This window comes from Pongo abelii, chromosome 4 (assembly GCF_028885655.2).
Source record: "Pongo abelii isolate AG06213 chromosome 4, NHGRI_mPonAbe1-v2.0_pri, whole genome shotgun sequence".
Lineage (NCBI taxonomy): Eukaryota > Metazoa > Chordata > Mammalia > Primates > Hominidae > Pongo > Pongo abelii.
Window position 1 is genome coordinate 123,681,194 of NC_071989.2, and position 138,983 is coordinate 123,820,176.

General features: G+C 38.0%; 2 protein-coding genes and 3 long non-coding RNA genes across 7 annotated transcripts; 2 read left to right on the forward strand and 3 right to left on the reverse strand.

The window, feature by feature from the left end:
- Positions 1-1,633: 1,633 nt before the first annotated feature.
- Positions 1,634-28,333, forward strand: LOC134761418 (uncharacterized). Its single transcript, XR_010140010.1, has 4 exons — positions 1,634-1,967; positions 10,039-10,150; positions 27,728-27,838; positions 28,212-28,333. It is a non-coding gene; the product is annotated as an uncharacterized LOC134761418 (long non-coding RNA).
- Positions 3,450-27,166, reverse strand: TICAM2 (TIR domain containing adaptor molecule 2). Of its 3 annotated transcripts, none has more exons than XR_010139893.1 (3): positions 26,798-26,919; positions 5,877-7,400; positions 3,450-5,087 (listed from the first exon to the last, which is right to left on the reverse strand). XR_010139893.1 is itself a non-coding variant. In NM_001204341.3 (2 exon segments), a coding segment is annotated over 1 exon segment (708 nt). In that variant the 5' UTR covers positions 7,342-7,400; positions 26,798-27,166; the 3' UTR covers positions 4,731-6,633.
- Positions 28,334-38,141: 9,808 nt separating the features above from the next.
- TMED7 (transmembrane p24 trafficking protein 7) lies at positions 38,142-50,876 on the reverse strand. The gene is made up of 3 exons (XM_024246949.3): positions 50,295-50,876; positions 45,071-45,316; positions 38,142-41,084 (listed from the first exon to the last, which is right to left on the reverse strand). Exons 1-3 carry the CDS (start codon positions 50,484-50,486, stop codon positions 40,848-40,850), a joined length of 675 nt encoding a protein of 224 aa, XP_024102717.1. The 5' UTR covers positions 50,487-50,876; the 3' UTR covers positions 38,142-40,847.
- LOC129059501 (uncharacterized) lies at positions 43,777-44,888 on the forward strand. Its single transcript, XR_008525444.1, has 2 exons — positions 43,777-43,837; positions 44,705-44,888. It is a non-coding gene; the product is annotated as an uncharacterized LOC129059501 (long non-coding RNA).
- A 44,836-nt stretch (positions 50,877-95,712) lies between the features above and the next one.
- Positions 95,713-107,473, reverse strand: LOC103890697 (uncharacterized). The gene is made up of 3 exons (XR_008525445.2): positions 107,222-107,473; positions 97,711-97,854; positions 95,713-96,837 (listed from the first exon to the last, which is right to left on the reverse strand). It is a non-coding gene; the product is annotated as an uncharacterized LOC103890697 (long non-coding RNA).
- Between the last annotated feature and the right edge of the window lie 31,510 nt (positions 107,474-138,983).

Genomic DNA, 138,983 nt, shown 5'->3' on the forward strand with positions numbered 1-138,983 from the left:
ACCAATGTAAGTATCCATTAAAAATATGGAGCTGTCTTGTATGTTTTAAAACTTTATATAAATGTTATCAAATTGTCCATATTATTCTATAATTTACTTCTCCCCCACATTACATTTTATAAATTTACCCATATTCACATATGTAGGTTTCCTAGTTATTTTTAATGCCCTATAGTATTGATTTCATGAACCTGCCATAATGTATTCCTGCATCCTCCTACTGATGGACATTTAGATTGTTTCTCATTATTTACCTATTACAAAGAATGCTGCATAGGCATCTTTCTCACGCGTGCTTCTTTGGGTACCTGTGAGAGAGTTTCTTCGGGATACAAATCCAGAGGTAGAACTGCTAGATTCATAAGATATGCCCATCTTCAACATTACTAGTCATTGTTAAATCATGTTTCCAAATCACCGTAGCATTTTATTGTCATCTTTGCTTGAGAGTATTTTTTATGTTCTTTATTGAGATATATTTTACATACCATAAAATTTACCCATTTCAAGTATACAACTCAACAGTTTTTAGTATATGTGCAGAGTTGTGCAACAAGCACTGCAATCTAATTTTAGAACATTTTAATGTGATAGCGTTATTTATAAATACACATAAAATATATAGAAATCTGTAAAGCTTGTTATGTGTCTTGTCCAATATATACATGGAAAACCTCTGGAAGGAGCTAGTTTATAAAGGTCCCCTACAAATAATAGAAGAAAACAATTTTCTTGATTTAAACCTATAGTTTGAGTAGGTAGCTGGAAGCAACATTTCTAATTAGATTTGGAAACTGCTTAAATGCGGTTCCTGTTATTTGCTAATAAAAGCATTTCTAATTATTCACCTCAGAGTAAAAATGACTCAGAACTCACTCTATCTGAAGAGAAACAGAAGTGTGTTAAACTAACTAAAGAAGTGATTTCCCCAGAACAATTCTTGCTCATGACAGAAAGGAAGGCAGCTGTGAAGGAGTATAGGTGTTGGAGTAAACAGTTGTGAGAGCAGGTTCATTGACAAAGGAGAAGAGAGAGCAACTGTCTTTTTTTCCACAAGTTAAATCGTTGAGCTTTTTGTTTTTGAGACAGAGTCTCACTGTATCGCCCAGGCTGGAGTGCAGTGGCCCGATCTTGGCTCACTGCAACCTCTGCTGCTTGGGTTCAGGCAACTCTCCTGCCTCAGCCTCCTGAGTAGCTGGGATTACAAGCACCTGCCACCGCGCCCGACTAATTTTTGTATTTTTAGTAGAGGGGGTTTCACCGTCTTGGCCAGGCTGGTCTTGAACTACTGACCTCGTGATCCACCCACCTTGGCCTCCCAAAGTGCTGGGATTACAGGCATGAGCCACCACACCCAGCCTCGTTGAGCTTTTAATCAAATAATTTTCATGCTCTGAGTTATTAATTAATGGCACTTTCAAGTATTACTTACCTCAATCCAAACTCAATATGTTAATTGACAAGGGTATTGCCACATATGACATATATATATATATGAGAAAGTTGTCCTTATCCAGCTGTTAAGTGTTCAAAATCTAATAAATTTTTCTACTTGGAATCTCATAAGAAACATCAGGTCCATGGACAACAACATCAGTTCTCTTGTTCATTCCTTCTAGTCATTGGCTTAAGGACATCAACTTCCAGATGCTGTGGTTTCATTTCATCAAGTGCCTGACAGCTTTCTGAAATTTCCTCCTTGCCCTTCAGACCATCCACAGGTATGGAGGGTACAGTCACTTTCTGTGACAGCTTAGCAGATGACCTAAGACCAGGCGGTGTAAGACTGAGAAGAGGAGGAAAGTCACAGAGGCAGCGCAGATTGCTCAGGGCAAACACACGGAATCCCACCTTACCAGCAATGCAGCCATGGCAACAGCTTCTCACTAGCGCTGGGGCCAGCCCCACCACACTCATGGATCAATGGACTTTCTCTACAATTGGGAATAGCCTGACTCCACAGCATGGTATGTGGTTTCTTTACCTGCACTGAGGTTTTTTTACCTGCAAAATGTACAGATAAAGGACCTGAGATCCTTTGCCTGCACTGAAATGATTCTCCTGAATTAGATACTAATATTGAGCCACTCTACACCCTTTGGACACTTGGGCCCCAACTCAGATTTCCTTTGCAACAAGACTGTGAAATCCACTTTGATCTCTTTCTTGCAGGGTCCTTTACTGGGCAGACAGATGACTCAGTGAAATCTAGTCTATGTATTTGTTACTGGAGAGGAAGTGATTAAGCTTTCCAGCTGGAACAACATCCACCATCAGGAACTGGGATTGGGCCTTAGGAATGAGCTGTTGCAAATGAGAGGGCCCAGGGAAGTTATTTCTGTGACTTGTGGTGTTACCTTCTATGCAGTGAGGTGGTTTGGACAACCAATGCATTAAGATCTGCAAAATTGAAGGATGAGGGACTGAAGTGGAAAACATCCCTGACTTGTGCTGGAAAGGGTTAACCCAAGCAAACAGCTTGTTGAATTCAAGGCAGAACTTAAGTTAGTCAGGAAAGAAAGGAGCAGAGTAGACCAGTGATACTCTTACTCCCTTCTTCACCCAACCCAAGGGGAACAGTATAACTAAACTCATACAGCCTATTCCCAAATGAGGCAAAATTATCTGGGAGATGCTAAGCCCCAGAAAAGAGCTAAATTAAATGGATTACACCCCCTGCCCTCCAAAATCAAATGAACACAAAGTTGATCCACCATTTTTGAGTGTAAGGAGCAACAAAACTCCACTGAAGGCATCCAGGTCTGAGCCATTCTTCCTCCTAACTGGCTTCAAAGCTGGCACTCCTAGACTCCATTTTTCTGCTTTTCTAGTTTATGGCCCAACTTTCTACTTGTTAGAATCATGGTACCATGCTCTTGCATCCTTCATGCCACCAGCTTCCTCTGCACTCATACTCATCATTAACAGCTCACACATCTCTTGCTGATCAAGGGGGCTCCTCTGCTTTTCAGTGCCTGACTGGGGGCTGTACTGCACATGGGAACAAGGCCTGGCATCTTCCTTTGTCTTTGTTTAAAATCTATTCCCTACAAGTTGCAAGGTTTCCAAGGATAGGATTGTGAGTATGTAAAAATGCATATGTGTCCTGCCCGCCAACCCATGCTGCATATTGAATGTGTGTAGGCAACAAAAAATAGTTCTAATAGCATAGATATGGTAGCTATATGTGAGGCACTAGCTCATTAAATCCTCAAAATGACCTTTCAGGGAGGGATTTATGATGTTTATTTTTAGATGAGGACATTAAGACTCAAAAAAGTTAGGTATCTTGCTTCAGAACATCACTTATAGAGGACAGAGGTAGAATTCAAATCCAGATAGTCTGACTCAGAAATGGTGTTGGAAGATGTTGGGATGCACGGCGGCTAGGAGGTGTCCACTTAGGGTGGGGGTAGGGGTAGGGAGAATTTTGAAATAATATAACCAGCTGGGAGTCAGATGGCTCTTTATTATTACTGGGTATCAACAATTTCCAATAATGCAGTGATGAATTATTTTTTCCATATGGGCGGAACACTCCTATCGTCTTATTAGGCTGGACACTATCATGTCTGTATACGGTGTCGGACACTGGAGCAGCCAGGCTACACCTTGGTAGGGAGCTCAACTGAAACACTGAGAATGGAAGAGCAAAAAGATGGAAAGAACCTGGGTTTGTTTTTTTACCTTTTCTTTTTTTTTAATTACAAGTTGAGCATCTCTAATATGAAAATCCAAAATCCAAAACACTTCTGGTCTCAAGCATTTTGGATAAGGGATATTCAACTTGTATTGTGGTAAAATATATATAACATAAAATCTATCATTTTAGCCATATTTAAGTGTACAATTCAGTGGTATTTAAGTGTACAATTCAGTGGTATTAAGTACATTTCACAATGTTGTACGTCATCATCATTACCCATTTCCAGAATGTTTTCAACACCCCAAACAGAAACTCTGTACCCATTAAGCAATAGCTCCATATTCCTCCCTGCCCTCAGCCCCTGGTAACCTCTATTCTTTCTGTATCTGTGAATTTACCTTATATAAGTGGAATCATATAATATTTGTCCTTTTATATCTGGCTTATTTTACTTAGCATAATGTTTTCAAGGTTCACCCATGTTATAGTATGTATCAGAATTTCATTCCTTTTTAGAACTGAATAATATTTCAGTATATGACTGGGATTTTAATGACATATTTGAGCTCCTGTACCTTGGCGGACCTCTTGTTAAGTCGGATAATATTTTTTTCTTATGGTTTAGGCCACGTGACGTGGGGTTTTCCTAACTGATACATGAGGCTCAACTCAGGTTCTCCCCTGTAAAGCTCCAGGGTGGGCAATAAGGCCCACAGAGTACTCAAAATGAAAGCTCCCCAGCATAGTGCAAAATTCCCTATATTTCCTGATATGTGTATGTACCTAGATATGTGTGTGTGTGTATGGGTGTGTGCACACGAACATATGTACACAACACACAAACACATGACAAAGCCCACACCTTTACCTGTTTTCATCCTCAGTTTAGCTATTTTGTTACAATTGATAATTTCAACATATATAATAATTCAGCACTTAACATTTTTCTTTATCATAAAAAAAATATGGAACTCCAAATTGGGTGAGACATTGTGTCTGGTGCTCTATGAAGTACAAATCGATGCTTCATTTCAAAACACTCTTCCACAATCTTCATTGGAGTTGAAAATAAACAAGTTTAGTTAAGAGTAAAGAATAAAAACATTTATTTTAAAAATACCATTTAGCATCAATTGCCCCAAGTTTGGCAGGCATGAAGAGTGGGCAGTTCATGTTTTATTAGTATATAAAACTGGCTTTACAGGAAGCATTATGACAAAAAAATGAACACTTATTATGAAAACTGAAAAAGAGAAGTGAGTAGTAAGCTACTATCAGAACATTAAGGCTAAGAAAATGTCACTATGCAATGAAAACAATCTCCTCCTCTAATAAGTACTAATAGAATAGGAGGCTTGACTTACTTGCATGCTCCTCATAGAACGTTTTGGTTCATGGCTATGAAGAGGTAACTGCAAAAAGATGTGTGGAGATCCCAGTACTGGTAGGGGACATACAAGTGGGGAATAAGAAGAAAGAAATTAATCAAAATGTCTTTACTCAAGGATCTCTATAAAAACTTATTTTTAAGAAAGCCTGAGTAAGCATGTATTTTTTTTTCCTGTGACTTTAAGTGTAATGACAGCATTAAAAATAAATTATGCTGTCAATATACAAAAAATATCTTTTCATTATAAGCATATATAAAGCCTTCTGCAACTATTATATATCACTTTATCAAATCCGAACTTTTTTGCTTGTTCCCTTTTGTGGTCCCTAGTTTTTCACATCCTCATAGAGGACAAAGGCCTTTAGAGATCCATCAATTCAACCCTTTCATTTCACAGATAAAGGAGGGTAAGTAGTTTGCCCACAGTTACATTCATCCTCAGTGGCAGAAATTGGACTAGAACCAGGTCTCATGATCCTGAAGAGGGCTTTTCTCATTATATGACATGACCCATTCTCCACCCCATCCCTGATCTCAAGTGGACGATGCTCCCTCAATCTCAGATGGGCAGAAGGGCTGTGGAGGAAAGAAACAAGCCTGTGTGGGGCCTCTCTGGCTTGTTAGGAGCATGGGGCTCTAGAACAGGAGGTAATAAAATACATCTCCTTCTATCCAAAGTCTTTACAAATAACCTATCACACACACACATGCACACAGTCAGGCTACTTTGAAGACCTAAATGAGAAATACTTCCTGAGAAGAGAATTGTGTGTGAGGGAAACTTTTAAAGCTTCCATAAGAGAGGTTTTTGATTTAAAAAGTGAATATCTGGCCACTCACACAGTTATATGCCTTTTAGAAGCTCTGCAAATAAAGCCGTAGTTACAGATGATGACTAATATGAAGAGCTTTAAGCCCCAGGGGACGTCTGAACACCACTCCATGAAGTCCCTAACTACCACACTATCAAATGGGCTGTGAATCGGTGGTGGGAAATGCCTCCGAATATGCAGATTTCAGCAGAAAACACATTTGACTGGGTTCTTTTAAAAAGTTCCACCATTCTCACATCTATTTCTGATTTTATATGCATCAACACTCAACATGCTAAATGTTCTATTCTGGCAATTCATATTTCTGGGTAATAGTACCCGAATGCTTATTGCAACATCCATGAGAGGTGCCTCAGGAGGAAGTGTGATCAGATCTCCTGGGGCCATTTTTTTGCTGTGTCCTTTGAGATCAAAATTCAGAGAATAAAAGCGTTGTCACATTTTTAAAAATGTCTGTCATACAAGTTTTTGTTCAAGCTTCAATACGAGGAATATGGATTGAGAATTCCTTTTTCATATCCATGAACTAGGAAAATTGTGAAAGAAAAGTCCTTGAAACTCCGACAATGTCAAGTTTACTGAAACATCAAAAAGTACCACAATTTTGTAGACTGTCCTGCAGAAATTTATCTTTCTTGTGCTCCATAGGTTTCTTTAAGGCGAAGACCCTCTTTTATTTAAACATTTCCTAGAAACTGCTTTCTCAAGTGAAGATTAATCATTTGGTTTACAAAACAGGAGCCAGCCACATGTTAAGTTTCATCTCAGGCAATAAATTGTCTTTGTACCATATTTCTTGTCTCTTTCCATATAGTTTGTTGTGTCTTATATACAGACTCCTGAAAAATTCTTTCTACTTGTGTAGGAAAGCCACGACTTTCTTCCTCTAAGGCATTGATGGTTTGGAGGGCAAAGGGAGTCCTTTCTCGGGGAAGGGGATTGTTCAGGGGCCGCATGGGTATAACAGAGTTGTATTTATGCTGCCTGTTAACGGAGTTCATTAGGGACGTATAGAACTGGAAATTACACCAGGTATCTCTTAAAAAGTTTTCAGTCAGTAATAAGATTGTCCACGCAGACCCATTTACAGCATCATCTAAATTCTGTAAATGCTGTCTGCCACATGGCATCTCAGCAAAGATTATTCCGGGTTTGATACCAAAGTCATCTTGTAGCAGATTCTGGACTCTGAGGGCTTCATCTGTGTCATCTTCTGCATGCAATATCACAAATTTGAGGAACACCTCTTCTTCAGCTTCTTCTTCAAGCATCTCTTCCATGCTCTGAGCTCCCTCCTGCTTTCCTGTTGGCCCCTCTGTTGTACTGCTGTGCTCAGCAACATTACACAAGGATAGATCTCCAGACTTCTTGGAATCTGACTCATGATATCCTGGACTTGTATCCACACTGTGCCTTTTACCCCAAGAGAGAGAAAGAGGGCAGGAATTTATTTTAGACTTCCCGATACCCATTATAAATATCCAAGGCAGAAGAGGAAAACTTTATGTATTTCTCAGCATTTCTTTTCAATCTAAAAGAAGTAACAAAACAGAAGAATATTATAAATTTAATCAAAACATTAAAAATGGAAACTTTCATTCAACCTGAAAAGCTCAAAAAGATTATAATAGACAGATCCAAACACATAAATGACAAACAGATAATTGGGAAGCTAAACTACTAATCTTTTGTGAGCTTCACAAGGGCTATCACAGGCAGCGAAGGGAACATTAAATAAAGGGTCCAGTATAATATAATAGGAGACATTCGGAAAACGTAAATGGTGTTGTATTAGCACTACAAACCTCCAGATTGAAATAAATTATGTTGGTATTTTCGTGATAGGTACCACACCACTTTATATTTTCATGCAGTTTAAATCTAATTTCTCCATTATCAAATTACCATGTAGACTAGAAACAGGAAAATATAAAGAAACTGAATACTCAATTAAGCATAAATATACTTCTGTATCAAGCACAAACAAAATAGAACACAAATATCCTAACAATGACTGGCAGCATCTCTACTGACAGCATAAACAGAAGATCTGAAATGTCAAGTGAAATGATGTCCAGGATTCACTGGTTCAGAGCTTTTTTTTGTTTGTCTGGAGTCAGGCATTGTAGCGATGGTGAATCTAATGGAGAATAAATTATAATAAGAGTGTGTGAAAAGTAAGAAATATCTTTTTCCAACGAATCCTGTAACTACTGAAGAAAATATATTTATTCACCCAAGGAAAAATTAACATCTCAGTTTGGAAATGAACTCTAGAAACAAAGACTTGAGACTTTCTCCAGTGAAATCAACAAAGAATGATTATAGTTTAGACTCATTCTTGTTTTTGTTGTTATTTATTTATTCTTTATTTATTTATTTTTTGAGACAAGGTCTGGCTCTGTTGCCCAGGATGGAGTGCAGTGGTGTCATCTCAACTCACTGCAACCTCTGCCTCTCAGGCTCAAGCCATACTCCCACCTCAGCTTCTGGAGTAGCTGGGACTACAGGTACATGCCACCACACCTGGCTAATTTTTGTGTTTTTTTGTTTTTTGTTTTGGTAGGATGGGGTTTCATATGTTGCCCAGGCTGGTCTCGAACTCCTGGGCTCAAGCAATCCTCCCGCCTCAGCCTCTCAAAGCTCTGGGATTACAGGTATGAGCTACCACGTCTGACCTAGACTCATTCTTTTATTTAAAAAAATTCTAAATTCAGAGTGGAAGAACTAGATCAACTGTGAAAGAAATGTATACCATGTGAATCTAATTTAAATAACTCTTCAGAAAACGTTGGCAATATTCCTAATAAAATCCCCCAAACAGGCAGTTTCAAGGGGAATTCTTTTATTAAAAGACAGAACATTTAGAATATATAAATACAGGTTTCATATTTTCAAATGTGAGCCACAGGCTATATTCCAGAGCATTTTTACTTATTCTTTATGGGCAAAGGCCATGCCTCAAGAAGAAATTATAACATTCATAACAACATAAGTAACATGGCTACATATGCCTACATAATTCAGGTTTAGAAGAAACTGTTCAACAAAAGTGGTGAAAACTGTCATGGGAACAAAAACCAAGGAAAAAAACATAGAGAATTTCATTCAATGTATGTGAGTAAAAATGTTCGCAGCTGCCTCTGACTAGTGAGGAAACTGCTGACCACTCCTTCATTCACTGTCTGTACTTTAGGTTCTCGCTCCATGGTATATTGTGCTAGTTACCAAGAGGTATTCTAAGGCATAATAACTCTAAAATGTGACATATATCCATCCAAAATAATAAAACCAAACTAATTTGGACTCTCTTCATTGATTAGGATTCACTGCTGACTTTTGTTACTGCATTATAATAAAAGGGTTTTGCTATGCAAAGTTGCAGAAAGAAGTTCCCCCTGAACGAGAAAACAATTGTTAAACCATCCAGAGGCATCTATTTTCTGTCAATTAAAACGATCTACACTTATCATTGAATTCAACACCATTATCTTAATCACTAGCTGGTACAGACAAGTGCTTTGAAGGAATATAACAGTTATTTATAAAGAATATGAAAAACTTCTAGGGTAAGATAGTGTGTCAAGGCAGATCACAAAATCTTTTAAAATAAAAACAAAGAATTACAACTTCAACTTATTTTTCTTAAATACCAGTTAGCAAAAAAAGAGCAAAAGACTTCAGAAATCTATGATGTGTTCCAACTTCCAAGCAGTGTCACCCACCTAATCAGACCGAGAGAAAAAAACTAGTGGCAATGTCTATAAAACTTTACTATAATTTTCTAATCTGGAGGGAGGGAGTAAGGAGACTGCCAAGGGAACAAACTGTGGAAAGAATATAAAGAAGAATCATAGCGTACAAAAACAGATTTAAAATTCCATTTCATGAAGACTATGCACTTTGGAATCAGACTGCCTGAGTGTAAATCCCCTTCCTGCTATAAAATAACTGTGATTTTGTACAACTTAATCAATATATTTGTGCTTTGATTTCATTATCTGTAAAATAATTATAGTCCCTATCCTTAGGGGTTTTATGAAGATCAAAACGGCTTAGGATGGTGCTGGGCACATAGTAAGCACTCAATAAACGTTAGCAGCTATTATTGCTATTAAATACATAAAAAAGAAGCTAAAACACTTATACAACAAATGTTTATATTTTAGGATGGTGCTACTCAAAGCATAGTCCATGAACAAGATGTCAGTCTCTGAACTGTTTCTTACCAGTCAATGAGGAGATAAGCAGATTGTGCCAGGATGTAAATCAACTACATCAGTAAGTATGCTGTTTAGCCAGCTAAATTTTTTTCCTAGCAAGACACTCTCAAAGCAGGAAGCAGCATGGTTTACATTCTGGTGCATGCTTCTTAGATTATCATGGACAAGCAGTTTGAGTAACCTTGCTCTAGGAGGTACTAAAAAGAATATGTAATCAATGAAACAAAAATAGCAAAGATGAGATAAATTAACAGAATTAGATAAAAAGGGAGGCTATAGACAAATCAAGGATCCAAACACCATAAGGAAAAAATAGAAACCGCAAAGGGGTGCCGTGGGGCTGGAGGGAGGCAAGGGTAGCCTAGAAGGAGATAAGCAACAGGAGAAGCCAGGGGAGGATTTTGAGCAGAGGAGTGACATGATCTGACTAGTTTTCACAGGATCACTTTGGTTGCTGCATTGAGAATAGAAGGCAGGAAGGGAAGGGTGGAAGCAGGAACACTAGTTAGGAGTCTGTTGCAGAAACCCAATAGTAAAATGATGATGACTTGAACCAGGATGGTACTAGTAAAAGTGGTGAGAAGTGGCTAAATTTGGGGCATATTTTGAAAGTAGAACTGAGAAGATGTGCCAATGATGTTGACTAGGCATTGAATATAGAGTCTGGAGTGTAGGAGAAAGGTCCAGCGGGGAGATGCATATTTGGCCTTTATCTTTGTATAGATGGTATTTGAAAAAGACAATATGAGATCATTAAAGACTATACAGGATTTTAAGGAGGTGAGTATAGATAGTAAAAGAAAGACTGAGCCCTATGGCACTCCAACATTATGAAGGTGGAGTTATTGTTGTCATTATTATTAAGATTAACTTCCTACAGTGATTTTTGTATTTGTGTTATGTTACAAATGATTTTTGGATAGTTGATGATCTATCTTTAGGCTAGATTTATGGCAATTTGTTAGTCACTTCTACCCATTACTGCTATGACAACATGCAATTCATAAACCATTAATGAAACCATTAATAAAGGTAGAGTGTTGGAAAAAAAAAACAGAACAGAAAGAACTAGCAAAGGAGGCAGAAAAGGACTAGTCAGGAAGGTTGATGGGTTGATGGAAAACCAGAAGAGAGTGGTACCCCAGCTGCTAAGGAAAGAAAACAATTCAAGAGAAAGACAGTGCTTAACCGACTTCAAACGCTTATGACTGGTCAAGTAGGGTGACCGATGAATGTAGCAATATTAAGATTTTAACATATTTAAAGTAGTTTCACCTAGTACTGAATCCTTCAGACTTGGAGAGCCTTTTTCGTTCATATCTGAACAGCACCATCTTGTGGCAAATATATGTAAAATCAAGATTCCTGTGTTCAATTAATAAGTTGTGTTGTTAATAAATGTTTGTTATTAATAAATATTTTGTTGGAAAACTCTGCAGCAAAACATGCTAGGTTTTAGAGATGTGAAGCCAGGATAATTAAACAGACAATTAGGACTCACTGCACAGGTGCTTTATTCAGCATATCAGGTGCCATGAAAGCACTCAGGAGGGCCATGTGCAGCAGGGGACGCTTCACACTTGCAAAACAAAGACAGGTGGACATTTTCTAGGTAGTGGAAGCAGCAATTGAAAAAACATTGAGGTACCAGAGGGCAAAGACTGTACGTTAGAATCATTTTGCACCGGACATTTATGGCTCAAGTCCATGAAGGAGGAGGCAGAAGACGAAGGGAAAGAAGCAAGTGCAGGGGAAAGGTAAAGTAGATTAAAAGACGTTCCTTATAAGGAACCTAAGGTATTTTGCTCAGGACTTTGGCTTTCATCATGCTGGCAGACAGATAGCCCCTGGTAGGTGTTAAATGCGAGTGATCTGATCTGACCTGATGCAGGTTAAAATACTCCTAAAATTGTTGATGATGAATATTACAGATGATATGGTGACCTATGGGACTTTGAGTTGTACCTTTTAGGGAGAAGGTGAGTGCACTTTTGTTTATATGAAGGAGAGCTGTATTCTATTGGAAAATGGCATACCATTATAGCTACTGCTGTTGTCTGGAAGTTTAGGTTTGTAAAGAAACTAGGCTACAGGACCGGAAGATGCTAGACTGGGAGAACAATTAGTTAAGAGGCTGCTACAATAGTGTCGGTGAGAAAGCAGAGCCCCAGACAGATGAAGTGATAGTGGAGACAAAGATATGTAGGAGGTGATGGGGATGGCAGAGATGGAAGAGTCAGGGATGCCTCCCAAGCTTATGCCTTATGTAACTTTGTGGGTGGTGGTGCCATTCACTGAGAAAAGCAATATAATCAAGATGAAGTGGGTTGGGGTTGACCAAGAAATCCAGTCTGGGACCTATGGAGCTTGGGTGCCCATGGCTTACAAGAGTGGTCCAGTAGGCACTTGGACATGTAGGTCTGGGGCATAAAAGAGCATCTTAGATTGGGGATACAAGTTAGTTGCTTGCTTAAATCATGTGAGTAACTGAGAATACGTAGTGAAAAGAGAGGAGAGAGCTAAAGACAGAACCAATGACTGAAGAGCATATGCAGGGTGAGGGGCCCATAACGGAACAGGAGTGACCCAGGAGCAGCATGAAAATCAGACACAGAATGGCAACTGAAAGCCAAGGGAGGAGAGGGCTTCAGCAGTGGTCAGCACCCATGGCTGCCAAGAAGTCAGCATCCACTGCATTTAACACCTTGACATTGAGAAGAAAAGGTTGGCTGAGAGGGAGAGGAGAGGCCAATACTCACAACTAAATCCAGGGTCAGGAAAGGCTTTCATTAAGAGAAGAGATACTTGGAATGCTTACGAACTGAAGGGAATTTGCTAGTAAAGAGGGTGAAATATATGTGTGGAAGCATCTTAGAATTAAGGTCTTATCCTCTTGGGCACTGGGTAAGCTCTGTCTCTCCACCATCACTCCTTTTCTGAAGAGGAATAGGCCACTTAACTCTTGAGTGTGCTGGGTCACAGGATAATGTCTGTGATGAATATTACAGATGATACAGTGACCTATGGGACTTCAGGTTGTACCTTTCAGAGAGAAAGTGAGTCCACTCCTGTTTATATGAAGGAGAGCTGCATTATATTGGGAGATAGCATGCCATTACAGCTACTGCTGCTGTCTAGAAGTTTAGGTTTGAAAAGAAGAGTGTCCATGATGTTAATTAGCCAAAGGGTGTTCTGTAGATCTGCTGCAGTATCTACTAAAGAATTGTTCAACCAAAACTTATTCCTGTCTCTTTTTACTGTATCTTCTTGTACTTTCTGTACCACAAGTACTAAAAACTTCTATCTCCCAGACTCCCTCGATGCTAGGTTTCCTAAATGTAATTTAAGTTCAGCATCAGATGTACTTACACGTCTGAGTGAAATATGCAAGGAGGTAGAACATGAAGCACCTGTTTTGCTGGCTAAGATTCTGGTAGAGTTGGCATAATTAAGGAGCTGGCTGTTTCCTGATTTGGCAGGAGGCTTCTGAGTGTGCCAAAAGCCCCAGGCCAGTAGACAAGTCTGTTATGTGGCTTTGAGAGGTGTTTCTAGAAACCCAACCTAGAGTGCAGTTCTTCAACTTTCCCAATGATACTGTACATCTTGTAATATCTCATAAAACATACCTTTCTACTTAAACTAACTAGAGTAGATTCTGCTGTCCACAACTAAACTGTGATTGATACAACATCCAAAACACACTCTACCACCTGCTTCTGTAAATACATTTTTATTGGAAGGCAGACATGTCCCTTCATTGATGTATTTGTCTGTGGCTTATTTCATACTACAAAGGAAGAGTTGAGTATTGCAACAGAAACCATATAGCCCATAAAGCCTACAATATTTACTCCTCGGCCCTTCACAGAAAAAGTCTGCTGATCCCTCAACTACAGCACAGGAGTGTGCCAAGCTCTGCCAAGCTGTCAGGACACAGTAGAACAGATCCGTGCCAGCCAGATGAGAAACACATAGACTATTCTTAGACTTCTTAGACACTGGAAATATTTAAAAATCTCAACTAGGGTAATAAGTATTTTCAGGAACAGAATGAGTAGAATTTGAATCCATCTTGATCTTAGATTGAAATAACATTCTTGAGAATCAGCTGTCATTTGTTTTCTTTCTTTAGGGGATTGCAGAGAATCAATAAGGATGGCAAAGGCCCAGCCTAAATAAAAGGATTATCAAATATCAGATATTAGCTACTGGCATTTATTTACAGTTAGAGTAAGCCAGTACCCATACTTTCATTCTTAGCTATTAGAGCTTGCATTAGAAAGGTTAGAGTTATGGGATCCATCAAAGCCTAGCACTCTGTATCTTTCCTTCATGGCACTAATCACAATGAATTATTTATGTGTATGGTTATCTGCTTAGTTTCTCATCTTTCTCTCTAGACTGCAAACTTGATCAGAACAACGATCAACTTGTCTTATTCATCACTATATCCCCAGAGCCTAACATATAGTTAGCATTCAAGAAATGCTTTGTGAAAGAATAAATTAATTAGGTCCAAAGATATGACAGAATTCTGTAGCTTTAGAGAAATAGCCAAACAGATAGCTTTTGATCATCCCTATTATATAAATCATTGACTCAACCAGAATAGAAAGTAACCAATCCAAATATATTTTGTTAGATTTTAAAAATGATCACTTATACTACATTTTTAAAAAAATTATGTGAATATAGGGTCTGGCACAGTTGTCCATGCCTGTAATCCCAATACTTTGAGAAGCCGAGGTGGGAGGATCACTTATGGCCAGGAGTTTGAGACCAGCCTGGGCAACAAAGCAAGACCCCATGACTACAAAAAACATTTAATAAATAAATTTAAAAAGCATGAGGATCACTTGAGCGCAGGAGTTTGGGGCTTCAGTGAGCCATGATTGCACCACTGCACTCTAGTCTAGGCAACAGAGCAAGGCACTGTCTCAAAAAAGAAAAAGTTACGTTAATATAAATATGACATATGCATTATACATAATATGGAAAACAGAAAAGATTACAAAGTAGACAAAAGGAACATTATCTAACTATCAAGAAATGAAATATGAAACCTTTCCATAGTGCTTCCCATACCTGGATTCAGAAATTTCTGTACAAGTTGGTTGTCTTATTGATAGAAAGCAATATTAATGTACATTTTCTAAATTGAAGGGACATCCTTTCAGGGGATACATTGCATTAAAAACTCAAGTTCACTTTCTTTATTACCCATCCATATCCTATCTATTAGCTACAGATGTATACAGATGTCTGAGCTGCTGACAATCAGTTTTCTTTAAGATTTTTCAGGTTCTTCTGTTTGTACTTTTGCTCTCCTGCTTTTACTTGCATGTCGTACTTATTTAATATCTTTCCCTTTAGAACTATCATCTTATCTTTCTTTCTCTTCCAAAGATATAGGCTACAAAGGAAAGAGGAAATAACTCCTATGAAAAGTTCTTTAACTGCCTATTATGGCTTTTAAGTCACTAAAGACATTTCCCAAGATCCATTTAACTATATCATCATGTCTCTGTCTCTCTCTCTCATCTCTTCCTTCTCAGTCTCCTTTACTAAATGCTCTTTCTTGGCCTGTTTCTCAAATATCAAAATGTGGCTATTTGCAGCTTTCACTTCTAGTACTGGTGGACTAGGTAATTTAGATCAGTGCTACTGCTGAGGATAACTAGAAAAGCTAGACAAAATAGAAAAAAAAATAGGCTTGAAGCATCAGAGAACTAATGACATAGTGAAGAATTATAGAACCCAAATCCAGAAGACAGAAACCCAGAGCCAACTCTCCCCCTAGAGTATTTTTCAATTTCAGAAGAGGAAAGCTAGTGCTGTGCTTTTTGACTGCCCCTCATGGTTAATGAGACAAAAGTGTGATTCCAGTCATGTGCTTTGGGTTGGGACCCTGAAGGCTACACCTAGGTGTAAGAGTGATCTAAAAACAGACTGATCCTCCCAGGAATGGAAGCATTCTTTTTAATAACCCCCATCGCTGAAATCAGATTAAAGTGATCACAGATTGTTACTGCTGCCAGGAACCCGGCACAAGCAAAAATTAAATCCTCTCTGGAAGAAGACAAGAAAGCCAGCAAATGCAGCTGACAACAGAAATAAATCTATGTGGATTTCAAACTTTCATTAATAACTATGATTGCACAAGAGGAGGAAAGATTGAGAATTTTGTCAGATAACTGCAAACTTTAAAAAAAGGCATGGTAGGGTTAAGAAAAAAAATCTAAAATTGAAAAATATAATAGTTGAAATTAAGAATTGAATGGATGGATTTATCATTAGATTAGATCAGCAGAAGGAACTCATGAACTAGAAAACAAGCTAGAAAAAAAACCCTTCAGAATAAGGGACAGAAACAAAAAAAGAATGTAAAATACAAGAAAGCAGGTAAAAGCTCTACAGGACAACTATACAATTAGAAGGTATAACAGATGTGTAAATTGGAGTCCCAAATGAAAAGAGAGAGAATTAAAGCAAAGCAGTAATTTAAGAGATAATGTGAAGACTTTGCAATATTGAAGAAAGACATCAGATCACACATTTTTAAAAGTCCTATGAACTTCAAGGAAAATAAATAAAAAGAAAACCACAGCTAGCTTCAACACAGTAAAACTGCTAAGAGCCAATAGCAAAGAAAAAAGTCTTAAAAACAGCAAGAGAAAATAGATTACCTTAAAAGATGCAGCAATAAGATTGTTTCTCAAGACAAATAATGATAGCTTTAACGCGCTGAAAGAAAATAGCTGCTAATCTAGAGTCATATACACAGTGAAAGAAAGCACAAATAACCAATGTCAGAAATGAAAATGGGATCTCAGTGATGATCTTGCAGACCGTAAAATGTAATAAAAAGATTATGACCAACCATATATAAATGAAAGTGAAAACTGAGATGAAATAAACACATTCCAAGAAATAGACAACTTCTCAAAACAGACACAGAAGAAATAACCTGAATTCAATTATTTTTTTTCTTCAACTTTTAACTTCAGAGGTACATTTACAAGATGTGCAGGATTACTACACAGGTAAATGTGTGCCATGATGGTTTGCTGCACAGATCATTCCATCACCTAGGTATTAAGGCCAGCACCCACTAGCTATTCTTCCTAATCCTCTCTCTCAATTATTATTAAAGATATAAATTCATAATTGGAAATCTCCCCAAAAAGAAAAATCCAGGTTCAAATGGTAGCCAAATATGTAAAGAAAAAAATAATAAAACTAGAAGATTAAAAAAGAGGAAACTTTCCCCAACTCACGTTTATGAGGCCAGCATAACCATGACACCAAGAACTGATGTGAATATTACAAAAAGGAAAATTATAGATCAATCTACCTTATGATTATTACTTCAAAATCACAAACAAAATGTTAGAAAAATGGATCCTTTTTATAAAAAGGATAATACATCACAACCAAGTTGGGTTTATTTTAGGAATGCAAGGTTGATCTGACAGGTAAAAATTGATCGATGTGGCTGGGTGTGGTGGCTCACGCCTGTAATCCCAACACTTTGGGAGGCCAAGATGGGCGGATTATTTTGAGGCCAGGAGTTCAAGACCAGCCTGGCCAACATGGCAAAACCCTATCTCTACTAAAAATACAAAAATTAGCCAGGTGTGGTGCCGCATGCCTGTAATCCCAGCTACTCAGGTGGGTGAGGCAAGAGAATTGCTTGAATCCAGGAGGCGGGGGTTGCAGTGAGCCGAGATCCTGTCACTGCACTCCAGCCTGGGTGACAGAATGAGATTCTATCTCAAAAAAAAAAAAAAAAAAAAGAAAAAGAAAAATCAATGTAAGTAATCACATTGACAATTAAAAATAAAAATCTTTTGATAAAATTCAACATCCATTCATTATAAAAACTCTTAGCAAACTGGAAATAAAAGGGTCTTCTATCATCCAAAAATTTTAAAAATTACCAAAACTACTAAAAGATAAGCAAGTTTAGCAAGAAAATGGATACAATAAGTTCAACATAAACAATTCTATTGTATTTTTGAATACCAATAACAAAGATAAAACATAAAATTACAAAAAAGTCATTTTTCAATAGATCAGAAAATATCAAATAGTTGGGCATACGTCTAACCAAAAAAGGGGCAAGATTTCCACTCAGAAATATTAGTGAGATAAAATATAAAAGGAAAATACTAAATAAATGCACATATATATCATGTTTATTACTTGAAATATTCAATATAGTAAAGATGTCAATTATCTCTAAATTGATATATAGATTCAATGCAATACCAATCAAAATCTCAACAAGACCTTTTTTAGTTGGGTTTTACCGGTTCAATTCCAGAATTTCTATGGAAATATAAAGAGTAAGAATAGTCAATACACTTGGAAGAATAAGATGGGAGGACTTGCTCTATTGGGCATCAACACTTACTATAAAGTTACAACAATGAAGACAATGTAATACAGCAAAATGTTAGACAAATTGCTAATGGAATGGGATAAGGAGCTCTGAAACAGATCCAAACATATATGGATACTTGACGTACAACAAAAGAGGTACTGCAGAGTAGTGGGGAAAAGAAAATCTTTGGGAAAAATGACTGTAGACCAGAAAATGGTTACATGGGTGATTGTTTTTTTATTTATTCAACTATATACTTTGCTCTATGCACTTCTGTGTTCTATCTTATTACTATATAAAAACAATTTTCAAAAATGTGAGTATCATGCTTGGTCCTTTTCTCTTCTGCCAGGATGCCCAGCCTTTCCAGCTCTGTAACTTCATCCATGCCTGAAATGTGTTTCCTCTGACTAAAATGACCTTTGTAACATTATCTACTTACTTATTTTTTAAAAAATGAACAAATTTAAATATATTACAATACTTACAGTATGATCCCAATTCTGTGTTAAAATTACACTGAATATGTGCATCTTTGCATATGCTTGCTTTAAACTGTGTGTATGTGTACATACATATTCACATACACCCAAACACACATATGGTTGTGTGCTTTCCTATGAAATACAATTCATGAGAGCACTGTTTGTCTTAGATGTCTTTTTATAATTTTAAATAAATAAATGTATGTAACTATGTGTGTTTAAATACCAAATAGCAGAGTTATACATTTTTTGCTAGTAGATCAGTCAGCTTAGGAGACTAAGTTCTGTCATTGGCTCTCAGCCAAGAAATACAAAATTATTCAATTTACTAAGCTTTCCTCAGTCTGAATGGCAGCTTGACAAGGTGTTTATACTGTTTGCCAAAATGTTGTTTTCTAGCAAACAGTTTTCATGCATAACGACGACATAAAAGTGACAGTGGCTAGACCTGTTAGAAAAAAAATATATGATAGATGTTTTGGCTAAAAGTACTTTCAGGAAATGACCACAGAAAAAGAGGATACAAATAGTAGGCAATTAGGAATTGGTGAAAAACCTTTGGCATTAAGAAGGCACCATAAATACCTTGCAGCCTGGGAGGAGGACTGACTCACAATTGGATGAACTGAAATAAATGCTGGCTAAAGGCGTATCATGACTTTAGGAGATTTTTTTAGGAGACAAGCTCATCCCCATCTGAGATGATGGATACAGACTCAATTCAGTCTGTGACTTGTTTCCAAACAGCACTCCATTCTCTAGGTTTGTAGCACCCCTGACTCTGCACACTACTCTGACATGACTCCAATGGAGGCTGGGCCACAAGAACTAATATGAGTGATAGATATCAAACTGGGCTTGGTACAGTCATTCCCTCTGTTGACCACAGTTTGCTTACTGGGTCAAGCGAATAGTACCTGGGCCATAATAGGTACTCAATAAGCGCAGGGTAAATGGACAGATGGACAGACAGATGGATTAATCAATCAATAAGTCAATCAATCTTTCCTCCTCAATCTTCTCTGCCTTGGTCAGCGATACTAATATCCTCTCTACCTATCAAGACGGAAACCTAGAAATTATTCTCATATTCTTTCACCCATTCAAACAAACCCTTCCCACAACTCCACCCACTAAACTTTAAGTCCTGCTAATAGACATGTTTAGTCTGTCTCCTAAACATATCTGTCTCTTTTCCCATTCTCTCCATTCCCTGCCTATGCTTTAGTTCAAGACCTATATTGTTCCTACTTAGAGGATTACAAATTCCCATAATATCCGACTAGTTTCGTTGCCTCCAGTCTCTTTCCCTTTACATCATTTCTAGATAGATCTTTCTGCAACGGAAAACTGATCCTGTTTTTCTCTTGCTTAAAGATCCCTTTGATAATACCCTAATGCCTTCAAGAAAAACTCTCTTATTAGAATAACATTCTAGGCCCTCTATGATCCAATCTCTCCTTTTATCCATAACATTTGCTCCTACCATGTTACTCTTGAGAGTTCTAATATCCACCTATTTAGTTTTCCCAAATGTCATGTTGTTGCCTCCATGTTCCATCTTAGAATATACCCTTGCCCAACCATCTACATGGATAGCTCCTTTTTATGATTCAAGACACTACACAAAGATTGCATTTCCTTTTATCTCCAAGTTGAATTAAGTACTTATCCTCTGTATATCCATAATATCTGGTTCACATCTCTTATAATATGTATTGCACAGCACTCTTAATTTGTCTTACTTGCTGACCTGGAAGGTAGCTTGCACCTCATTTTCCCAGACTTCTCCATCACGGTAAATGGCATTATCATTTGTCCTGTTATGACCCAAAACCTGGGGTATCCTTGACACCTTCCTCTTACTCTCCTATTCCTGCACTTCCAAGTGATCACCAAGTCCTGTATATCTAACTCTAACAGATAATCTCAAATTGTTTCAAGTTTCCTCTCTACCACATTTTCATTCTAGATCATTGTCTCTACCCTGATCTTCCGCACTGCCTCCTAATTCGTCCCCTACTCTCAGTCAGTCTAATCCATTCTCCACTCAACAGCCAGGATGATCTTTCAAAACATCTGATCTGAGTTACTCCCATTTATAACCCTGCATTGGCTTCCTACTGTGCTTGATATAAAAATTTCTTGATATGACAAATAATACCCTGCATAGCCTGGCTCCTTCAGCTCCAACCTCATCTCATGCTTTTCTCCACTTTGTTCCTCCAGCTCCCTGCACATGGGTCTTTATGGGTCTGTAAGAGTTATCAGAATCAAAATGGAGTTACTAGTGTTAAAAAACCAGACAATCAGAGCCAGGGAAGGCCATGAAGGAAAGGTTCTTACACATAAATGCCTAGTAACCAGAACTATCATAAAAGTCTCCCCAAAAACCAGAACCTTGGCTGGGCGCTGTGGCTCATGCCTGTAATGCCAGCACTTTGGGAGGCTGAGGCGGGTGGATCACGAGGTCAGGAGATCAAGACCATCCTGGATAACACGGTGAAACCCCGTCTGTACTAAAAATACAAAAAATTAGCCTGGCGTGGTGGCGGGCGCCTGTAGTCGCAGCTACTCGGGAGGCTGAGGCAGGAGAATGGTGTGAACCCGGGAGGCGGAGCTTGCAGTGAGCCGAGATCAGGCCACTGCACACTCCAGCCTGGGAGACAGTGAGACTCTGTCTCAAAACAAACAACAAACAAACAAACAAACAAACAGAACCTTGCTCAAATGCCATCATAGTCCTATATAAAAACTACTTCGGCAAGAACATCTGCCCAGCAACTTCCTGTCCAATTTCAGACTGGTGCCTTGTTATTTACCCACAAGCCAAAAATAATTATCTCAAAACAATTATGTAAACCTCATTTTTACTTTGAAAATCTTTGTCTGCCTTTACTTCCCTGAGTACACACAATTTACTATCGCACACATATTCCCATGCAATGCGCATTTCTGAATAAATATTACTTTCTTTTAGAGAGCCTCTATCTCCCTCTGTTATCTAGGTTGACAGACCTTTTTGTCAGTTTCTCAAACTGGCTTAGCTTTCTCTTGTCATGCAATCTATGGAGATATTTTCTGGCATATTTGAAGTATGAGTTATACGACTATATTTTATTATCATAGGAGATCTTGTACATAGTATCATAAGCTAGTCAAAATTCCATTGGAGGTAAAAATAAAAATATCCAAAAACTGGGGAATGACAATATTAACTATGTCACATTATTCATATGATTGAATCCTATTAAACCATTAAAAATGTTTATGAATGTTATGAATAATTTCAATGACATGAGAAAACACTTCTCATGACACGAAAATGAAATGTAATTAAAGAAGAGGAACTGACTATAAAATAGTATACAGAATATGATCTCAGCTTTGTTAAACAAAATGCAAAGAAAATAGATTAGAAAGAAGTACTGTCATCTCTTGGTATACTTAAGGGTAGGGAAGACGGATTCCAGGGGTTCCAGGACCCCTGCATATGCCAAAATCCAAGAATACTCAAGTCCCACAGTCAGCCTGCAGAGCTTGTGTATACAAAAAGTCACCCCTCTGTATGTGTGGGTTTTGCATCCTGGAATACTGCATTTTTGATTCATGTTTTGTTGGAGAAAATCCACATACGAGGGGACCCACATAATACAAACCCATGTTGTTCATGGGCCAAGTGAATACCAAAAAGGTAACATTGATCCTCTGTGAATGGTATATGCATAAGAATATATAAATGTATATATATATGTATTCCTTCATATATATGTGAAGAACTCACATGTGTTCTTCACATGTACACATATATACACATACATGTTCACCTTTTGAACAATGATCAGTCTGAAAAAATAGTTTTTTAGTAAATAAAAATTAATTTTCTAGGCTTTATATTTTTATAAATATCAATTAGGTCAATAATTGTCAACAATTATGTCAATTATGTTGACTTGATTTCCATCTAAATAGTATCTTCCTTATATATATCTTTTCCAACGCCTTTGGTAAGTGTCTTCCTTACATGCTCTATCTCTACGTTCCAAATGAGTTTAGCCTATCTCCAGGTTTAGCTCTATTTCATCTGTTTTTTATTTATATGCAAATATTCCAAGAACATGGGTTTGCTAACTCTAAACCAAATAGGGCTTCTCCAATACTCTTCTTAATTACCAAAGGACAGAACATTCATCTTCATAGTACCTAAAACAGGTCCTTGAGCAAGTAAATGTTTAAAAAAATGCTTCTATCTGATCTTCACCTGGGCACTGCTTTTTCATTTTGTGGACCCTAACTCTTCACTCAGTTGCTAGGAAGCTCCATGTTAATGAGTGCTCTGGCCAACAGACAGAAGCTTATGGCAAGTGTTTTGATACTATTAATAACTTCACTCCTAGCTTCTGCTTAACCCTCCTACTCTTCTCTTTGTTCGATATTCCAAATCTACTTATTATTTAATTTAATTTAATCTTATATTGGAAATATTTATTAAAGAATCTTAAATCCTAATTCTGAAATGAGAAGGAATTTTCTTCTTTTCTTTTAAAAGAGGGGGCGATAGTACATATGTTACTGATAACAGAACCAGTTCCTTGAGATTAAAATAAGAAATAAGGATTATAAATTAAACAATCTTTTAGTTGCTACACCTCTTCATAAAGATGAAAATTTTGTTTTTCATTTCTACATAGTCCTCAAAAGAGAACTGGAGCCAGATGCAGTGGTATGTGCCTCTGGGCCCAGCTATCTGGGAGGCTGAGGTGGGAAGATTGCTTGAGCCCATGAGTTTAAAGCCAGCCTGGGCAACATAGCAAGACCTTGTCTCAAAAAAAAAAAAAAAAAAAAAAAGAGTTCAATTTATGTAATATCTTATAAAATCTTGACAAGTCTGATATTGGCTTAGTCACTGCAGAACTTAGAAACTTATATGTTATTCTCTGAACAAGTGTCTTTATTTTTCTTCTTCCCATAAACTACCTGTTGCTGGTACCATTCAAAGAGTCTCCAAATGTTAGATTATTGCTTCCTATTTCCTATTGCCCCTATTGGTAGGGGGAGGGGGGCAAAGTAACTGCCCCCCACCAAATATCATTACATATTCTTTTTAGTGAACTGGATATTTTTCTTCCATTTTCTGTATCTAAAAATGAAAACTGATGGTAAAGGGCAAATCTCCAAATCAGGAAGAGATTTTATAAAAACATAGAATTTAAAGGCAAACTGTCCATCTTATCAAAATTAGGCTCAAAAGAAAACTGGTTGTGCATTTTTAATATTAGGAAACTAAAGCAACCAACAATGTTTTAAAGGTGCCATAAGCTTCATGGAATACCAGAGAGTAGCATTCAGTATTTAATAGCAACCTACCACACAGGCCCAGCAGCAAAAGAGATCTTGCTGCAATAGCACAGTAACCCCTGAGGCAGCATGCTAACAGAGAAGTGAGGGAGTAAGGTGTGTAATGGTCTAGCACACACCAGCTGCAGGCAAAGGCAACAGCAGTAACAATCAGTGTTACTACAGTGGAGTGGACGAGAGGGATGTCAGGAGATGAGTTCAGAGAAGTAGTCAGGGACTACATCACACAGGGCTTTAAAGCCATTATAAGTCTGTTTCTCCTTTTCTTTTTTTTTGAAGGGAAATGAAAGTTCTGAGTATGTATGACAAAAATCACTGCTGTTTGGAAAAGACTATAGAGGAGCAGGGCAAAGGCAGAGACTTCTCAATCATGTAGGTAGGAGAGGACTGTGGCTTAGCTTAGAGAGGGAGGGAGAGGTGGGCAGATCTGGGTAGAGTCAACAGAATTTGTTGGATGCTTGGATGCAGAGTCTGACCTAAAAAGAGAAGTCAAGAGTAAATTCCTAGAATTCCGGCCTACTTGAATGGCAGTAACTGAGGCTGTTTATTGAGATAAGGGAGGGAGCTGAGGGGAAACAGAGGGAGAACTTGGCAAGTGGCATCAGTAGTTCTGTCTGTCCATACTAAAGTTAAATGCCTATCAGACTTCCAAGTGGAGATGCTGAGTAAACAGCTGGACATACACATCTGGAGCTCAGAAGAGAACTAAAGCTAGAAATAAAATTTTGGAAGTCATCAGCTGATAGATATTATTTATAGCCAAGGAATATGGCTTGGGATACAAATTGTCCTGGGAGAAAGTATGGCTAGAAAAATGTGGCCAAGAAATGAACTCTGTGGCATAGTAAGATTTAGTGGTGGGGAAGCCTGGAGACACAATGAAGCAGAATGAAATGCAGGAGAATATGGTGACCTGGAAGCCAAGTGAAGAAGCAAGACTATTAGTGAAGAACATTAGTGAAGAAGAAAGAATACTAAGGAGGAGGGAGTGATCAAATGTTACTGAGGGGTCAGGAAAGATGAGAACTGTGCACAGACACTGGATTTCACAAGACAGTCATTGGCAACGTCAGGACCGTGTAGGGGGTAATGGGGACAAAAAGCCTCAGATGAGAGGAGGTAGGAAGAAACAGGGGAAATGAAAATGGAGACTTAGAGGTAAATCTTTCAGAGAGGATTTTTGTTTGTTATGAAAAGAAGCAAAGTAGTGGAGCAAGACCTAGAATGGGATGTGTGGTCTAGGGGGGATTAAAGACAAAAGACTTAACAGCAGATATTTGTTAAATGAATACATTTTAAGAATAGCATAAGGAAAAAATGACTCAACAGATAGGTGCCCATGATTCAACAGTGTAAACATGGTTTATACTTCAAGTTCCATACAGTAAGACGTACATGTCACATTTACTTTGCTTCAAATGTAGGTGTCAATATTCTATACCTGCTTATCTATTTTCTGATTTCAATGAGATATAAAGTGGAGTTGCTTAACTCCATTTATAACCAATCTACTACTTCAAAATATTAAACTGTAAGGATTGATGGGCTGATAGGTGCAGCAAACCACAATGGCACACGTTTATCTATGTGACAAACCTGCATGTCCTGCACATGTATCCCAGAACATAAAATTAAATTAAATTAAACAATAAAAAAATAGAAATACAGATTCTGGAAATCAAGCTTACCAAATTAAACCTTCAGAGGTGGGGGGATGCCTTTTAAACAAAAGTCCCAAATGCGCCTTACCATCAGGCTTGTTTGAAAAACACTAATCTAAGGAATACTAAACACTTGGAGAAGGACAAGTTCTTCTCCTTTGTAGACGTGCAATGTGGGTTCAGGGGATGACACTTCAACTCTATATAATGGTGTATTTTTACCTCCAGATCATATAAGCCTGTCTCACCCTTGCTTTCCAAAATTAAAAGGATAAATTAAAAAATAATAATAAATATGAGAATATTTTAAAATACTTTCTTCAAAAAAAAAAGTTTACTACCGTGGAAAGCTGGAGAGGTCCTAATATACTGAAAACTAGCTCACAGCTGCCAGTCAAATTATTTTTATCCAGATTAGCTTTGGACAAAAAGCCAAGTAGGAAAACCCATGCCAAAACCTCCAGCACTGGCTCAGTGTGCCTGGCAGGGGCTCATGCAGAGCCTTTAGAGCATTTAAGACTCTGGGCTATTTGCTTATGGTTCTGAGGTGTCTTTTCGAAAATGGGTTTTCTAGTCAAAATGAAACAAAAAGGCAGACAGCTGTGTGGATTTTCCCTTCAGAGTAAGCCAAGTGACGGAAAGGCCTGCCCGCCCCCCTGGGGACAGCAGCGCCAGCACCCGCGCCGTCGGGTCAGGTAGGCTGGGGAGGTAGCGCAGGCGGCCTGGCCCCCAGCCCACCCCGCGCCCCTGGAGGCCTGGCCCCAGCCCACCCCGCGCCCCCGGCGGCGGCCCCCGCCCTAGCGCTCGGTACTTGCCTGCAGGTCAGCCCGCGGCTTTTCTGTCTTCCTTTCTGGCCCGGCGAGCGTGCCCAGGCAGTGGGCGTCTTGCCCCGGGCGTCGAGAGGCTGGGGCCGTCCCGTACGCGGCGGGCCGCAACCCAGTCCCCGCGACCACAGCAGCCTGCTTCCCGCCGCGCATGCAGAGCCCGGACGCGCGTGAGTCGGGGGCCCGCAGAGGCCTCACCCTTGGAGGTCGCCGCTTGTCAGGCCTGACTGCTGTTGGCGCCCGCCCCGCTGCCCCCGAGGGGCCGCTCGGGGCCGGACTGCTGCTTTGCCGCGGCGGGACCCACCCGGGACGTGGCGCTGCGGGCCGGGGCGGTCCAGCTGCGAGTCAGGGGGTTAATGTGGCGGGATAACTCTCGGCAGAAGGAAGGAGCTCGCAAAGAAGGGTGGAGGAGGGGAAACCGCAATGGGGAACTGTCACCGAGGCTAGTAGACTCTCCCTGCGCTTTGTTTTTTTTTTTTGGCATGTACCCCAAAAGCCAGACGTCGAGGCCCAGAAAAATCTGGAAAGGAATTCCACTGTGTTTGCTCCTTACAGACCAGACAAACCCTAGATCCTTCAGAAGTACAGCGACTCTCCTGGTTCCCTAAGATGGTCTCGACTTTTCCTGTCCCTTTGCGGCCCTCTCACTTGACTACTGCAGCCAACCACACCCCTGATTAGCGGGTGCAGCACATAGCCTCTGCCCCCAGAAACTACCCTGAGAAAGATCACTTTTCTCAGGTTCGTTCTCCACAACCGAACAGATTGGAACTCCACTGAATATCAAGAGAGAACAAAAAAGCAATTAGTTAAATGAAGCGTAAGAAGCCTTATAAAGCCCCATTGCTGCCTCAGGCACCCAATCTAGTCATAACCTAAGAGGTCCAGTTCAGAAATCTCCCTTCCCCTTTTAATTCTCAGGCAATCCCTACTCCCTGCCAAAGGAGAACCCAGTTACTGAACATCGGATGAGACCATGGATAGTAAATTGGGAGTGAAGGTCCATACCTGGGTCTCAGAAGCACAGTACAGGTAAAGCTATTTCCTCCTCTTTCCCCATCCAACAACAGGATGCCTTACTGAAGGTAGGCACTTCAGATAGTAATTACTTGGTGAAATGCCGCCAGTGTAATCAGAAATACCGTATTATGTACCGTGTCAACACAATTCATTATTCACGCAGTTGATTCTCCAACCACTGCACCTCCTAACAATTCTACCTAAACTCTTTGGGTAAGCAGTGGCCTCCTAAATCCAACTGATACTTTTGTTGCCCTCATTTTTCCTGGGAGTCTCTTTGGCGATTGACGAAGTCGATCATTGTCTCCCAACACTCTGTTTCCTTGATGTTGACAACCCCACTTTGCCTTTATGCTCATCCTGCTTGTTAAAATTCTTCTTTCAGCCCTGTAATCCCAGCACTTTGGGAGGCCGAGGCGGATGAATCACGAGGTCAGCAGATGGAGACCATCCTGGCTAACACGGTGAGACCCCGTCTCTACTAAAAAATACAAAAAATTAGCCGGCCGTGGTGGCAGCTGCCTGTAGTCCCAGCTACTTGGGAGGCTGAGGCAGGAGAATGGCGTGAACCCGGGAGGCGGAGCTTCCAGTGAGCCGAGATCGCGCCACTGCACTCCAGCCTGGGCGACAGAGCGAGACTCCGTCTCAAAAACAAGAAAATAAAATTCTTCTTTCAGTTTCCTCTGCCTGTTCCTCTTTCTCTGGCAACCCTTCAAAATCAGAGCTTTTCACATTTTCCCAATGAAATACCACCAATGACAGATTCCATAAACATGTACTTCCCTATTCATCACTTAGGTTGCATACATAAAAGAGCCTGAAGTCACTAGTGTCATGGGCAAATTTACTTGAACTGTTCCATCTTCTTTTAAATTGCTCCAAATTTTGCATTGTTCTTCATAATACGGTCACATGTACTAAAACAAATCTTAAATTGGTTACAAGTTTAATTGCTTAACATTTTCTCTCCAAATGTTCAAGAAAATGCATCAATCACTTACGCCACATATGTTTAGAGTATTCTATGTGCTAGACATTAGGGATATTGTGCGAACAGGAGACACATTCCTAGTTCTCATGGAGATTTTATAGTCTAATCTGGGAGATGGACAGATATGTAAAGAAGTGAGACAATTTCAGATCCGTGCATTGCTAATGGGGACAGCGAATCTTTCTAGTGGGCAATTTCTAGCGACATACCCGGTTATTCACATTCAAGAAAGGAGGGGATGACATGACAAACTGATAAATATACTGACTTACAGGCAGTGTCTAATGGATTGTCCAGCTTTTAGGTTCTTGGAAAGAACAAAATGGAAAATTTGTAGAAGATCTGTCAGTGAGACTTACAGATAACCCTCTTGGCGTGGTGAGGGCATGTGAAGATATTCATGTCCACGTGCCTAACAGGATGCATCAGTTGCAGAAGATTTTCAGTAATAAGGGGAACAAGATGAATTGTCTGGTAGATGTCAGTCTTTTTCTCCAGCCAACCCAGGGCTTGGTTAATGGGCCCATGTACCAAGTAGCTATCAAAGCAGTGACAGAGGTTCAATAGTATGGTCTTCTCCTTACCTACACTATTTGGCTACTATCATTGCTGAGTGTCCAACCTGGCAACAATGTGGAGTGTGACTACATTTCCAAGGCTGCGTTCCTAATATGGCATTATTCTCAATGAGACTTGCTGGCAACCCGGTAACATGATGGTTACATTGGGCAATTTCCGTAAGAAATAGGTAGCACTTTGTCTTCACAAAGATAATTCACATTCAAGGTATGAATCTGCATTCTCTGCCTGCAGTGTTTCCACTGGCACTAATATTCTTCACATTTCTGAAGGTTTTATCCATTGCATAGGAATCCCAAAAACATTTCTTCCAACCAGGTACACAGTTTATGGCAATGGAAGTGAATTCAATGGTTTTAACACATGCTTTATCTCCTAAAGTAGCTAGCTTGATAGAACAGCTTAGTGGCAAAATGAGAGCTCGGTTACAGAGATATCTGGGAGGCAACATCATGAAAAGGTAGGGTGGTGTCCTATAGAATGTGGTATATTAATTTAATAAGCAGTCAATATATGGAGCTGTCTCCCCACTACCAGGATGCACAGGTCTCAGAGCCAAAGGGTGGAAGGAGTGTTTCTGTTCAATAGTATACCTAAGAATCTACATGAATAATTTTTGCTTCCCAATCCCAAAATGTTGGGCTTGGTGGGTTTAGAAATTCTAGAGTCTAAGAGTAGAACACTTCCTTCAGGAAAAAGAATCATGTTTTGATGATTTAGGAGCCGAGACTGGCCCTGGCCTTTTGAGGTTCCTCATGCCATTAAACTAACAGAAAAGCAGCTCAATGGACTGGCCAAGGGTAGCTAATTTCAGTTATCAGAGGAAAACTGTGTTTCTGTTATACAATGGAAACAAGAAGGCTATATCTGGAAACTAGGAAATTCACTGGAATGCCTCTTAGTGCTAACAGTCCTAGTCAGTGGAAAACTGCAGCAACCCAGTAAAGACAGGCCTATCAACGGCTCAATTCTGTAGAAAGGAAGGTTTAGGTCACTTCATTAGACAAAGAATCCCATCTAGTCAAAATCCTGGAGGAAGGTAAGAAGAAGGATTACTAAGCTTGATGATGGTACTTTATTCCCCCAGAAATAAAACCAAAAGATGGTTTACTAGGATGTTCAAAATCAATAAACTTCTAGCCAGATAAGTCAAGAAAAAAGAGAGGAGATGCAAATTATCAATATTAGAAATGAGAGAGGTGACATGACATTCCAGTTGTTAAAAGGTTACTAAGGAAAGATTATGAACAACTTCATGCCAGCAAATTCAACAATTTATATGAAATGGAAAAAATCCTTAAAAGACAAAGAGTCAAGATGAAACAGATTATTTTAAAAGCCCTAAATCTATCAAAGAAATTAAGGTGTAGTGAAAAATGTTCCCACAAAGAAAACTTCATGTCCAGGTGACTTCAATGGTGAACTCTACCAAAACATTTAAGGAAGAAATAATACCAATCCTACACATACTCTTCAAAAAAATTCAAAAGGAGGGAATACCTCTGAAATCATTCTATTAAGCCAGCATTAGTATCATACTAATCAGACAAAAGACATTACAAAAACAGAAAACTACAGACCAACGTCTCTCATGGATACAGATGTAAGATTCTAAACAAAATTTGAACAAATCAATGATGGTTGAGAATTTTCTAGAACTGACGTATCAACCCACAGATCCAAGATGCCAAACAAAGGCTAAGTGGGAAAATACAATAAAATCCTCATATACAACATAATGAAACTCAAAAAAAAAAAAATTTAATTACAAAGAGAAAATCCTGAAAGCAGCCAGAGGGAAAAAAAAATGGATTAGTCTAAATGGAGCAAAAGACTGACAGGTGACTTCTTCCCAGTAACAGTGGAAGTCAGAATACAAGGGAAAGTTATCTTTACCTTTCCAGATAACCATCCATTTCAAGGGGGGAAAAAAAAAGTCCTTCAAAAAGAAGGCAAAATAACGACATTTCAAAAAACAAGAACAAAGTAAATGTGCCACCAGGTGACCTGCACTAAAGTAAATTCTAAACATATACTCAGGCAAAAGAAAAATTACTCCAGATAGAAGCTCAAAGACACAGCAAAGAATGGAGAGTAAGAAAGGTGACAAATTTGTGGGTAAATCTAAGTCAATATTAACTATATAAAACAATAGTAATAACTTACATTTAAAGAGATACAACATATGTGACAACCACATATATAAGCTGGGAGGAAAGTAAATGGAATTAAAGTGTTCTAAGGCTACTGCACTGCCCAGAAGTCAGGGCGAGTTTAGGCGTTGATAAGTCAGAGATGCATAATGAAATTTCTAGAATAACCATGAACAGAAATATATACAACATCCAATCTAAAAGGTAGAGGAAAAAAAGGAGTAACAAAAACAGAACTATCAAAAAAAAAAAAAAAAGTAGAAAAAAAGGAACATAGAACAGATAGGACACATACTAATAGTAACAACAATATGATATAAACAAGAGACATCTCTAAAAACTAAATATACATAAAGGCTGAAAGTAAAACTGTGGAAAATGATATACGACACAAGTGCTAGCCAAACGAAAGCTGGTATAGCTACATTAATATCAAATAAAATTAATTTTAAGGCAAAATTTATTAGTGGAAATAAAGATAATTTTGTAATGATAAAGCTTCTTTCAATTAACCTGGAAAATATAACAATTATACATTTGTAGCCCAATACAAAATAGAAAGAGAGAGAAATTGAAAGAAGCACACAAACACATCTAAAATCATGCTAGCTACATTTTAACACAATTCTCTTAGTAATCAAGAGATATATACCAAAAACAAAAAAATCATCACTAAGGATACTGAAGACTTGAAAATTAATGAACATGACTAAAATGATTAATGAACATAAATAACTGTAGAACTTTCTTTTCAAGCACCCTAAAATTTATAAAAACCAGCCACTTATTATGCCATAAAGCAACTGTTAACACATTTCAAAGAATTTAAATCATATAGAGAATATATCCTCTGATCACAATTCAATTATGTTAAAAATCAACAATAAAGGAAAACTTAAATATTCATGTTTGGAAATTATAGTTCCAAATAGTATCTATGGATCAAAGTAGTAATGATAATGAAATAAAATCTTTGCAGTTAGTGAATAACTAAAATGCTAGATATTGAGACTTGTAGAATGGAGTTAGTAGTAGGCAGAATTCTAAGATGGTTCCTGAAATCTTTCCCAAGCCCCATATCCATACCTTTGTGTGGACAACACCTGTTACATTTACTAAGCGAATATGGCAAAAGTGAAAGGATTTTGCAGATGCAATTAAGGTGCCTATTTAGTTGACTCTGACTTAATCGAAAGGGAGATTATCCCAGGTGACTCTGACCTAACCAAGTGAACTCTTTCTGGCCTTCTCTGAAACAGATTCTAGTCAGAAGTTCTGCTGACCTTAAAAAGGCATGTCATGTTACACTGCTTATATAAAAGAGCAGCCCTAAGTAGCTGAGGACCTCAGTTCTACAGCTTCAAGGAACTAAGTTTTATCAACAATCTGATTAATTTAGAAGAGAACTGTGAGCTCCAGATGACAACGCAGTTCAGCTGACTTCACTGCAGCCTTGTGAGACCCTAAACAGAGGACCCAGTTAAGCCATGCTGAAACTCTTAACCCCAAGAAATTGTGAGATAATAAAATTATGCTGTTATAAACCAGTAAACCTGCGGTAATTTGTTACCCAGCATAGAAAACTAACGCAAGAGATAAAGTAGCATTTGTATGGAAATCTATAGCTTTAAATATGTAAATCAGAATAGAAAGATGAAAATTTGAGGAGCTAACCATCCACTACAATAATATGACATATTAACATAGAAAAGAAAAAGTTGAAATCAATAAAATAGAGAAAAATATAACAAAGAAGAAAAACAAAAATATTGGCTTCTTTGTAAAGCAAAAACAATAAATATGATAAATCTCTGGCAAGACTAGTCAAGGAAAAAAGATACAAACAATCTCAGATACAATATAAGCAATACAAAGGGTACCATCCTTACAGATCTGGCACATTAAGTGTACAGGAAAAACACAGTGCTAACAAATTTGAAAGTGTAGACGTAATGGAAAGAGTCATAGGAATATGCAATCTACCAACATTACACAACAGAAAAGCTGAACCTTATTAATAAAAAGAAATTGAATCAGCATCCTATAAAGAAGACACCAGGCCCCAAACAGACTTCATCTATGATTTCTAATAAACATTCAAGGAAGAAGTAATGTAAATGTTATATACAAGCTCTCCCAGAAAACAAGAAAAGAAAGCCAGTTTCCAACTCACTTTATACAGCTAAAACAGCCTTGATATTAAGCCAAAATTTTAAAACAAATCCAGCTGTTAAAAGCAGTCAAACCACATCGTGGCCAGGTTTTTTTTACCCTAGGAAGAGAAGGTTGGCTTAACAATAGGAATCCAATTCATGTAACTGACTACATTCAGAGAATAAAGGCAGAAAAATCATGATTTTTCTCAATAGAGCTTTTTGAAAATTCAAAATTTTATATCATTTATGATTATAAAACTCTTAGCAAATAACAATAGGTGGGAAATTTCTAAATTTAATAAAAATACCATAAAATGCTTAAAGAATACTTTGAAAGCATTCCCAGAGAACAGGAACAAAACAAGAATGCCTACACATGACCTATTCAACATTATACTGGAGGTCCCTGCAAATGTAATTAGGCAAGAAAAAGAAAAGGAGAATAGAAAGACAAATTTGTCATTACTTACAGAAAGTTCAAAAGAATCTACAGATAAATTACTAGACTCTAAAAAAGATTTTTGCAAGGTTGAATAGAAAAAGCAATTTAAAAAGTATCCCCACATATGAACAAAAAATTAAAAACTTAAAAGATATCATTTATGATAGCATCAAAAAGATACAAGATTAACAAAATATATGTATGCAGTATTTCTATGAAGAAAATTATAAGACTTTATTCAAAGATACAATGGAAAGACATTAACTCACCAACAAATGCACTATTATAAAGAATTTGTTCACAGATAAAATACAATCCCAATCAAAATCCTAACAATTTTGTTTTGTTGAAATTCTAAAATTTGTATAAAAGTGCAAAGAACTGATCACAGCCAAAATCTTGAAGAACAAGGTATAAAAAGACTTATTTTACCAAATATCAAGACTTCTAAAAGCTTTAGTAGTTAAGACAGTGTGTTACTGATATATGGGCAAATTGATCAATGGAATAAAAGAGAGCCCAGAAATAGACTCATGTAAATATGAGCATTTCATAGATGACAGAAATGGCATGTTCAACCAACTGAGAAAGATGACTTTTCAAGAAACAAGGGAAAAAAAAAGGACCTGGATACCTACCTAACCCATAAAACAAAATTCAATTTGAGTGGAAGACAAAGCTACACATATTTTAGAACACAGTACAGAAGATATTCATGACCTAAGGAGAGGGAAGTATTTTTTAAATAAGACACAAAAACACCAAAAAATAGAGAAAAAGATGGATACATTTCACTAGGAGCAGAAAGATAAATAACTGTGAGAAGATATTTGAAATAGTTATAACCAAATGATTAAGTAGTCTCAGTATATGAAGGAATTTTATTAACCAAAAAGTCAATAAAATTTTTAAAAATGGGCAAAAGATTTAAACAGCAACTTTGCAAAAAGGGAAAATCCAAATGGTAAATAAATTTGTAGAAAAAATAATCAACCTCATGGAAATGCAAATTAAGCAACGAGGTACCATTACAAGCCTAGATTTTCCAAAGTTTTAAAGTCTAACAGTACCAAATGTGGAACGTTTTAATGCTGCTGGTGAAAGCACTAATTACTTTGGAAAAGTTAGGTATTACCTAGTTAATTTGAAGATATACATATCCTATGACCCACCAATTCCATTGCTGGATGTATTCTCAAGAGATCATACACATGTACAACCTGACATATATACAAGAATGTTTATAGTGGCTTTGTTCAAAATAGCAAAAAAGGAGGAATGATCCAAATGCCTTCATGGAAGAAATACATAGTCGTGGTATGTTAATAATAAACACAGTAACCAAAACTATAGCCATATACATCATCAGGGATGGCACTAAATGTTCAGCAAGTCACAAAAAAGTGACATTTCTATTTATTAAATAGAATTTAATACTTTATTAAATTTTATTAATGTTTACTTCTACCTGTTTAGACAATTTTTAAGGAATGTAGACATCAGTACTACTCGAAGTGTGGTCCCATATTGATCCCATATTGATCAATTGTCATTGGTTGATGGAGAGTTAAGCACATAAAGTGAGCAAACATGCATAAACATCTAGAAATGCTGACAGTAAACTGACAGTGCCAATGCATTCAAGTACATGATTTTGTATTTACAAAAGTATCACTTTATGATGGTTTAGAAATTATGTTTTAAAAAGTGTGAGAACTAGTATACTTAATTGGTAAAAATACAAAGAAAAGATTATTTGCATTACAAGCAGAATATTGGTTTTCTCTCTTGGGGTGATTCAGGAAACTGACCAGGAAAGGATACATAGGAGCTTTCTAAGGTATTGGCAATGTACATTTCTTAACCTGAGCATTGGGTATATGAGTATCTGTTTTATAACTTTATTTCTCATTAAATTGTACATGCTGAATGCTCTCTTCTATATGATTTCACAAATGTAAAAGTGTAAAAATTTGTTATAGACAGTACAATACCAATTTCTTTAAACAATACACAAATATCTATAAAAATAACTGAAATACACCAAAAAGAATGATGAAATTCTGGGTAGACTTTGTTCTTTGAACCATTATTAATCAAATTCTTATGCTGTTGCCTTTTCAAGATAGTAGTGATCATTAGGAATCATCCAGCACTAAAAACAGAGTATGCCAGACCAGTGTCACTTTTGTATCTAAATTTCAGCAAGGAAGCTGATTCCTAATGATAAAAATAGGATAACATCCTTGTATTTTCCTCCAGAATTTGGAAACTCCTGAGATGGAGAAGTTACTCAGGAGATCAAACATCACCTTTATTGTTAGCAAAATTAAAGAATATGTCTTTCAATCTGTAGCAACAGGGACTGGTTAATACCCATATCCCTAAACTGGAGATTAAACCACTCAATTACTGGCATAGTCGCATAACTAGGGCTTCCGCTGTGGGGAGATGATGTAAAACTCCCTAAGAAATAAGTCTTTGGACCTATATATTCTCTTCTTCCTCTAGCACCCTGTAAATATCTTAAGACCCTTAGAGTCCACTCTGCTTCATTACCTGTGTAACATTAGTTGCTCATACAGCTATCCTATCTACACCATCTAGGTTATGTTCCTGGAGGTCAGACTGTCTTATTCATTTTTTTTTTTTGAGACCGAGTCCCCTCTGTCGCCCAGGCTGGACTGCAGCGGTGCAGTCTCGGCTCACTTCAACCTCCGCCTCCCGGGTTCAAGTGATTCTCCTGTCTCAGCCTCCCAAGTAGCTGAGATTACAGGCATGCGCCACCATGCCCCACTATTTTTTGTATTTTTAGTAGAGACAGGGTTTCACCATGTTGGCCAGGCTGAACGCCTAACCTCAGGTGATCTGCCCACCTTGACCTCTAACAGTGCTGGGATTACAGGCATGAGCCACCGTGCCCAGCCGGTTTTATTCATTTTCGAAATTTCTAGCAGACCATTATGTGCATGATAGACATTCAAACACTATCATATTTATGTCATGTATTGTTCATGTAAGAGCCACATGAATAGAAACCATTGTAAGGACTTTAGGAACTAAACAAAGATCAAGAGACCAGAATTAGACTAATGATAAAAATATAATTACTAAGTGCTTGTATATGCTAGGCACTGATCCTCAGTGTTTAATAAACATCTCATTCTCATTATACCAGATGGCATCACCTTAGCAGCAGATGGAAAACAGAAATATATAGTTAATAAAATCCAAAGTCACACAACCATGACTTGAACTTGGCTGTGACTCCAAAGCCAAAGCACTGAACCGCTACTGAGCTGTAGTGAAATCAAGATAGCTAAGCCTTCAGAGATCTATCCTTAATTGGTTTTTTGTAAGGCAATATTGCATAGTGCTTGAGAAAGAGGGCTCTGGAGCCAGACTGCTACGGTTCATATTCAAACTCTGCTAATATACTGTGTGATATGAGATTTCTTAACCCCTCTATTCCTCAGTTTCCTCATCTGTAAAATGGAAATAATACCTTTATTTCATAGAATCATTGCAAAGATTAAATGTGTCAATACAAATACTCAGCACAGCACCTAGCACAAGGTAGGCATTCAATAAATGTTAACCTATATTTATAGTTATTTCCCTGTTGTTTTTGGAGAATTGTGCCCAGGAACCAGACTGTCCCCTCTGACTACATTATTAAGAAAAACATTGATACAACTGGGTAATATACAAACTGAAGGTAATTTACTTAAAAATTAAGAACTCTTTAGAGCAACTGATGATTTAACTGCTTTTCACCTACACAAACTTTCAGTAAGGAATGCAAAGAGAAGGTTACAAATTAGGCAGTACAGAGGTGGTATTTCTCTTTCACCTTCTTTCTTCGACAGTCCCTCAGATATTTTAATAAAATACCATATAAATAAGCACTCTCATTACAGAACTGTACTCCAGGCTTTAAGTTTATAAGGAGCTTTAGAAAGATTTAAATCCTGACAGAAACAAGTGAAGTCAGTTTGTTGAAAGATTTTTTTTTTATTCTACAAGAAATTGGTAGGTGCAATCCTGTTGAAATTTCTTTTCAAAAGTAAATGAAAAACCCCTCTGAATTATTTATATATTAATTTAATGTTTTGAAAACAATAGTCATAGGGCCTGCTTTGTCCTATTCAACTATAAATGTTACACATTTACAAACTGAAACAAAAATGCATAGTACAGAGATTTAAATGAAATCTTTGAAAGAATAAATTTGCTTTTCAGTCCACTGTATTTTCAAAATTGATTATCACCAAGCTTGGATGAAAGCTGTGAACCACAAACCATTTGTTTCTTTAATAGAAAAAAGAATGTGTAGATTATTAGCAAAGTAATACCTTAAAATGTATCTTCACATAGTTGAAATTTTAGTATAAACTTGTATATCAAGTTGCTTTCCATTATTTATTCTACTTTAAAAATATATACAACTATGATGTTCAAATATGTATTCTGAGCCATTATGTCCAAACATAAATATTTGGGAAATTCAAACTGCTGCAACAAGTTAGGAAAGGATTAAGGAAAAATGATGAGCTACAAATTATGTAGTTGGAGGAAGAAAAAAAATGTTACTTAGCATTTATGTCTGGATACGTATGTATTTTCTAATTTACATATACATATCCAGTTGAGTATAGACAACCATCAAAATGTAACCAGTTACACAGAGACTAGACTAAGCCCACACTATTTTCTATAACAGGTAACAGTAGTGATTTCAAAAATTTTAATATCTCAATAGTTTCACCAAAAATTATTTGTGGTAATATGCTAATATTCTGAAGTTTTGAGAGGCACAGATTAAATGAGTGCACTATCTATGCCAAACTCAGCAAGTCTATAACTTACTGTTTAATTATGGTATAAGTATCTGAACACAATAGCATAGAGAGGCAACTAGAAAAGGACATTTTACATATGCCCATGCTGATCAATCACATTAACATCAGTGCTTAAACCTTTCAAATTTAAATATAAAGGGACACTTACAAAGCCGCAAGACAACTTCAGTACAAAAACCCAAATTGATAAATCCGCAAAATCTTAAACTTCTTAATCCATTGATAAATATTAAGGAGTAGCTGGTCCTCAAACATCGTAAAACATTAAAGGGTTGAAAACATGTTCACCCTTTGCTATACTGCGGCATCTGAAATTATCAAGCATGACAACTTGAATTTGTTTTGCTCTTCCATGCAAGACGTATATATATGCATTTTAAGATAGCTTAGAATTAAGAGTTAACTTCTAGTCAGTATTGGTAAGTGACTAGGACGGCTATCCAATCAGTATTCTATGGTATCACATATCAAAGTCTCTACAATATTACAGTCTTGTCTTGTTCAGAACTCATCACTTTTGGGTAGGGAAGAGAGGCATGGCAGAAAAGCAGTTGCAATTAAAAAAAAACAGCAGAAAAGCTTTAAATATCTATATAATTTTGAATCATCTTGTATTCTATCAGATAACACTTGGAACAAAATCTTATTTCAATCAGCTCAATCTCTACAAGTTATAAGATGCAAACACAATGTAAACCCTATAGTCTACAGAATACGCACTATTTAATACTCATTAAATAAAGAAAAGTCAATGAAGATTACCAAATAGGAAACACATAGCATTCTAAATTTTTCAGTCACTTTAGGGTAGCTAACCAGAAACTACAGAAATAAAATATGCAAGACAAAAAAAAGAAAAAAGGAGAGCAACTAACTTTTCAGTGCATCACACCCATGAGGATAAAATGTATGGCACTTATGTGTGAGACTAATACTAACAATTGTTAATTTAAGCTGGGAATGACTCAGACATTAAAGTCATATAAGGGCAAGAGCCAGCCAATTAAAATGTTAAAATTAAACATATCACCTTTTTTCCTTGTAAAAGCACTGAAAATGTAATGAGTACGGGTAACTCACTAAAAATTTTCCTATTGCATTTGCCCCCATTGTAGTGTCTTAAATTATTCTGTAATATTTCTACCTGTTACAAACAGTCTGATATTTAAGGCCTGTATAAACTCTTTTATGCTACTGAAACTACTGTTTTCTTTGTGCTACAAATGCCTTTATGAAAAAATAGCATAGCTGGTTATAAATCATAAACCCCAAAAACAAAAGTGACATTTTCTAAGCTAGTGAGAAATAAATTTTACCATTATGTATCAATATTAACTAACATTCCTATGGTAGATTTATTTTTCCTCCATAAAATTGAACAGTGCAGAATAGGGCTTGGGGTACAGTTCATCACATTTGGTTTTCTTATTAACAATTAAAAGGCAAATTTTCTTCCTCCCTAACACATGTAGACATTAAATCTAAGGTTTTTAAAATATCGCCTACCTATAAGAAAAGCAGTCTTAAATGGTTAAAAGGAATCAAAATACCAAAGTTTAGTGTGCGAAGAGTAGATATAAACAACCAAGAACAGAGTAGATCATTGGTGTTGAATATTTAACATGAATAGCCCAAAATGAGTTCCAAAGTTTTTCCACCTTTACAAATAAAAAAAGGTGTCCTTTCCACAGTTTGGGAATATGCATTGTACATCCCTCCCAACAAGTGTATGAGTAAGGATTTAAAAATGTTGCCAATATTAAGTTCTTCAGTACCTAAAATTAATTAGAGGACAGCAATATTACAGTGGCAATGGTGCATCAATTCTCAAAACGTAGTTATGATCCAACACGAGTTGTGGTGGTTCTTTTATCTGAGAAAAAGCTTTTCAAAAGAAATACCTGCCCTATGCTAACCACCAGAAGAATGAGGGCTTCTCCTACTGACCAATAGGCCACTCTTGTATTTAGATCCTCTGCTCGGCTTCGGCCTTGAGCTTCTCTTAAACGGAAATGAGTCTGATAATCGATGACAGACTTCAGAGCTTCGTGAATTGAAACACAGGCGGATTCCATCTGCAGAGAAATATTTTCAGTCAGTATGTGTGATACTTTCTGTAGACTTCATCTATCATATTCAGCTTTTCTTTCAATTTGATCTCAATTCCTCTTTTGACTAACATGCTACTAAAATGGCATTCATTCATACATTTATGCCAGTTGTCCTCGCATGAAACTCCCCTGCTCATTTTCACTGGGACAACTGTTAAGGCTAGAGATCTTATGAAGCAGTTGTTCTCCCCAACTGAGATGTCACAGCCATGGCATCAGTAAGGGGGCAGATGGAACACTAAACTAACAATAGCAGAAATACTTATCAGCTAAGGTTGGTGACTACAGAATTTCCAGCCCAAGTTCTTTAAAGAAGAATTAGGAGGAAGAGAATGGCAGTGAGCTCAGCAATAATGAGAATATAAGTCAAAGCCCAAATATCTATAAAAATAAACAAAGCACAGTACAAAAAAAAGCTGAATTAGTCAAAGTTCTTTGAACTATGTTTAAAACAGCCACAACATCAAATTCATTAGTAACTTTTAAATCCGAAAGGGATGTATCAGAATAGGAATGACTTTTTTTTTTACATTTATCTATTTGTTAAATCAGTCTTTTCCCTCATGCCAATCAACTAAACCAATATGTATGTTCCCAACAGGATGCAAGTTTCAGTTTCACTGTGTAATCAATTTGTGAGCCTTTAGCTGATAACAGCTTGCCTTTTTATACATTTATTATACCATCTGTTTTGAGAAAGGTTAAATGACTAGTTTTTTTGTATACCATGGTTTAATATTTTTCTACTGCTACAAACTTAATCCTACTGGTAAAATATGTTTTATTAATATTTTATGCAACAAGCCTGTATTAACAGTTTTAAAAACAAATCTAAGTTTGTTTTAATTTTAGTTAAGGAATACAGAAAGTAGAAAATAATGTTTAATAAAGTTCTGCCACAGTAAGTATGAAAGGAATAATTATTAAAATATTCTATTAAAAGTGCTTTTAAAAAATGTAAGAAATTATGAGGCCAACAAAGTGCATTAACCTATTAGAAGAGTCAAATATTTTTGTTGTCCTTGCTTTGTTCGGGCCCCTAGGAAAGAAAAATTTGCAAAACTGTGCTAAAATGACTCCTAATTTGTGATGAGGAGCTACAGAGAGATGTGCTTCTAGCATTTCTTCGCTTTCTCTGTATTTTCAAAATGGCATATTGCCCAAGGATTCTTCACCTGGAAAGTACACATAAAGGCAAGGAGTTGACACAAATGCAGAATGTTTAGGAACTCCTTCAAGCCTGTCCATGGGGTATGGGTTAAGAACTACTGGATTAGAAAAAATCACAGAAATTAAATTACATGCATTCTACAACTTTTGAGATGTGACTTTTTTTTTTTTTTTTTGAGATGCAGTCTCGCTCTGTCACCCAGGCTGGAGTGCAATGGCGCGATCTTGGCTCACTGCAACTTCCACCTCCCAGGTTCAAGCGATTCTCCTGCCTCAGCCTCCTGAGTAGCTGGGATTACAGGTGCACTCCACCACACCCAACTAATTTTTGTATTTTTAGTAGAAACGGGGTTTTACCATGTTAGTCAGGCTGGTCTCGAACTACTGACCTCGTGATCCACCCACCTCGGCCTCCCAAAGTGCTGGGATTACAGGCGTAAACCACCACGCCTGGCCTGATATGTGATTTTTAAAAAACTTTTACAGTGAAAACTTCCATACATATTCAAAAGTATTGAGAAAAGTACAATGAACCCCCACCATGTCAATAAAGATTAACACATGGCTAATCTTGCTTCATCTACATTCCCCACGTATTTTCCCCGATTATTTTTAAAGCAAATCTCAGATATTTTATCACTTCAGCTACAAATACTTTTATACTTTATTTCTAAAAGATAACACTTTTTAAAAACATAACCCCAATAGTATTATAACACATGAAATAATTTAAAACAGTTCCTTAAAGTCAGGAAATAGTGTTCAAATTTCCCCTATTGTTTCAAAATTGGTTTTCAAATAAGAATCCAAGTAAGGTTAACACAATCATTTGGCTGATATAAGTCTTCGTTAATCTTTAGGCTTTCTTCCTTGTTTTTTCTTTTTTCCTTGCCATCTACCCCTATCCTGTGGCATTTCCCACTTCCTGGATTTTGTTGATTGCATTCCCATGTTATTCCTTTATCCTCTGTATTTCTTGTCAACTGGCATTTGGAGCTAGAGACTTGATGGAATTCAGGTGCAATGTTCTGAGTGGGAATGTCTGGTAGTCAGTGTTGTGTACTTCTTACTGCATATTATCATAAGGCACATAATGTCTAGTTAGCTCTCCATTTGTGAATGATCATTCAGTCTGATCCACTCAGTATAAAGTTCCCCATCAGCCTTTTACTTAATGGTTTTAGTAGTGACTGGTGATCACTGCCTACTCTAAATCCATCATTTTATCAACAGGTAAAAAATGGTGAGAGTAAAACTCTTATCATTTATTCTGCATTACTAGCTGGTAATTTTGTTCTGAACTTACTAGCTGGTAATTTTCAATTTTAAAGTATGAAAAGTTGCTTTATAACTATCCCTATTATATGATACATTATCTTTTTGAAAGAAAAATAAGACTGAGAAAAATAAAAAATGTAGCATGGATAAAGACGGGTATGATACTAACTGCTTTATTACCATTCATTTCTTATATTTACCCACTTAGGTTTTTAGAACAAGCCACCTTATACAAGTTAAAATTCATGAAGGAATGGATACAGGTTAAGGTAATGGCCCCAAAGAAATATCATTTTACAAAGCAAGGTGTCCTTGACACAAGACCTTAAAATAAAGAGAACATTTCTAAAATTAAGAGTATTTGAATATATCTTGCTAATTCTAACAACAGGTTTATGAATTAAGGCTTTTACACATTCTTAAAGCTGTTTCTTTCACCATGACTTAGGCCAAGAGACTAAATAGAACCTGGGAACACTAAAATACCAGTTTAAGATTTTAACAAATAAGTGGTAAATAATTCTTTTTCATGCCTAATTGAGTAACTGTTAGATATGATCTAAGCCCATACAGGTTGAGTATCCCTTATCCAAAATGTTTGGGACCAGTAGTGCTTTGAATTTCAGATTTTTTATGATTTTGGAATGTCTACATATACATAATGAGATATCTTTGTGATGGAACCCAGGTCTAGACATGAAATTCATTTATGTTTCATATATGCCTTATACATGCAGCCTTAAGGCAACTGTATATGATATTTTCAATAATGTGTCATGAGATCAGATGTACAATCTTCCACCTGTGTCATCAGGTTGGAACTAAAAAAAAGTTTTGGATTTTGAAGCATTTTGGATTTTGCCGTATTTGAACTAGAAATAAAACAGTCCTCATCAACCTAACAATAGCTGTTCACTGAGTTTAAATTTTTTACGCTTTCTCTATTTCTCCAAAATAAATCTGAATTTAGCTTTTGTAACTATTTTTGTGAGATGACTTACCATTAATCTTCAATATTTCACCTAAAGTTACAGCACAAGTTACTGTTACAGCAGCTTGAGTAACACTAAGTAATGGTATAAAGGCTATCATATGGTATTATTTATCTACTAATTTAGGCATCATTCTGCTTCCAGTTACACCAGCCTCCTGAGTATGATAGCAACATTCCTTTAGGGATTAAAGAAAATGCTTCAGAAGATTGGAACACTACTCAGCCGTCCCAAACTTCTTTTACCACTATGTTTCTACCTTAGTGATCTTCCTCCTTATTTTAATGCTTCTTTCTCTTTACAATTAAAAGTTCATAAAATCTTTCAACATTATTTTTCACTATAAAAGTCTGAAGTTCTCTGTGAAATGCCTACATGTAAGAATTAAGATAGATTTTGAAGACTGTCAGTCTCAAAATTCCATGCTCATCAGTTAGTGCATGATATTAAAGTATGCTTTTTTCCTCCTTTTAAATATACCAACATTATATTGCTGATTTTTTTATTTACCTGGGTAAGAGCACTGACTCGGTTCTCACTAGGAAACAAAGGTGGGTCTTCTCCAACTTGAAAATCAAAATATACAGTTTTATGTGTGAAAGTAGAAAATTCATTGCTGAAGCAAAATTTGTATGTCCCATTTTTGGAGGCTGTGAAGGTAAAACTATCATACTGTTTCTTCATCTCTTTGTATAACACTTTACCATCAGGATCTTCTAATCGACAATCCACATCATAGTGACCACCAGTAATCACCTGTAAGAGATTAAAAAAAAAAAGAATCACTGTGAAAAGTTTGAAAAATTAATCAGATTTAATCAGATTTCCTATGAAAATGACAATAAGGTAACGGGCAAAGGACTTTTACTATCACTGACAATTTTACATTTTTTAATTTTCACCAGTGGATGGAACTTGGGAGATTCTACTTCAACTAAACTTTACAGAAACTGAACAAGTTTCCTCCAACTTTTATTCGCTTTGAACTAGACAGACAACTGTGCTAATTAATGTAGATCTATTAGATCCCTTAATTCTCCCAGCAACCCTACAATATACTTTTTTCCTTCCATTTGACAGACTGAAAAACTGATGTTAAATAAGCGACCTATTCAAGACTATTCATCTAAGTTAAGTGGGAAAGGCAGAACCTGAACTCCAAAGTCATATTCTTAACCTCTAAGCTTACTGCCTGCAATATTTTCCTTCTGAAAATTTTCTAACCCACTTTCCTATTAGCATCATCCAAGCACACACACAGTGAAGTAACAAGGTAGGCCAATCCTTAGGATTACACCCCATTCATACTTCTATCATAGAACTTAAGCTCATTTTACTGCCAAATTACAAATAGATTGCGTTTATTAAGTTCTTTTATAGTCAGTTATATGGAATTTGATATACATTTTGTTTTGAACTACACTATAAGTTGAGTAATGGAGTGGGCTATTCTAAAAGTATATAATCATTTACAACCTTGTTTTCAGGAGAGACACATAACTGATTAAACAAAATATTGTTGAAACTCTTGTGATTAAAGCAAAAACAAAATAACATGAAGGACAAGAAGTCTGTTTATCTAGAAAGCCAGTACTTAATGGCAAACATACTGAATGGAAGCCTGGAGGTAGGTGATATGGGTCTGAACAGAACTGTGGAACTACTTTCAAGGGCTTATGCTTAATCAGTTACAATTCCAGCCATTTGGGTTGTACAGAGGAGGGAGAGATTTTTCCTGCGGTAACTGGATAAGTATTTTAAGAGACAAAAGGGGGAAAGGATTAAAGAGAAAGGCTTCCTTACATGAGAAAGAACTGAGTAGGAAGAAAGAGGGAGTGGAGAGAGGTGAACAGAGTGAACGTATACACTTGTGAAAGAGATGATGAGGAAGAGACACTGGATTGAATGAAGGGTTCCCAAACCACCATGTGATTGGGTAGCACAAGATTATTATTTTCAACCTTGAACTCTCTTGGTTAGCATACTGACATTCTAGGTCAAACTTTGGATTTAAAAGAAGGATCTGTGACCTGTGTGACCTTTCCTCACTTAAGAGAGAAGATGACTAATGAACTATGTTACAGATCATTTTGATAATCAAATGAAAATAATTATGCACTTATAAAACTGTAAAAATATGTAAATGTTAATATACAAATAAAATGTTTTGATATAAAAGTGTTTTATCAATTGGGGATTTACCCATCCCCATCCTCACCAAAAAGTCAGTAACTTTTTCTCCGGGTGAAAATAATAACTTCGTTTTGCTATACTGAATTATACATACTTGACCATTGTATTCTGAATAATCAAACACATACATACAAACCGAATAGCACCAGAACTTATCTTCACCCCACTTCTCTTCCATCAAACTTAAAACAAGTAATTTCACTTAATAGTATCCCTTTAAACCTGTCCAATCACCTACTATTGAAACTGAGGATCGTCCCAAACTAAGTGTCCCTATCTATCCATATGATCACACAAATCTCTCAATCTTTTTGCCCCTCTCAAATTCATCGCATTCCTAAACCACAATCCAGACAGGACTATTGCCACAACTTCCTAAAAGGTCTTCCCACTACCCAATATCTTCTCCCTCGAACTCAGGGTTTCTCAACCTCGGCATTATTCCCATTTTGAGCTGAATAATTCTGTGTTGTAGGAGGCTGTACGGTCCTGTGCACTGTGACACGTTAAGCAGCATACCTGGTCTCTACCTACTAGATGCAGGTAGCTGCCCTTCTCCTAACATGATGCCGAATGTCTCCTGGGAAGAAGGGGTGCCAATCTCCCCATCTTTCCTCATTTCCCATTGAGCAATCACTTAAAAACTTTTTGATAAATACCTGTGGCCTGCAGAAAAATCTAAACCTGTTAACAATGGTATACTATTCACCTGTTCTTCCTCCCAGGTAGCTTCAGAACCTCTTTTATTCACACCCTTACTCGTTCTATGTTCCTAAAATACCAGACTACCAGAAATTCTCTGAACAAGTCTTTGTTTTACATCTGCACTGACAGTGCAGTTCAATAGGCTTTGCTAAAGAAGAATCACAGGGATCAAAATGACAGTGTTTGCAAATCTACAGTTTATTACTGTAGGTTATAATGTTATAAATCTACAGTTTGTAACATTATATGACTATATATGTCTATGTAAGCTCTCTGAGGTCAGAGTCAGTCTCTGGGAGGTAGTATAATAAACTGGTTAAGAATTTAACTTGGGACTGAAAAGAGTCCCAAAAGGAAAAGAATATAAAACATCACGGCCAAAGGCTGTCTCACAGCAAGAGATCTGAAAACATCAGGTGTGGGCTCTTTTGTCTTCCTTTTGTTAGGTCTGTGGCCAGACATATACTCTCTCAGATCTGGAACCACCCAAGTGTGCAAAGAAAACACCCTGGAACCAAGGAACCCAAAATGGAGTCTTGATTGCATTTTTAAATATTTTGCTGGTCACATAGGCATATTCCTGCTATGCAGCTAGTCTCAACAACAGAGCTCTGGGTTGGGGGTGTGGTCTCACCAAGACCAGCAGCAAATCATCAATCTCACTGTTATCAATAAATAATGTTGACAAACTGGTACAAACTGCCCCCAAAGCCCTTGGACTCACAGTCACAAAGCTATTATAATAGCTTTATATTAAAGCTAATAATAATAGTTTTGTGACTATTAATACATATAACTATAGTCACAAAACTATTATTATTCAGTGTATTTCAATGCCATGCACAAATGTTAGCAATATAGCTCAGGCTAATTTCAGGCCTGCTGGAACTGTCATGAACATATCCGCCTAGGGCCCCTTCTTCTCTCCTCTGCCGCCTTGTAGAGCAATGGCTACTTATCTTGAAGACTCCGCTCTAACATCAGCTCCTCAGCTAAATGTCCCCTGATGATCCTTCTGTCTCCTGCCAGCACTATACCTAGTGTGTACCTTTATTGTTGTATTTAACATTTTATGACTATATATGTCTATGTAAGCTCTCTGAGGTCAAAGTCAGTCTCTGGGAGGTAGTATAATAAAGTGGTTAAGAATTTAACTTGGGACTGCATTACTGATTTAGCTACTTCTAAGTTTTATGCCCTTGGATCTTAGCCTATCTAAACCTCAGTTTCATCCCTAAAAAAGGAGTAAGAGCTATAACAATTTCATATTGGGTTTTCCTGAGAACATACCTGAAATGCTTAACATACTGTCTACACATAACAGACGCTAATTTGTTAGCCATTGTAGTAGTATCCTTAGCACTAATCACTGAGTCTGCATACACAAAAATCCAGGAAATGTTTATTAAATTGAGAAAACGTCGGCTTATACTTTTTATCACGATTCCTGCTATCTTCTTTTCTGTCCCCTGGTGCTAATCCATGAAGGTAAGTAAGCCTAAGGGGTCATCCTTGGCCTCCCCTCCCTGACCCACTATAGCCAAATCATCACCAAGTCCTGTTGATTCTACCTACTACCTTCTCTCCAATCCTTTCACTTTTCATTTACCCCACTGCTACCACTCTACTCCAAGCCACTATCATTTCTTGTCTAGACCGCCACAATAACCTCCTAATCAGCCTTCCACATCCACTCTGCAACATCTTACCACCACTTCTCTATCTGCACAAGTTATTATTAATGCAGCTACCAAGAATATTCTCGTCATATCACTGAACTGCTTATAACCCTCTGATGGCTTCCTATACTTTCAGGAAAAACAAATCCTTAACATGGTCAGCAAGACACTATCTGGCCTGCCCCTGCTGACCCCCTTGCTCTGGCTCCTTATTCCCAACCATACTGGACCTCTGTCTATGTCCCTGAAATTCTCAGTGTTCACTACTACCACAGGCTGTTCCCCCTCCTCCCTTACCAAGGTGTTCATAGCTCATCCTTTAAAGTTCAGCTTAAAATAATTTTCCAAAGGAAGCCTTCCTTCATGGATCCTACTTACTACTCTTAAGGCACAGTTCTGATGAATGAGCAGATACCAGTTAAGAAAAGCAGGGTGAGAGGGGAATCATGAATGATGGCAGTGACCCTATCTGTTTCGACCACTTCTGTATCACTGGCACCTAGTATTCAATAGCTACTCAAATGTTAAATGCGCCTACCCACCAAAATTGAAAGTCAGTAAAGACTGTTCTAACCAACCGAAGAAACCACATTCTGTTAAAGTTTCTTTTTTATATAATCCCAAAGATCAGAAGGGGCCTCTCATTTATCATAGCAATTCTTTCTACAACTCCCTTGGCAAATGGCCGTTCAACCTGTAATGGAGCTCTTCCAACGACAGGGACCGCATTAACCAACAGTCCTAATATTGGTAAAACTGAAAAGCAATGAAGTTAGACATTGGTAGCACTTCAAATCCAATTAAATTGGAGGTGTGGATTAGAGAGTAGAGGGTTGACACTGGGTACTATAGAGTATAAATGATTTTCTTTAAGGGAATCTTTTAAGGAAGAAAGTTCAATAGGCCTTAAAAATGAGACTGGAAAGACATGCTAAAGGGAGCATTTCTGGAATTCATATATTTTAACAACCCGTCTTAACATCTCTCACCCAAGGTTTATTAGAGTAAAGTCAAATGCTGGGCATCAGCTACCTGGAAGCGATTTTTGAATTAGCCTAAGAACGGGGAAACACGGACAGGAAAGTGCCATCCCTCAAGTTACACCCCCAATCCTGGAGCCGCGAGTTGGGGCCCAGGGACTGCTAGGCCCCTGATACCTGGAACTCCAGGGTGCACTTGGTGCCCTGAGCGATGTCCTCGTAGAAGCACTGCTTGGCGTTGTCAGGAAGCTCGAAGGTGATCTCAGAGGCGCCGCCGGGTCCAGGCACCAGTAGCAGCAGTGCGAGCAGCCTGCACCCCCAACGGCCCGCGACGGCCGCCCAGCGCTGCGCGGACCCCGGCCGCGGCATCCCGAGAAGGCGGCGGCGGCCTCAACCGAGCTGTGAGACGCAGGGTCAGGTCTGCGCGGACTCACCGCGCGCGGCAGGCCTCAGCGAAGGCCGCCCCGCAAAGATACACAGCAGAGCAGGTTCACGCCTGTGGGAGATTCCGGATCAGAGCGACCCTCCGGATTCCTGTGAGGGGCGCAGTAGGGCGCACCTGGGGAGGTGAAAGACAAGACGAAAAGGCCTGAGAGGGTCGGAAGTGGGGATTAGCCTTGGTGGGGGGGAAGGGGCGGAGCCTGAGACACCGGCTCCCGTGACCCGGATGTGTTCTCCTCCGGGGGCAGGCGTTGGAGTGCGTACGTGGAAGCCCGCGAGGCGTTGGCTCTGCCTCCGTCGCAGCCTGAGACGAGGGGCGGGGCCAGAGTCGTGGGCGGAGAGGGGCGAGGCCAGGAAACGGGGCGTGGCGGCCGCCGTGGTTACAGGCGGTTGGCGAGGGTAATTACGCTCCAATCACTGGCTTTTTTTTTTTTTTTGAGACAAGAGTCTCGTCCTGTCACCCAGGCTGGAGTGCAGTGGCGCGATCTACGCTCACTGCAACCTCCGCTGGGAACTTAGCGCTGGGGTGCATCTACGGAGTGGTAAAGGGCTCATTTTGCCCTAGGGTGCTAATCTTTGGTGGTAGAGCGCTTTGCAATTTGCAGTTTTCTCATAAGTAATAATAAATATTTGGGGGAAGCAGCTGGGCAAGGAGCCCGAATTCTAAGAGCAGACTGCAGGAGTGCTTAATCCCTGCTTTGCCACGTACTGGCTGTGTGACGTCCGGCCACTTGCTTAAATTCTCTGCCTCAGTCTGTATCTGTAGAATGGAGATAATAACACCTACCATAGAGAATTATTACAAAGTACCAATATTTGGAAAAAGTACCTAGAAGTGGTTGGTACATAGCAAGCACTAGATGAACTTTTGTTAAGTAAATTAAACGTCTTTGAGCATGCCTTATCATCAAGCACTGTGCTGAGCACATTACATATATTATGTCATTCCATCCTTCAAACAACCTCATAAGGTAGGTATTATTATGTCTTTTCACTGATGAGAAAATTGAGGATCAAAAACATTGAGTAACTGCCTATGACCACACCACTGGTTTGTGTTGAAGTGCTTAAAAAATAATAGTATTAATAGGTAATAATAATAGCAGCTAACAGGTGATGATTCTTACAGTGCATTATACATTTTCTCTTGCATTATACACACGAATTAGATATTCCTTTTTAAATGATTAGACGAGGGTCTAGTCAGCAGAAGATGAGTAGAGGGTTTTATGAAAAGGAAATAGAAGCAGGTAGCAAGCAGTCAAGACAGGGAAGTGAGAGAGTGAGAGTGGGGGTGGGTGAGTAGTGGGGTATGAAGGGAGGGAGATGCAGCACTGCTGTGCAGTCCTCCAGCCACCTGAAGTGCCCAAAGCCTCCACAGTGGGGAAATGAGGGGAGAAGATTTGAAGTCAAGATTCTTAGTTATTGGGAGAGGATCTGGGCGAGGTTGAGCCTTCCTGAGAAATGGGCCAGAAACCGAAGCGTTATTTGTGTTGGTGAGTGGGAAGAAATCTGAATTCGAAAATAGAAAACATGGGCTCTATTTACTAATTCTGTGACCTGGGACAAGTAACATTGGTCTTCTAAATAAACCTCAGTTTCTTCATACATAAAATGGCAATACAAACAAACAGACAAAAAAGGATGAATGAATAAGATTAAAATCACAATGCAATACATTACATACCACTAGATAGGCAAAAATTTTAAGTGTAACAATAACAGATATTGGTCGACTTATAGAGCCACAAAACCTCTTATACACTGCTAGTGAAAAAGTAAATTGGTTAATTAAGTTGGAAAACAATGTGCCATTATCTAATAAAGGAGAATATATGTATACACAGAACACACACACCTATATACAGTGTGTGTGTGTATATATGTATAGCCTGGAATATATAGCCACAGCCTGGAAATTCCACTTTACATATATTTATGGAGTATATGCTTTAGAGCAGTGGTTCTCAAGTGTTGCTCTGAAGACCCCCAGAGGCCTCTTGAAACCCTTTCAGAGGGTATGTAATGATCTGTGTGAAGCTGGGTTTTCATTATATATTTCAACCAAAACAGCATAACAGATTGAATATCAAAGGAAATGAGCACCCAGCTTCTTCCTTAAATCTAGATATGAAATATTTACAAAAATAAGGTCACTCTTCTTGCTAAATTTTTATTTGGAAAATATTTTTATTAAAAGATGTGTTATTTATGTAAATGTGTGCAGTGAGTTGAATTGTGTCCCCCTAAAAAATACATGTCCAAGTTTCAACCCCTCCACCCCTGTGAATATGATTTTATTTGGAAATAGGGCTTTTGCAGATGTAATTAAGTTAAGGACCTCAAGATGAGGTCATGCTGGGACTTAGGGTGGGCCCTAAATCTAAAGACTCTTATCCTTATGGTTTGGTTTGGCTGTGTCTCCACCCAAATATCATCTTGAATTGTAGTTCCCATAATCCCCACATGTCATGGAAGGGACCTGGTGGGAGGTAATTGAATCATGGGGGTGGGTTTTTCCCATTCATTTGTGTTTCCCATAAAACAGTATTTGTGTTTATAAACATATAATGCACGTATAATGCATTATTCATGTTTATAAACATTGTTCATGTTTTATAACAGGTAGTTAGCTACATGAGATCTCATGGTTTTATAAAGGGCAGTTCCCTTGAACACGCTTTCTTGCCTGCTGCCATGTAAGACGTGCTTTTGCTCTGCCTTCACCTTCCACCATGATTGTGAGGCCTCCCCAGCCATGTGGAACTGTCAATCCATTTAACTTATTTTTCTTTGTAAATTACCCTGTCTTGGGTATTTCTTCATAGCAGTATGAACATGGACTAATACACCTTATAAGAGGAGGGAAGATTTGAGATGCACAGACACAAAGACACAGGGGCAGGGTGGGGGGAGGGGAATGGCATACTGAAGACAAAGATACAGACTGGAATGATATGTTCACAAGTCAAGGAACACCAAGGATTGCCCATTGCTATGGGACACTAGGAGAATGGCTTGGAACACCTTCTCCTTCAGAGCTTCCAGAAGGAATCAACCTTGGCAATACCTTACTTGCAGACTTCTTGACTCTATAGCTCTGAGAGAAAAAATTTCTGCTGTTTCAAGCCATCACATTTGTAGTAATTTGTGACGGGATCCTCAGGAAACTAATGCAACATGTAATGGGTTTATTGTTTATTTTAAATGAATTATCAAATATTTTTAAATGTCCCAGATCTCAATAACCTTTATTGGACATTTTTTGATTTTAAAATTTTTATTTAATCTTTAATTTTTATGATTCTGAGGCCCAGCTGAGCATGGTGGCTCACGCCTGTAATCCTAGCACTTTAGGAGGCTGAGGTGGGAAGATTGCTTGAGCCCAGGCATTCAAGACCAGCCCGGGAAACATAGTGATACCTCCTCTCTATAATAAGTTTTTAAAAATTAGCTGGGCATGGTGGCATATGCCTATAGTCCTAGCTACTTGGAAGGCTAAAGCAGGAGGATCGCCTGAGCCTTGGAGTTTGAGGCTGTAGTGAGCTATGATCAAACCACTGCACTTCAGCCTCAGTGACAAAACCAGATCCTGTCTTTAAAAAAAAAAAACAAAACAAACAAACAAACAAAAAAACTGAGGCTAAGAAGTACGAGAATCACTACTTTGAAGAAGCTCATGCACAGGTATACCAGAATACGTATACAAGACTACTAAAATCCAAAGCCTAGTAACAGTCTCAACTGGAAATACCCCAGATATCTATAAATGTAGGTGTATGTAGGTATATTAAAAAAAGGGACATAACATAACAATGAGAATGAACATTATTATAGCTACACAGCACAACATTGGAGAATCTTACAAGCATGAAGCAAAAGAAAGTGGCAGAAAAAAATCAGCATATAAAAGCTGACAACACGCAAAACTGAACAATCCCATTTTCCCTAATATGTGGTGAAGCTATAAAAAAAAGCAAGAGAATGATTATCTCAATAGTCAGGAGAGCAGGGAAGGATGGAGTAATAAGTGAGAGGCAACACAGGGTGGGGAAAGTGGGGGGCTTCCTTGGTGCTGGTGATGCTCTTTTTCTTGACATCGGTGGTGGTTACATGTATGGTCACTTTATATTTACTTATTATTATATGGTTTATGTACTTTTCTGCATGTGTGTTATATTTCACAGCAAAAGAAGGAACATTTAATATACTGGATGCATCAGTAGTTAGTCATTATTGTGAGAAAAACACATCAAAACTTGTAGCTTAAAACAATCTGCATTCATAGTTTACCACACATTAGAGCCCAGGTCAGCTGAGTGGGTCTGGTCTCACCTGGGCTCACTCATCCTCAGTGGTCCACTGGGGATTGGACAGACAGCTTTGCTGATCTTGGCTGGGTTCATTCATATTTTGGCAGGACAACTGGCTATAGGCTGGTCTAGGATGGTGTTGGCTGGGAAAACTGAACTCTTCTCCATGTAGGAGTCTCTCATCCTCTAATGGGCTAGCCTGGGATTAGTCATATGATGATCCCAGGATTTCAGGAGAGAGAATGTGAAAGGCCCCTTGAGGGCTAGGCCCAGTACTAGGCCCTGTCACTTCTGTCTCATTCTATTAACCAGAAGTCACAAGGTCAGCCCAGATTCCAGGGATAAGGAAGAGTTATGTCTGTCAGGGTTTCACTAGAGAAGCAGAATCACTGGAAGGCTAAATAAATAAATAAACAAGTACATAGATATCTTTGTATATATGTCTATTATATAGCTGATTAAACAGTGTGTGGGAGGCTGTTCCTTCTGTATCTGGTGCTAGAGCCTGAAGTCTGAAGATAATGACCATAGTCAAGAAGGAAAGATGAATGTGAAGTGGAAAAATAAAGAGAAACTAGAGCCTGTGAGAATGGGCCACAAGTACAGCCATTTCTCAGTGCCTCCAAGCCCCAACCTTCAGTGACAGGTGAACTGCAGGAAAAGCTGTCTTTCTTCTTCACGGAACTAAACATATACCTGGCCTGGGAGTCAGAAGACTTCAGGCATAAAAAAGAGTATCGCTGCTGCTTCCTTACTTCAGATACACTGACCTTTGTCTATGCAAGGAATAGAATTCTAGGAAACAGTAGCTCTGAAATAGCTAATTTTATATAATACAAATCCACCACAGACACTTTGCAAAGGTGGGTATGGGGCCAGGGAGGAATTTTGTTCATTTTTGCATGCATTCATTCTGCCAGATAAAGACAGAAATTGAACTAAACAAGATTACTGCCCTTGGAGGGTTCATAATCTGGAGAATATGAATTTAATTTTGTTCCAGATTTTTAGTTTTTTTCCTTTACTTCCCTGGATTATTATAAGGATCACAAAGAACATATACGTGAGAAAGCTTTATAAACTACACAAATTAATATAATCTTTATGTAAAGTACACACTTTTACTAAGGACTACAAAGTATTACAAGGAAAAAAATAACCCATAATTTGGTCAGTTTACAGTGAGAACACAGCAATGGGAATTTTGACCCAAACGTAATCTTTGAGACTAGATTGTCTCATATCCCCTACTAATATGTAGGCTTGGGCAAATTACCTAACCTTTCTAATACAGTTTCTTAATCTATAGAACGGGATAATTGTAGGTGGCTGAAAGGATTGAATGAAATAATGAGAAAATGTCTGTACAGCACATAGCACAGTGCTTGAAATACAACAAGGACTCTAATTATTCCACAAAAGGCCATTATTGAAACAAAAACTATCATTTTATTCCTATAGATATGGGGTTTCCTACTATTTCTGTATGTTAGAATTTTAGATTAGGTTAAATAATATTATAACTAACATAAATATAAGATAGAGAAGTTTTAAAGGACAAGGTTTAGGTGGAGGAAAGGAACATAGCCATGAACTCCTTGGTGTCAGCATCAGATGCACATAAGTGAAACTCTGAGATAAAGCATTTGCCGCCCAGAGATGGGGATGCCCTATTTAGGCAGCTCCTGACATAAGGGAGTGAAGACTAGAAATGTCAGCATCTTTACTATTACACCTAGAGCCTACACTCATCATTATCTGAATCTGAGATATTCCTGAAAATATTTTGGACAGGAATTTTGGGAAGAGTTAGCCTATATTCTATTTCCTATTCTTTAAATAGGAAAAATAATAATCTATTCCATATTCATGCAAAATATCTAACCAGTTGTCCTAAATATCACCAGCAATACTCTTCAACTTATATAACAACTCAAGTATATCTTCATAATACAGTAATGTGCTGCATAACTATACTTCAATCAACAACAGACTGAATATATGACAGTGATTCCTCAAGATTATTTTTTAAAAGTTAATGTGTGCGTTATAGGAAACTGAAAACACGAGAAGCAAAGAACAAAGTCACCCACAATCACAAGCAGTTTTCTAAGATTATAATACTATATTTTTACTGTACCCTTTCTATGCTTAAATACACAAATACTTGCCATTGTGTTACAGCTGCCTACAGTATTCAATGCAGTCACATGCTGTGCAAGTTGGTAGCCTAGAAGCAATAGTCTACACCATGCAGCCTAGGTGCGTAGTAGGCTATACCATCTGGGTTTGTGTAAGTATACTCTATGATGTTCACACAACTATGAAATCACCTAAGGACACATTTTTTAAAATGTGTCTGTCATTAAACAATGCATGACAGTATAAGCATTTAAAGCACTAATTAATTTCCTCAACACATAATGAGCTCATCAATGGTATATTCATATGCAGTACTCAAGGATACTCTACAGTATCAGATATAAATTATGTTTTCCTTCTACACTGCAAAGAACATCCACTGTAATGTAAATAAACAAGGACAGACTATGTTAAAGATACATCATAACACTTAGCAAAATAACTTGATAAAACAAGGCAATTAAGAAATACTTGTTCGGGACCAGCCTAGGCAACATGGTGAAACCCCCTCTCTATAAGAAAAAAATACAAAAATTAGCCAGGCGTGGTGGCACGTGTCTGTGGTCCCAGCTACTCAGGAGGCTGAGGTGGGAGAATTGCTTGAACCTAGGAGGTGGAGGTTTCAGCAGTGAGCCGAGATTGCACCACTGCACTTGAGCCTGAGTGACAGTGAGACCCTGTCTCAAAAAAAAAAAAAAAAAAAAAGAGAAGGAAGGAAGGAGAAAGAAAAGAAAAGAAAAGAAAGGAAAGAAAAGAAAGGAAGGGAAGTAAAAGGAAAGGAAGAAAGGAAAGGAAGGAAAGAAAGGAAATGAAGAAAGGAAGGGAGGGAAGGGAAGGGAGGGGAGGGGAGGGGAGGGGAGGCAAGGGGAGGGGAAGGGGAAAAAATAAAAGAAAGAGAAGAGTTACTTTCTAATTGCCCGGGTGAGATTTGGTAGTGGGAAGAGAGAAAGGGGGCTGTGATCTTGGTAGCAGTTTGGTGATGGGTGAAGTTTGAGGGAGAATGAGCAAATGAAGGAGTTAAGTCATGCAGTACATGCCAGAAGTTTGTTCAGGTCTAAATTTGAGGAGCAGATGAACAGTCTTCTCACCTTGGCACTCAACAGTCAGTCAGTGACTGAGAAGCAAGGCCTGCAGCAATAAGACAAACCCCAATTGCCTTTTGTTAAATAGGCAATCCTTCAGGATGGATAGCATTCCCTTAGCTTGCAGCTATAAAGTTCCTAATAATAGGATTGTACCTGTAAATGTATTTTGGAGTGTGATACTTCTGCTTATGTCATAATCACTGCCATTTATGATATCAGTCCTTTCCTGTGCATGCTCTAAAGTATATTTTAAACATTGGGCACTGAGTATTCAGGATTGCTCTTTTTTTCTTCCTCTTCTGCTGACCAACAGTGATTATTAAGTTGGACAAATTTCAACATATTCCTTAACTATAGACACACACACACACACACATTATAAACCTTGGCAACTTCTGTGATTTTTTGTTTTGAAATTATGACTGCCCCAAAACATTGTTAGTCAGCAACTAATTGCAGAATCGATTTTCTAGAAGATATATTTATTTAATAATATGGAGAAGATGAGATCTATAATGTGCAACCCATTTAAATGATGAAAGCAGGGACTCATCCACTCGGGAAAAGGTTGGAACTAGGTCTGCAGTGTATTCTGCATCCTCTCCTCCAGATATCAAAGATAATATACATGCTTTGGCTGACAGATGCGTGGCAGATTCATTATAGCAGGCTTTGATTCAGAGTTAATTTGCAGAGAAATTGTTTGCAATCTTTAGATGATGAGAATTCAGAAAGTGAAAGATACCTATATTTTTGCCCAGCTCCACAGATTGCTCCGTAGTAAAGACTTGTCTGATATCCCTGATATTTAAGAGAAAGCCAAATAAACACATCAATGCATTATTTTGCACAGTTCCTTAATCTGTTTGAGGAGATGAATGCAAAGATATACACAAAGGACACATTTTCAGACCTTTGTGAATTCCCAAATCTATGAGTACTTCTACAGCATATGATTTTTCTTTTTTTTTTTCTTTCTTTTTTTGAGATGCAGTCTTGCTCTGTCGCCCAGGCTGGAGTACAGTGGCGTGATCTCGGCTCACTGCAACCTCTGCCTCCCAGACTCAAGTGATTCTCCTGCCTCAGTCTCCTGAGTAGCTGGGATTACAGGCGTGTGCCACTACGCCTGGCTAATTTTTGTATTTTTAGTAGAGATGGGGTTTCACCATGTTGGTCAGGCTGGTCTTGAACTCCTGACCTCATGATCCGCCCACCTCGGCCTCCCAAAGTTAGCAATTTTGGGAATTACAGGCATGAGCCACTGTGCCCGGCCTATCCCTGATATTTAAGAGAAAGCCAAATAGACACATCAATGCATTATATTTCACAGTTCCTTAATCTGTTTGAAGAGATGGACGCAAAGATATACACAAAGGACACATTTTCATTTTTGTGAATTCCCAAATCTATGAGTACTTCTACAGCATATGATTTTTCTACAGCAGGCAATGCATTTGAAATTTAAAAATTAATGTGAAATTTTCAGAGCCTTACTAAGAGTGATTGCCAAATTGATAGTGTATTGAATAGAAAGCAAAACCACAAGGAAACCCTGATGTTGCCCAGTAACACAAATCATATTTGTGTCTCAAGAAAAGAACAAATTGTCAGAAGCCGCTAGTCCTCAAAAGCCACTTACCACTTACCAGTTTCAGTTTCAGCTGAAACTGAAAACACGAAATCTCTGGAAACCAGGAATCCAGGCTACTAGATTGTCAGCTCCTCAGAAACCTCTGTAGTTGGACCATATTGTTCACCTTCCTGCAGAAATTCCTCAACATTATAAAGATTTCAGATTATAAGCATAATATTACGGGGCAATATTTTAAATCCTCACTTAAAATGGAAGTTGAAGACAGTAACAAACACACCACCTTCCTTAAGAAAACCAGTTTTGCATTCTCCAAAATGTAGGGAGCAACATAGAAGGAAGTTTCTCTGTTCAGTATGATGTTGGCTGTGGGTTTGTCATAGATCAATCTCATTATTTTGAGTATGTTTCTTCAATGCCTAAATTCCTAAGGGTTTTTAACAGGAAGGGATATTGAATTTTATCAAAGGCCTTTTCTGCATCTATCGAGATGATTGTGTGATTTTTGTTGCTAATTCTATTTATGTGGTGAATTACATTTATTGATTTGCAAATGTTAAACCAACCTTGCATCCCAGGAATAAAGCCTACTTGATCATAGTTCATAATTTTTTTTTTCTAGAACTGATAAACAACTTCAGTAATGTTTCAGGATATAAAACCAATGCACAAAAATTAGTAACATTTCTGTACACCAATAACGTCCAAGCTCAGAGCCAAATAAAGAACACGATCCCATTCAAAATAGCCACACACACAAAATAAAGTATCTAGGAATAAAGCTAACCAGGGAGGTGAAAGAGCTCTACAACAAGAATTAGAGCATCTTAATTAAACTGGCCAAAGGTTTAGTAACAAAACTTTCATTGATTTAGGAGCAGTATCACTGAGTGGAGTTTCCCAAAGTCTAAGTGTCAAAGACAGGTTATACCCCAACTGATGTAGGTGATAGCCACATAGGACGTTCAATATCACTTTATTGCAAAGTGAAGTTTTTCCCACTTCAGTTCTCTTTAAAATAATGAAATAATGATGAGGATTAAGTCTAAATTGGATGTTAAAACAGTCATGGGAATCGGACTGACCAGGATAGAAAATCTGAGATTCTAATGCCTGACAGAATCCTCATAGGCCCTGGGACATTTTGTGAGGGCCAGCAAGTTGGTGTACCTTCATTTGTGAATATGCTGAGTTGTCTTTTGTTTGGTTTAATATTTAATAAAATTTCTAATCTTTGGCTAATAAAATTTCACTCCTTTAAAAAAAAAAAAAAAAAAAAAAGAAAGAAGTTTCTCTTGTAAATGGCCAGTGAACCGGAAACCACACTGCGGCTTTCATATTCATCGGCTCCCTTTCAACTCTCCCTCCTACCCCACTAACACCAAGCTGGCCACTAGGCGGTGCTGCTCCCATTCTAATATTACTGCCCAGGCACCAATAATGGATTGTTCCTCTTTCATCTGAGATTTATAGTAGCACAGCTACTATATTTTTTGAAAATATAAAATATTTTAAATATTTTATAAATAATTTATATAAAATATTTTAATTTATTTATATATTAAATATATTTAATATACTTATAATACTATCTAAATATTTATAAATATATTTAGTGATATATTTATAAATATGTTATAAATATATAATATTTTAAATATTTTATAAAATATTTTGAAAATAAAAATTTTTTTTTGAAATAATTGAGCGAAATTTTGCTAAAAACACCAGGATAAAAAAATAAAGATGCGAATGAAAAGTTATTAGTGAATGAATCACAAAATTACATTGACAACTACTTCTGAAAGGTCATGTTGTAGGACATTTGGGCATTTTCCTAGGGCAGTGCAGAACCATGGAATAACCTAACTTCTATTGTCAAAAGAGCATTCTGGCTGGCATATAAAGACTAAATTAGAGAGGTGTACTACTTCTCCAACTCTCTGACATCAGCTGGGTGTCCAATAATTCTATTCAATTCTGATGCTATCTACCTGGAGTTATAGTCAGTTCCTACACGTTAAAAAGCTTAGTCCCAGGAGACTATGCCCACGTCAGACACCAACACAAGTTCCGGGCGACCTGTACTTCTGACTGACCATCTATAAATCGGACATTCCCACAACTCCCTGCCCAGGTTTGACAGTTCACTAGAATATCTCACATTACTCAGAAAGGCACTTTACTTACCATTACTAGTTTATTATAAAGGATGAAACTCAGGAACAACCAAATGTAAGAGATGCATAGGGCAAAGAAGGGAAGGGGATGCAGAGCCGTCATTCCCTCTCAAGGCACATAAACCTCCTAGCATACCACCCTCCCGTTACCTCAAGATGTTCACCTACATGAAAGCTCCGTGAACCTTGTCATTTGGCAGTTTCATTATGTAGGTAGGAGTGGTTGATTACATCTTTGGCCATTGGGGATTAACTTAAACTCTAGCCTCTCTGCCCTCCCAGGAAATTTGGGGGTTGGGCTGAAAGTTCCAGGTTTCTAATTAAGACTTAATCTTTCTGGTTACCATCGCCAATCTTAAAGCTATATAGGGGCCCACCAAGAGTTACCTCACTAGAACAAAAGATACCACCATCTCCCTTATTACTCAGGAAATTCCAAGTGTTTTAGGAACTCTGTGCCAGGAACCAGGGACAAAGACCAAATATTTTTCTGTGGCACCACAGCCACTGTGCACCTGTGCTCTGATTGATGAATCATAGTGATATTTGGGGTTCCAAGAATCAGTGTTAGTCAGTACATAATAATCTTCAAAATTGAAGTTATTTCTCCAGTGCATGATTTCTGAGGTAAAGGGGGTCAAAAATCCATTGGGGGAAGGCTAGCAGCATGATCATGGAAAGGGCCTTTCTCAAGAATATCCAACATCTTTTTATTCAAAACATTCTAGGTGTGGAAACCAACTCAGGTCTGGAACTGGATGGAAGACTGGGATTTTCTAATGCGGAGGTTCAGAGCAGATTTCTGTTAGCCTTCACCTCACTTGGAGTTCTGTGATTGTATAAATCAAGGACTTCAGTAGGTTGCTTATCAGTTTTATTCCTGTAGACTCCACAAATTAGTCACAACCAGAAATCTCTGCATATTACCCCTTTCTTTAGGTCTAATTAACAAACCCACTCTGCTGCCTTTGCAAATAGCAGAATCACATTCTTTAGGGCACTGTTCTGGGGGATCCTCTTTATTCCCCTGAGTTCAGGGAGCCCATTTTTATTCAGCTTTTCCCTCAAGCCCTTCCAGCTTACTAAGGACAGACAATAAACCATGTTTTAATGATTCAAGTGCGCTCCTCACCAATCTGATGATCATGGCAAGAGTGAAAGGAGAGCCTTCGGGGCTGCAGAGTAGTGAAGGTGGATGGGAGGGATGTTTATCATATTCAATTCAAAATGGATGTCCTCTGAAGTCTTTGCATTTCTTCCTCAACCTCATGCAAAGGAATTTGCTGCTTTGTAATATCGTTTAATGAGCCATTCATTGCAGGCTTGTATTTGCTGGTTCAGCCAGCAAACTTTTACAATCACAGTTGATTGCCTGAGCCAGCTCAATGAATGGCAACACCTGCATCAAAACATAAGCTATCTGAAAAATTCCCTCCTAAACAAAGAACCTTCAAAATCTATTTTCATTAATATTCTCCAGATTTTTTTATGGCATGACACGAATTAGTAAATGCCTGCAATTCCTTGTGAATGGAACTCTTATTTTTTTTTTTTCTACTCTGGTTTTGTACTTTATTTGTTTTGAATTCTGGTTACTAGCCAAGCTACATATAAGACTTAGGGCATGATTCTTAGATTTCTTCTGCAAGGGAGGTGAGCTACCATGGCAAAGGCAAGCAGTGGTGAGTATTTCAGAAGATTTTCAGGGCTCTGAGGGTGCCCCAGTGTTGCTCTTCTAATTGTCAAGATCCGAGTTTTTCTTGATGATTGTCCTAATTTACCCATGAGATATAGTGAAGTTTTAAATTCAACCAACATTGTAATAAGGCAGCCCAATAATTAATCTCTGCATTTAGTTTTCAGGAACCTCAGGCCCTAGCAATCATTGGAAAGGTTCTGAGTATTGTGCTGTGCTTTTGGGGAAGAATTTTAAGATTTGAACGTGCCTTTCTTTCATTTTATTAGCTACTGCCTTCAAGAACAATTCTCCTGCCCCAATACACCAGAGATTTGCAAGGGAATACAAACCTTCAGAGATGAGCCGTCTCATCACTACCTGCCATGGGTTGTCACCTTCACATCCTGGAATCTGCACGTAAGTTTTACTGCCTTTTGTCTCATTGCAGCTTCTTCCACAAGCTTTTCCAGTTATTAAGGACAGCCAGTGGAGCACATTTTAGTGATTCCAGTGCTGCTGTCACATGAATCTAATTATCATGGCACGAGAAAAAGGAGAGGCTTCTGAACTCTGTTGTGATAGTAGTGAGAGGATGAGTGGCTGGGATGCTTATTATAGATCCAATCCAACATGACTGTCCTCTGAAAATCTGGGAATTTCTTTCTTAACCTGATGAAAAGGAATAATTGAAGTTTAAAAAATATCATTTAATACAGTCAGTCCTTTTAAAACCACCATGTTTCCCAGAGGCACTACTGCCTCCCACTAACTCTTTGATACTAGTATTTGAATTAGTCAGAGTTCCTTGGCTGCAAGCAATAGAAACTAACTTTGGCTCACCTAAGCTGAACAGGGTATTTGCTGAAAGAACACTGAGTCCAAACACTACTCAACCTCAGGAAGGACCAGAATTCGGGAAGCCCCACTTGACTCTGCAGATGTCTAAGTGTTCCCATTGGATGACTCAGGTCCAACAGTCTTCAATTCCTATGTCCCCACCAAGATTCAAATTCTCCAGAGGATATGATAAGCCTAGCTTGGAGCATCCACCGTTGTGGCAGGGTAAAGGAGGGGAATGTCTCGTGACTGGTACATTTCAGAATCAGAAGCCAAAGATGTCCTCTGAGTTAGGTCCCTGCAGTGACCAGGTGGCACATACATGTGAACATATACACACATCCACATGCATGCAAACAAAATAGTGGCCTTTTAACTTTCCATTTTAAATGCAAAGATTAGAATACTCTTCATGTACTTTCTGTTACATGGTCAATCGGCAGTAATGTTGGGAAAATATTTTACAAAGACAAAGGATTGAAATGTATTTTTACCTTATACTTCAGTTTGTTGGTAATCTAATTTACTATTACCTCCTGCCACCCCTTGGGCAATGGTACAAAGAGGGCAGCCAATCTCTGATTTGCCCAGCTGCTAGAAGTTTAGCCCATAACCACTATGTCTCCACCTACCTTGCCTGCTGGAATGTTACATGCTGAGACTGACCAGTGAGCTTAGCACAGTGGCATATTGAGAATCATCCTTCCAGTTCTGCAAAAGGTAGCCCTGACTTAAACAAAGGAACTGATGGCAAGACAAGCCTGGCTAAGGGATTCTGTGAGGCTATGATCTGCTCAGCCCAGATACAGGGATTCCTGAGTTTCCTTGCTTTGTTCAGCTCCTGTTTTTGGAAGGCTAGACCTGCAATGATTGTTCAGTAGATTTAGAAAAAGAATGGGCTGCTGATTCTACCACATCCCCTATCTAGCCCTTGAGACTACCCTGATAGTCTGAAAAGGCCTCTAAAACTGGGCCCCACCTGTGCTTGATGCAGCTGGTAGTCCTGTAGTTACAAGAGGCTTCTTAGTGGACATAAATTCGTAATAATTTAACTAGTGGAGGATTGGGATAGTTAGTTTTGCTTTTAGCAAATCTTTAATTTTACTTTTTATTTTTCAGATCTTGTTGCAAATCTTTAGAGAGGAAAAGTGAATTCCCAGTATCTGAATGGGTGAGAGCAAGTCATGCTAAGATTGGGAACTAATTTTAACCAGCAGGAGTTAGGCAAGAAAACTTCTGAGTAGAGACTGCTCTAGATAACATAAATGAATGAATGGAGTCCCCGTTTCACTCTCTGCTAATCCTGATACTTTCCCTTAGGGTCCTTGAGCACAATCACAACTCATTAATTATTTCTCAGCTTATTGGTCTTAGACCAGTCTAATATGTTCTAGCTGGCAAGCCCATGGGAGTTGGGACTTTTCTACATTTACTCACTATTGGATCCCCAGCACCCAACTACTGCCTGGCACACAGAGGGCACTGAGTGAATATTTCTTGATTGATTATGTAGCAGGGTTATACATTGAACTCACACTGGATTTAAAGGTGCAGAATTGCTGCATTTTCTCAAACTGTTCTGCTCTGGCGTTCCTCATGAACGCCCCCATCCTCTTGGGTAATACCTTATCTAGGGTATGAAGATACCTTAGATGTGACAATTGAAAGATGTTGCTGGGCACGGTGGCTCAAGCCTGTAATTTCAGCACTTTAGGAGGCCGAGGAGGGTGGATCACTTGAGGCCGGGAGTTCAAGACCAGCCTGGCCAACATTGTTAAACCCTATCTCTACTAAAAATACAAAAATTAGCCAGGCGTGGTGGCACGTGCCTGTAGTCTCAGCTACTCCGGAGGCTGAGGCACGAGAATCGCCTGAACCTAGGAGGTGGAGGCTGCAGTGAGCCAAGATCACGCCACTACTACACCACAGCCAGGACGACAGAGTGAGAGTTGGCCTAAAAAAAAAAAAAAGAAAGATGTTTCAGTTTCTTTTAGTTTAAATAGTGTAAGTAGACAGAGCTGGTTTACATAGTGTGTGTTGTGTGTGTGTGTGTGTGTGTGCATGTATGACATCCTCTTTAGGTAAATGTTTAGTCTTCCTGAGCACTTTGTCACTTTCCTGTGACCTTCTCTAAAATTATATCTGGGTGTAGGACCAGGTGCTTTGGCAGAAGGAGGAAACCATTGAATCCAGGAAGTGTCCTCTGGAGTGTCCTCTGGTGTCCTCAGTGGTGTCTCTTGAGTTCTGGCCACATCCTGCCCTGCAGACATGCGTGGCTGATGCCTGGGGCTGGTGGAGCTCAGTTTGTGATCCACTGGCCCAGTTCCTCTAGTTGGGTCAGGGCCTGGCAGTGCCTCTGCTGCAGCCTCACCTGGGCTCTTGCCAATGCTATGGACCCTCTGAATCTCTGCCACATGCCTCACCCAAACCTCGATCTAAGCAATCTACTGCACAGCCTCTGAGGCAGGATGGCTTCTTTCCTCACCATGCCAACACCCACTAAGGCTGCCTGCTCTCAACACAGCCTTCTTCACAGGGTCCCCTGTGTTGTATAGGAATCTCTGGGTCCTGACACCTGGGAACCAATAGAGAATTGGTAAAGTTAATCCCAGCCCTCCCTCTGTCTAATGAGGCTACTCCCTGTTGGTGTGGGGCAAATGGAGAGATAATTGCCTCTTTCATGTTCCAAACATCAGTTGGATGAGCATCTGCCCCTTAATTCATCTACCACGCTTCCAGGTAAAGCCTGTAGAGGAGAACTGGGGCTCCCTGCCTTTTTCATTCTCTTCTCATAATTCCCCAGGCCTAGAGCTTTGGGCTGTCTACTCTTAGGTCATATTTTCCTCCAACTTGATTGCAGCCTCATAGCTAAAATAAAATGGCAGACAGCACGCTGTAGAGAAAAAAGTGCCCAAGCTACAGATGAGGAATTTTAAATTGGGAAAGACTAGAAAATTATATATTTTGTAAATAGGTGGCTCCCTTCAGGCTTTCACTAATATTACAGTTTAAACTTTATTTTGCTATAAGATGTAAAATAGATGCTATGAGAGCATCTAATGTGGAAGTGAGTTATAGACCTAGTCATGGCAGTCAGAGAAGGCTTCCAGGAGGAAGTGAAAAGCAAGCTAAGGACTATAGATTGTGCTAAAAGAATAGGGAAGTGTTTTCCCTGTGGAAGAAACAGCATGCCTAGGTGTCTTGTGGTCAGAAGGTGGCCCGTTACTATTCATTTTACCTTCAATGATGGCTGATTGTCAATTTAACATATGAGAAGGATATAATCTGACCATAGGCTGAGCTAGGGCTAATGAGGACAAATGGCAATGAAGACATTTTCTAATTACAATCTCCTGTATAGTTCCAGTCTAATGGAGAACAATTTGTTAAATTAGTAGAGCTTGGTATCATTTTGTTAAATGATTCTCTGATAATATTAACTTTTCTGCAAACTAGAAAGTAGAAAATTATTTTCTTTTTTTGAAAACAATGATTTCAAGGAGGCAATATTGCTTAAAGCAAAGAAATATTTTTAAATTCGTAATAGGAATATAAAGCTGACCTTAAAAATTTTTTTATAGTGCTAAAATTTTATTTTCCTCTTTAGAGACATTGACTCAGTTTGATCTTTACAGAATATCTATGAAACACAATATAATAATCATTTAGATTAAAGAGGCTTATGATTAAAAACAGATGGATAAAATGTTTTATTATTGGGCATTTTGATATTTATGCTGACTAAATATTACTCTTGAACTTGTCTCCAAAGGTCCTGACAAAATGATGACAGCTCATCCCTTGTGAAAATTCAGCCCATCAGACAGTGTGAGAACATGAGCTCAGAATTTCATCTGATAATTTCCCATCTTTAATTCATTTTAGAATATGATACACATAAGTGGAAAAAAAACAAAACCCGATGACTAATGACTCATTCTTTTGTTGCCTTTAGCTTTACTCTCACAACAGCTTTTTGGAATTCTGTGACTTGTCTGGTATAGAATCTGACCCCATCAAGAAAGGCACAGAAAGATTATATAACATATGTTAATCACCACCAGAATATCAATATGATTAGATAACTGCACACTGACGTTTCTGAAGAGATAAAAGAAAATTTGGTATGTTGGCAATCCCCAGATGATAATCATTTGTTATCTGCCCAATATATAAATTTCTCAACATACAGCTGATTAAGCAAGAGAAAGAAAAATATCCACCAGTAATTTAACATACGTTATATTCAATATTGAGTGTGGATACTTTGTATTTTATGTATTTGCATAATTTCAGGGGAGAATAAGGTAAACTTTTATTTTTGAGGTTATAATATTTGTGATGAAAATGAACCTGTCCCTTATTCCTCACTCACCGGTTACATGTGATGAAGTAGTTAATCTTCAAAGTGGGTGAATTGAGCTTTTTTCTTTTTTTTTTTTTGAGACACAGTCTTGCTCTTTCACCCAGGCAGGAGTGCAGTGGCACGATCTCGGCTCACCGCAAACTCCACCTCCCCGGTTCACGCCATTCTCCTGCCTCAGCCTACCAAGTAGCTGGGACTACAGGCGCCCGCCACCATGCCCCGGCTAATTTTTTGTATTTTTAGTAGAGATGGGGTTTCACCGTGTTAGCCAGGATGGTCTTGATCTCCTAACCTCGTGATTCACCCGCCTCAGCCTCCCAAAGTGCTGGGATTACAGGCGTGAGCCACTGTGCCCAGCCGAATTGAGCTTTTTTCAGGCTAAATCCTAAGTTTATGGCAAAGACAGTTTCTGAATTATGATCTACTATACATGTATATGTACGTATACGTATACGTACATATATACGTATACGTATACGTACATATATATGTATACGTACATATATATGTATATGTACATGTACGTATACATACATGTACATATATGTATATATATATTTGGTTTGAAAATTCACTTCAGAAATTTGACGTGGGGAAAAAAAGGAAACAGGACAAGATAATGTGTTAAAGGTGAAAATGATAAAATGCTAGGGTGCAGAGAATAATCTCACATAAGCTTTCTTAATACTTGGGAATAAAACATAACAACATGTTGCTTTTATATAACTCTGGCCTAGCTAATGGCATGTTGTCTGTATATGGCACTACATAATACTGTGTTTTCCCTAAACCCATGCATGATACTTTACGCTAATTTATAAAAAGAAAGCATGTTCCCATAAACTAATGCAAGAATACACACTGCAGTAGGTAGACAAGCTCAGGGGGCAGAAGTCAAACAATGTAGCTCTTTTTGAGGATCTTTGGTCACAAGATGAGGTCCTGCCACAATATATGACCAGAGCTGCAAACAGTCGAGAAAACTGAGAATCTTTGGGGAAGGTGGTATGCAGAGTTAAGCTTGGGTATGGGTGACAAACCACAGGATGTGTGTGAGGGGCAACCATGAAGTGATATGCGAGATTTAACTCATGTGCCAAAAGTAAGTGTGATCCTCTCTGCCCTCAATGTTGTAGCCTAAGAAACCAATGTGCCAGGGCACAAAAGATTCTCTTGACCTCCTCCTTTGTTATGACTCAGCATATTCTTTTGAATATACTGGGGTGTAAAATTTTTTAGATTTAGGGGGACAGATGATTTTTAAGGAATTGCCAAATGCCATTGGATGGGGAGTAGTTTATCTTTCTTTTTATTGTATTGCTATGTTTTTTCTTTTTAGAGAAAGAAGGGGAAAGAGAAAGGAGATTACTATAAAATAATGAGGGATTTTCTTGCATATCTTTGGTAAATTTATTTTAAAACATTACGTACCTCATATATGTATGCTCCTAAGTATAAAGCACGTCTACTCAAAAATTTATAATTATATAACATTACCAAGTTGTTCTTTTTTTTTATTATACTTTAAGTTTTAGGGTATATGTGCACAATGTGCAGGTTAGTTACATACGTATACATGTGCCATGCTGGTGTGCTGCACCCATTAACTCGCCATTTAGCATTAGGTATATCTCCTAATGCTATCCCTCCCCCCTCCCCCCACCCCACAACGGTCCCCAGAGTGTGATGTTTCCCTTCCTGTGTCCATGTGTTCTCATTGTTCAATTCCCATCTATGAGTGAGAACATGCGGTGTTTGGTTTTTTGTCCTTGCGATAGTTTACTGAGAATGATGGTTTCCAATATCATCCCTGTCCCTACAAAGGACATGAACTCATCATTTTTTATGGCTGCATAGTATTCCATGGTGTATATGTGCCACATTTTCTTCATCCAGTCTATCATTGTTGGACATTTGGCTTGGTTCCAAGTCTTTGCTATTGTGAATAGTGCCACAATAAACATACGTGTGCATGTGTCTTTATAGCAGCATGATTTAAAGTCCTTTGGATATATACCCAGTAAAGGGATGGCTGGGTCAAATGGTATTTCTAGTTCTAGATCCCTGAGGAATCGCCACCCTGACTTCCACAAGGGTTGAACTAGTTTACAGTCCCACCAACAGTGTAAAAGTGTTCCTATTTCTCCACATCCTCTCCAGCACCTGTTGTTTCCTGACTTTTTAATGATTGCCATTCTAACTGGTGTGAGGTGGTATCTCATTGTGGTTTTGATTTGCATTTCTCTGATGGCCAGTGATGATGAGCATTTTTTCATGTGTTTTTTGGCTGCATAAATGTCTTCTTTTGAGAAGTGTCTGTTCATATCCTTCACCCACTTTTTGATGGTGATGTTTGTTTTTTTCTTGTAAATTTGTTGGAGTTCATTGTAGATTCTAGATATTAGCCCTTTGTCAGATGAGTAGGTTGCAAAAATTTTCTCCCATTTTGTAGGTTGCCTGTTCACTCAAGTTGTTCTTAAAACAAGAAAGGTGGGGCAGGAGCCAAGATGGCCGAATAGGAACAGCTCCGGTCTACAGCTCCCAGCATGAGTGACGCAGAAGATGGGTGATTTCTGCATTTCCATCTGAGGTACCATGTTCATCTCACTAGGGAGTGCCAGACAGTGGGCTCAGGTCAGTGGGTGCGTGCACCGTGTGCGAGCCAAAGAAGGGCGAGGCATTGCCTCACTCGGGAAGCACAAGGGGTCAGGGAGTTCCCTTTCCTAGTCAAAGAAAGGGGTGACAGACGGCACCTGGAAAATCGGACCACTCCCACCCGAATACTGCGCTTTTCCGACGGGCTAAAAAAACGGTGCACCAGGAGATTATATCCTGCACCTGGCTCAGAGGGTCCTACGCCCACAGAGTCTCGCTTATTGCTAGCGCAGCAGTCTGAGATCAAACTGCAAGGCGGCAGCAAGGCTGGGGGAGGGGCGCCCGCCATTGCCTAGGCTTGCTTAGGTAAACAAAGCAGCCTTGAAGCTCGAACTGGGTGGAGCCCACCACAGCTCAAGGAGGCCTGCCTGCCTCTGTAGGCTCCACCTCTGGGGGCAGGGCACAAACAAAAAGACAGCAGTAACCTCTGCAGACTTAAATGTCCCTGTCTGACAGCTTTGAAGAGAGAAGTGGTTCTCCCAGCACGCAGCTGGAGATCTGAGAATGGGCAGACTGCCTCCTCAAGTGGGTCCCTGACCCCTGACCCCCGAGAGTCTAACTAGGAGGCACCCCCCAGCAGGGGCAGACTGACACCTCACATAGCCGGGTACTCCAACAGACCTGCAGCTGAGGGTCCTGTCTGTTAGAAGGAAAACTAACAAACACAAAGGACATCCACACCAAAAACCCATCTGTACTTCACCATCATCAAAGACCAAAAGTAGATAAAACCACAAAGATGGGGAAAAAACAGAGCAGAACAACTGGAAACTCTAAAAAGCAGAGCGCCTCTCCTCCTCCAAAGGAACGCAGTTCCTCACCAGCCACGGAACAAAGCTGGATGGAGAATGACTTTGACGAGCTGAGAGAAGAAGGCTTCAGACGATCAAATTACTCCGAGCTACGGGAGGATATTCAAACCAAACGCCAAGAAGTTGAAAACTTTGAAAAAAATTTAGAAGAATGTATGACTAGAATAACCAATACAGAGAAGTGCTTAAAGGAGCTGATGGAGCTGAAAACCAAGGCTTGAGAACTACGTGAAGAATGCAGAAGCCTCAGGAGCCGATGCGATCAAATGGAAGAAAGGGTATCAGCCATGGAAGATGAAATGAATGAAATGAAGCGAGAAGGGAAGTTTAGAGAAAAAAGAATAAAAAGAAACGAACAAAGCCTCCAAGAAATATGGGACTATGTGAAAAGACCAAATCTACGTCTGATTGGTGTACCTGAAAGTGACGGGGAGAACGGAACCAAGTTGGAAAACACTCTGCAGGATATTATCCAGGAGAACTTCCCCAATCTAGCAAGGCATTCGGATTCAGGAAATACAGAGAATGCCATAAAGATACTCCTCGAGAAGAGCAACTCCAAGACACATAATTGTCAGATTCATCAAAGTTGAAATGAAGGAAAAAATGTTAAGGGCAGCCAGAGAGAAAGGTCGGGTTACCCTCAAAGGGAAGCCCATCAGACTAACAGCGGATCTCTCAGCAGAAACTCTACAAGCCAGAAGAGAGTGGGGGCCAATATTCAACATTCTTTAAAGAAAAGAATTTTCAACCCAGAATTTCATATCCAGCCAAACTAAGCTTCATAAGTGAAGGAGAAATAAAATACTTTACAGACAAGCAAATGCTGAGAGATTTTGTCACCACCAGGCCTGCCCTAAAAGAGCTCCTGAAGGAAACAGTAAACATGAAAAGGAACAACCGGTACCAGCTGCTGCAAAATCATGCCAAAATGTAAAGACCATTGAGACTAGGAAGAGACTGCATCAACTAACGAGCAAAATAACCAGCCAACATCATAATGACAGGATCAAACTCACATATAACAGTATTAACTTTAAATGTAAATGCACTAAATGCTCCAATCAAAAGACACAGACTGGCAAATTGGATAAAGAGTCAAGACCCATCAGGGTGCTATATTCAGGAAACCCATCTCATGCGCAGAGACACACATAGGCTCAACATAAAAGGATGGAGGAAGATCTACCAAGCAAATGGAAAGCAAAAAAAGGCAGGGGTTGCAATCCTAGTCTCTGATAAAACAGACTTTAAACCAACAAAGATCAAAAGAGACAAAGAAGGCCATTACATAATGGTAAAGGGATTAATTCAACAAGAAGAGCTAACCATCCTAAATATATATGCACCCAATACAGGAGCATCCAGATTCATAAAGCAAGTCCTGAGTGACCTACAAAGAGACTTAGACTCCCACACATTAATAATGGGAGACTTTAACACCCCACTGCCAACATTAGACAGATCAACGAGATAGAAAGTCAACAAGGATACCCAGGAATTGAACTCAGCTCTGCACCAAGCGGACCTAATAGACATCTACAGAACTCTCCACCCCAAATCAACAGAATATACATTTTTTTCAGCACCATACCACACCTATTCCAAAATTGACCACATACTTGGAAGTAAAGCTCTCCTCAGCAAATGTAAAAGAACAGAAATTATAACAAACTGTCTCTCAGATCACGGTGCAATCAAGCTAGAACTCAGGATTAAGAAACTCACTCAAAACTGCTCAACTACATGGAAACTGAACAACCTGCTCCTGAATGACTACTGGGTACATAACGAAATGAAGGCAGAAATAAAGATGTTCTTTGAAACCAACGAGAACCAAGACACAACATACCAAAATCTCTGGGATGCATTCAAAGCAGTGTGTAGAGGGAAACTTATAGCACTAAATGCCCACAAGAGAAAGCAGGAAAGATCCAAAATTGACACCCTAACATCACAATTAAAAGAACTAGAAAAGCAAGAGCAAACACATTCAAAAGGTAGCAGAAGGCAAGAAATAACTAAAATCAGAGCAGAACTGAAGGAAATAAAGACACAAAAAACCCTTCAAAAAATTAATGAATCCAGGAGCTGGTTTTTTGAAAGGATCAACAAAATTGATAGACCGCTAGCAAGACTAATAAAGAAAAAAAGAGAGAAGAATCAAATAGATGGAATAAAAAATGATAAAGGGGATATCACCACCAATCCCACAGAAATACAAACTACCCTCAGAGCATACTACAAACACCTCTGCAAATAAACTAGAAAATCTAGAAGAAATGGATGAATTCCTCGACACATACACTCTCCCAAGACTAAACCAGGAAGAAGTTGAATCTCTGAATAGACCAATAACAGGAGCTGAAATTGTGGCAATAATCAATAGCTTACCAACCAAAAAGAGTCCAGGACCAGATGGATTCACAGCCGAATTCTACCAGAGGTAAAAGGAGGAACTGGTACCATTCCTTCTGAAACTATTCCAATCAATAGAAAAAGAGGGAATCCTCCCTAACTCATTTTATGAGGCCAGCATCATCCTGATACCAAAGCCGGGCAGAGACACAACCAACAAAGAGAATTTTAGACCAATATCCTTCATGAACATTGATGCAAAAATCCTCAATAAAATACTAGCAAACCGAATCCAGCAGCACATCAAAAAGCTTATCCACCATGATCAAGTGGGCTTCATCCCTGGGATGCAAGGCTGGTTCAATATACACAAATCAATAAATGTATTCCAGCATATAAACAGAACCAAAGACAAAAACCACATGATTATCTCAATAGATGCCAAAAAGGCCTTTGACAAAATTCAACAACCCTTCATGCTAAAAACTCTCAATAAATTAGGTACTGATGGGACGTATCTCAAAATAATAAGAGCTATCTATGACAAACCCACAGCCAATATCATACTGAATGGGCACAAACTGGAAGCATTCCCTTTGAAAACTGGCACAAGACAGGGATGCCCTCTCTCACCACTCCTATTCAACATAGTGTTGGAAGTTCTGGCCAGGGCAATTAGGCAGGAGAAGGAATTAATGGATATTCAATTAGGAAAAGAGGAAGTCAAATTGTCCCTGTTTGCAGACAACATGATTGTATATCTAGAAAACCCCATTGTCTCAGCCCAAAATCTCCTTAAGCTGATAAGCAACTTCAGCAAAGTCTCAGGATACAAAATCAATGTACAAAAATCACAAGCATTCTTATACACCAACAACAGACAAACAGGGAGCCAAATCATGAGTGAACTCCCATTCACAATTGCTTCAAAGAGAATAAAATACTTAGGAATCCAACTTACAAGGGATGTGAAGGACCTCTTCAAGGAGAAATACAAACCACTGCTCAAGGAAATAAAAGAGGATACAAACAAATGGAAGAACATTCCATGCTCATGGGTAGGAAGAATCAATATCGTGAAAATGGCCATACTGCCCAAGGTAATTTATAGATTCAATGCCACCCCCATCAAGCTACCAATGACTTTCTTCACAGAATTGGAAAAAACTACTTTAAAGTTCATATGGAACCAAAAAGGAGCCCGCATCACCAAGTCAATCCTAAGCCAAAAGAACAAAGCTGGAGGCATCACGCTACCTGACTTCAAACTACACTATGAGGCTACAGTAACCAAAACAGCATGGTACTGGTACCAAAACAGAGATATAGATCAATGGAACAGAACAGAGCCCTCAGAAATAACACTGCATACCTACAACTATCTGATCTTTGACAAACCTGGGAAAAACAAGCAATGGGGAAAGGATTCCCTATTTAATAAATGGTGCTGGGAAAACTGGCTAGCCATATGCAGAAAGCTGAAACTGGATCCCTTCCTTACACCTTATACAAAAATCAATTCAAGATGGATTAAAGACTTACATGTTAGACTTAAAACCATAAAAACCCTAGAAGAAAACCTAGGCATTACCATTCAGGACATAGGCATGGGCAAGGACTTCATGTCTAAAACACCAAAAGCAATGGCAACAAAAGCCAAAATTGACAAATGGGATCTCATTAAACTAAAGAGCTTCTGCACAGCAAAAGAAACTACCATCAGAGTGAACAGGCAACCTACAAAATGGGAGAAAATTTTCGCAACCTACTCATCTGACTAAGGGCTAATATCCAGAATCTACCATGAACTCCAACAAATTTACAAGAAAAAAACAAACAACACCATCAAAAAGTGGGCAAAGGACATGAACAGACACTTCTCAAAAGAAGACATTTATGCAGCCAAAAAACACATGAAAATATGCTCACCATCACTGGCCATCAGAGAAATGCAAATCAAAACCACAATGACATACCATCTCACACCAGTTAAAATGGCAATCATTAAAAAGTCAGGAAACAACAGGTGCTGGAGAGGATGTGGAGAAATAGGAACACTTTTACACTGTTGGTGGGACTGTAAACTAGTTCAACCATTGTGGAAGTCAGTGTGGCAATTCCTCAGGGATCTAGAACTAGAAATACCATTTGACCCAGCCATCCCATTTCTGGGTACATATCCAAAGGACTATAAATCATGCTGCTATAAAGACACATGCACACGTATGTTTATTGCGGCATTATTCACAATAGCAAAGACTTGGAACCAAGCCAAATGTCCAACAATGATAGACTGGATGAAGAAAATGTGGTACATATACACCATGGAATACTATGCAGCCATAAAAAATGATGAGTTCATGTCCTTTGTAGGGACAGGGATGAAATTGGAAATCATCATTCTCAGTAAACTATCGCAAGAACAAAAAAACCAAACACCGCATATTCTCACTCATAGGTGGGAACTGAACAATGAGAACACATGGACACAGGAAGGGGAACATCACACTCTGGGGACTGTTGTGGGGTGGGGGGAGGGGGGAGGGATAGCATTAGGAGATATACCTAATGCTAGATGACGAGTTAGTGGGTGCAGCGCACCAGCATGGCACATGTATACATATGTAACTAACCTGCACATTGCGCACATGTACCCTAAAACCTAAAGTATAATAATAAATAAATAAATAAATAAATTTTAAAAAAAGGTAGGTAATTTCTATCTGGACTGCAGGTCTTGTGTGAATGGTTCATATGGAATATGTTCATAGTGCCCTTGTCAAGTCTGGGGATGGATAAAAATAGGAAAACAAAATATATGGACAAAGCATAAATCTTGGTGTCAATATGCATACAAATGAAAGCTTTAATTGCATTAAAAAATGAATATAGTATAGATGTAAGGAGCTGGCACAAACTCAGCACTCAATATGTGCAATCTGTCAGAGGATAGAGCTGCCACAAAAGCTACCATTATGAGCATTTACTATGTACCAGACCTGCCAAATTGCTTTACACATATATCTTGTTTCTTTCTCAGGATGTTCCTATTACAGGGAAATTACTATTTTCCACTTTTAATATAGGGAGGTTTAGAGAGGTTAGATAAGTCAATTAAGGTCACACAGCTAACAGTAGCAAAGCCAGATTTTGAAACCATGTCTGTCCAACACCAGATTCTGCACTGTTAATCCCTTAACTCTCTTTGGTATGTTTTCTGCAGAAGTAAGAAAGGAATTGAAATGAATGTACTCTGCTTACATTGAAACTATTACACCAAAAGTCTGTTCCTTGGCTGAAACACACACACACACACACACACACACGGCATGGCCCTTACTGACATACACATACACCAACTTACGCAGCTGAATGAGTACTTCTCTATTGTCTTTTATCTTTTGTCTTCCTTTACCTCTCTTCTTAACTGTCATCCTTCCCATCTGACTATACCTTAACTCCACTATTCCCATCCCTTTCACCTGAATCCCACCTTTACTTTTCTCCTTTCACAAAGGCAAAGACTTTGATGCTGGGGGTAAAAAGAAGAGAACCCGCAACCCCTAGCTGCCTCGTCATCCCCACCCATAGGCCATTCAGCTGTGTCTGAGGCATCTTCTCGTTTCCCCAACAGCCTGCTTGCCACAATCCCCAAGCCCTTCTCCAGCTCTCAGGCAAAGATGCCTAGAGTAATCTCAGTTTAGTTTTCCTCTACATTGTAGTTTATCCTGGTTTATGTCCTCCAAGACATAGCTCCACTATCTGTTTTCCTTTCCTAACGAGGTTAGGAGGGGGGAACATGAGAAATGAGGTGCAGGAGGAAAACTTTTCTACATTTAGGTGGTTTCTAGAGTGTGTCACACTGCCAAATAGAAATGAGGCTTGTTGAAAGAGTACTCAGTAAGTGGGGCTGTTCACCTAACATTGCCTCCTCTGGGTATCAGAGTCATGACTGCATCAGACAGGTGAGGTTCACGACTTGTCTATATTCCACAGTGCCCTAGGAGTCGGTGCAGGAGGAGGGTTCTTTAACTTCACATTTCATTAAAACACTGTATTAGTCTGTTTTCACACTGCTATAAAGGTACTACCCGAGACTGGGTAATTTATAAACAAAGGAGGTTTAATTGACTCACAGTTCCATGGGCTTAACAAGAAGCTTGGCTAGGAGGCCTCAGGTGAAACTTACAATCATGGCAGAAAGTGAACGGGAAGCAGGCACCTTCTTCACAAGGCGCAAGAGGGCGTGTGTGTAGGAGGAACTGTCAAACACTTATAAAACCATCAGATTTGTGAGTACTCACTATCACAAGAACAGCATAAGGAAACCACCTCCATGATCCAGTCTCCTCCCACCAGATCCCACCTTCAACACATGGGGATTATGAGGATTACAGTTTGAGATGAGATTTGGGTGGGGACACAGAGCCACTCCATATATCAAACACTAATAGCATTTTTAAGCAATGATTACATCAACACTATAAAATAAGAACTAATTTAGCTATGCTTATGTATAAAAAATGAACAAATGCTATATAATGTTCCTGATATAAATGTCCAATTCTTTCATAACTTAAGAATAGTTTTATAACATCTTTGGCTAAGAATAGCTAAGAGAGTAGTCTAATAGTCTCTGTTCTGCTTAAGTAAACGTCTGTTCTATAACACATTATCCAAATTCTGCTTATCTTTGATTTTTAATGATTCCCAGGCTGTTCCTGTACCATACTGAGACGTCACCTCTCTGTGTGAGGGCCCCTATTGCTAGTCAGTAAATGATCCCTATCTGCAACTACTTAAAGTTCAGATTTTAAACAATAAAAGTCATTGTCATAGAATTGCCAATGTGTGTTTTCAATATACTCACCAAGATGCCTGGCACTAAGTACTTGTTGCTCCAAGAATAGCATCAGGCAAGTAATAGGGGCCTAGTAAAATGAGGTTAAGGAGAAAAAAAAAAAAGCAATGTCTTAGAAGGATGGGGGTGATGTGGGTAGCTTATAGTTCCTAAAGGCAAGAAACTCAACTAGCCTCCCCAAGTTACTCTGTCCACAGTCACAGGATCTCTTGTTTCCAATTTTCTCTGGGCAAAGCCTTCATTCTCTCTCTTCCAGGCTGGCTCTCTCTGCTTATCCCAGTGCATGGGAGGATATAGCCACTGCACCAGCCCTAGTTGTTCTTCCCTTCCAATTCATACATTCAATAAAGACTTAGAGTTTGTGTGTGCCTAATCCACATTTGCAGGAAAATGAACAGATTGACCAGCAGAAATTAGGTTTCCATCGGGTCCAACACACCAAGGGAGGGGGCCAACATGGGAGCCCACGAGAGAAGAAGGTGAGGAAGAGTTCTCAAAGGAGAAAGGTAGGATGAGGAGAACAATGGGATAAATGGCTTCACTTCTTTCTGATCGCTCTGTTCTGCATGCTTTTACGCTCTTGGGCAGGACAAATAATTCTTTTAAACCAGAGCCCAAGAGGCAAACTGATCAACCACTGGGCTTAATAATGGATGTTAGGACATGTCCCATATATTACCATTAAACATGCTCCTGATAATACCTTTTCAAGGATATAGCTGTTTAGCGATGGTATCCTCTTGGTTCAGAGACAGAGAAGCTAAGAGGGGAGAACCAAACCTCTTTGTTCATGAGCCAAGAATGAAAGGAACAGCAATTAAAAGAAGTTAGTTGTATCTCATTCCCCCATTCTAGGTTGTTATCTCTTATCAGGATTTAAATTCTATCCAAGGGAAGCTCTCTTCCTGACATAGTGGAGGCCAAAAGTCAGTCCACTAATTTTTTTAGAGTCAGTTAAATGTGAAATTATAAAAAATACATATATACCTTAAACATTTTATTTAATGTTTTGGTTTTTTTTTTGAGACACAGTTTCGCTCTGTCACCCAGGCTGGAGTGCAGTGGCACGATCTTGGCTCACTGAAAGCTCCACCTCCCAGGTTCACGCCATTCTCCTGCCTCAGCCTCCTGAGTTGCTGGGACTACAGTCACCCCCACCATGCCCAGCTAATTTCTTTTTGTATTTTTAGTAGAGACAGGGTTTCACCATGTTAGACAGGATGGTCTTGATTTCCTGACCTCATGATCCACCTGCCTCAGCCTCCCAAAGTGCTGGGATTACAGGTGTGAGCCACTGCACCTGGCCTAAACATTTTATTTTAACTTAAAACATGTAAATGCATATTCATTTGCAAATCTTTTGATGCAGCCATGAGGCCTTTTCTTTGAATATGGAATCATTGTTTGGTATTTTGTTCCACATTGCTTCTCTAAACCACATTTATTTTTTCTGATCTCCAGATATGGTTTATTTAAAGTGGAATGAAGATTTAAAGACTCATAAAAAGAGTACAAAACAGGAGATGTTCACCAATTTTTCTCTTTCAAGAACATTTTTTAGTGACTTATCTTCATTGACTTTCTAAAATATTCAATGTGGTTGTCATAGAAACAATCATTCCTTTTCTTTTGCCCTCATATTTCACTGGTAAACATAATCATTAATTAAAATATGTAAATAGAGTGACAAGTACTATTGTCATGATCAGGTGTGAGAACTAGCCCAGCAGTCTCTCAGTAAGGATGCAGCTCAGCTGAGGAGAGGGGAGTTTGCAGCGTGCACAGTAGCAGTGTCTTCTCAAACTTGAGTGTGCCTCAGAATCACCTGGAAAGCTTGTGAAAACACAGGTTGCAGTGTTTTAGCAATTCCAGGAGGTCTGGGTTAAGCAAATCCAGGAGGCCTGAGAATTTGAATTTCTGTTAACTTATTGGGGCTGCCAATGCTTCTGGTCTGGGGGCCATACTCTGAGAACTACTGTTCTAGTGAGTGACCCAGTAGCTATGAGAATTCAGCAGGTCAAGGAAACAGTTTGAATGCTTTTCAGAGTGACTGGAGAGTGCCAGGCAATCCAGCAGGCTGATTACATAAAGTTTGTTATGAGAGTTTGCCCTGTGATTCTTCTCTGTCATTCTCTCATATTGCTTATCCAGGTGATCCGTGTTTAGCTGCTGAGGCTCAGTCACCCTGGGCTCTGGTTCCATCTGCAGTGGATGACCATGTAAATGACCATGTGCTCTCGGCTAGCTATTTAATTTTAATGAACCCAAGTTTACTTATCTGTAGAAAATGGGATGATAACTTTTTTAAGGGACAAAGGATCTTGTTACTCATTGCACAGCAGGCAACATGAGCATCAATTTGTTTGCATTGATTTCGCTTGCCACCAAGTCCCATAGCATGACACAATATGGGCCATATGGATGCTAGGCACACAGTGGGTTTGTGTTGTAGCTAAGGAACACTGAGCTTTGGGAATCCATTGCTTTATAGCAAGCACTAAATAAGCCTACTCTTGGTGTGGGGGAAGATTGTACCTTATCTCTCAAATTTACCATCACGTAAAATAACCTTAAGAAATTGCCCCGTAACAGAGCAATCAGTCTTGCAGTCTTGCCACACCCAGAAGAAGAGTGCCAGGGGCCCAAGGAAGACTGGCTGTTCCTGCACTGTGCACTTGTACAAAGTGCAGAATTGCTGTATCCAAGCATATTCCCATTTTAGAACTTGACATCCATTGCCAAATTGCCCTTCAAAAAACTTTTACCAAGTTAATTCCCAGCAAGGACCCATTTTCTTATGTTCTTACTACACTGAGTATTATCCACCTTTTAATCTTTGCAATTTTATAGGCCAAAGACAAATTCTTGTTTCACTTGTGTCTCTGTGATCAATAGTGAGATTGGACACCTTTTTACACTCATTAGTCATTTACATTTTTTCTGTTGTGAATGGCATGTGCTGGTTTTCTCAGAACTAGTTGGCTTGGCTCTTCTCCTTGGACCCATGAAGAATGCAGCCTGGACCTGGTCTTATGTGCTGAGTATCTATTATGAGCAAGGCTCTCGTCTCTGTCCTTGAGCTTCTCCACAGTAGTTGGGAAGATGAACCACAGTCAAGTACAGGGGAACTTACAATGCCAGCCTCTGAATCCTAAGGGACGAATGTATAACACAATCATTTATTCAGTCAGCCATCACAGAGCCCCTTCTAGTATCAGGCATTTCTCCAGGCACCAGAGATATAAGAACCAGACATATTTCTGCTCCTAAGGCACTCACTGTCTGGTAAAGAACAGGCAAGTAGAATACGGTGTGAGGAGGAGCTATGATAATAGGAGTGTACATGGGGTGCTATGGCAGCAAATCAGGAAGTGATAATTTTTATCTTGTCTAATTTATGTAACTTTGTGAGGAATGAGAATACATAAGATAATATACAGCTCAAAAAATTATAAGATGTTATTAGGGATGGCATGATACTATGAGAGGATTGTAGTATTGGGAATCAGATATACAAGAGTTGGTATCTCATTTCAGCCACTTTCTAACTGTGTGATCTTGAGGAAGTTTCTTAATAATATCTTCTTCATAGAATCACAATGAGTCACAAAAATAATATAAAGTCCAATCTATTTGTGGGGCCTGGAGATCTACATATCATATTTATAAATAGTTAAAAGTTTAAATCAAGTTAGTTATAGATCAAATGCAATTTCTATCAAAATTTTAGTTGCCTTCTTTGCAGAAATTGACAAGTGGATCCTAAAATTCATATGGATATGTAAAGAACTTCAAATAGCCAAAAGAATCTTGAGAAAGAAAAACAGTTGGAGGATTCACACTTATCACAAAACTCACTATACAACTACAATAATCAAGACATAAAAATCAAGACATTAAAAATAGACATACAAGTCAATAGAATGGAATTGAGAGGCCAAAAATAAAACATTACATTTACAGCCAATTGTGCTAAGACAATTCAGTGGGGGAAAGATTAGGCTTTTCAATAAATGGTGCTGGTACAACTAGATGAAGCTGAGACCCCTTCCTCACACAAACATAAATGAACTAAAAATGAACTATAGATGTAAATGTAAGAGCTTACACTATAAAACCTTCATGAGAAAGCACAGGTGTACATTTTCATGACTTTTGATCAAGAAATTTTTTTTTTTTTTGGAGACAGAGTTTTGCTCTTGTTGCCCAGGATGAGTGCAGTAATGAGATCTTGGCTCACCGCAACCTCTGCCTTCCAGTTTCAAGTGATTCTCCTGCCTCAGCCTCTGGAGTAGCTGAGACTACAGGCACCCGCTACCATGCCTGGCTAATTCATGTATTTTTAGTAGAGATGGGATTTCACCATGTTGGCCAGGCTGGTCTCGAACTCCTGACTTCGTGATCCACCCACCTCCGCCTCCCAAAGTGCTGGGATTACAGGCATGAGCCACCATGCCCAGCCTAAAAAATGGTTTCTTAAATATGAACCAAAAGCGCAAAGCAACCAGAGAAAATATAAATAAATTAAACTTCAAAATTAGAAGTTCTTGTGCTTCAAAGGACACTACAACAAAAATATAAGGTCAACCCACTGAATGTGAGAAAACAGCTGCAAATTGTCAGGCCTCTGAGCCCAAGTGAAGCCAACATATCCCCTGTGACCTGCATATATACATCCAGATGGCCTGAAGCAACTGAAGATCCACAAAAGAAGTGAAAATAGCCTTAACTGATGACATTCCACCATTGTGATTTGTTCCTGCCCCATCCTAACTGATACGATATAGTCTCCCCTGCGCTTAAGAAGGTACTTTGTAATATTCTCCCCCGCCTGAAGAATGTACTTTGTACGCCTATCCCAAACCTATAAGAACTGATGATAATCCTACTACTCTTTGCTGACTCCTTTTTTGGACTCAGCCCACCTGCACCCAGGTGAAATAAACAGACTTGCTGCTCACACAAAGCCTGCTTGGTGCTCTCTTCACACAGATGTGCGTGACATTTGGTGCCAAAGACCCGGGACAGGCAGACTCCTCTGGGAGACCAGTCCCCTGTCCTTGCCCTCACTCTGTGAGGAGACCCACCTACGACCTCGGGTCCTCAGACCAACCAGCCCAAGGAACATCTCACCAATTTCAAATCAGGTAAGCAGTCTTTTCACTCTTCTCCAGCCTCTCTTGCTACCCTTCAATCTCCCTGTGCTTCCAATTCCAGCTCTTTTTCCTCTCTAGTAGAGAAAAAGGAGATACATTTTATCCATGGACCCAAAACTCCAGCGCTGGTCACGGACTCGGGAAGACAGTCTTCCGTTGGTGTTTAACCACTGTGGTGATGCCTGCCTGATTATTCACCCACACTCCATTGATGTCTGATCACCGCAGGGACGCCTGCCTTGGTCATTCACCCACATTCCTTTGGTGGCAGGTCAATTGTGGGGACACCTGCTTTGGCTGCTAATCCACATTGCGGCCCAGGGCTGCTCACCGCCCCCCCACCACCCCTTCTCCGTGTCTCTACCTTTCTCTTTAAACTTACCTCCTTCACTATGGGCAAGCTTCCACCCTCCATTCCCCCATATTCTCCCTTAGCCTGTATTCTTAAAAACCTAAAACCCCTTCGACTCACACCTGACCTAAAACCTAAACACCTTATTTTCTTCTGCAATTCTGCTTGGCCCCAATACAAACTCGACAATAGTTCCAAGTAGCCAGAAAACGGCACTTTTGATTTCTCCATTTTACAAGACCTGGATGATTTTTGTTGAAAAATGGGCAAATGGTCTGAGGTGCCTGATGCCCAGGCATTCTTTTACACATCAGTCCCTCCCTAGTCTCTGTTCCCAATGTGACTCATCCCAAATCTTTCTTCTTTCTCTCCTGTCTGTTCCTTCAGTCTCCACCCCAAGTTCTGAGTCCTTTGAATCCTTCTTTTCTACAGACTCATCTGACCTCTCCCCTTCTCCCCAGGCTGCTCCTCGCCAGGCCAAACCAGGTCCCAATTCTTCCTCAGCCTCTGCTCCTCCACTGTATAATCCTCCTATCACCTCCCCTCCTTACACCCGGTCTGGCTTACAGTTTTGTTCCACGACTAGCCCTCCCTCACCTGCCCAACAATTTCCTCTTAAAGAGGTGGCTAGAGCTAAAGGCATAGTCAAGGTTAATGCTCCTTTTTTCTTTATCCGACCTCTCCCAAATCAGTTAGCATTTAGGCTTTTTTTTTTTTTTTGAATACTTTTTTATTGGTACATAGTTGCACATATTATGGGGTACTTGTGATATTTTGATACAAGCATACAATGCATAATGATTACGTCAGGGTAATTAAGATATCAAAACATCTATCATTTATTTTTGTTGGTTACATTCCAAATCTTCTAGCTATTTTTAAACATACAATAAATTATTAACTATAGCCACCCTATTGTGCTATCAAACAATAGAGCTTATTCCATCTAACTGTATTTTTGTACCCATTAACCAACCTCTTTTTATCCCTCTCCTCCTAGTATTTGCCCAGCCTCTGGTAACTATCATTCTATTCTTTACCTCCACGAGAGCAACTTTCTTAGCTCCCACATATGAATGAGAACATGCAATATTTGTCTTTCTGTGCCTAGTTTATTTCGGTTAACATCGTGACCTCCAGTTCCATCCATGTTGCTGCAAATGGTAAGATTTCATTCTTTTTTCATGACTGAATAATATTCCCTCATGTTTATAGACCACATTTTCTTTATCCATTCATCTGTTGATGGATACTTAGGTTGAGTCTATATCGTGGTTATTGTGAACAGTGCTGCAACAAACTTGGGAATGCAGATGTCTCTTTGACACACTGATTTCCTTTCAAATTTTGGGCATATATGCAGTAGTGGGATTGCTGGATCATATAGTAGATCCATTTTTAGCTTTTTGAGGAATCTCTATACTGTTTTCTATACTGGCACTAATTTACATTCCCACCAAAGGGTGTGAGCATTCCCCTTTCTCTGCTTTCCTGCCAGTGTCTGTTATTTTTTTTCTTTTAGATAACAGCCATTTTAACAAGGATGAGATGGTATCTCACTGTGGTTTTGATTTTCATTTCCCTCATTATTAGTGATATTGAGTATTTTTTCAAATACCTGTTGGCTATTTATATGTCTTCTTTTGAGAAATGTCTATTTAGATCATTTGTCCATTTCTAAATCACATTTTTTTTTTTACTCTTGAATTGTTTGAGTTCTTTATACATTCTGGCTCTTTTTCATCAAATATAAAAACCCAGCCCAGTTCATGACCCATTTGGCAATAACCCTTAGATACTTTACTGTCTTAGACCCAAGAGGAAGGCTGTCTTATTCTCAATATGCATTTTATTACCCAATCTGCTCCCGACATTAGAAAAAGCTCCAAAAATTAGATTCCAGCCCTCAAACCCCACAAGAGGGCCTAATTAACCTCACCTTCAAGGTGGTGTACAATAATAGAGTAGAGGCAGCCAAGCAACAACGTATTTCTGAGTTGCAATTACTTGCCTCTGCTTTGAGAGAAACCCCAGCCACATCTCCAGCACACAAGAACTTCAAAACATCTGAACCACAGTGGCCAGGTGTTCCTCCAGGACTGCATCCCCCAGGAGCTTGTTTCAAGTGCCAGAAATCTGGCCACTGGGCCAAGGAATGCTCGCAGCCTGGGATTCCTTCTAAGCCATGTCCCAAGTGTGCAGGACCCCACTGGAAATAGGACTGTCCAACTCACCCAGCAGCCACTCTCAGAGCCCCTGGAATTCTGGCCCAAGGCTCTCTGATTGACTCCTTCCCAGATCTTCTCAGCTTAGCGGCTGAAGACTGACACCACCCGATCACCTTGGAGGCCCCCTGAACCATCACTGATGCCGAACTTTGGGTAACTCTTACAGTGGAGTGTAAGGCTGTCCCCTTCTTAATCAATATGGAGGCTACCAACTCCACATTACCTTCTTTTCAAGGGCCTGTTTCCCTTGCCTCCATAACTGTTGTGGGTATTGACAGCCAGGCTTCTAAACCTCTTAAAACTCCCCAACTCTGGTGCTGATTTGAACAACATTCCTTAATGCAGTCCTTTTTAGTTATCCCCACTTGCCCAGCTCCCTTATTAGGTCGAGACATTTTAACTAAATTATCTGCTTCCCTGACTATTCCTGGGCTACAGCCACACCTCACTGCTGCCCTTTTCCCCAGTTCAAAGTCTCCTTCACATCCTCCCCTTGTATCTCTCCACTTTAATCCACAAGTATGGGACACCTCTACTCCCTCTTTGGCAACCGATCATGCACCCCTTACCATCCCATTAAAACCTAATCACCCTTACCCCACTCAACGCCAATATCCCATCCCACAACAGGCTTTAAGAGGATTAAAGCCTGTTATCACTCACCTGCTACAGTATGACCTTTTAAAGCCTATAAACTCTGCTTACAATTCCCACATTTTACCTGTCCAAAAACCAGACAAGTCTTATAGGTTAGTTCAGGATCTGTACCTTATCAACCAAATTGTCTTGCCTATCCACCCTGTGGTGCCAAACCCATATACTCTCCTATCCTCAACACCTCCCTCCACAACCCATTATTCTGTTCTAGATAAACCTAGCTGACCCCATAAATTCTAAATCCTTTCCCTACTCCCCTTTCCATTCCTTAAAAAACAGCCCTAAAAGCTTCTCCCACACTAGCTCTCCCTAACTCATCCCAACCCTTTTCATTACACACAGCCGAAGTACAGGGCTGTGTGGTCAGAATTCTTACACAAGAACCGGGACCGTGCTCCGTAGCCTTTCTGTCGAAACAATTTGACCTTACTGTTTTAGCCTAGCCATGTCTACATGTGGCAGCTGCCGCTGCTTTAATACTTTTAGAGGCCCTCAAAATCACAAGCTATGCTCCACTTACTCTCTACAGTTCTCATAACTTTCAAAATCTATTTTCCTTCTCACACTTGATGCATATACTTTCTGCCCCCCAGCTCCCTCAGCTATACTCACTCTTTGTTGAGTCTCCCACAATTACCATTGTTCCTGGCCCAGACTTCAATCCGGCCTCCCACATTATTCCAGATACCACACCTGATCCCCATGACTGTATCTCTGATCCACCTGACAGTCACTCCATTTCTCCATATTTCCTTCTTTCCTATTTCTCATTCTGATCACACTTGGTTTATTGATGGCAGTTCCACCAGGCCTAATCACCACTCACCAGCAAAGGCAGGCTATGCTATAGTATTTTCCACATTTATCATTGAGGCTACCACTCTGCCCCACTCCAGTACCTCTCAGCAAACCAAACTCATTAATCTCTCCCACCTGGCTAATCCCCTTCGAAGCAGCCCTGAGAAACATCGCCTATTATCTCTCCATACCACCCCCAAAAATTTTCGCCACCCCAACACTTCACCACTATTTTGTTTTGTTTTTCTTATTAATATAAGAAGACAGGGATGTCAGGCCTCTGAGCCCAAGCAAAGCCATCATATCCCCTGTGACCTGCATGTATACATCCAGATGGCCTGAAGCAACTGAAGATCCACAAAAGAAGTGAAAATAGCCTTAAGTGATGACATTCCACCCCTGTGATTTGTTCCTGCCCCACCCTAACTGATACGGTATAGTCTCCCCCACCCTTAAGAAGGTACTCTGTAATATTCTCCCCTGCCCTTAAGAAGGTACTTTGTAATATTCTCCCTGTCCTTAAGAATGTACTTAGTATGCCTATCCCAAACCTGTAAGAACTAATGATAATCGGGCAGGCGCGGTGGCTCACGTCTGTAATCCCAGCACTTTGGAAGGCCAAGGTGGGCAGATCATGAGGTCAGGAGATCGAGACCATGGTGAAACCCCATCTCTACTAAAAATATAAAAAAAAAAAAAAATTAGCCAGGAGTGGTGGCAGGCGCCTATAGTTCCAGCTACTCAGGAGGCTGAGACAGGAGAATGGCATGAACCCAGGAGGCGGAGCTTGCAGCGAGCCAAGATTGAGCCACTGCACTCTAGCCTGGGCAACAAAGTGAGATTCCGTCTCAAAACAAAAAAAAACTAATGATAATCCCACCACCCTTTGCTGACTCCTTTTTTGGGCTCAGCCCGCCTGGACCCAGGTGAAATAAACAGCCTTGATGCTCACAGAAAGCCTGTTTGGTGGTCTCTTCACAAGGACGTGCGTGACACAAATCATACATGTGACAATGAGATGTATTGTCAGAGATGTCAATAATAAATCAAATAAGTAACTGTTAAGTAAAATGTGTTCCATCCTCTTATTTGACAGAAATAACTACATAAAGAAAAAAAGAAAAATTTGTTGTGTGGTTTTATGCGATTGTTAAATATTAAACAACAAAATTTAATAATGATGCATAAAAGATATAATTCAGAAAATATATTTATTTCATAAAATTTATTTTTTCTTGCTGTCATTTCAGCAAAATCATTAGTTTTGCTGTTAAATTATGTACATAATTTATCTTCTGTTGAAAGTAATGATTCTGAAGGATAAAATTTAGTTGTATTACAGTGTATGAAATGTGAATATATTTTAATGAGAAATGTAAAGTAAAATAAATGTAAAAATCAAAATATTTAATTTCATTATTGTCATGTTTTAAGAAGTTTCCTTCTGAAATATTTAAAATTATGTATTGGAATTTCAAGCAGAATAGAATATACAGTGTAGTTAATAAATATCAAAAATGTAAATCAAAAGTATTTAAAGTAAAATTTTTAATTTAGCTTTTTTGAAAATGTAATTAACTATCATCAAATATTATTATAAAATCAGAACTATTTGTATTTTAGCATTTACTGTCTATCTAATTGCCAGTATAAACCATCATTAAGGGATGTTACAGTTTAAGCCTAAATACATGCAACTCTAAGAGAATATGAATTGTTTAATATTGCAAAATATTTCTCAGTTGATCTTTGTGCAGTGCAACTTTGTCAGTTTCCTGTTTCACTGGTTCCTCTGGAACTGGGAATTGAAAGATAATGAAAAGGAAGAATATAGATGCTGTTTGACCTTAGTGGGAAAGAATACTTCTACATAAAAGAATCTATTTTATTCATGCTAAGAGGACAGTGTGAAAAGTTAATTAATTTGTCTTTTGTTTTTAAACTGTTTCTACTGTTTAAATCTTTCTGCATTCTGAAGCAGTATGTTTGTCTGATGTCAGCAGCAGTACAAACCACAAACCTTCAAGTTTATGGACACAGTGACTTTTTGTTTTAAGGACATAGGGGAAGAGAGGTGGAGAAGAATTTCCCTATGGCTGGAATGATCCTGAAGGGTGACTGATAAATGAATAGTGTGTGTGTGTTTATGATATGCAGAGCCCTCTACTGTGTGGATCCCAGGGCAGTGGCCCCTCTAGCTCAGGTGTAAGGATGGTCCTGTAAGGGATGACATATGGCAGAGGAGAGGTAATGAACATTTTCACTGTTTATCCTACTTGATTATCAGAGGGTTGAGCACTGTAGACTTTCATCGTCTTGAAACACCTTCTCCTTGTCTTTTGTTATACCACCCTTTCTGACTTTCTTCCCAACTCCTCAGCTACTTTTTCTCAGTCTCCTTTGCAAGATCATCTTCCTCAACCCAATATTAATGCACAATGAGGCTCAGTTTATAGGCCCTCTACACCCACAGCTTTAAATATAGTCTATCTGCCATTGATGACCACTCAGCATCTACATTTGGACATCTTTAAGGAACATCAACTTTTAACATCATCAAGATCCAATTCATAATTTGCTTGATATTTTATGATTGCCCTTCTAGATCCACTCTTCATTCCTTTCCATCCTTATGTGTGTCCTGAGAGGGTATCCTGTGGGTATATTCTACCTCAACAGACTCTCTTGTTGTATAAATTTTCTTTGCATTTGGATTTGGGTTTGAAGATTCCTGGTAGAAAATCTGAGGGAGGGCAAAAAGTAAAGTAGAGGTATTTGTTCCCTTAGCTACCTCCATCCAGGGTTGCCTAGGCCTGGGGGCAGAACCTCTTGCCCAAATATCTTATTTCCTATCATATGACTTCCTAAACTAGGTTCCCATAATTGCTCCTTCTCTTTGTCTTTTGGAAATTCTACTATTTACAGTCCCAGAGTATTGCACTATTTCTCATGGTTTGCCCTACTCTGATTGCACTTTTATAAATAGTCCCTTCAAATTACCCAATTTGACTGCACCATCTTTTTCCCACTGGGACCTTAATTGGCATAGTAATTGATACTGTGACTGGTCCTAGAAAACAAAGTAAAATCCTTAAAATCCTGGATTGGATCGTGCAATACCTGAAGAGTACAGGGGTAATGGGGTATGGACAATCCTTGACATATTGTAGTATCACAGTTACTCAAACTGTCACTGATGATAACACAGGAGATCAAGGTTTTGGGAGATCAAGTAGTGGTAAAACTTGATTGCTACGAGTTCTACAGATCTTAGGAACTATAGTGTCATCTGGGTTGTTCTAAAGGCCCTAGGGAGAATAAGTAGGGACAAAGAGAAATGAAATTGCCAGACGAGAATTTATGTGGAAAATCAGAGAGCCCTGAATGCAACTTTAAAAGCACATCTTATTTCTGATAACTGCAGGAGGAGGTAGTTGAGAACTAAGTTGAGGATCTGATTATAAGAGTTGCAGCATTAATTAAATGCTCAAGTTCATGAAGCTTATTATATTAAAATATAGGCACTTATGGGGAATGAGTGCAACCCTGTCCCCTGAGTCATGGAATGAGTCATACTACTGCAAAGAAAGTATGACAATGCGTTCACACCACTGAAATTCACTAGTCTTGCCCATCTCCAAGAATGAGCTGGATCGCCAGAAGAGCAGAATAGCCTGCTGACCACACAATTTTGGCGCCAACTAAAAGAGAGCACCTTCAAGGTTAGGGGGCTATCCTGCAAGATATGGCAAATGCCTTAAATGAGCAACATTGCTCTCTATATCTTTCTCTACAGGTAGAATGAATGGGTCTGGAGACCAAGGAAACATGTGACATTTGCAAAAATGTATAGTGTACAAGGCTACAAAACAAGGCTTAATAAATTCCTAAGAATTGATGCTATACAGCTTATTCTCCAAAAAGAGTGCAGCAAAATTAGAAACCAACATTAAAAGATTAGAAACCCTTATATGTTTTGAAATTTTAAAAAACACTACAAAAACATTCATGGGTACAATATGGCAACAGAAAAGGTATAGCATTTGGAATGGAGGTAATAAAATTGTCATTATTTGCAGATGACATGAATTGGAAAAGAAAATGAACCTTGATACTTTTTTTCATGCAACATAAAAAATCAGTATAAAATGGATCACAAACAAATGTAAAGGTAAAACAGTGAAGCTTTTAAAAAATACATAAGATAATCTTCATGGCCTTGAGGGGGGTAAACGTTTCTTAAACAGGACACTAAAAGCACTGCCAATGAGAGAAAAAAAAAGATTTCATTGAAGTATAAACTTTTGTTAATAAAAAGAGATTATTTAGAGAGTGAAAAGACAAGCTACCAACTGAGAGAAGAAATTCACAATGCATATATCTGTTAAAAGACACATGCAGAATATACAAAGAACTCCTACAACTCAATAATAAAAAGACAATAATACAACTTAGAAATCAGAAAAAGGTTTGAATTAACATTTCATAAAAGAAGATATGCAAATGACCAATTAGCATACAAAAAGGAGTTCAGAATTATAGTCGGCAGGTAAATGAAACATGAATGACATTAAGGTACTATGCTTCACACCAAAATAAGTAAAATTTAGAAAAAAACAAACTGACAATACCAAGTATGACAGAACGTGGAATGACCAACTCTCACACATATACTGGTGGGATTGTAAGTTGGTAAAAACCACTATGAAAAACAATTTGGAAGTATCTAATAAAGCTAAATATATGTCTATTCTATAATTCAAAAATTCTACTGCTAGCTATATTCCCAACAGAAATGAGTAAAAATGTCCAGCAAAAGACATTTATAAGAACTTTTGTACTAGTTTTACTCATAATAGCCCCACACTGGAAGCAATACAAATATGACTTGACAGTAGAATGGACAAATAAGTATATTCATTATCAGTAACGGAGAGGGGGAAAAACCTGTTGCTATAATATGAATAAATCTCACAGACATAATGATGAGTGAAAGAAATCAGTCACAAAATGGGACACATGGTTCCTTCTAGATGATATTAAGAAGAGGTAAGACTAATCCATGGTATTTGTCAATAGTGATTATCTCTGGGGGGGTATTTTGGGGAAAGGGGTATAGAAAAGTTCTTTGGGATGCTGGAAATGTTTTATATCTTGATCTGGGCAGTAGCTACACAAGTGTCTATATATGTAAAATTAATTGAGTTATTCACTTAATTACGCACTTTATATATAATAAGTCTTCATAACAATGTTTCTTAAGTCACAGAATAAAATTTTAATGAGAATTATAAAATATTTAGAACTGGATGACATAGAAAGCACTGCATGTCAAAACTTGTGGGATACAGCTAATGCAATACTTAGAAGGCAATTTATAGCCTTAATTGCATATATTACAAAACAAGAAAGATGAAAAATTAATGAGCTATTCAACTAAAAAATTGCTAGAAGGACCACAGAGAAACTCCAAAGAAAAAAGAAGAAAGAATATATGTGGAAAGCATAAATACAATATAAAACAAAAATAGTAGTACAGAAGATGACAAACACATAAAGAGAGAATGATAAATAGAAACTATGAACAAATGAAGAGCAGAAATGAGTTAGTAGCTACAAAAACAGAAGAAACAGAAGCACCATAATGGTTGGGTATTACAGGAGGAAGCATGCCAGACTCTAAGACTCCAAGATGTGGCAAATTTTTAGAGTGGCTGTTTTGCTCCAGAGTTGCAGACAGACTCCTGGAGCTACAGTTGTATAGGAATTATGCTGCATTTCTCCATGAAAATGGTTGAGACTATTTCTGATCTACTTTATTTCCACACAAATGATTGCAATTAAATCTTGACCCTAGACATAACTTGAACTTTAATTCTTACAACCTGTTACATTTACCCAATTGACAACCTTTCCCTCTTCTTTTGCTAACCACATACAATTCAGCATTCTGGGAGGCATCCCCAACATGTTATAATTACCTATGAGTCTTGTTTCCTGAGATGCAGACCTGATCCCCCTCCCAGCCAAGCCAATCAATGTCATTCCTATGGATGGCTTTTCCTAAAACCACTGGGAAGAAGGCAATCTTTTTCCTTAAGTTTACTAGCTGGTTCGAATTAGACACAGAGTTACAGAAGACTGTCTTTCCAAAACAATGAAAATAATGCCTTGCCTGAGAATGAAGTTGACATAGAAGAAAGCAGAGCAGAGATGGGGAATGAGGCAGCAAGATGTAAGAGAGACTGATTGCTAACAATATTGTTGAGGCCCTGGATCCAGCCATGGCTGGACCCATAATCAATTGCTTTTTTGCTTAAACTAATTTGTTGTAGATGTCTGCACTTGCAACCCAAATTGCCCTAATAGCAATAGTTGACCAGTATTAAAAAAAAAATCTGTCTCAACATTTTTTTTTTTTAATCTCACCTGCTCACAGGATCTTCATATAGGTTTCCCTTAGTGTTACACTTACATTTTCTGTTCAAATTAGTGCCTATAAGATGGTTCTATATTATGCATCAACATATTCAAAGTCTTTGCTAAATTGCAGATTCAAAGTTTTTGCCAGATTACAAGTTTTAGAAGATTCACTCAGTGGGTTTAAGTTTAAATTTGAGAGAAGAATAAAATAATCTAGCAAACCCCATGTTCATTCAGTAGAGGTAATACAAATAGAGCTTTTCTGAGGAATCATTGTCTTCTGTGGAGCCTCTGTGTGCAGGCTGCTAAAATGAGATTTACAATTACTGGCACAATCAAAATGCTCAGAATGATTGGGGCTCTTAGAAACTGTTGAACTCTCATGGTTTTCCAAATACTTGGCATTCAACTCATCTGAATATCACCCTCAATTCCCCCCACAGAATCTATGAGTAAGGAAAATAAAATCTCAATGCCAACAGAGCCAGCAGAATGAGTGCTGAGCTAATCTCCATTTCACCCTGTGACCTACTCCCAGACTGAGCGAGCCCTCAGCCAACACTCATGAATGTGCTCTCCTCCAGAGAAAAAGCTCAGCCTTCCTACACTAGGATTCTGAACAGATTTTCTGGTGCTTTCAAAGAATACAACATGGCTCTAAGAAAGCTTAGAGTTTTTATTGTTACAGTTTTCAATTACAATTTTAATAGAGTGAATTTTGACAGCAAATCTTTCTTCTTAGTTAATGCTTACCAGTGGTTAATTGGACATAATTTTAGAGACTGTAGATGACTGGATTACTCTTCCCTCAAAAGCAGAATCTTAACTAATGAAATGTACAGCTTCCTGAAGGAGGCTATTCAAAGAACAACCCTGCAGTCTCCAAGCAAACAAGTCCTCTCACAATGGCTTTGATGGATTTTGTGTATAGAATTTTCCTCTCTGACTGGACTAAGCAAGTTGCATTCTTTCTTAAGAGATGCTGAAAACTAACTACTTTTCAGTAAACAACCAATAGAAGTATTTCTTTCAGCTTGCTGCCTTGTTCATTTTATTTCTAAAAACTGATAGCATAGTATCAATATAAGGCTCTATATTGAATCCATTTTACAAATATTAAATTATTGGAGTAAATTCAGATAAGACTACATATAAAGCTCTCCCAAGAGGTGAAAAAACAAGAAGCATATTTGCCTCTTATCAGGAGTATCTATGACTTAATACTTGTAAGTAACTTTTGCAAAAAACAAAAAAAACAAAAAAAACCATTTTTTTTTCCTTTTGACCAAGGCTCATCATTGTATCTCTGGCATCTAGCATAAGTCTTTCTTGAGTAAGTGGATTAATGAATGGATACATTTTGGTTCATCATGGGGTTGGCTTTTAAAAAATTATACTCTGGCATTTAAGATAAATTTATTATTTTTTTGTACCATTCTAATAACTTTGGTGTCAAATAGTTTGCAGTTTAATCTTTGCTGCTTGAGGTTAAGTAGAAACCTTTGTTTTATTAGAGCCTCAAGGTGTCTCTTTTAAAGGAATTGTTCCCTTCTTAGATTTTTGTCCAAGAATCCTAAAGAGTGGTAGAAAAGGAAAATACAATATTCATCATCTTTCTTGGAACTGGCCGGTAACAGTGTAGCCTGAGAAAAATGTCGTGTTCATTAATCGGTGGTAGTCTTGTGAATGTATAAACAGATCTTTGCACGATGCTGATCTGCAAAATCGGGTTGTCACAGTGTGTCGAAGCAGAGGCAAATCCCATTTCCCCAGAGGTACAATGTATTCTGCAGAAACAGAATAGGTTTCCAGAGATTTACATTTTTCTACACATCATGTCCAAGTATACTTTCCTCTATAATTTATCCCACCAGTACCACAATGGATTTTTAAAAAAGTTTTTTTCTTTTTATAGAGAAAGGGTCTCACTATGTTGCCAAGGCTGTTCTTGAACTCCTGAGCTCAAATGATCTTCCTGCCTTGGCTTCTGAAAGTGTTGGGATTCCAGGCACGAGCCACTGTGCCTGGCCCTGGACCATGGATTTTTAATCTAGAGAGAAAACTGTCTTCCAGAACTTTTAAGTGATTTGTTCAATTAATAATCTGTCTCTTTTCATGGTAATGATTGCCTTTTAGAGTGAGAATTCAGCCTGTAACGTCTAGTGTGTGTGTGGGGGGGCAGTGTAGGGGGCATTTGTTTATATTGTGTAAGAGCAGCATTCCTTGCTTTCGCTGTTTCAGAAGCACCCAAAATCCATCTCTATAAGATTTTCTAGTCTCTCAACTTTTGCTAGCAGGTACCCAACCCACTGTCTTTGTAGCCTTCATTTAAAAAACAAAATCTGGGCCGGGTGAGGTGGCTCAGGCCTGTAATCCCAGCACTTTGGGAGGCCAAGGTGGGCAGATCACAAGGTCAGGAGTTCGAAGCCAGGCTGACCAACATGGTGAAACCTTCTCTCTACTAAAAATACAAAAATTAGCTGGGTGTGGTGGCAGGCACCTGTAGTCCCAGCTACTCAGGAGGCTGAAGCAGAAGAATTGCTTGAACCCGGGAGGCGGAGGTTGCCCTGAGCCAAGATTGCACCATTGCATTCCAGCCGGGGTGATAAAGCAAGACTCCATCTCAATAAAAGATAAAAAATAAAAAAAACTGGACCCACCTTTTGATCAGGCTTTAGCATTGTGTCTTGATCTTTTTGAAGCATCAGAGTAGCACACTGTGGTAGTGATCATTTTTCCTCAGCTACTATGTCAGGAGCTCCACATGTTCTCTCATCCATTCTCACTCAAGGACAAACTGATTCCTATACCAAAAAAAAAAAATGCATGAGTTTTAGTATTTATTCCTTGTAAATGATGACTTCATTTTTTGAAATAAAATTACTTTGATGAACTATTAAACTGTTTTCTCCTTCTCTTCCACAACTTCATTACTGCCTTATTCCAACCTCCTGTTCACTCTCTCATGAGGTCTTCCACCTCATCCCTCGATGGCCACCATCCTGAAATACCCACCTACTTGTGGATCACCAATCAAAGAGCCTAGCTTCAGAGTTCGTCGACCTCCTCAGTGCCAGTGATTTCCATCCACAATTCCACAAAAGTAGTTCACATGAGTCATACTCTGGATCATGCCATTTAAAGCTTTTTTTCCAACTGATATCTTTACCATTAATAGCGTACCTTCTGTCAGTAACCTCTTATTCTTCTAGCTCAGCCTTTCACTCACAATATATCTAATCTTACCCAGGTCTATTTATTTGAACTCCTCAATTTTTTTTTCCAGTTTACCACCTTAGATGATGCTTTTGTTCTATCACTGTATTTGCTTACTTGTCTTCATGCCCTTCTATTTTACTGGACTCAAAACCACAGCCCAGATTCCATCCATCATATTTCTCATCTGCTCATACCCATGTTGAGTACAAATGGTGGAAATGATTGTACAATATAAGAGATTAGAAATGCTGGTGAGAGGGGCAGAGCAAGATGGCTGAATAGAAGGCCTCACTGATCCCCACCCTCACCCCCACAAGGACAGAAATTTAACAAGTATCTACACCAAAAAAACACCTTCATAAGAATCAAAAATCAGCTGCGCATTCACAGTATCTGGTTTTAGCTTTATATTGCTGAAAGAGGCATTGAAGAGGGTAGGAAAGACTGTCTTGAATTGCCAATTTTACTCCTCCCACATCTGTTGGCAGTGGCCGTGTGACATGGAGAGAGGATCTGTGGGCTTGGGAGAGGGAGAGAGTAGCAATTGTGAGACATTGCATTGAACTCAGTGCTGCCCTGTCACAGCAGAAAGCAAAACTGGGCTAACTCAGCTTATGCCCATCCATGGAGGCAGTATTTAAACCAGCGTAGCTAGAGGAGAATCACCCATCCCAGAGATCAGAACTTGAGTTCTAGCAAGCCTCACCACCATGAGCTAAAGTGCTCTTGGGCTCTAAACAAACTTGAAAGGAAGTCTAGGCCACAAATACTGCAACTCCTACATGAGTCCCAGTGCTGAACTGGGCTCAGAGACAGTGGGCTTGGGGGGAATCTGACTTACTGAGACACCAGCCAGGATGGCTAAGAACATGCTTGCGCCAACCCTCTTTTAACCCCAGGTTGCACAGCTTGCAGCTCCAGAAGACATCCCATCCTTCTGCTTGAGTAGAGGAGAGAGAATAGTACAGAAGACTTTGTTTTGCATCTTGGATACTAGCTCAGCCACAGTAGGATAGGGCACCAGTCAGAGTCGTGAGGCCCCCTTTCCAGGCCCTAGCTCCTGGACAACATTTCTAGACACACTCTGGGCTAGAAGGGAACCTGCTGCCTTAAAGGGAAGGACTTTGTCTTGTCAGGACTCATCACTTGCTAACTAAAGAGCCCTTGGGCCCTGAAAAAACCAGCAGCAATAACCAGGTAGTATATTGTAGGCCTTGGGTGAGACTCTGAGACTTTCTGGTTTCAGGTGAGACTCAATACATTCCCAGCTATGGTGGCTACAGGGAGAGACTCCTTGTGCTTGAGAAAAGTGGAGGAAAAAGTAAAGGAGACTTTGTCTTTCACCTTAGGTACCAATTTGGCACAGTGAGGTAGAGCACCAAGTGGGATCTTAGGGTCCTCAGTTCCAGGCTTTGGCACTTGGACGGCATTTCTAAATCTTCCCTGGGCCAGAGAAGAGCCCATTGCCCTGAAGGTTGAGACTTAGGCTAGGCAACATTCACCACAAACTGACTGAAGAGCCCTTGGAACTTAAGGGAACATCAATGGTAACCTGGTAGTACTCCCTGAGGGCTTGTGGTGGTGGTGGTCATGGGGTGAGGCATCTCTACCCGTGGAAAGGGAAGGGAAGAGTGGGAAGGACTGCACATTTTGGTTGGAGTACCAGCTCAGCTGCAGTACAATAGAATACCAAAGAGACTTCTAAGGTTTTTGACTCTAGTCCCTAGCTCCCAGACAGCACCTCTGGACCATGTGGAGCATGAGGGAACTTGCCCCACTGAAGGGAAGGACATAAGTCAGGCTGGCTTCACCACCTGCTGATTGTAGAAACACGGGGCCTTGAACAAACATATGTGGTAGTCAGGTAGTGGTTACAGTGGGCCCTGGGAGATATCCAGTGCTGTCCTGGCTTCAGTCTGACCCAGTACAGACTCAGGGGTGGTGGCCACAGGGGCTCTCCAACCCCAGCTCCAGGAGGCTCGAAACAGAGAGTGAGAGAGATTTCATTTGTTTGGGAGAAAGTAAGAGAAGAGAACAAGAGTCTCTGTCCCATAATCCAGATAATTTTTCTGGATCTTATCCCAGACTACGAAGGTGGCACCTTTGAGTCTGCAAGAACCACAACATTACTGGGACTGGGGTGCCCCTAAAGCAGGCTTAGCTCACAACACTCAAGACTATTTGAATACTTGGAAAAGTATTCCCAAGAAGGACAAGTACAAACAAGTCCAGACTGCAAAGACCATAGTAACTATCTAACTCTTCAATGCCTAGACACTGAAGGACATCCATAAGCATCAAGACCATACAGGAAAACATGACCTCACCAAATTAACTAAATAAGGCACCAGAGACCAGGCCTAGAGAAAGACAAATATGTGACCTTTCTGACAGGGAATTCAAAATAGCTGTTTTGGGGAAACACAAAGAATAAAGAAACAAGCAGAAATTCTGGAGGTGAAAAACACAATTGGCATACTGAAGAACACGTCAGTCTTCCAACAGCCAAATTGATCAAGCAGAATAAAGAATTGGTGAACTTGAAGACAGGCTATTTGAACATACACAGTCAGAGGGGACAAAACAAAAAAGAATAAAAACAATGAAGTATGTCTACAGGACCTAGAAAATAGTCTCAAGAGAGCAAATCTAAGAGTTATTGGTCTTAAAGAGGAGGTGGGATAGAAAGTTTATTCAAAGGGATAATAACGGAGAACTTCCCAAACCTAGAGAAAGATATCAATATCCAAGTACAAAAAGGTTATAGAATGCCAAGCACATTTAACCCAAAGAAGACTACCTCTAAAAGCAGTAAGGACCCTACCTCTAAAAGGTAGAAGGACTACCTCTAAAAGGACCCTAAAAGCAGCAAGAGAAAAGAAACAAATAACATACAATGGAGCTCCAATACATCTGGCAGCAGACTTTTCAGTAGAAACCTTACAGGCCCAGAGAGAGTAGCACAACATACTTGAAATGCTGAAGGCAAATAACTTTTACCCTACAATAGTATATTGGGTGAAAATATCCTTCAAATATGAAGGAGAAATAGACTTTCCCAGACAAACAAAGCTGAGGATATCTTCAATGTCAGACCTGTCCTACAAGAAATGCCAAAGAGAATATTTCAGTCTGAAAGAAAAAGACGTTAATGAACAATAAAAAATCATCTGAAGGCACAAAACTCACTGGTAATAGTAAGTACACAAAAAAATCACAGAATATTATAAAACTGTAACTGTGGTGTGTAAACTACAATGATCTTAAGTAGAAAGAGAACCAATCTTTTTGATGAACCAATCAAAAATAATAACTATAGTAAATTTTCAAGAATACACAGTACAATAAGATATAAATAGAGACAATAAAAAGTTAAAAAGGATGAAGCTAAGGTGTATAGTATTTATTAGTTTTCCTTTTGCTTGCTTATTTGTTTGTTTATGCAGACAGGATTAAATTTTTATCATTTTAAAATAATGGATTATAAAGTAATCTTTGCAGGCCTCATGGTAACCTCAAATTAAAAAACATACCACAGATAAACCAAAAAATAACAAGCAAGAAATTAAATCATACCACCAGAAAAAAATTAGCTTCACTAAAAGCAAGACAGGAAGGAAAGAAAGAAGAGAAGATCACTCACACACACACACACACACACACACACACAAGCAGAAAACAAATAACAAAATGGCAGGAGTAAAGTCCTTACTTATCAATAATAACATTGAATATAAATGGACTAAACTCTCCAATCAAAAGACATAGACTAGCTGAAGGGATTAAAAAAAAAAAAAAAGACCCAGTGATACGTTGCCTACAAGAAACACATTTTGCCAGGCTGGGTGCAGTGGCTCACACCTGTAATTGCAGCACTTTGGGAGGCTGAGGTGGGCAGATCACAAGGTCAGGAGTTCGAGACCAGCCTGGCCAACATAGTGAAACCCCATTTCTACTAAAATTACAAAAATTAGCCAGGTGTGGTGACACCTACCCATAGCCCCAGCTACTTGAGAGGCTGAGGCAGGAGAATCACTTGAACCCAGGAGGCAGAGGTTGCAGTGAGCTGAGATTATGCCACTGCACTCCAGCCTGGGCGACAGAGTGAGACTCTGTCTCAAAAAAAAAAAAAAAAAAAAAAAAAAAAAAAAAAAAAAAAAAAACAACAACAACAACACATTTCACCTATAAAGGCACACATAAACAGAAAATAAAGAGATGGAAAAGATATTCTATACCAATGAAACCAAAGCAGAGCAAGAGTATCTGTATTTATATCAGACAAAATAGATTTGAAGACAAAAACTATAAGAATACACAAAGAAGGTCTCTATATAATGATAAAGGAATTAATTCACCAAAAGGATATGACCATGGTAAATATATATGCACCAAACACTGGAGCACCCAGATATATAAAGCAAATATTATTAGAGTTAAAAAAGAGATAGACCCAAATACAATAACAGCTGGAGATTTTAACACCCCACTTGCAGAATTGGACAGACCTTCCAGACTGAAAATCAACAAAGAAGAATCAAACCTAATCTGCACTATAAACCAAATGGACCTAATAAATATTTACGGAACATTTTACCCAACAGCTCCAGAATAATTTTTTTCCTCAGTACATGAACCTTTCTCAAGGACAGACTATATGTTAGATCACAAAACATTCAAAAGATTTGAAATAATATCACACATCTTCTCTGACCACGATGGAATAAAACTAGAAATCAATAGCAAAAGGAATTTTGGAAATTATACGATCACATGGAAATCAAACAATATGTTCCTGAATGACCAGTTGGTCAATAAAGAAATTAAGAAAGAATCTGAAAAATTTTTTGAAACAAATAATAATGGAAACACACATACCAAAACCTGAGGGATACAGTGAAAGCAGTACTAAAAAGAACTTTATAGCTATAAGTGCCTTCATCAAAAAGCAAAAAAATTCAAATAAACAACCTAATAATGCATCTTAAAGAATTAGAAAAGTGAGAGCAAACCAAACCCAAAATTAGTAGAAGAAGGAAGTAATAAAGATCAGAGCAGAAATAAATGAATTTGAAATGAAGAAAACAATACAAAAGGACAATGAAAGAAAAAGCTGGTCTTTTAAAGATAAGCAAAATTGGTAAACCTTTAGCCAGACTAAGAAAAAAGCGAGAAGATCCAAATAAATAAAATCAGAGATGAAAAAGGAAGTATTACAACTCACACCACATAAATTCAGTAAAGTTGCAGGATATAGAATGAAAATACAAAAATCGGTTGCATTTCTATATGCCAACAGTGAGCAATCTGAAAAGAAATCAAGAAAGTAATTCCATTTACAATAGCAACAAATAAAATAGAATACCTAGGAATTAACTTAATCAAAAAAGCAAAAGATCTCTACAATGAAAACTATAAGACATTGATGTAAGAAATTGAAAAAGATGCAAAAAAATGGAAAGACATTTTTATGTTCATGGATTAGAAGAATCAATATTGTTAAAATGTCCATACTTCTCAAAGCAATCTACAGATTTAATGCAATCCTTATGAAAATGCCAATGACATTCTTCACAGAAATAGAAAAAAATCCCAAAATTTATATGAAATTAAAAAGACCCAGAATATCCAAAAGCATCTTAAGCAAAAAGAACAAAATTGGAGGAATCACATTACCTGACTTTAAATTATACTACAGAGCTATAATAACCAAAACAGAATGGTACTGACATTAAAACAGACATATAGATTAGTGGAACAGAATAAAGAACCCAGAGATAAATCCATACATCTACAGTGAACTCATTTTTGACAAAGATGAAAAGAACATACATTGAGGAAAGGACAGTTTCTTCAATAAATGGTGCTAAGAAAAATGAGTATCCATATGCAGAAGAATTAAACTAGATTCCTACCTCTTGCCATATATAAAAATCAAATAAAAATGGATTAAAGACTTAAATATAAGACATTAAACTATGAAACTACTACAACAAAACATTGGGAAAACTCTCCAGAACATTGATCTGGGCAAACATTTCTTAAGTAATATCCCACAAGCACAGGCACCCAAAGCAAAAATGGACAAATGGGATCACATTAAGTTAGCACATCAAAGGGCACAATCAACCAAGTGAAGAGACAATCACTGATTGGCTGATATCCAAAAGACAGGCAATAACAAATCCTGGCCAGGATGTGGAGAAAAGGAAACCCTTGTACACTGTTGATGGGAATGTAAATTGGTACAACCACTATGGAGTTTCCTCAAAAAAATAAAAATAGAGCTACCATATAATCCAGCAATCCCACTGCTAGGTATCTACCCAAAAGAAAGGAAATCAGCATATTGAAGAGATATCTGCACTCCTGTGTTTGTTGCAGCATTATTCACAATGGTTAAGATTTGGAAGCAGCTAAAGTGTTCATCAACAGATGAATGGATAAAGAAAAATGTGATACTTATACACAGTGAAGTACTATTACAGCAACAAAAAAGAATGAGATCCTGTTATTTGCAACAACATGGATGAAACTGGAAGTCATTATGCTAAGTGAAATAAGCCAGGCACAGAAAGACAAACATCACGTGTTCTCACTCATTTGTGCAAGCTAAAAATCAAAACAACTGAACTCATGGAGCTAGGGAGTAGAAGGATGGTTACAAGAGGCTGGGAAGGGTAGTGGAGGGGATGTGAGGATAGCTAATGGGTACAAAAAACAGAAAGGATGAATAAAACCTACTATTTGCTAGCACAACAGTGTGAGTATAGTCAACAACAATTTAATTGTACATTTTAAAGCAACTAAAAGAGTATAATTGGATTGTTTGTAACACAAGAATAAATGTTTGACATGATAGATACCCCAGTTTTATGTGATGTGATTATTATGCATTGCATGCCTATATCAAAGCATCTCATGTACCCCATAAATATATACACCTATTATGTACCCAAAAATAAAAATAAATACAAATAAAATGAAAAATTAAAAACAAAAACATCACAAAACTTCCAAATAAAGACTCCAAACATTTCTAATATTAAGGATTAAAATAAATGTGAGCTATACATACATTAAACAAAGATGAATAAAAACAAGTATGATAATTATTTTTTAAAAAAAACTACAATGAGATATAATCTTACACTGGTTTAAATGGCTTTTATCCAAAAGACAGGCAATAATGGATGATGGTGAGGATGTGGAGAAACGGGAACCCTTGTACGTTGTTGGTGGAAATGTAAATTAGTGCAACCACTATGGAGAACAGTTTGGAGGTTCCTCAGGAAACTAAAAATAGAGCTACCTTATGATCCAGCAATCCCACTCCTAGGTATATACCCAGAAGAAAAGAAATCAGGATATCAAAGAGATATCTGCACTCCCATGTTTATTGCAGCACTATTCACAATAGCCAAGATTTGGAAGCAACTTAAGTGTCCATCAACAGACAAATGGATAAAGACAATGTGGTCCATATACACAATGAAGTACTACAAAACCATAAAAAGAATGAGATCCTGTCATTTAAAACAACATGGATGGAACTTGATTGAAGTTATTATGTCAAGTGAAATAAGCCAAACACAGAAAAACAGACTTCACATGTTCTCACTTATTTGTGGGAGCTAAAAACTAAAATAATTGAACTCATGAAGACAACGTAGAAGGATGGTTACCAGAGGGTGTGAAGAGTAGTGAAAAGTAGTGGGGTGTGGGCATTGAAACGGTTAATGGGTATGAAAAGTTAGAAAGAATGAATAAGACTTAGTATTTGCTAGTACAACAGGGTGACTATAGTAAAAAATAATTTAATTGTACATTTTAAAATAACTAAAACTGTATAATTGGATTGTTTGTAACACAAAGGATAAATGCTTGAGGTGATGGTTACCCTGTCTGCCCTGATGTGATTTTTATGTGTTGCATGCCTACATCAAAATATCTTATGTAATCCGTAAATATATACACGTACTATGTACCCAGAAAAATTTTTTACATCAGAAAACAATGCCAAAGAAAGAAATACTGGCAACTAATGATCTCAAGCCACAATGCTAAACCCTCCCCTAACTCTGTCCTCAGTCAGCAGATGAGTTTCGGCCTGACTTCCCTGAGAAAATCCAAGTCATTGCAGGAGCAAACCCTTAATTGAATCTCCTAGCCACATATAAATAATCTCATTTGCAGCTCACCCTCCTTATCTTCTTTTATGCTTTCTCAGTAAAAGAGCTGTCATTCCTTCAGAAAAAGAGTAATTTCTCCACTTTAGTTTTGATCCTGTCCCCCTACCCCACGAGGTAGCTTTATTGATCATTCTTTCTTTTCCTCATGACTTGCCTGTTCCACTAACTCATTCTTCCACAGTAAATATTTAGTAAACAATCAATTTTTGTTCCACACCACATTTTCTCCACCTTTTTTTCTGGGAAAATCTCTTCATTTCTTAGAAAATGCCACCTGTAATGACCAAGTGAAGAGTGTGAGCCAGACTCCAAGGTTGTGGAGGAGGGGAGGAGGAGAAGAGGAGAAACAAGGAGAGAGATGGGTGAAGACTATTTTAAGCACAGAAACTTATTCCTTTATTTGAAAGTGTTTGTTTACTGTCATATCACTCCTCTGTCTTCCCATAAATCTTCATGAAACATTTTTCTGAGGGGATTTTATTGTTCATGATTTTAAAAGAGGGCAGAGGCTCACTCACATCTGCATTGCTGTGGCACAGCACAGAGATCTCTCACACAAAAGAGAAAATCAGAAGAGGTCATGAGATTGTAAAGTGTGGCCCACCTGCATTCCACCCCCAGAAATTTATAGAAATTATGGGAAGAGCTTTGAACTCATGGAAGGCATGTAATCAAGTCAATCTTACTATTTTCTCTAAAAAGACAGAAAGAAGGCTCTGATGGTGCTGTCATATGTCCAAGTACATAAACGGTAACTCACAGATAGTTCTAAAGCAGTGATTCTCAAAATAAAACTTGTCAAACATGAATGGGACTTGAGGCTCCTCTTCTTATAAGTCTTTGATTCTTATGGGTGGCCAATGCATAATTATATAAACTTATATCACTGAGTAAATACTAAGGGTTCCTAAATTGGATGGTCATAACATAAAATTCGCCAGTTGCCAGAGTTTACTGAGGACTCTATTACAAATCATCTGGCTGCCACTGAATGCTATAAAATTCTCATTGTGCCTGTTGCCCAGAAACATTAGAATTTCCATAATTCTCAGACTGGACTATATTATCTGTACCATAAATGTTAGGATGAGTGGGTCACAGTTTCAATTGCTGCTATTCCTGAACTAATAAATATAAATTCAGAAGTTTTACTTTTGTGGGTCATTTTGTTTTTGTGTAATTGCTGCAATGTTACCATTTTGATTTTAATTTTGGCCCTCTCCAAGTCTTTGTTATCATCAAGCTCTTCTTTCCAGTGGGAGATGGGAACCGCTTGAGTAGATAGACTGTGGCACCTTTTGTCCTACGTTGGCAGGAGTTCAAGCAATTTAAAAGCTACCAAACTTAGTAGCTTTCAGTAACAGCTTTGTAAGCAGTTTTTCATTCTGTGCTTCAAATAGACTGATGCTGGAGAATAGGAAAGTTGTGTTCAGTTTCAATCTGGAAAAGTTGGTAACCACAGTCTGATGCAGCCTTTCATTTGTTTCTCTAGGTTCAGTAGTACTGTCTCCTCTTTTATTCCTGATTTTAGTAAGTTTAGTCTCTGTATTCTTTCTCTTGACCAGCTAAAGATTTGCCAATTTTTGTTAATCTTTTCAAATACACAACTTTTGGTTTTATTATTACCTTTCTCCTGCTTGTTTTAGATTTAGCTGCTCTTGAGTGTTTTAAGGTGCTCCTAATGGTAAGGCTGTTGATATGAGCTCTTATTTCTTTTTTAATATAGGCATTTATAAATTTGCCTTTATGCATTAGTTTCATGGCATCCCATATGTTTTGATATGTTATGCCTTCATTTTTATTCATCTTAGAATATTTTTAATTTCTCTTTTGATTTCTTCTTTAATCCATTGGTATTTGGAACTGTCATTTAATTTCCACATATTTGTAAGTTTTCCAAATTTTTTCTGTTATTGATTTCTAATTTTATTTTATTGTGATTGGAGAACATATTTTGTATTATTCCAATCCTTTTATATTTATGTTTTATGGCATAACACGTAGTTTGTACTAGAGAATGGTTCATAGGCACTTGAGAAGAATAGATATTCTGCTGCTGTGAGGTGTTCAATAGAGTATCTGTTAGGCCTAGTGGGTTTACAGTGTTGTGGAAGTCTTCTTGAACTAGTCTGCTGAGTTGTTCTATCCATTATTTTTTCAGAGATAAATGACTTTATTATTCACAGTGCAACAAGCAGCATAAGCATCAGCACATTTACTTTGGTTTTCTGCGTCTCAATTCCCACAGAACAATGTGAAGCAGGTCAGGCCATACTTGCAGGAATAATAGGGTGTGTAATAGGAGAGAAACCCCAAGCTTAGGGAAGCTGGATCTTTTATAACAGGCAGTGAACCTACCTGAACTTTGCTCCAGAAGGAAACACTATGTTGCTTGTTAGAGAGTAAATAAATTTGCCTTTTGATCCCAGAAAACCATAATTTCTATTTCCCAAGATTATTTTCTATACAAATGTTAAAAAATATATGGTTATGAACACAGATAATTAACGCCTCTGCAAGACAGGTAGAAGTGTGAGAGACTCATGAAGAACTGTCTCTCAACAATTACCTAAATCTTTCTCATCATCAAAAAAGAAAACACTCCCTGGCTCTCTTTCCCCTCCAGTTACTCCTTTGTCTTAATCAGTTTGGGCTGCTATAACAAAAATAACACAGACTGAGTGTCTTAAACAACAGAGATCTATTTCTCACAATTTTTGAGGCTGAAAAGTCCAAGATCAAGGTGCTGGCCAATTCAGTTCTTGGTGAGAGCTCTCTTCCTGGTTTGCATATGGAGGATTTGTTGCTGTATTGCTGTAACCTCACATGGCAGAGAGAGGGATCCTGTCTCTCATGTCTCTTCTTACAATGGTATTACTCCCATTCATAAGGGTTTCAACCTCATGATCCAATTACCTCCTAAATGTGCACCTCCAAACACGGTCATTTTGGGGATGAGGGCTTCAACATATAAATTTTGGGAAGGCACGAACATTAACTTCATAGCACATCACTATCCTTTTTTTTACACAATAAAATATCTCAAAGTGTTTCTATTTTTTAAATCACCCAATCCCTTTGCAAGCCACGCATTTTGGATTTCACTGAGACTCCTGAATCCAAGGGATCCTTTGCATTCTTATTTAACTTGTTACTGTCATAAATTTTCACACTCATGACAACTTCCTCCTTCCTGAGACTCTCTATTTCCCCTAGTTTTTTCTAAAATGAAATGCTTGTATCTTCCTTCTTCCTGCTTCTTCCCTTCCTCTTCCTTTTATTGAAATATAATTCATATAACATGAAATAAATCATTTTAAAGTGTATAATTTAATAGTTTTTAATATATTCATTTGATTGTACAACCATTACCACATGTAATTCCAGCACATTTCCATCATCCCCAAAAGAAACCTTATACCCATTAGCAGTCAGTCTTAATTTTCTCCTCCCATCATCCTTGGAAAATCCTCATCTACTCTCTGTTCCTATGAATTTGCCTATTTCAGATATTCCATAAAAATTAAATTATACAGTATATGTGTATGGTCTTTTGTGACTAGCTTTTTTCACTTAGCATTATACTTTCTAGGTTCATCTGTGTTGTAGCATGTACTGGTAGACATTTCTTTTTAAAGATGAATAATATTGCATTGTATGGATATGCTATGTTTTGTTTACCCATTCATCAGTTGATGGACACTTGGGTTGAATCTATTTTTTGGCTATCACATAATGTTGCTATGACATTTGTGTGAATGTTTTCAGTTATTTTGGGTTATACTCATTATTGAAAATAGATTATTGAAGTCTCTATGAATTATTGTTGTCTATTTCTCTTTTAATTCTGTCAGTTTTTCTCCATGTATTTTGGTCTTTGTTGTTAGGTACTTATAAGTTTTAATTGTTATCTTCCTGCTGGGTTGACCATAAAATATCAATCTTTATCTTTAGTAATATTTTTTTACTGTCAATTTTGTTTGATATCACATAGCCACTCCAGCTGTCTTTGGTTGCTATTTGCATGATACATCTTTTTCCATCTTTTTGTTTTCAACTTATTTGTATGTTTGAATCTAAAGTATGTTTATTATAGACAGGATACAGTTGGATCTTGTTTTTGATTCGATTGTTTAATTCATTCGCATTTAATGTTACTACTGATATAATTGGATTTACATCTGACATTCTACTTTTTGTTTTCTATATGCTTCATCTCTTTTCCCTCCCACTGATCTCAACTGTTTTCTTTTGATTTAAGTGAATATTTTTAGTATAACATTTTAGTTCTTTAAAATAATTTTTTAATTTTTTTGCATTATTTTCATAGTAGCAGACTTACCATATGCATTTTAATGCTTCAGAATCTACTTCTAGGTTTATGCCAACTTAATTTTATCTTCTTCTCCCTTTTTGTGTTACGATTGTTACATATATTACATACATATTATATAATGTATAAATGTAATATATATCTATTCCAAGTGTTATCTATCTGTCTATCTATTTATCTACCTGTCATCTATCTATCTGTCTCAGCTTTCCTCTCCCAGTGGATCTATGAACAATGCTGACTTGTCCTGGCATTGATGTGTGACAATGTGCACTCAACTGTAAACCTCAGGAAGACAGAGACCATGTCCATAGTGTTTCCTGCTATAGCCACTGAGTTACCACACTTGATAAAGCTGAAGCAATAATGCATAGTGGTTAAAAGTGCCACCTACAGTCCAACAGACCTGGATTTACAGTGTCTCTGCTATCTACTAGTGTGGTGATATCCAGCATGTTACATAGCTTCTCTGTGCCTCATTTTCCTCATCTATCTGTGATATTGTAATGCTGTCATTCTTATTACTTGTCTGACATATTGTTCGTGTTCAGAGCTGTTCCCTTTTATCTTATCTGTTGGAGAAGTTAACTGAAGCTTCAGCACAATCCAGCCCATTATTTTACTTTTATGCAATGAATGTTTGGGATTTTGACCATTTTTTTCCTTCTCATTTGGTACCCATTTTTTAACATTAAAAACAAAATGAAACAGAATTAAAGTTTCAGAAAGAAACAAAATTCATGACAAGATTCGTTTTCAGTTGTTTAGTGGTCTTTTGGTCACAGCCAGAAATGCCCAAGCTAAGAGCCCACCCGTGATCACTGACAGCCCCCACCTCAGGAAGCTTGGCTTTCCTCAACCCCGAATCTAGCTCAGGGTCACTGTGTTCTCTAATCGCAGAGGGATTTTGTTCCTTTGCTTCACCTGCAAGCAAGCTGATTTATAATTTGTCCCTTAGTATGGGGGGGGTGGGAAAGGGACGCATAAGAACTGTGCTCAAAAGACGCTCAAAAATACAGCTATTTTTGAGAGCATTTCTCTGTATATTTAGTATTAAATGCTAATGGAAAGAATGCTAAGATGAGAAGATTGCCAAATGTGAGATGCTGTTGTGGAAATCACTCAGAAAGAACCATAGTAATGTTCAAAATGAAGATGTCTTCTTCCAGTCTTCTGGTGCCGTAACTAAACCAGCCCAATTTGGTAAGTAAAAATTGGGATCTTGTCATGTTAATTTGTGTTTCCATGACTACTAATGAGGTGGAGTGGATTTTGATATATTTATTGGCCATCGTTTCTCTCCTATGAATTATCTGTTTATATTGTTTGACTCTTGCCCATTTTTTCTCTATTGAGTTTGTCCCTGTTGCATTTGTTTGATCACTATTTATGAATATATTCAGAATATTTCTTTTTCTGATCTATAAAATATAAATATTTTTCCTGTCCCTTAACTTTTAACCTTTTCTTGTATTTGAATTTTCCTGAGGATATTGTCAATACTAATTCTAAGTCTCACTTAATTTGCTTCATAACTATATAGAGTATAAGTAAATAGGGTAACTATATTTACTCTCCGGGGCAATTCTGACTGGTTTCAGATGTTTGATGACCCTCTTTTGCATCTCTATTTGAGAACTCCCTTTTGTCTGTCTAGTTCCATAGATGTATTACCAGGCTTCATGCACTGACTGGGGAGGTGTTGACCATTGGCTGTCTTCCAGATGAGGTGCTTCCCTGTCTTCCTGGATGTCACCAGCTTTCTGGTATTATCTGCAGCCCAAGAGTCGTCACTTTCTTCTCTCACCTAGGAACAGATACCTCTCTTGTTTGCTTCTGGTCCATGGGAATGGGATGGAATGGAAAAAAGGAGCTGATTAGCATGGCTCCTCCTCCCACCATCTCTGAGCAATCACCCTTTCAGTTGCCTCAGGGTCCAGCTGCTCCACTGCCTGCCACCCCTGAGACTGGGGCATCTCAGGAGCCCTGGCACCTTTTGCCACAACGTCATTGCAAAGGTTTGGGGTATGGCTCTTTCTGCCTTCTATCTTCCAGGACTCTTTCAGCCTCTGATTCACTATGGCAACTCTAACTCTTTTGTTCCAACACAGGTATAGAGTTTTAAAAAATTATTTTCTCTTGTCATGTCTAAAAATTTGAAATACAAGACAGAGACTCCTTTGCTTTACACATTTGCTTGACTATTTCCTTCCCTCGATCACCTGACATTTTTACTCTAATCTACTGGTAACATCCTTTAGGCATTGGCTTAGGTGCTGAGATGGTCTGTGGCTCTCTGAAATTATAAAGCAAAATTTTATATATCTGTAAACACTTGCATTTTCCTAGAGCACAGGCTGGTAATTCTTGTTTTCAAAGAAAGCCATGAACCAAAGAGTCTAATGAATGCACAAAAACAAAAGACAGTAAGACAATGATTTCACAAATTTAAGCCTGGAATTTTAGATTTCCTTTCAAATTTTATTTTAGGATCTGATTACTTTTGATTCAGGAAATAAAAAGCGAGAATCTGCTACAGCCTCAGCTGATTTTCCACATAGGTTTGGAACTGCTTTATGGGAATAATCTGTGTCATCACTTTTAGTCAAACCAGAAGAGAGAGGAAAGATAAGAAGTTAAGAATCCAGTCAAGGTAAGCCTGAGCCAGCAGCACCCTAGAATCCCACAGCATGCACTCAGCCCCTACAGTGGCCAGCAGCCAGGTGCTAGATGCTTTGCCTTCTCAACTCTTTGTTTCTCTTGGCAATGACTTCTTAGAGAGGTCCCCCTGCAGAAGTGATTGCAATTGCAAATTAAGAAAATGGATGAGAGAAAATAATTATTTTCTTCCATTCTCTGAATAAGGCACGAGGTTAAGCATATGAGAGAACAAAATAAACCAATTCCAGCATGTAAATGATCAGCATCTATTTTAATAACTACACTTGGGATTCTGTAAATATAATGAATAGGGGGTCAAGTAGTATATGGCTTTTGGAAACCATTTAATGGATCCTTATCAGCAGCCTACAAACGGGATCTGAATGGTCACAGCTTTGGCTAATGGGACACAATTTAGGAATTGAGGGAAAAACCAACTTTGCTAATCTCTAGAACAATCAAGAAAATGTCTGGAATTTATAAATAACAGTGGAGGGAAAGCATGAACTGCCAGAAAGCTGCTATTCCTCTGCTTGGCTTTTCGCAGAGGCTGAGGAATTTGCTTGGGTTGTTTGGGAAATTCTTGTGATACTTATAATATAATCAGGCAGAGGTTTTCTTTTTTTAATATATTTCTGCTTGCCTGCCAAATGCTAATGATTGCTGGATGCCAATTGTCTACAGCAGTTGTTAAATGAGTTTCCCTTCACATCTCCTCTGGGGGTGTTTATAAAAGGGTGAGGAATCTATCAAGAAGTATGCTGTAGAAAGCAACAAATTCCCAATCTCCTTTCTACTCTGGAGGTACTGAGTTGAAAAGAGGCCAGGGATCTTCAGGCTCCACTTATTCCTGACATCACCCAGAACCTTGGCGAGGTTCCAAAGTCTTCAGGGTTGGAGGTTCCAACGACTCTGGGTTGGAGGTTGACTAGGTCCGGGAAAGCTTTTGCAGCCCGAAGACTTCTGCCTCTCTTACCTACTTCTCTGTGTTCTCCATCCCTAACCCCTGTCAACCACTAATCTGTTTTCCATTCCTAACACCCTGTCCCTTCAAAAATGTTATATAAATGGAATCATATAATACCTAACCTTTTAGATTGACTTTTTTCACTCAGCATAATTCCCTGGAGAGGCATCCAAGTTGTGTCCCATTTCAACGGTATTCCATGGTGTGTATGCACCACAGCTTGTTTAGTGACTCACCTATCCAGTTTGGGTTGTGATGAATAAAGCTGCTATGTGAACATAAGTTTCCATTCCTTTGGACTGAATGCCCAAGAGTGCAATTGCTGGGTTGTAAGCTTTAGTTTTATAGGAAATTGTCAAATTATTTTCCAGTGTGGTTGTACCATTTTACATTCCTACCAGCAGCAGTTGGATCCAGTTTTTCCATGACCTGGTCAGTGTTTTCACTGTGCTTTATTTTAGCCATTCTGATATGTGTGCCATGACTTTAACTGTGATTTTAATTTTTATTTTTCTTATGGTGAATGATATTGAACATCATGTATGCCTTTTGACCACTTTCTAGTTGGATTGGTTGTTATTAGTGCTGCGTTTTGAGATTTCTTTTTATGTTCTAGATAACTGGTCCTTTGTTGAATTCATGTAACTTTTAATATGTTGCTCAGGAAATACATGATTACATTTTCACTGTGAAAATAATACAATATTTAGCAACAAAATTTGAAAGTCCCCCTCACACCCTGCTATGTAATTTCACTCATGCCACTAAGGGTCAACTTTTTTCCCCAATTTTTAAAAATTATGTTAAAAATACACAACATAAGATTTACCATCTTACTCATTTTTAAGTGTAGTTCAGTGGTATTAAATACATTCGTAATGTTGTATAACTATCACCACCATTCATCTCCAAAACTCTACCATCTTGTAAAACTAGAACTCTATTAAATAACAACCCCCTTTTGCCCTCTCCTTTTATCCCCTAGCAATCATCATTTTACTGTCTTTCTTATGATTTTGATCACTCTAAATTCTCTCATATAAGAGACTGTGACTGACTTGCTTCACTAAGCACAATGTCCTCAAAGTTCAACCATGTTATAGCATATGTCAAAATTTTCTTCCTTTTTAAGGTTAAACAGTATTCTATTCAATGCAGATACCACATTTTGTTTATCCATTCTTCTGTCCATGGACACTTGGAACACTTCCATGTTTTCACTAGTGTATAATATTCGGTGGGCAGACACAGAAGTAGAATTTGTGGAGCACACGGTAATTCTATTTTTAATTTTTTAGGAACTGCTATACTGTTTTCCACAGTGGCTGTACCACTTTATATTGCCATCAATATAGTATTCCAATTCATCCACATTCTCACCAGCACTTGTTTTTGTTTTTATTTTTGAGACAGAGTGTTGCTCTGTCACCCAGGCTGGAGTGCAGTGGCACGATCCCAGCTCACTGCAACTTCCGCCTCTAGAGTTCAAGCGACTCTCCTGCCTCAGCCTCCTGAGTAGCTGGGATTGCAGGTGTGCACTACAATGCCCGGCTAATTTTTGTATTTTTAGTAGAGATGGGGTTTCCCCATGCTGACCAGGCTGGTCTCAAACTCCCGACCTCAGGTTATCCGCCCGCCTCGGCCTCCCAAAGTGCTGGGATTACAAGCATGAGCCATCTCACCTGGCCTAATTTTCTGTTTTATGATCATAGCTATTCTGATTGGTATGAGGTGGTATCTCATTATAGTTTTGATTTTCATTTCCCTAGTGATAAGTAATATTGAACATCTTTTCATGTCCTTTTTGGCCATTTGTATCTTCTTTGGAGAAATGTTCATCCAAGTTCTTTGCTCATTTTTGAATCAGGTTGTTTGTTTTTCTGTCGTTAAGTTTTAAGAGTTCTCTATATATTCTAGATATTAATCCCTATCAGATATATAATTTACAAATATTTTCTCTTATTCAGTAGCTTGCTCTTTTACTCTATTGACATTGTCTTTTAATGCACAATATTCAAAAATTTTTACTAAGTCCAGTTTGCCTACTTTTTTGTTTCCTGTGCGTTTGTTGTCATCCAAGAAAGTATTGCCAAATCCAAAGTTCTGTAGCTTTTACCTTATGTTTTCTTCTAAGAATTTTATAGTCTTAGCTCCTAAATTTAGGTCTTTAATCTATTTTAGTTAATGTTTGTCCATGGTTGTAGGTAAAGATCTACCTTTATTCTTTCACATGTGGATATCTACTTTTTTCAGCACCATTTGTTGAAAAGACTGTCTTTCCCCAGTGAATGGTCTCACACTATTAACAAAAATCATTTGACCATATATGCAAGGGTTTATTTGTGGGCTTTCTATATTCTATTCCATTTGTCTGTTTTCATGCCCATATCACACTTTTGATTATTGTAGCTTTGTAGTAAGTTTTAAAATCAGGAAGTATGAGTCCTCCAGTTTTGTTCTTCTTTTTCAAAATTGTTTTGACTATTCAGGGTCTCTTGAGATTCGATATACATTTTAGGGTAGGTTTTTATATTCTGCAAAAAATGTCATTGGGATTTGGATAGAAATTGTATTGAATCACTTCGAGTAGGATTGATACCTTAATATTAAGTCTTCCGATTTATGAACATGAGGTGTGTTTTCCTTTATCTGTCTTCATTAGTTTCAGCAATGTTTTGTAGTTTTTTTTGTACAAGTCTTTCACTTTCTTGGTTAACTCCTAAGTATTTTATTCTTTTTGATTCTATTGTAAGCAGAATTGGTTTTGTAATTTCCCTTCCAGATTGTTCACTGTTAATATATAGAAATCCAATTGATTTTTGTGTGTTGACTCTGTATCCTGTGACTTTACAAAATTCATTTATTAGTTTTAATTTTTGTGTGAAATCTTTATAATTGTATACATATATAAGATTGTATCATCTGTGAACAGAGATATTGTTACTTCTGCCTTTGCAACTTGGGTGCCTTTTTTTTCTTGCCTAATTGCTCTGCCTAGAACTTCCAGTATTATGTTGAGTAGAAGTGGTGAAAGTAGGCATCCTAATATTAAAGAAGAAATTTTTAGTCTTTCACCAGTGAGAATGATGATTGCTGTGGGCTTTTCACATAAGGTATTTATTATGTTGAAGTAGTTTCCTTCTATTTCTAGTATTTTGAGTGTTTTTTAAATCATGAAACTATGGTGAATTTTGTCAAATGCCTTTTCTGCATCAATTGAGATGATCATATGTTTTTCATCCTTTATTCTGTTAATAGTGTATTATGTTGATAGAGTTTTATATGTTGAATCATTCTTGCATTCCAGGAATAAGTCCTGCTTGGCATTATCTTAGTCTGTTTTTTTTGCTTATAACAAAATAGCTGAAATTGGGTAATTTATAAAAAAAGGAATTTATGTTTTACAGTTATCGAGGTGGAGAAGCCCAAAGTCAAGCGGGCACATCTGGTGAGAGTCTTCTGGCTGGTGGGAACCCCACAGAGTCTGGAGGCAGTGCAGAGTATTACATGGTGAGAGAGCTAAGCTTGCTAATATGTTAATGTGCTAGCTCAGGTCTCTCTTCTTTTTCTTATAAAGCCATCAGTTTCCCTCTAATGATATCCCATAAATCTATTATTCCAAGAATGTATTCATCCATTCATTAGAGCAGAATCCTCATGATCTAATCACCTCTTAAAGGCCTTACTTCTCAATACTGCCACATTGGAAATTAAACTTCAACCTGGGTTTTGAAGGGAACAGTCATTATATGTAATCCTTTTAATATGCTACTGAACTCAGTTTGCTAGTATTTTCTTGAGGACCTGCGCATCTATGTGTATCAGAGACACTGGTCTGTAGTTTTCTCGTAATGTCCTTATCTGGCTTTGGTATCTAGGATAATGCTAGCCTCTTTAGAATGAGTTAGAAAATGTTCCCTCTAAAAAAAATCAGATTTCGGCAACTTCAATTAAAAAAAAAAGAAAGTGTTTCCTCTTCTCCAATCTTTTGGAAAAGTTTTAGAAGAATTGTTAATAGTTCTTCTTAAATGTTTGGTAAAATTCACCAGTGAAACCATCAGCTCCAGGACTTTATTACAAGATTTTTGTTACGGATTCAATCTTTTCTTCACAAGTTATAGATCTATTGAGATTTTCTATTTCTCAGTGACTTAGTCTTGGTAGCTTTTGTGTTTCTAGGAATTTGTCTATTTTATCTCGGTTATCCAACTTGTGACATCCAATTATTCACAGTACTCTCCTATAATCTTTTTTATTTCTGTAGACTCAATAGTAATGTCCCCACTTTTATCTTTAATTTTACTAATTTGAGTCATCTCTCTTTTTTCCTTAGCCCATCTAGCTAAGGTTTGTCAATTTTGTTGATATTTTCATAAAACTTTTGGTTTCATTGATTTCCTCTATTGCTTTTATATTCTCAATTTTACTTACCTCTAATCAAATCTTTATTATTTCGTTCTTTCTGCTAGCTTTAGGTTTACTTTGTTCTTCTTTATTTTGTAGTTCATTAAATTATAAAATTTAGTTTTTGATTTGAGCTCTTTTCTGTTTTTTGATGTAAGCATTTATAGGTATAAATTTCCTTTGATCTGCTTTCACTGAATTCCATGAGTTTTGGTGTGTTTTGTTTTTGTTTTAGTGTATCTAACAATATTTTCTAATTTTCTTTGTCATTTCTTCTTTGATCCATGGGTTAAGAGGGTGTTGTTCATTTCACAAATTTGGGAATTCTGCAGTTTTACTTCTGTTGCTAACTTCATCCTACAGTGTTTAGACAGCATACTTTTTATATCTCTTTTTAAATCTGTTGAAACTTAATTTCTAGCCTAACATATGGTTTATACTGGAGAATGCCCCATGTGCACTTGAGAAAAATGTGTATGCTGTTGTTGTTGCTAGAATGTTTCATATGTCTGTTAAATCTAATTGGTTTATTATGTTGCTTAAGTCTTATATTTCCTTATCTACCTTCCATCTGGTTATTCTATCCATTATTGAGAATGGGTATTGAAGTCTCCCACTATTATTGTAGAACTGTTGGTTTCTCCCTTTAGTTTTATCAGTTTTTGCTTTATATATTTTGTTAGTCTGTTATTGTGTATACAGATGCTTATAACTCATATCTTCTTGCTGTGTTGAGCCTTTTATTAATATATGATGTCTTTCTTTTTCTTTTGGAAACCTTTTGACTTAAAGTCTGTTTCGTCTGATGTCAGTACAGCCACCTCTGCTCTCTTCTGGTTACTTTTTGCATGGAATAACTTTTTGTATCCCTTTACTTTCAACCTATTTATATCTTTAGATCCAAAGTGAGTCTTTTATTTATAGCATACAGTTGGATCATGTGTTTTTATCCATTCTGCTTATCTCTGACTTTTAGTTGAAGAGTTTAATCCATTTACATTTAAAATAATTAGTGATAAGGAGGAAATTCTATAATATTGCTATTTGTGTTCAATATGCCTTATATATTTTTTGTACTTCATTTCCTGAATTACTACTGCCTTCTTTTATGTTCAGTTGATTTTTTGCTGGGAAGTGTGTATATTTCTTTCTTATTTCCTTTCATGTATATTCTCTAAGCTGTTTTCTTTGTGGCTCCAATGGATATTACATTTAGCATCCTAAAGTTATAACTCTGATTTGGATTTATACCAGTTTAACTTTAATAACATACAAACTCTGCTACTTTACTACTTCTTCTCCACCCTTTTCAGCTGTTATTTTCATTAAATTATATATTGATACATGTGTATCCCAGAATAAAAACGAATACTTCTTTTGAATGCATTATTCTCTTTATTTACACAGAAAAAAGAATATGGAGTTAGAAACCAAAGTTACAATAATGCTAAATTTTAGGCACAAGACACGGATGCCCTCTCTCACAACTCCTATTCAACATAGTGTTGGAAGTTCTGGCCAGGGCAATTAGGCAGGAGAAGGAAATAAAGGGTATTCGATTAGGAAAAGAGGAAGTCAAATTGTCCCTGTTTGCAGATGACATGATTGTATATTTAGAAAACCCCATTGTCTCAGCCCAAAATCTCCTTAAGCTCATAAGCAACTTCAGCAAAGTCTCAGGATACAAAATCAGTGTACAAAAATCACAAGCATTCTTATACACCAATAACAGACAAACAGAGAACCAAATCATGAATGAACTCCCATTCACAATTACTTCAAAGAGAATAAAATACCTAGGAATCCAACTTACAAGGGACGTGAAGGACCTCTTCAAGGAGAACTACAAACCACTGCTCAAGGAAATAAAAGAGGATACAAACAAATGGAAGAACATTCCATGTTCATGGGTAGGAAGAATCAATATCGTGAGAATGGCCATACTGCCCAAGATAATTTATAGATTCAATGCCATCCCCATCAAGCTACCAATGACTTTCTTCACAGAATTGGAAAAAACTACTTTAAAGTTCATATGGAACCAAAAAAGAGCCCGCATCGCCAAGTCAATCCTAAGCCAAAAGAACAAAGCTGGAGGCATCATGCTACCTGACTTCAAACTATACTACAAGGCTACAGTAACCAAAACAGCATGGTACTGGTACCAAAACAGAGATACAGATCAAGGGAACAGAACAGAGCCCTCAGATATAATGCCACATATCTACAACTATCTGATCTTTGACAAACCTGAGAAAAACAAGCAATGGGGAAAGGATTCCCTATTTAATAAATGGTGCTGGGAAAACTGGCTAGCCATATGTAGAAAGCTGAAACTGGATCCCTTCCTTACACCTTATACAAAAATTAATTCAAGATGGATTAAAGACTTACATGTTAGACCTAAAACCATAAAAACCCTAGAAGAAAACCTAGGCATTACCATTCAGGACATAGGCATGTGCAAGGACTTCATGTCTAAAACACCAAAAGCAATGGCAACAAAAGCCAAAATTGACAAATGGGATCTCATTAAACTAAAGAGCTTCTGCACAGCAAAAGAAACTACCATCAGAGTGAACAGGCAACCTACAAAATGGGAGAAAATTTTTGCAACCTACTCATCTGACAAAGGGCTAATATCCAGAATCTACAATGAACTCCAACAAATTTACAAGAAAAAAACAAACAACCCCATCAAAAAGTGGGCAAAGGACATGAACAGACACTTCTCAAAAGAAGACATTTACGTAGCCAAAGAACACATGAAAAAATGCTCACCGTCACTGGCCATCAGAGAAATGCAAATCAAAACCACAATGAGATACCATCTCACACCAGTTAGAATGGCAATCATTAAAAAGTCAGGAAACAACAGGTGCTGGAGAGGATGTGGAGAAATAGGAACACTTTTACACTGTTGGTGGGACGGTAAACTAGTTCAACCCTTGTGGAAGTCAGTGTGGCGATTCCTCAGGGATCTAGAACTAGAACTACAATTTGACCCAGCCATCCCATTACTGGGTATATACCCAAAGGACTATAAATCATGCTGCTATAAAGACACATGCACACGTATGTTTATTGCGGCATTATTCGCAATAGCAAAGACTTGGAACCAACCCAAATGTCCAACAATGATAGACTGGATGAAGAAAATGTGGCACATATACACCATGGAATACTATGCAGCCATAAAAAATGATGAGTTCATGTCCTTTGTAGGGACATGGATGAAATTGGAAATCATCATTCTCAGTAAACTATTGCAAGAACAAAAAACCAAACACCGCATATTCTCACTCATAGGTGGGAAATTAACAATGAGAACACATGGACACAGGAAGGGGAACATCACACTCTGGGGACTGTTGTGGGGTGGGGGGAGTGGGGAGGGATAGCTTTAGGAGATATACCTAATGCTAAATGACGAGTTAATGGGTGCAGCACACCAGCATGGCACATGTATACGTATGTAACTAACCTGCACATTGTACACGTGTATCCTAAAACTTAAAGTATAATAACAATAAAAATTTAAAAAAAAATAATACTAAATTTTAGACTTTTTTAAGTGTATTAGTTTTTTAAGTCATATAGAAAACAAATAAAAATGTAGTTATAGATCATCATATTAATAAGGGTATGGAATCTCAAACTGGAACAAAAGTTGGGGGGCATGCTAACAAGAAATGACATAACAAGTAATAGGAAGAAAAGAGTATTGAGGGAAAGGACTTTTTTTTTTTTTTTTTTTTTTTTTGCCTTTCTTGTATTTGGTTTTTATTGTGGGTGGGTAAAACAAAACAAAACAAAACAAAAGGATGACAAATTTTACCATTATCTGCCTAAGCATTTGTATTATTCAGGGTTCTCCAGAGGAACAAAACCAATAGGATATATACACAGAAAGACACACACATACACACACACACACACACACACACATGCATAAACATGTGCATACCTATATGAGATTTATGATGGAAATTAGCTTACACATGATTATGAAGGTCAAGAATTCCCACTGTCTGCCATTTGCAAGCTGGCAAACCAGAAAAGAAGGTAGTACAATTCAGTCTGTGTCTGAAGGACCAGATGAACTGATGGTATAACCCCCAGTGTAAATCCAAAGACCCAAGAACCAGGAGTGCCAAGGCCTGTGGACAGGAGAAAACAGATGTCCCAGCTGAAGTAAAGAGAAGAAATTTTGGTCCTCAGCAGGATGAATGGTGTCCCCTGCTTTGGGAGAGTGATCTTCTGTACTCACTCTACTAATTCAAATGCTAATTTTTTCCAGAAACAACCTCACAGACACACCAGAAATAATGTTTTACCAGCTATCTGGGCATCCCACAGTCCTGTAAAGTCAGCCCATAAAATTAACGTTTTTCTCATTTGCCCTGAGAATACTTGCTGGCAGCGCTTGCTGCTGCAGCATTTACCCTGAGATAACTTTGCCACGAAATATCTCACTTTTATTATTATTTTTGCATTGCTCTAGCACATCGACTTTGGAGACAAAGGACATCATTCTATTTATAGAATTCTGTTTTTAGTAGTGGTATTTCCATTTACAAAATATAGTAATTCTCAATGGCTGAAAATATCAAATCCTGGAAAACAGCATTCTAATGTGTGATGATAAGACTGTTCTTGAACAGTGGTTGGCTGAAGATTCATTTGATAAATCTGATTTTTCTAAAATAGACAATTTTGATGATTCAGACGATCCTGATGTTAGTTCTGTTTAGAAATAACTCCAAGAACAGTTTTTATGTTTCACTTTCACCCTGAAAATTAGGCAGATTTGCTTCATCCTCAAAGAGCATGTTTATATAAAATTGAATGAGCGCTGGCAGTGAGCTGCACTTTTTTTTCTAATCAGGAAAAGGGTTAACCATCACACCATCTATATTCTGTGATAGACCCTACTCCCCACCCCTATGGAGAATTGGGTGACAATATGTTGAAGCTGGTAGTGCACTGAGAAAGCTTTGTGTCCAATTTCACAGTTTTACTGAGGATGAAATGGGAGTTCTGATAGACAAAGAGTTACGCAATTAGCCGCAGCAGCACTAGGAGAGGAAATTGAGTCTCTTAACACTATATAAGTGGTGAAATTCTCTTGCTTTTGTGGTTTATTAAGGCCTTCTGGAAACTTTCACCAATGAAGAAAATCTGTAGGACAAGGTGTGACAAGGTAGACTCAAAAGAAAAAGGCAGACCACTTACAAAAGAGGGTACTAGCAAAAGGGCCCAAAGTTCCAAAGTTCCTGCCATCCTAAGCTTACAAAGTATTTACTTGTAGAAGAGCATGGGGAAAGTGGGATAAACCGGTATAACCGAGACAAAAATGTCAAGTAGCCCAGGACTAAGAGCTGGGCACTCTGGGATTTCGCCTCAGCCCTGTACCTTTTTTTATCTAACATTTTGTCCTTTGGTGATTTGATAACTGCAGCTTCCTTTATGGGTTGATCTGACCTTGAGTGAGAACATTTGGTTTCAGTGATATAATTAGAACAAACCAAAAATGCCTGTCACTTACACAAATAATTTTAAACGCAGAGTGAGGCAAGAGTTGCTAAAGTCCTATGAAAATGCAAAAAGGTCTCATTTTTGTATGTTGTGTGGTTACTAACGAGTTCTGAAGTACTAGATACAATGTTTGAAGAGTCTGATAATATTAAAATACATTGTGTTCAGATGGGTTGGTACTTTCGATGTGAATCTTGTCACATTAATCTCTCAGGGAAAGTTATCGACAGCCACCACATCTATTTTTAACTGAATGCAAACTGCGGCAGAACTAAAACCAAATGCTGAACTGCATACTGACCATGTTCTAAACACTTAATATACAAGAGCTAGTAACACTGAAGCCCTTAACATTTACTTTTATTTCCTGTCTTCCTTCTGGCTATACTCCTTAATTTGTCTGTGATGGATTTTTTTCTCAGGTAATTCTCATTCCAATTATTCATTATCTAGCTATTCTGAGAAGCTGATAGGGAAAAAGTGTTACTCAGGGAAGCAATAGGACTTTTTTACAGAAGCGTTAGGTCAGAGAATGTATTAGTTCAAGGTGGTTGTAGATATGAGTTGGTAGACACAAGTTCTTTAATAGGGAGAACAGAAAAAAGATCGTTAAGGCATCTGTTAATACGTTTTTAAAATGGAGATACTAGCTCATTTGGGAAATTCTTGATATAGAAAAAGTATTCACATTAACGCTACCATGATTTCCAGAGTGTAAAATAATTTTGCAGTTTTAATTTAATGTCAGAAAATGCTTGAATATTTTTCCTCATTGTTTTCCAGGCCTTAACAATTTCAAATTATCCTATTCTATTTGCTGGCTCTAAATCCAAAGCTTCTGACAAGAAATTTTACATTAGAAATTCTGTTGATATCTTTTTAAAAATAAAATACTTGTAGAATATAAAGACATTGAGAATATAAAGAGCTCAGAATAAAAGGGAAAATCATAATGAATTCCTAAAAATTAACTGCAAGAAGAAATATTTTTAGATGCTATTGTTTCTTAAAACGTACTTCAGCAGCACTTATTATGTCTCTGGTTTTTACTTCAAACAACACTTTCCCCACATTCATTTGTTAACAGTTTATCTGTTTTTCAAGACCTGGATCAAAAGCAACCTTCTTTCCTAATTAGTTTCTTCCTTTTCCATGGTACACAGTTGATTTTGTTTCATGAATATCATTTTTTGTTGTTGTTGTTGTTGTTTGTTTGTTTTTAATTCTACCTGATAGTAAGTTCTGTGAGACCTCATCTGTTTTGTTCATTACTATGGTCTCAGGGCCTAGAACAGGTGCATAGAAAACAATTGTTTTTCCACTCACTGACTTGTTCCATCAAACTAATTCAGGTACACCTTGTTTAGAGTTGCCCCACAGACTGCTGAATCATTAAGGATCTGCTAAGCCAATCCACACAAATCTACAAACTTCAGTGGATGTATTCCAGGGGTTCTCAGGATGGCCTACTGCAGTAAGAGAATGTGAAGGTTATTTTCATGTGTCAACTTCACTAGTCTATGGTGCCCAGATGTTTGCTCAAACATCACTCTAAATGTTGCTGGGAGGTTATTTTTTAGATATGATTAACATTTTAATCAGTAGGCTCTGAGTAAAGCAGATTACCCTCCATAATGTGGGTGGGCCTCATGCAATAGACTGAAGGCCTTTAGGGAAAAACACTGAGAAGGAAGAAGGAATTTTACCTCTAGACTGCCGTTGAAGTCAATACCTCCATATCCACTCTTCTCTGAGTCTTCAGCCTGCTGCTACACTGCAAAACTTGGACTTACCAAACCTCACAATCTTATAAGCCAATTCCTTAAAAGAAATCTCTCTCTCTCCCTCTACATATATATATTTACACACACACACCCCCTATTATTTTTGTTTCTCTGGAGAACCAAGACTAATATAGGAAACAAGGCAGAGCGGGAGATTGGCAGTGATGCTTTTATTCGTTCACTTGTTTTCCATGTATTGCAACCTAGAGCATTTTCTGCACACTCAATTGAGTGGATTATGTGGAAATGATGGGGAGTGACCATAAAAACCTTTTTTTGTCACACAAAGGTTCACCTTATGGCAAAAGCACATTTATTGAAATAGGAATCATACATAAAAATAAGATCAAAAGGCAAAGTTTACAAATCTTCTGACCTCTTCAGTGAGGACAAATTAGTTGTCAGTAGTATGCCATCTAGCAAATATTTTATAAAAGAGAGACACACAGCCTGTTGCTTCAAGGTAAAGGTAGTAATTTAACAGTGAGGGAGAAAATAACAGCTCAATCATGCTACAGAAGCATCTAAAAGTAAATGTTTGAAAATTATTTTTGTTACTGGAAGTAAAACATTACTTAGAAAAACTGCATATTTATACACTTAAAAAGTTGGAAATAGATTGTTTACAATATATTATCTTTTAATTAGTTTGCAAGAACAACTGGCTATTTAATAGCTCAATTTCAAGGCAAGAAAAACTTGAGCATAATTACTGCATGAAATTTAAAAAATGAGTTTCATGATTTAAAATGAGTTTCATGATTTCCTGCAGGGCACAGTGGCTCACACCTGTAATCCCAGCACTTTGGGAGACCAAGGCAGGTGGGTCTCTTGAGGTCAGGAGTTCAAGACCAGCCTGGCCAACACGGTGAAACCCTGTCTCTACGAAAAATACAAAAATTAGCTGGGCATGGTGGCACATGGCAGTAATCCCAGCTACTCAGGAGGCTGAGGCACGAGAATTGCTTGAACAAGAGAGGTGGAGGTTGCAGTGAGCTAAGATCTCACTACTGCACTACAGCCTAGGCAACAGAGTGAGAGACTCTGTCTCAATCAATCAATCAATCAATCATTTTATTCTTCCAGGCCTAAGTACCTACTATAGACTGAATGTTTGTATCTTTCCAGAACTCCTATGTTGAAATTCTTATCCTCAGTGTGATGGTATTAGGAGGTGGGGGCTTTGGGGGTTGATTAGGTCATGAGGGTGGAGCCCTCATAGAAGGGTACTTTTATTAGTGTCCCTATAAAAGTGACCCCAAAGAACTCTCTCCACTTTTTCCTGCCTTGTGAGAACACAGTGAGAAGGAGGTTGTTTTTGAAACAGGAAGCAGGCCCTCACCAGGCATTGAAAAAGATTCAGTGCCTTGACCTTGGACTTCCCAGCCTCCAGAACTGAGAGAAATAAATATTTGTTTTTTAAGCTACTCAGTCTATGTTATTCTGTTACACCCACCTGCATAGACTAAGACAGAAAACTGGTACCAGGAAGTGAGGGTGCTGCTATAACAAATACTTTTTTTTTTTTTGAGACAGTCTCGCTCTATTGCTCAGGCTGGAGTGCAGTGGTATGAGCTTGGCTCACTACAACCTCCACGTCCCAGGTTCAAACAACTCTCATGCCTCAGCCTCCCAAGTAGCTGGGAATACAGGCACATGCCACCATGCCTAGCTAATTTTTGTATTTTTAGTAGAGGCAGTGTTTCATCATGTTGACCAGACTGGTCTCAAACTCCTGGCTTCAAGTAATTCACCTGCCTTGACCTCCCAAAGAGCTGGGTTTACAGGTGTGAGCCACTGTGCCTGGCCTGCTATAATAAATACTTTAAAATGTGGAAGCAGGTTTGAAACTGGGTAATGAGCAGAGGTTGGAAGAGTTTTGGGGTGTATGCTAGAAAAAAAGCCTAGATGGTCATGAACAATATTTTAAAAGTGATTGTGGTGAGGATTCAGAATGAAAAGAGCTATAGAGAAAGCTTCTGTCTTCTTAGAAAATAATTAATTAATCATAAACTGAATGTTGGTAGAAAAACAATAAAGGCCATTCTGATGGGTCTCAGCTGAAAATGAGAAACCTATTATTGCACAATGGAGAAAAGTCAATCTTTGTTTTAAATTGGCAAATAACTTGGTTAACTTGTGTGTGTGTTCTAGTGTTTTGTAGAAGATAAAATTTGTGAGCAATGGAATTGGCTATTTAGCTGAAGGGATTTCTAAGTAACGTGTTGAAGGTATGGCTTGGCTCCTCCAAATTGCTTAGTAAAACATGAGAAGAGAGGAATGACTTAAAGGCGGAATTGTTAAGCAAAAAGGAAGCAAGATTTAAAGATCTAGAAAATTCCTAGCCTATTTATATTGCAAAAATGATAAAGTGTGTTTGGAAGACAACACTAAGGATGTAGCCAAATGACCACCTGATAAGATTAGTGGATCAACCATCTTAACAGAAGTCATGTGCTATTCTTCAGGACAGTGGAAATATAACCCCAAGGGTATTTCAGAGATCATCAGGGGTAGCTATTTCCATCACGTGGGCCCAGGGGACAGGGCTGTTTCCACCTAGGTTTCAAAGAATGGGGCCACCAAGAGCTGTGGGGTGCTGAGCCATGAGCACAGGACCCCAGGTCGGTGGAGCTGTGACGTTCCAGCAGAGAGCTACTTCAGGGCCATTTCTCCAAACTGTGGGGATGATATTCTAGTAGGATAGGAAGGCAGGGCATCAAACCAAAGAGGATTATTCTCAAACTTTGACGTTTAATGAAGTGTACCTTCTTAAGTTTTGGACTTGTTTGAAACCTATTCCCCCTTGCTTCTTTCCTATTTCTCCATTTTAGAATAGATATGTCCATCCTATACCTGTCCAGTCAGTATATTATGAAAGCATATAACATGTTTGATTTCACAGGCTCACAACTGAAGAGAAATTTTGCCTCAGGATAAATTATACCTCAAGTGCCACCCATATCAGATTTAGATGATATTTAGATGAGACTTTGGAGTTTAGACTTTAAGGTTGATGCTGTAATGAGTTAACACTTTTGAGGCTATTGAGATGGAATGAATGTATTTTGCATGTGAGAAGGACATAAATTTGGGGGGACCAGGGGTAGAATCCTATAAACTAGATGTGTGAGTACTCACCAAAATTCATATGTTGAACAGACTAAGATAGCACTTTTTAATATAACTTTTTTTTTTCTGCTATGACAGCCATTAAGATCAAATGTCAAACCGAATCTAGTGCTGCTACATCACAATATATTGAACCAAGGTTAAAAAAGAAAAGGAGCTGGCTGAGCATGGCGGCTCATGCCCATAATCCCAGCACTTTGGGAGGCCGAGGCGGGTGGATCACCTGAGACCCAGAGTTTGAGAACAGTTTGGCCAACAAAGTGAAACCCTGTCTCTACTAAAAATACAAAAATTAGCTAGGCGTTGTGGTGGGTGCCTGTAATCTCAGCTACTCCAGAGGCTGAGGCAGGAGAATCGCTTGAACCTGGGAGGCAGAGATTGCAGTGAGCCGAGATTCTGCCACAGCACTCCAGCCTGGGTGACAAGAGCAAAACTTCATCTCAAAAGAAAAACAAAACAAAACAAAACAAAGGAAAAAAGGAGCCTGTCCCATTATATCGTCCTGTTTTAAATGTGATTAATAATAAGTTTTTAGTTATAGCAAAGATACTATAAAGAATACACATTTAAAAGTCATTTACAATGTTTATTTCATTTTAAATGATTCTCTTTTCTTTGCTATTTTGTGCATGTTTTATAATTTTGTGCTGTAGTAGTATAACAGAGCATTATAAACTTCACAAATAATTATACACACAATGGGACTGTAACTTCATAATGTTTTGTAGATAGGAATTTGGAGAGCTCCAGGTCAAATGAGGGCCAGTGGATAGTCCACACAGTCTTCAGTTTGAGGGATACTCACAAATCTGCTCACTGAAATGAGACCTCTTGCCCATTTTCACATGCTTTCAGGATTTATTTTAATGGATAAAGTACTCACTGGATAATGAAATGTAAATATTACAGATATTAGACTTAAGGGACAGTCAGATGATGGAGATTAAGTTAAAGGCTTAGTTGCTTCCACCATTAAAGCAATTATGAAGAGTGCTGAGAAAATAAAGACAACTAACAAAACTGCAAATTGCACATTCATGAGCGGTAGTAAATTATGGTGGCACCACATCCTCACAAGCAGTACCCTTTTATGACTCCATTTATTACACTGAATCAGTGGTTTTATTTTCTTGAATGAATTCACAGTGCTAAGAGGGATTCTTTTAAAGAGAGAGTTCAGTAGTACGTACAGGTTAGGAATCCACTTAGCTAATTTTAAAGGAAAATTTCTATACGAAACCCATAAAAATAAGTTTTTCTTCATCAGATTATGTCTAGTTCATAAAGGAATAATTGCCCAGGGAATAGAAAAAGCAGGGCAGGATTCTAAAGTATTAAACCTGGCTGGATGATGTGTCATTAAAATAAGGAAGTTCTTTTTTTAAAAAACACAAAACTGGAAACATAACAATGCAGGAATTCCCCAATTGTAATATACAATGTTCTGCTTCAGGAGAGGTGCTCAGAGATAGTAGAAAAGAATGCTTATTTTCTGCCACATGTATTTATAACATATCCATAACTTTTTAATTCATAATTGTGTTTGCATTTTAAAGAATGAACTCTAACTCTAGCAAAATTTACACTCATAAAACTGTAGTATGGTGAAAAAATGTGATATGGTGAACTTTGAAGTCAGAGCAATCTGGATTCAAATTCCAGCCTCGCCATTTACCTGCCATTTAATCTTGGGTAAGTTGTATAACTTTTGTGAATCTATGTACCCTTATGTTAATAAAACTACTAATCTCATTGTTTGTTGTTTGTTCTTAAAGTGAGACTTTATGTATATACATAATTTGACTCATAGATAAAGTGGCCTGCTCACTTCATTTAACATTTTAACCCTTAAATATGGCCTAGCTTTGTGTGTTTTTTATGTTTTTCTCCATGACACTTATCATTTGCTCACTTTGCTTATTTTCCATTTCTTCAATTGGATTTAATATAAAATTGTGCAGGCACTTTGGAAAGCAGTTTGGTATGTCCACAAATAGTTAAACATAGAGTTATCTTATGACCGAGCAATATCACTCCTAGGTATATGCACAAGAGAAGCCAAAATGTGTCCACACAAAAACATATGCATGAATATTCATTGCAGCATTATTCATAATAGCAAAAAATGGGAAACAACACAAGTGCCCATCAGTTGAAGAATGGATAAACAAAACATTACATATCCATACAATGGAATATTATTCAGCATAAAAAGGAATGATATAATAATACAAGGTACAATATGGATGAACCTTGAAAACGTCATGTTGACTGAAATAAGCCAGTCACAAAAGACTACATATTACAAGGTTCTATTTACATGAAATGTCCAGAATAGGAAAATCCATAGTTTTCTAAGTAAATTACTGGTTGTTTAGGTCTGTGAAGGATGAGCAGTAGGGGAGTGATAGCTAAAAGGCACGGGGTTTCTTTCTGAAGTGATGAAATATTCTGAAATTGACTGTGGTGATGGTTACACATGTCGGTAAACACACTAAAACCATTGAATTGTACACTTTAAGTGGGCAAAATGTATGGTGTGTGAATTATATCTCAATAAGGCAATTAAAACTATATGTTTTCTTGCCAGTTTTTATTATAATGTGAAATAAGTTAATATATATATTCTCTTTTCTGTAAGACTTTGGTTTTGGTTACTCCTGAAAAACATCTAATTAACTCTATAAATTTCTTGATAGTTAAATGGATCAGATAAGTTATCTCCACAAAATATTTGAAGTCACAAAAATGTAAACAAATATATTTAACTAAATTAAATGATAATAATTGTTATCTGTTAAAAGGATTGTATCTTGTAAACTCCAAACACTACTGCAAAAAAATGTTGACTTAATTATTACACTTTCTGAAAATTGTTAAATGCCATCTGTCTAAATTTTATTACCAATAGAAATCATCTTAATCTGTACTGTTAGAACTTAAATATAATTCCTAAGATCCCTGAAACTTGGACTAATAGTAAATTATACATAAACTTTGGTTATCTAAAATCTTTGGTTATCTGGACACATTCTAAGATATTAAAATTTATAAAGCTAGAAATCACAAAAGTAGTACAAACAAGTAATGTGTATTTTATCTTTGAAAAGCGCCAATCATGATAATACATTTGATATAGTACATTTATGTCATGTAAATTAAATGATACAGCTAATAGATCTGAAAACTGAAATTTAAAGCTTTAAAAATTTTATCACACTTATTGGTGTATGTTTAAACATAGATATAGTGTTATATTAGAATTGTCAAACTAAGAACCTTATGAATAATCAAAGAAAAACTAACAATTAAGTGGGAAATGGTCTTTGAATATTCAATCAGCTCTTTTAAAAAAAGCAACTATGACAAACAATCATGTTTTCTTATTTGGTGGCTGTTTTGGAGAACAGAATTCCTTAACTCGTAGGAAGAGAACTTCGTGAGAGGCTCCTAAATCTTTGTGGTTTTGTGTAGATTTCTTGATTTTTTTAATTATTATTTTTTTTTTAAGAGAAGGATTCTTGCTGTGTTTCCCAAGCAGGACTTGAACTCCTGGGCTCAAGTGATACCCCCCACCTCAGCCTCGTGAGTAGCTGGGATTACAGGTGTGCACCACTGCAACTGACTTTCAATTCCTTTCTGACCAAAATCTTTTATTTCTAATAAGAAATAAAAGAAGTTAAAATTCTATAAATTATTAGTTACTGCTGTGCTTAATTTAAATGTTATTTATGATTATTTTTATAGCTAAGATCATTGTTTCATCTTTAGACATCAATGACCTGTTTATATATTAATGCTATAAAATGTTTCTTTGATAATTATTTTTGATATTGCTTTTCCTAAATATAGGTTCCAAATACTTCATAATAAAATTCTAAAATATTATTTTGTCTAAACTATCTTTGGGGTTTCCCAGGAGTCTTCTGAGACACAAAAGATTTGTTCCAAACTTTATTAAATGAATAATGCTGCAAATAAGAATATGTGTATGTTCTACAAAATTATGAGAGCCATCCTGCTATCAATCTCACAGTATGGGGACAAACCCCTCTCAAATCAAAAGGAGAAACTTAATCCTCTCCAGGTTAATTGTATGCACATGAAATGTTATTATTATAAATATATTCTTATATCTTCAGGATGCTTATAAATCACATATATTAATAGAGGATGCCATTTCTCCTTATTCCAATAATTCTGGCTAATATAACATATTAACTAGAGTTATTCAGTTTTATCATCAATAGATGGTTTCTGCTTTCTTTTACACTTGCTTAAAAGTACCTGCTATAAACCACAGATCAGAAGTTCTGGAAAAAATTTCAAAAAAATCTCCAAAAATTTCAACGTTCTTCAGCAAAGAACTGTTGACTACTCTACTCCACAGAAAAGTAGATTTATGGATCCAGACTTGCCAAACAAAGCTGGTATCTTTATTACAAAGAGACCCAACACCTTTCAGAATTCACAAGATGAGTTTGACCTTTCACAGTTCTTTCATCCGGAAGCGGTCAACCTCATGGAAGGAGACACGTAAGCTAACATTAATAAAACCAGAATTAACTAGGGCTAAAAGAACTGATTTGAGTATGATTATTTTTTTCTTTAAAATGGGCATATTAAATTTAGGTTTTCTTCATAACATCCTCAGGAACCATTTCATACAGATGTCACTGGACTGTTGATTGCTGAAATCCTGTCCAAAGCTAACATTCTTTGAGCTAATATGAATAGTAACTCAATCAGCAACGTTTATTACGTGCCTCTCCAAACGTATATTTTGCACATAATTAGATCACCAGAAATGTGATTCGTGCCTCTGATTATCTACACTCAACTGCGTTATTAATGTGTTGGTATTAATGAGATTTTACCATTAATAACACATTAATTTTGTTTACAAATTGCATCTTAAAATATTGACCACTTTTATTAGGAGTGCATGCTGTTTTTTCCAACAAGGAAAAAGTGCTCTGTTTCAGCATTTATCAATATACCCTATTCAGTTTTGTTCTGCTTTTTTTTCTTTTTAGCAAAGGAACACTGATAGTTAATTTTATATGTCAATTTTGCTTGGCTATAGTACCCAGTTATTTAATCAAACAGTAATCTAAGTGTTGCTGTGAAGGTATTTTGCAGATGTGGTTAAGATTTATTTGACTTTACGTAAAGGAGATTACCCTTGATCATGTGCTGGGCCTCTTTAATCTGTTGAAGGCATTAAGAGAAAAAAAACTGAGGTTTCCCAAGAAAAGGAATTCTGCCTCAAGACCACAGCACCAACTCCTGAACTCTTGCCTGAGTTTCAAGTCTGTTGGCCCGCCCTACAAATTTTGGAGTCAAGACTACATGTGTCAACTCCTGTCTGTTTCTAGCCTGCTTGCTTTGTTTGCCCTACAAATTTCAGACTTGCCAGGCCTAACAATTGCATGAATCAATTTTTTAAGATAAACTCCTTTATATCTACATCTATATCTATGTCATGTCTCTATCTATCTATCTATCTATCTATCTATCTATCTATCTATCTATCTATCTATTCTATTGGTTTTTATTTCATTGGAGAACCATCACTGATATAAAAATGAATTTGCATAGAACTTGGCTAAGGTTAGGAGTATAGTCTGTGCCAATAGAAAATAAATCTTCCCTATGGAAAGTTCACTAAAGCCATTTAAGAACCAAATCCATTAACTTGATCTCATGGGGCTGACAGAGGGCAGGAGAGCCCCAAAGTGGAGTCTTAGACCAGGAGGGTTCTTGGCTTTGCCCAGGAAATAATTCAAGGGTGAGCTGGTGGTGCTAAACAGTGACTTTTAATGAAGCGGCATGCATAAATGCATTGTCAACAGTCATTTCCTTATGGGCACGAGATTGGGAGTTGGGAGGGGAAGAAAAACCTACTTTTTTTTCCTTCACAAGTACTATATATGTTTCAGAGTCATTTATGTTTCAAAGACTGTAGATCAGTATGTTAATTGAATAATTAAAACTCCATAAGCTAGCTGGGTGTGGTGGTTCATGCCTGTAGTCCCAACTACTCAGGAGGCTGAGGCCGGAGGATCACTTCAGCCCAGGAGTTTGAGACTACAGTGAGCTATGATCCTGCCACTGCACTCCAGCCTGGGTGACAGAGCAAGGCCTTATCTCTAAACAAACAAACAAAAACTTCATGAGATTCAGAGGCTTTGATCGTTATTTTTTCTGGAATTCCATGGGAAGCCTAGAAGTGTTCCCCACAAAAGGATGATGTCCCCACGAAAGGACGACAGCCTCCATTTGCCAAAGACCGGCTGATTCATAGGAATCCTTTTCTTGGATTCATTAAAATTTAGCATTCATAAACAGAAGCTCAGAGGGAAAGAAGACATTAAAGTTAGGGATGCTGTAGGATACCCAAAGAGGTCTGTAGAATTCAGGGAGTCCACAGACCTGGGTGGGAATAATTGTATTGTTATTTTCACTAACCTCTATCTGAAATTCAGGATTTCCCTCAATTAACAATGTAAACAGCAATCCAGAGCAATGGACAACTGTGTTTCTATCTCCGATAGAGATCACAGATATATTCATATTCATTATAGTTGCAGATATCTCAAAATACTGTTTCTGCTTCTCACTGCTTTGAAGTTATAGTAGATAGTAGGCTTGCTGGTAGATCTAAATTAGTGCATTAAAAGTACATAGATTATAAATTTGGCTTATAGTCAGGTAACTGTGTTTGTAAATTATTGTTTTTCTTTGTATTCCTCTATATGGTATTTTCTTCCTTTAATCCCGTGACAAGCTATGGTGTTTTAAAAATATATTTAAAACATTATTCTTAGAAGGGGTCTGTAGGCATCACCAAAGTTCTAGAGAGGTTCATGGCATAAAGAAAGTTAAAAATATCTTCTTTAGAGAAAAACAAAACTAAATAATCTTTAACAAATAAAAGCAATCACAGTTTTTTGTTCTTGTTAAAAGAAAAGGGATTTACAGATGTGTAACGTTCCATATTCCAAACAAATGTGTTTTCTTTTTGCAGAAACCTAGCACAAAGCAATCACCACAGTCATCTGGAGATAAACCATTTTCCCATAGCTATAGAAAGATCTTTTGTTTAGGAAAAGTATCTAAGCAAAAAACTGACTTATACTATGTAGATGATTTTTCCTTTAATCAAGCAAGAACTACTTGACAAGGTTTTAATGCTCTTTCAAATGATAAAGGTATCTTTAAATTTCCATTGGATTTTTCTAAACAATAGACCTAAATCCCATTTTACCTTTCTTTTCGTATTTATATCTTATTTACTTTATTTATTTGTTTTTATGGTAGGGGTCTTGTTCTGTCACCCAGACAGTAGTGGAGTGGTGCAATCATAGCTCAATGCATCTTCAAACTCCTGGACTCAAGTGATCCTCCTACCTCACCCTGAGTAACTGGGATTACAGGCATGAGCTATCATGCCCAGCTCTCCATTTTACCTTTTTGAATCTTAGAAAGAGGAACCACAATCCATATAGCCAATTGAAGCAATGTGACACTTATAAGAACTCAATTTAGGAATTCAAGGTTATTGCCTGGAATCATTGTACTGAGGTTTATAGCCAATGGTAGATCAAAGATCACCAGAACGACCATGTCAGAAGACTGGGCAGGAAATAATTTGCAGTTGTTTGCTCCAATACATTCTAATGTGCCCTTTGATCTTAAAAAATTCATGGACGGATGATGGTGAGGGAAATAAAGGACAGCAGAGTTCAGTGATGGGAGGTTGGGATAGGGAAAGGCTGCAATGCCATGTGATGCCCTCAGTTCCACAGGGCACATTGTGTAACCACTTTGCTTTCTCCTCAGCAGGACATGCACTCTGGCCTCATGTTGAGTTGCATAAGTAGGGATTTCAATTTTTTTTAAAAATTTACTTTATCAATGAGGATGCTGTTTACGATGGCAAGGACATCAAGCCCTTTTGTTTGGACACAAGGTCTAGGGAAAAACCCCTAACTCCTCCCTCTTCTCCCTTCTCAGCAGTCTGAGTTTGCCCCAAGTTGCAGTGCATTTCAGGTTATAATAGAACAGGAGGAGAGTCTCATCTGGGAAGAAAAATGGGAAGGACCAGGTGGAAAACTATCAGGGCTTAGGTATTCAAAAGTATGGCATCAACTGGCAGATATGCTACATGTTTTTTGAGGTTTCTCTACTTCTAACCATTTTGGCTCCATGAGCCATATTTATCAATAAACAAGGAGCAATCTACCAGACATATTCAAAGTGTAGCCCATGGGCAGGAGGCATTATCTGGGAGCTTCTGGGAGAAATGCAGATTCTCAGACTCTAACCTAGAGCTGCTAAATCAGAATCTCCAGGGGTGGGGCCCAGGAATCTGTGTTATAATAATCCTTCCAGATGATTCTTAGGCAACCTAGGCAACCCTCTGCAGGTTCCTTTTCTGAGGGAGGAGGATTTCGCTGTGTCACTGAGCAACAGCAGTGTTATGTGGGTGTTTAGTAACTGGCCAAAGCCCCACAATGAAGAGCAGCAAAGCCATGACTTCATGGCACACAGACTGAGGGGAAAAACCATTAGTTTCTGTTTAATTTGCCAATGCTAAATCCACGCCAATAAGTTTGCAAGACATTACACACCTCCCTGTGACTAACTGTTTTGAAATTATACTCAAGAGTTTGGGTTGTTTGGGGAATTAAGGTAGAACATGTTGTTTAGGGAATCTGAGAACTTTTTCTCATTTTTTCCACAGACTTTCTATAAATATGTTGAGAGCTTGGACTGGGTCTTACTCATGCTTTTCTTACCAGCACCGGCTCAGAGCCTGCTTCATTAGAGCTGATTAATAAATGTTTGGAAAATGAATAAATGAGTAATAAATGAATGAAATTCAATGAGGATTTTGTCTTTACCTGTGTTTATAGGTTTTATATTGCTCGCAGTATAAATTACCACTAATGTAGTAGTTCAAACAACAAACATTATTATTAATAAATGTTTGGCCATCATTTTCTATGGCCAAAGTCCAACTGGGTCTCATTGGGCTGATCAAGGGTTCAGCAGGTCTGCATTTCTTTCTGGAGACTCTAAGGGACAATCCATTTTCTTGTCCATACAAGTGGTTGGTAGAATTCAGCTCTTTATAGCTATAGGGTTGAGGTTTCCATTCCCTTGCTGAGTGTCAGCTGAGGGCCTTTCCCAGGTTATAGAGTTCACTGCATTCCTTGGATCCTGGCTGTCTTCCTCCATCTTCAAAGCCAGCAATCAAGGGTTAAGTACCTCTCAAACATTGAATCTCCCCTCTTTCTTGTTCTCCCACATCACTCTAACTCTCCACCTTCCTCTTCTACTTTTAAGGGCTTATATGGTTACATGAAACTTGCTCATATATACAGAAAAATCTCATATCAAGATTCATAATCTTCATTATGTATGCAAAGTCCTTTTGCTGTGTAAGTTAACATACTCAAGGATTCTGAGAATTAGAATGTCTACATCTGATGGGCCATTATCCTGCCAACCACATTCTATTACACAAAGTATATTAAAAGCATCTGAATCCTGATTGAAAAAAATTTCAATTCAAATTAAAAGAAATTTGATGGAGAATAGGTATCATTTTTTTTTTTAATGAGACAGAGTTTCACTATGTCACTGTATTAGTCCATTTTCATGCTGCTGATAAACACATACCCGAGACTGGGTA

Bases quoted from the DNA above. Each gene is read 5' to 3' on its own strand.
- TMED7 (XM_024246949.3), bottom strand. From the start codon at position 50,486: ATGCCGCGGCCGGGGTCCGCGCAGCGCTGGGCGGCCGTCGCGGGCCGT. The intron at 45,317-50,294 runs GTATCAGGGGCC...AATCTCTTACAG, and splicing joins AGTGCACCCTGGAGTTCCAG to GTGATTACTGGTGGTCACTA. The intron at 41,085-45,070 runs GTAAATAAAAAA...ATTTCTCTGCAG, and splicing joins GAGTCAGTGCTCTTACCCAG to ATGGAATCCGCCTGTGTTTC.